The following is a 144,179-nucleotide window of genomic DNA, read 5'->3' as shown; positions in this document are numbered from 1 at the left end:
TGATCTCACTGTTTGTGGGTTCGAGCCCCATGTCAGGCTCCTTGCTGACAGCTCAGAGCCTGGAGCCTGCTTTGGTTTCTGTGCCTCCCTCTCTCTCTGCCTCTCCCCTGCTCATGTTCTGTCACTCTCTTTCTCAAAAATAAGCATTAAAAAAATTAAAAATAAATTAATTAAAATAAAATCTTGATATTACCCACAATTTTCTTTCTTTCTCTCTCCTCTAGCCATCCACGATGCTGAAAGGAAAGAAGGCCAAGGGGAAGAAGGTGGCCCCAGCACCTACTGTTGTGAAGAAGCAGGAGGCCAAGAAGCTGGTCACTCCTCTGTTTGAGAGAAGGCCTAAGAATTCTGGCATCCAACAGGACATCCAGCCCAAAAGGGCCTCACCTGCTTTGTCAAATGGCCCTGCTACATCTGGCTGCAGCAGCAAAGGACTGTTCTCTATAAATGTCTAAAAGGGCCTCCCACAATGAACCAGTTCACCCAGGCTTTGGACCACCAAACAGCTACTCACCTGCTTAAGCTGGTCCCCCCACACAGACCAGAGACAAGGCAAGAGAAGAAGTGGAGACTGTTGGCCCGGGCTAAGAAGAAAGCTGGCAGCAAAGGGGATGTCCCCACTAAGAGGCCGCCTGTCCTTCAAGCTGGGGTTAATACTATCACCACCTTAGTGGAAAATAAGAAGGCTCAGCTGGTAGTGACTGTACATGGTATGGATCCCATTGAACTAGTTGTCTTCCTGCCTGACCTGTGTCATAAGATGGAGGTTCCCTTGGGGCACCTTGGTAGCTCAGTCAGTTGAGCATCTGACTTTGGCTCAGGTTATGAGCTCATGAACCATAAGTTTGAGTCCCGCATTGCGCTCACCACTGTCAGCACAGAGCCCACTTTGGATCCTCTGTCCTCCTCTCTCTCTGCCCCTCCCCTGCTGATCCTCTCTCTCTCAAAAATAAATAAATGAACATTTAAAAAAAAAAAAAGCGGCAGTTCCCTATGGCATCATCAAGAGGAAGGCCAGGCTGGGGCATCTGGCCCACAAGTAGATCTTCACCACTGTCACACAGGTTAACTTGGAAGACAAAGGAGCTCTGGCTAAGCCCGTGGAAGCCATCAGGACCAATTACAATGACAGATATGATAAAATCTACCGCCACTGGAGAGACAACGTCCTGGGTCCAAAGTCAGTGGCTCTCATTGCCAAGTCGGAAAAGACAGAAAGAACTGGCCACCAATCTGGGCTAAGTGGACGCTGTCGAATTTCTGTACATTAAAAAAAAAATAAAAAGTTCTCTTTTTTAAAAATTCTTTAAAATAAGTAAGTTACAAAAATAAAGAGAGAGAACACTGTTCTGTGAAGACATGAGTCCCGCAGGAGGAGGTGGTTCGGAGGAGAGGCCACTGACCTCCAGCTCACTTCCTAGAGAGCCAGAGCTTATCTTCAGTGCCATTGGGTCTGGAAACACCAAAGTCACCTGGCAGAAGTCAGGGCTCAGTCAAAAACGAGCCGCAAGAGCTCCTCAAACAAAACAAGGTCTAGCCCCTGGTGTTTTCATCTATAATTACTTGACCAGTAATCCACAAAGATTTTTATCAGCTAGTAATGATGCAGAGAAACTAACAGACTCCATAGAAATCTGCTTTTTTGCTCCTTTTCCTGCTACTATTCTTGCTAGAACCTGCACCCCATTCCACTTTACACAAGCCCTATAATGTAAATAGTGTGTTCACTCCTTGGAAGTGGGAGAGTAGTTAATGATTTCTCTAGAATGGATAACATCTAAGGAAGGACCAGGTGAGGATGACCAGACAAAGTTATCATAGGAACATTCCAGACCATTGGAGTTAGACATCTCCACGCCAAGGACCCCGGTTCCGAGGAATAACACGTGGGCTCCTGTCTTTGTTCTAACCAGTTACTGGATGCCTGAGAAGACACACACACCAGGTGCCATCTTCAGTAAAAACCCTAGACACTGAATAGAGACAAGACTCATATTCCTGTCCTTTCTGAGTCTCCCTGAAGCCCTATCTGTATCTGCTCTGTATCTTCAACAAACTCTGCTCTTACTTCCTGCTGGCTCATGTTTGAGTTCCATCCGTTGTGAAGCTAAGGACCCTCCTGACTGGTCCTGTGACCCCCTCTGGGTCCTTGGACCTGGCCTGCAGGCATCAGTAAGAGCATGGTGTCTGATGCTCTTTGATAAGTGGTAGTGGTCTTCAGAGATAAATAGATTGAGTTCAGGAGGAAGAAGCAAGGCTGTGCTCATCCAACCAGTTGTGGTGCTCACTCTGTTCCAATTACACAGAGACTTTCTCCCTTTTTCTCCCTTAAGGTTTAGCTCAGTTTGGGGTTTGCTCCTGACAATCTCAGGAGCTTTGAATCTCTGTCCCAATACCCTGCCCAGTAGGGTTCCCTGTGTGATGACAGTCCACCCTGTGAATAACAGGTCACTACTCCTGACATGCAGCTCAGCATGGTCCCCTCTAGAAACTGCCTGGGCTTTCTCTCTCAACATTGAACTATTAAAGAGAAGAAAGCAAGCCTGGGCTGGCCCTTTCACTAACTGCCCCAAAGCCTATGGCAACCAATGGCTGTCTTTAACAGGATGAGGGCTCAGAGATGGCCTCAGGACATGGTGTGATTTGGCCAGGGGGTAGCAGGTTGTCTAGGTTTGGGAGGTTGGTTTTGTCCTCATCTGGTTCAGGCTGTGGATGGCCTGAACTGTGGCATCTCAGCCCTACCCCTCAATCTGCCATTGGCCTCTCTCTTTCACTGTTCCCAGGCTCCTCAAGTCCTCACTCTTCACCATGCCCTGTGCACTGCATTTCAGACCATCACCATCTACATCCTTCTTTGTTTGATCTGGGCAGTGGAGAGCACAGACTCAAATCCAGGATCCTCCCTTTTATTCACTGAGCATCTCAGGTAGGGACTTCATCCATCTATGCATCAGTTTCTTTGTCCATTGTGGGCACTGGATGGGTTAATACGAGGAAAGTGTTTTTTAGTGCAGTCCTGCGCCTGGCAGTAAATGCGCAGTCATTGTTAGCTCTTCCACGGTCAAAGAACCTGCTCGTTGCAATGCCTTTGGGGGATCTTCAGGTTTAGGGCACTTTCCAGGAGCCTTTGGTGTGGTTGTTTGTGGCCCAGGAGTTACAATTTTACTGCCAGAGATTTTTTTTTCCTCTTCTCTTTCGTACTCTTGCCGAAGTTTGCAATTGCTGAGCTGCCAACTCTGGATAAAAAACATGCTTTCTGTAGCTATTTGCGCTTATTCCAAGGGAAGCCCCTGCCAGGAGTGACTATAGCTCTCCTTGTCCCTGTGCTGTCCCCATTCCTCCTTGGCTGTCTGTCGCAGGACAGAGCAGAAAGAGTTGTGTGGCAGGCATCCACATTTGTCACCGCAAAACTCTCGTCTTCTGTAGGGAGTCATTTTCCCTTCCCTGTCCTAATTCTCTGCCCTTTTAAACCGGAGCTATTATTACTTCTAATTTGCATTGAATGGTCCCTTAGCAACCATCACACATCGAATGGGATATCAACTTGCTTCTAATAGTGCTAGATTTACCAAAATCTTAGCTCTACCAGGGTAGAACTTAAAATGTGATAAACAGAAATGTAAACAGCTTTCACCACATCCACATACATAAAGATCTTCCTTTTCAGAACAGCTGCGTGATAGGCAAGATGACTAAAAGGCACATTTTGGATGAATCCCATTTTTCCCTTGCCATCAATAAAAAGCAATCTCATAAATTTATTTATCTTTGAAATATTTTTGGACCAAAACAGGGCCACTGTTCTTAAGGTTTAAAAACACACATAATGGGGGAGAGGGGCAGGCACCTGGGTGGCCCTGGTTAGTTAAGCGGCCGACTGTTGATTTCGGCTCAGGTCATGATCTCAAATTGTTGAGTCTGATTCCTGCGTTGGGCTCTGCGCTGTCATCAGGCTCTGTGCTGACAGCATGACAGAGTGGAGCCCCCTTGGAATTCTCTCTCTTCTCTCTCTCTGCCCCACTGAGTGCGCCCGTGTTTGTGTGTGTGCGCGCGCGTGCATGTGTGTGTGTGCATACATGTGCGCATGTACTCTCTCTCTCTTCAGAATAAATAAAATAAAAACTCCAAAAAATAAAAATAAAAACATATAATGGATGCCTGGCTGGCTCAGATCATAGAGCACAGTTGATCTTGAGGTTGTGAGTCCCAGCCCACATTAGGGGTAGAGTTTACTTAAAACACACACACACACACACACACACACAATATTTAAATAAAATAGATATTTCATAATACTTTTAAAAACATATTTATTAAGACTCTATCTTTTCTAGATAAGATAGAGACAGTGATATGTTGGTAAACTAGTTTTCTGTAAGAAAAAAACCGATTTTGTAGTGTCTTCCTATGTCCGTGGTGTAAATACTCCCACCATGGCTGATTTCAAGCTCTCAGCTGTTTTAACAAGGGGCTCATAAAATTCCTGAATAGAGTGTTTAACAACCGCAAAGGTTCTAGCACACCCCTGCAAAGGGAATAAAAGGATGCATAAAATGCAAGAGGGCAACGTAAGCAAAAAGCAGGTGAAAAGGAAGGAATGAAGCAAGGATAAAGGTATAGAAGGGAGCCAGGAATTAGTAAATATGAAAACGCATACTTTAGAGCCCTATAAATAGGTTTAATACTCCCACCTGGCTTTAAGAAACTTCCAGCACTGAGAGAAGCTTCCTTGGTTCACAGTGTCCTTAAGATAAAAATAAGTCTCATGCTGAGAAGTGCCAGTTTCCTGCTCTTCAAGTAGGTCACATTTCTCCTGAGGGCGCCCATAAAGCAAAGACTATGTCACATAGTGAACGTCCTCATCAACATCAGGGTGATGGCCTGACCTTGAGACTTCAATTAAGTGAAAGCAATTCTGGAGGACGCTGGGCCCAGCCAGGGTCCAGGGACCAGTATTCCCACATTCCCAGTTTAATGCCCTGGCAGGTGGAGCTGGGGATGTCTTCCGTAGCCCTTGAGTTATCTTCCAGACTTTTTGCTAAAGACCAGATTGTGTTAATAAGTTTGAACTTGTTCTCCCAGACCCTACCTGAGGGGCTTTCTAGAAATCCCAGTCTTTACAACATTCACATGATGGGGCTTCTGCCTCCAGGCCCTCATCTGTAGGCTGAGCTCCAAGAACCAGAAGCTTCCACAGAGACTCAGTTCATGTGCCTGGCAGGTCCATCCAGAGCCACCCACAATCCTTGGAACCTTGTAGTTTGAATGGTTAGCCACCTCTAGCTGGTCTGGTTCCCCAGCCCTGACCTATCTTCCCTCTGTCCTCCTTGGCACCCCTATGGCCACCTGCACATACCTCCACCCCTGGCTCCATTTGGGTGGGGATTCACACCCGTTGGCGTGGGCCAACGTTTCCCAGGGCAAGAGTCAGTCCTGGTTGACTAGGCTGTCTTATACCATCACCAAAGACACAGTGGACTCAACAAATGGCCCCTATGATTTCTTCATTCCTGCTTTTTTAGGTAGAAGTGAAGGAAGCAGGGGGAGGTGTTAAGCACTTGACAGTAATTACCAAAATGATGGCAACAACACCTGGAATACACAGCATCTTTCCTGTTATAAAGAGAGCCTCAGTGAACCTTGGCCTGGTTTTCCTCACTGAGGACAAAGCCACCAAAGTTTGTACTTCACTCCAAGCCCTGGTGAGGTGCAGGCACCCTGGCCTCTCTCAGCAGAGGACAGGCTCTCGGGACATCTGAGTCGGGGGTCAGAAATGGCAAAGATTACTCAGGGCGCCTGGGTGCCTCAGTCAGGTAAGCATCTGACTTTGACTCAGATCATGATCTTGCAGTTTGTGAATTCAAGCCCCACTTTGGGCTCTGTGCTGACAGTTTGGAGCCTGCTTTGGCTGCTGTGTCTCACTCTCTCTCTCTGCCCCCCCTCCCACTCATGCACTCTCCCTCTCTCTCTCTCGCAAAAATAAACACACATTAAAAAAGAAGAAATGGCAAAGATTGTCTCCTTGAGGCATGTTCCATCCTTGTCCAGCCAATATACCCATTCTTCCACCCTGGGTCATTTTACTCACAAGCCCAACGCTGCCTATGCTGTGGCATAAGGCCAAGCCACAGCTCTGCAAAGGAACCTGAAAGCCACAGTGCTCCTCTAAGTAAAAGCATCTGACAGAGGCCATTGTCCTAGGATTAGTCCATCAGTGAAAACTGTGCCAGAGGTAATGAAAGCAGTCTCTGTGTGGTCGGGTGTATGTGCATACACTCGTATGTGCAGATGCACTTAAGGGCTTCTTTTCCATCTGTTCTGAGAGGCCTCTACTAAATGCTTCCTGCAGGGCACCTGGATGGCTCAGTCGGTTGAGCCTCTGATTCTTGACTTAGGCTCAGGTCATGAGCCTGACACAGTTTGTGGGATTGAGCCCCACATCGGGCTATGTGCTGATGCCATGTAGCCTACTTGGGATTCTCTCTCTCCTTCTCTCTCTGCCCCTCCTAGGTCATGCCTCTCTCTCAAAATAAATAAATTAACTTAAAGTAAATGCTTCCTACAGACATAAATTATAACTAGATATAGGTAAGTATAGGAACTGGGAAAGAAAAGGGTTCTTTTCTTTTTTTTTTAAGTTTATTTATTTATTTTAAGGCAGAGACAGCATGAGTCATGGAAGGGCAGAGAGAGAGAATCTCTTTGACACAGGGCTTGAACTCATGAAACCATGAGATCATGACCTGAGCTGAAACCAAGAGTTGGAGACTGAACTGACTGAGCCACCCAGGCACCCCCCCCCAATTTGTTTTGAAGTTTATTTAAGAAAAGGGTTCTTTTCTCTTTTTTTTTTTTAATTTACATCTAAGTTAGCATATCGTGCAATAATGATTTCAGGAGTAGATTCCAGTGATTTATCCCCTATGTATAACACCCAGTGTTCATCCCAGCAAGTGTCTTCCTTAATGCCCCTTATGCATTTAGCCCATCCCCCCACCCAAAACCCTCAGTTTGCTCTCTATATTTAAGAATCTCTTATGTTTGTCCCCTCGATGTTTTTATATTATTTTTGCTTCCTTTTCCTTATGTTCATCTGTTTTGTATCTTAAATTCCATGTATGAGTGAAGTCTTATGATATTTGTCTTTCTCTGACTAATTTCGCTTAGCATCATACACTCTAGTTCCACCCATGTAGATGCAAATGGCAAGATTTCATTCTTTCTGATTGCCAAGTAATACTCCATTATATACATATACCAAATCTTCTTTATCCATTCATCTGTCGATGGACATGTGGGCTCTTTCCATACTTTAGCTATTGTTGATAGTGCTGCTATAAACATTGGGGTACACGTGCCCCTTTGAAACAGCACACCTGTATCCCTTGGATAAATACCTAGTAGTGCAATTGCTGGGTCGTAGAGTAGTTCTATTTTTAACTTTCTGAGGAAGCTCGATACTGTTTTCCAGAGTGGCTGCAAGGGGTTATTTTCTTAAAAGAATTGGAATATTCCTTGGTTAAGTAATAGGAAAAGTAATATCTAAAGCACCCTTTTTTTGAGCACTCTTTGCAGAAGTATATTTATTTCCTTTAAGGATTTTTCTGGTGTAAAGCATTTAGTGGAAACACTGAGCCAAGCACAAGTGTGCTTCCTGGGCAGGGGAGCCCACTTCTTCTCTGATGCACTAAACTGAAATCTCAGATCAGCTGCCTATTGGTTGATGGGCTCTAAAAAACTGCAAATGTCTGGTGGAGAAAATGTGACAGATAAGGAATATAGCCACAGGAAGCTTTCCACTTGCCCCATTCAAGAGGCATCACAAGGCAAATTCTTTCTGGAGGCCAACAAAAAAGTGTTTTGAGAGAACTTACAAGGCTCATCAAGGCACAGTCTGGCACTGTCTGTGGCAAATAAATGCAAGTACACACAGTTTTATAGTAGGTCTCCTCATGATGGGTCAAATTCCTTCCATGTTCTCTTTTCATTTGCCCTATTAGATGGAGATGGCACTTCAACCCACCGCCTGCCCGCCACCCCTGCCCCCCAGCCAACAGTAGACTGTGTGGCACCTGGTGGTTGTGCGGCACGTAGGGACTGTGTGGAGTCACAGAGGTGGTCAGCACCTGATGAGTCCAACTCAGGTTCCCATCCCCCTGGCTGAGGCATCTGGTACAGGGATGGGCTCCCACAGTGTGGCCCAAGCAGAGTGAAGCACAGGGTCTTCATCTGAGGGAGATGGCAGCACTCACCGTTCCAGGGGGAAGTCAGTCTCAAGAAAAAGCCAACACTGAGGAGAGCTCAGCTACGAAAAACTAAGAGAAATAGAGCCAGAAGCAGAGTCCTGATCAAACCACTCCTGGAGCTCATCAGGCACTTGGGTAACAAATCCCAGTGAATCTCCTCTGATGTTCAAGTCTGTGCATTATTTTTTAAAATAATTTTTTAAATGTTTGTTTGTTTGTTTGTTTTGAGAAAGAGAGAGAGAGCAAGTGAGCACAAGTCAGGGAGGGGTAGAGAGAGAGGGGGGAAGACACAGAATCCAAAGCAAGCTCCAGATTTTGAGTTGTCACCACTGAGTCTGAAGTGGGGCTTGAATTTATGAATTGTGAGATCATGACTTGAGCCAAAGTCAGACCAACTGAGCCACCCAGGGACTCCAAGTCTGTGCATTAAATGAGATTTTCTGTAACCTGTAATCAAAAACATCCTAACTAAAACATCATGTCTTCTGAATTACTGAACAATTTAATAAAATGGAGACCACCAACATTTTGTGTAACAGGCTTTAGAAATTCTAGCTTTGAAAGGTACTATACTCAAAAGACCAAACAACCAACAGTAAATATATTATCATGGACCAATGACACATCCAATAATTCATGTACTATTCTCCACTTATACACTGCTTTTAAGAGGATTTGAGTAAGCTTATAATTAAAAAAAAAAACCCACTATATATTAGGACAATTAAAAGAAGAATTAAATATTCAGGGGGAAAATGGATATATCAGAAAATAGTAATGAAGTATAATCATTATAAAGAAACATACAATTTAGCTCAGAGCATCCTGGCAGCCAAGGTAAAACAAACAAACAAACAACCACCACAACAGAACAGCTTAATTTTTACATAATTCTTATTATCTAAGAAAGAAAAGCATACCTTTTTGCCAGAAGATAAGACATTTTTTTTTTCCGGCAGTAAATAAGTTCTACAGTGGTTGTGGTCAATTTAGAAAGTTTAGGCCCCTGAACACTGATATTAGCCAAACCACTTCAGCTTATCCGTATTAGAGGGTCAAAGTGTCGACATTAATCTAAGTACTGGCAGTATTAAAATGTTTATGTCTTACAAGAAAATACAGCAAGCTGCAGTGAATTTTTTTTTTCTTTAAAGAAAACACAATATGACACCAGCCCCACAGGGTTCCAACCACCCCACAGGGTGCCACAGGAGGGCACAGTGAGGGCTTGCGATCTGCAGCCCCTCTGCACCCAGAGGATGGACAGGTCAGAAAGGCAGAGAAGCAGAGGGATACCAAAGGAAAAGGGAGTCCATGTGGGAGTTCACGGAGGGGCACTAAGCTGCAAGACCCTGATGTGTGTGGCAGGAGATAGAATGTGTGCTTTACATGCTGACACAGGGCTCCACATTTTCCTGGAGAAATATGGAAGCAGAGAAACACTGTGCTTGAGCTCTGGACACAATTTGGACTAGGAGACTGCGGCTGGATAACCATAACGAACTTTTACTGAGCACAATACTCCGTGAGGTAGAGTACTAGTATTCCTATTAGAATGATAATATCTCATGAAAAAAATTGATGTTTGGGCTTTTGAGCAAGATTTCATGGCTAATCACCTTTAGTGATGGAGTTAAAGGTCCGGTCAGAGGTGGTCTGGCTGCAAAGCCAGCTGCTCACCTCTGGTGACTGTGTCCATCCCATCCATCCACTCTAATTGGAGCCCAGCTGTAGGGAACAGTTCTGTGTGAAGTGTGACAGCCCCTCCAGCTTGTGCTACACCCTTCCGTGTTCCCACACTAGCCCACTCTCCTCATGGCCCAGAGTACAAGGCAGTGGAGAGCCCTGGGTGCCTACAACCCATGGGCCATGGAAGCCAGAGGAGGAATGCTCCATGAGCAATGCAACAGGAGGCTCGATGGCTCTAAGAGGCTTCAGGATGTTTCCTGCAGGTCCTGACAGACAGTCCCCACTCGCTCGCCTTTCCTCCTCCCTTTCCTCCGAAGAATCTGCCTGAAGCAAAGCTCTTGTCTCAGGCTCTGCTCAAAAGCGGACTTAACCAAGAAAGGGCATCAGCATACAGAACATCAGAGCTCAGAAAGGACAGCTCATCAAATTCTTAGTAGGCTCAGACTTTTATTGTTAGAGCCATTGACCACTGCTCTGCTCTGAAGAAGACGCTGCAGAGGAAGAAAAGGGGTTCAGGGAAAGATTGTCTCGGCGGCCAGCTAAAGGCACGAGATTTCAATGATCAAATACGTCTGACTGAATGATATATTTTCTGAAGGTTGACTTGCCCATTTCAAAGTGAATCAAGACAGGAATCATCAGACACGGAGTTGTTGGACAACATGTGGAATTCTCAGATAAATGGACTTCAAAGTACTCAATCTCTTGGGCAGTTGTACAAGTCTGATGAAATAGGTCTTGTTGCTTGCCAGTTTCCTCATCAGTGGAGCACGTGCCTCTGATTTGAAGCACTAAGAAAAAAAGGACGTGTTGACTCCTCCTGCATATCCTAATGCTACAGGCATGCATTTAAAAAAAAGAAGAAGGTTTAGTGCCTGGGAAGAAATCTAATCTTCTCTAAGCTCTCAATTTTTACCAGCTGTTTGCAAAGTGTGAGCCAATGTGCTGAGAAAGAGACCTTTCATGATTGCATTGTATCTGTGCCACTGTATCCAATGGTCACTACCGAGCCAGGCGTTTGCCGGAGGACAGCAAACAAATCTACTTCAGACAAGATGTATGGCTCCCCCTGAGCAAGGAAAGGGCCCAGAGTTGTTTATTTTTTTTCTACCATCATTCTTACCTCAGTGGTTCAACTTATGGTCCAGGACATTACTCAGAAAAGAAAATGCTATTAAAGAATTTCATTTCAGGGCGCCTGGGTGGCTCAGTCGGTTAAGCATCCGACTTCGGCTCAGGTCATGATCTCATGGCTCATGGGTTTGAGCCCTGCATCGGGCTCTGTGCTGATGGCTAGCTCAGAGCCTGGAGTCTGTTTTGGATCCTGTATCTCCCTCTCTCTCTGACCCTCCCCTGCTCACGTTCTGTGTGTGTGTGTGTGTGTGTGTGTGTGTGTGTGTGTCTCAGAAATAAATAAAACATTTTTTAAAAAAGAATTTCATTTCATGGGGCACCTGGGTGAGTCAGCCAGTTGGGTGTCTGACCCTTGGTTTCAGCTCAGGCCATGGTCTCACAGTTCGTGAGATCCAGGTCCCATATCAGGCTGATTGCTGGTGGGGTAGAGCATGCCTGGGATTCTCTCTCTTCCTCTCTCTCTCTCTGCCCCTCCCCTGTTTGTGTGCATGGTCTCTCTCTCTCAAAACAAACAAACAAACAAGCTTTAAAAAAAAAAAAAAGAATTTCATTTCATGAGAAAGTTCTCCAGCAATGGAAGGCTAGTTTTCTTAGACACAAGAGGGCAAGCTGCTTCCACAGATGCGGGTGTTTCTGAGCTGACGAGAAAGATGAGATTTAGACCCCGGACCCAGAGCCCTGAGGAGAGGGCACTGACTGGAGGATGCTGGGGTGTCTGAGCTTGGACTGAGGTCTGGCGTGCCTGGAGCTCAGATCTCTAGGGGAAGGCACTGGGTAGCTGGTGCTACAGTCCCTCAAAGGAGTATGGTGACTCTGGCTTTATTAAGTGGTGGGAAAACTACAAACAGGATCAAATAGGATCCAGCTGCCTCCTAGGAGAAACTGTCGCCACCAGGGTGGGGAATCGTTATTGGAGTGACCTACAAGCTGGTAGAAGGCGGGCAGAGAAAGTCCCTTCCTCCTGCAGCTTCATAGTTTCTATTGAGCGCCCCCTCGTGACAGAACCTAATTGGGTGTCAGTTTGGGGGCGGGTGGAGGAGGGGGGTCGGGAGGGTGAGGTCTGCAAAGTCCCAGCCCAGCCCTGGAGAGTTAGATTTGTGGCCAACAGACAACAACTTAATGACTGGCAAGCACTCACCAAGACTTTCAGACTCAGAATACTAAAGCTCTAATTTTCAAATATTTTCTCTGCTTGGAATTCAGTGAAACAGTAAGATATCAAGGAAGCTACAGAGGAACTGTAGTGTCCTATTATGTTGGCAAAAGTGCACTCAGCTCAGAAGGTGGGCTTTGGCTAAAACCTGAAGGCAGCGAGGGATGCATCTCCTGCATATTTTAGCAACATCAATATCACTGAGGTAGAAGGGTTGGCCGAAGAACTGCTCTGTGCTAGAGATGCATTAACAATAGACAGCATCTGGGACACCACTGGAAAGTCAAAGGACAAGGATGGTGGCAGAGAAAGAAAAAGGTAGAGTTTTTCTAGCATTTAGGAAAGCATTGTGCATTGTGGGAAAAGACTGCTTCTGCTCATAACTCATTAATTTGAAGAAAGCGGCCTCATTCAACTGCCTCCAGGCCCGCGGACCCACATTCTCCTTTGCACTTCGGTGAGGAGGCAACCTGGCCAATACTGAGAATTCTTGTGAGCCCAAGTGTGCCCGCTCCCAGGGCGTTAGCCACTGGTGGTGCTGGGCTCTCTCCCCATACCCCCAAAACAAAATGGTCCGTTCAGCTGAATAAGGTGAAAACATGTGTTATGTTTTTGGGATGATTTCTTTTCAAAGACATAGGACATGTGGACATAAATGGGCTGGCATTTATTAATTCAGAATAACTCTCATTCGAAGTCCCAGGAGAGTCAATATGTTGCTGACAATTGAGAAAAGGAAATCAGCAAATCCTAGGGAAATGATCTCTGTGAGGTTTGCACTCACAATTAATGCCTGAAAGGGTGAGGACCTTTTGAAAACCTCAGGATGAAAAGTCTGGCCCCTCCATGGAAAAGAGACCCTGGCTCCATTTCATGGCCTCCTTTCCAGGCCTTCTGGCTGCACTGGTCCTGCCTTGTCCAGAGTCACATGAAGGCGTCGTGGCCCCTGGCATGGGTACCCTTCAAGATCTTTTCCTATTAAATGATGTTAAAGAGGACATTTAGACTTAGAACAGGAAAACATGACAAAATTATGCAATAAATGTATAAAAATGCCCTGAGGGTAAATGCATTATGCACCTTCTAAAAAGTCCCCACAGCTCTAAATGCCTATGATTTTGGCTCTGAACTCTGTTGTTTGTTTTTGTCGCATTTAACTGTGGCTACTTGCTTCTGTGCAGAGTGGATGTTTTTCAAGTTCAAAGTGAAAACTATGCCTTTTATCTTTCTTATGAGACTTTTCTAATCTTCTCCTGGCATTCATGTGCTTTTGGCAACAGACATTTCTATCCCGTCTCCTTACTGTTCCATTGTGACTCGGTCCTACTAAGTAAATTCTAACGCTTTGTGGGTGCTTTAATTAGCTTTTGGGGGGAAAAAGTAATTATATAATGTGGTAATAGTCCTTTAAGAGGGCAGCTACCTCCAGGATATCTGTCCACCTCTGAGGCTACTGGCAAAGAACCAAGGTACTTAGAGGTCTCAGGAGGTTGGTGAAGTCACCCCAAACTTTTGTGCACATAGCCTGCGCTTTTGTGAGAGAAGATGTTAGTAATTTTCTCCAGATACTCAGAGAACTTGTTGACCTCAAATAGGCTGTGAGTCCAGACTTAAGAGAGCAATGTATTATTGAGACCATCTGGACAGTATACCTGACTGAACCCTGTTAAGGCTTCTGTGTCAACTTTTAAGATTCTTGCAGGCAGGTGTAGAGATCTGTGCATCTTGTAGCCATCCAAGACAAGCCTTGTGTGTAAGTTCCTTTCTTTTTCCTATTAAAACCGCCACTTACCTATTTATCCAAAGGATACAGGTGTGCTGTTTTGAAGGGACACGTGCACCCCAATGTTTATAGCAACACTATCAACAGTAGCCAAAGTATGGAAAGAGCCCAATGTCCATCTATGGATGAATGGATAAAGAAGATGTGGAATATGTATACGATGGAATATTACTCGGCAATCAAAAAGAATGAAATCTTGCCATTTGCATCTACAAAGATGGAACTGGAGGCTATTATGCTAAGTGAAATTAGTCAGAGAAAGACAAATATCAGAAGACTTCACTTATATGTGGAATGTAAGATACAAAAAAGTAGAACATAGGAAAGGGAAGCAAAAATAATATAAAAACAGGGAGGAGGACAAAACATAAGAGACTCTTAAATACAGAGAACAAACTGAGGGTTGCTGGAGGGCTTTGGGGTGGGGGGATGGGCTAAATGGGCAAGGGTTATTAGGGAGGACACTTGTTGGGATGAGTACTGGGTATTATATGTAGGGAATGAATCACTAGATTCTACTCCTGAAATCATTTCTGCACAATATGCTAACTCACTTGGATGTAAATTTTAAAAAAGAAAATAATAAAATAAAACTGCTACCTACCAAAAATCCTAAACTTGTGAATCCTAACCCTGTCTAAAATCTGTTATATGAATGAATGGAAGAAAACTAATAAGCAAAATGGTTTTTGTTGTTCATTCAATTTCTTTCTTTTCCCCATTCCCACCCCATTCACCTTGCATCTCCCCACCCTCCCACCTCCTACACTTAGTTCCTTTAATCATTAATAGCTGGTCATGATTTTTCTGAGCTCTGTCTTTGGGGTTCAGCCAGTTCCTTTCAAACCACACACAAGTCAATGGTTAGTATGTAGAATCATGTTCCCTGGGAGGAATATTCTGGGAAATAATTGGCTTCGTCTAACATAATCTCCTTGCCCTGGTGTGGAAATGCCCTTCAAGTTGTGGGTCGGAGGAAGTTCCCAGGAAGGGATAAAGGCTCCTACATAAAGTCGCAGGGAGAAGGAACAGCAGAGAAGCCTCCGAGGGAAGGGGGTAGAAGAAAGTAGAAAACAAGGGGCTCCCGCCTGCTGGGCACGTACCTCTCCTCCACGCACAGGCTGGCTTGCTGACACCAGACCCTACCCAAGGTCCAGCCTTAATGCCACACACACACACACACACACACACACACACACACACACACAAACCACCACCACCTGAAGCCTGCCAGCTCTTGCAGACACTTTTATTCATTCAATCAGCCAATACTTTAGAGGCCTAATTATGCACCAAGCACTATACTAGATATTGAAGATCAAAGCTGAGTAAGCTCAGAGTCTGCAAAGATGGCAAACAGACACACACAGAGCCTAAGGTGTGACACTGGTCCTGCTTTGGCAATGCCACTTGCAGAGTGGATCCACAGATGGGTGGGGGAGGTGCATCACTGGTGGGCATCACCATACTACTGTGATGATGGTGGCTGCCCAGAGGACGGAACCTACCCCCCAACTGCCATAAATCTGGTGCCTGTCTGAATGCTCTCTTCTGCTGGGCCCTACTCTAGCCTTTAAAATGCTACCACATTTGGGGGGACTCGGTGGCTCAGTTAAGCATCCAATTCTTGATTTCGGCTCAGGTCATGATCCCAGGGTCGTGGGTTCCAGTCCCATGGCAGGCTCCACGCTGAGTGTGGAGCCTGCTAGGGATTCTCTCTTTCCCTTCTCCTGCTTGTGCCCCCTCTTCCTCTAAAATTAAAATAAAAATAAATTAAAAGGCTACCACATTTAAACCTAGTAGACACACAAAGACATAAACAACCAACCCACATGCCTACAAAAAGACGCCCAGCACCACTAGACCACCAGTTGTGAAAACAATACAAATTAAAACAATACTAATAGATGGATAAATGTTTTAAAGACCCCTAACAGCCAGCACTGATGAGAATGTGGGGAAGTGCACACCTCATACATTGCTGGTGGGAGGATGAATCATTACAACTTTTTGGAAAATAATTTGACAATATCCATTAAAATTAGAAATACATATCACCTTTGACCCAGGAGTCCTACTTTGGGAGATTTCTCCTACAGGAATAAAACCAACATCATTGTTTATAACAGAAAAGGAAAATAAAATTGGAAACATCCTGAAAATCCACAATTAAGGAGCAACTAACTAAATTATGATATCTGTACCAGGGAATATTGCACAGCTATGAAAAAGAATAAGTTACATGTATACATATTTGCCTAGAAATATACCAGTAATGTATTCTTTAGAGAGGGTGTATATGAGAAAATTATGGGAGCACCTGGCTGGCTCAGTTGGTAGAATTTGTGACTCTTGATCTCAGGGCAAGAGTTAGAGACCCGTGTTAGGTGCAGAGATTTCTTTAAAAAAAAAAAAAAAGAAAGAAAGAAAAAGAAAGCTATGGATAAACAGATAAAGAAGCTTATTTTTAGACAGAAATATAAAGAAATAATGCACATACATTTACACACACACACACACGCACACACAGGAACGATTGAGCAGAGAGAAAGATATAGAAGTTACAAACCAAACTATTCAGATAGGTTACCTCAAAGGATGGAACTGGAGGGAAAGAGATGATTATTGCATTTTTCTTAATACGTCTTTGCTTTGTTACACTTGCAACAAGGGGCATGATGTTTTTTCCCAGTAATCAGAAAACATCTAGTCAAGAGAATGAGAAGACAAGACACAAACTGGGAGAAAATATTTGGCAAAGATATATCTGAGACAAGGGTTTTAAAAGAAACACTTAAAACTCAATAATAAGAAAACTGAAACCTTTAAAAAAATATTTTTTACATTTATTTATTTTTGAGAGACAGAGAGAGAGAGACAGAGCACAAGTGGGGGAGGGGCAGAGAGAGAGAGGGAGACACAGAATCCGAAGCAGGGTCCAGGCTCCGAGCTGTCAGCACAGAGCCTGGCAAGGGGCTTGACCTCACAAACGGTGAGATCATGACCTGAGCCGAAGTTGGACGCTTAACCAACTGAGCACCCAAGTGCCCCATGAACCTGATTTTAAAAATAAGCAAAAGATCTGAACAGACACCTCACAAAAGAAGATATCAAAATGGCAAATAAGCATATGAAAAGATGTTCAACAGCATATGTCATTAGGGAATTGAAAATTAAAACAACAATGAGAGTGGAGCGCCTGGGTGGCTCAGTCGGTTAAGCGTCCGACTTCAGCTCATGTCATGATTTCACGGTTCGTGGGTTCGAGCCCCGCACTGGGCTCTGTGCTGACAGCTTGCTCAGAGCCTGGAGCCTGCTTCAGATTCTGTGTCTCCCTCTCTCTCTGACCCTCTCCTGCTCATGCTGTCTCTCTCTCTCTCTCTCAAAAATAAATAAAACATTTAAAAAAATAAAAAAATAAATAAAACAACAATACATTCTTACTAGAATGGCCAAAATCTGAAACACTGACAATACCAAATGCTGGTGAGGATGTGGAACACCAGGAACTCTCATTCATCACTGGTGGGACTGCAAACTGGTACAGCCACTTTGAAGACAGTTTGGCAGTTTCTTACAAAACTAAATATACTCTTACCATATGATCTACCAATCACACTCCCTGGTATTTTCCCAAATGAGTTGAAAACTTATGCCCACACAAACACCTGCACAGGGATGTTTATAGCAGCTTCATTCATAATTGCCTAAACTTGGAGGCAGCCAAGACGTCCTTCAGTAGGACACACGGATACATAAACTCTGGTACGTCTCCACATTGGAATATTACTCAGCACAAAAGAGAAATGAGCTATTAAGCCATGAAATAACCTAGAGGAAACTTAAATGCACATTACTGAGTGAAAGAAACCAAACTGGAAAGGGTTACATACTGCAGGTTCCCAGCTATATAACATTCTGGAAAAGGCAAAACTAAGAAGAGAGTAAAATGATCAGCAATGGGCGGGGGGGGGGGGGGGGGGGGGGGGGGGGGGGGGGGGGAGCAGCAGGAATGAATAGGCAGAGCACAGAGAATTTTTAGTGAAACTACTCTGTATGTACTATAATGGTGGATACATGGCATTACACTTGTCAAAATCCATAGACTATACAACACCAAAAATGAATTCTGATGTAAACTATAAAGTTTTGATGATAATGATGTGTCAGTGTAGGTTTGTTGATTATAACAAATGTCCCACTCTCTGGTGGAGAATATTGACAATGGGGGAGGGTAGGCATGTGTGGAGGGAGGGGTTATATATGAAATCTCTGCACTTTCTGTTCAGTTATGCTGTAAATCTAAAATTGCTCTACAAAAACAAAGTTTACTAAAAATTGGTTTAATAATTCTGAAAAATTCTAGTGAAGTGTTTAGTTTTAGATACAACGTAATTGGAAATGACCATCACGTGGGATTGGTCGATTGTGGTCCTGCCATTCAAGAGGATGCTTTGGAGCAGCTAAAAAGAATAAAATGGAGCCACAGATGCTGCAATGGAAACACATCCCAGCCCTAGAGATGCACAAAGACAAGATTAACAACACATACCGTGTGACCATTTGTGGTGAAAGAGAAGCAAACCATGCAAGTACATGTTTGTTAATGCACAGAAAATTGCCGGAAGGAGGATGGGAGACTCTTAGCAGTGGTTCCCTACCTCTGGGGGATGGGAAGGAGGTCTCATACCCTCTTGTCCTGTCTGAACTTGCTAAGAGTAGATTAGCTTATAAATAAGTAAAAACTAATTGTTTTAGGAAAAGCGTTTTTCCCCCTTGCCTCCCATCAACAGACTGCACTGAGATGTGAGTGTATAGTCTGACCAGTGGTTATGAATCCTGTGTCAGGCTCGAGCTCACAAAATCAATCATAATTTTCTACATCGGGTATCCCCTGGCCCTCCGGTGTTACAAAAAGAAATGTCACAACTAAGTTAGGGTATGTCCAATTTAAAGAATTATAGGGATGCCTACATTTATATAGTGCTTTACAGTCTAGGAAGGGCAAAAAGTCCCCTTTGAGGAATCTGTCTTTATGGAAGTAATATATAATACAAGCAGTACTTTTAAAGGTATATCATAAACAGAATAGCAAACCCACCTCACTATAAACACTTACAAAATATATAAAATAAACGCATCAACAAACTGTATCATTCCTGCCCGTAGCTATTAAATAAGCAATTATGAGAGAATCCACTTTACACAAAATTTTAAACCCTCCCTTCATGGAAGATCACAGGTACATAGGTTAAGGCACAGCCTAGAACAAATTGAAAGTGTGTCTTTAAGGGGTGCCTTGGTGGCTCAGTCAGTTAAGCATCTAACTCTTGATTTCGGTTCAGGTCATGATCTTACAGTCGTAGAATCAGGTCCTGTGTCCAGCTCCACACTGGGCTTGAAACCTGCTTAAGATTCTCTCTCTCTCTCTCTCCCCCTCTGCCCCTCCCCTGACCACTTGCTTGCGTGCATGCATGCGTGCCCACTCTCTATTAAAAAAAAAAAGTGTGTCTTCAAAAGCACCCAGATGTCCCTGGTTTTTCTCTTCAGTTGCCTCTGCTCCAGGGGGAGCAGGGTAAGTCCCACCCAAAAGCTGCACTGAGGGACCATGTGACATAGAACCCAGAGGAACACCTCATGCTTTCAACCTCCCCACTCACTGCAGATAGAACAAAACCAGGTATATGTGAAATATAAAGACTTTTGGTTATCTTTAGAATATAACCAGATAATACACCTCTCAATTCATGGTTTTGAAAGATGTTTTGCCATATTTTAAAAGAAGCTGTTAAATGTAGTAATGTGGTTGAAAATAAACTTTTCAGTGAGGGAAAAATTCTCACTTTAATGTAGACATCTATGAGAAAGTATCACCTGACTGATAGCTAACTTTTCAAGATCATCAGTTCCGTAAAGGAAGAGCACAGTTGCTTGTGTAAGTTACAATAAAACAGTAATTGTCATGGCCATTATTTATTGACCACACACCAACACACCAAGTGTTTGCATGCACTCTATCTTTAATCTTCACAATAACTCTGTGCAGTGGGTACCATTAGTCCCACTTGACAGATGAGAAAACTGAGGCAAAAAGAGATAAAGCCTGCTCAAGGTCCCATAGCCAGCAAGGGGGTAGCTAGGACTTGATCCAGGGCCTTCAAAACTCAAGGACCACGTCACTCTCCTGACTAGGAAAGGGATAAGAGGTAAGGGATGTGCAGCAAATCCAGAGCACGGCAATGACCTTGCCATGGCCTGCTTGCAAACTGATCTGATCCAAGGCTTCCACAAGAACAAGAGCTCAGTGACCTGACAGCAGGAGGGAGCTGTGAGCTCACAGTGTACACAGAGAGGGTTCAGGAGCTAGCTGAGGGGTACAGGCACAGAAGCTTCAGGGCAGAGAAAAAGGGCAGAAGCTGAACACAGGAGCTCAGCCTGTGTGGGTGACCCAATCCCATCAATGCCAGAGCATGTGAGTAACCATCCCAGGGGACTTGCTGGGATGTAGTACAAATTTCTACCATGTCCAGTGCAACCAAGGACATCACTAATGAACCTCGCTTCTTAGACATCCTGGCATTAGGAAGCCAGGGGGCCAACTGATTGCGTTTCAGCCCAATTCAGCAATGATTTATTATCACTGACAATTCTAGAAGTTGGCAGGGCTTACCTGGGTGGTTCTTATGTTCCATGTGGTGCCTACTGGTGCCCAGCTTGGGCTGGCACATCTCAGATGGCTTCGTGCATGTGACTGAAACCTCAGCTGAGGATGCTAGAAGAGCTGGGGACTGGCTAGGTCTCTCCTCCATGGTTATTCATTACTTAGTAATCTAGTGCAAGCCTCTTTACACAGCAGCTAGGTCCCAGGAGGGCAAAAACAGAAGTAGCAAGGCCTAGTAAAGCCTTCTAATGCATTCTATTGGCCAAAGCAAGTCACAGGGCCAGCCCCCACTCAAGAAGAAATAAATTTCACTCCTTGATGGGAAATGTGACATAAGCAAGAATTACTGGCAGCTATCTTTGCAGACAATCTACCACAAAAAGTGAGTGGAAGTTGTTAAACCTTACTCAGCTACCAGGTGCCCTTCTGCTCTTCTCCCTTTTCTCCTCATTCCTGCCTAGAATGTGGGTGTGATGACTGGAACTTCAGCAGTCATCTTGCAACCATGAGGTAACCTGGACGATGGAAGCTGCACACTGAGCACAGCAGAGACAAGGAGACTAGGTTCCAGGTGAGATAGAGGAGCTGCTATACCAGCCAGGGACTGCCCCTACTTCCAGTGTGTCTACAAATTTAAAAAATAAGTCATTTAAAAAATGGCTCAAATGTGAACCATTAACAAGGAATCACTTTGCCCACACTCATTTCCTGTTTTAAAAAGATAACTAATCATACATGTTTTGATTAATTGTTAAGTTCCTTGAGAGCCACATAAAATAAACTAAAGCAAGATTTAAGGTAATAGGTTAGTGCCAGTACTTGCCTCTAGGGTACTGGGACACAGTCCCTGGAAGCTTATGAGAAAGTGCTAAGAGGCTCCTCACATAAACCCTGTCTCAGAAAAACACTTTTAACATCTTTCGGCCAAAACTAAGCTGAGTACCTATTCTGAACACCTCACCTCACTTATACAAAGTTCAAATCATTTAAATGAGATCACCAGAGGCTCCCTCCCCGCCCATTTCTCATTTCCATTCAGTCAACAAACCCTCTTCAATAATCGAGACTTTCTTGCCATATCTGATTCACGGATAAGTAACCTGCCTTTTCTACCCCCTTTCAAATTTTTTAAAACATCACAAAATAGGCAAGTTTTATAACACAACAGGATTTAAAAAAAAAAAAAGATGAACCTAGGAAGACCCTCAGACTGGTAAGTTGAAAAGTGGCAAGGCCATTCAGGTATTTCAGGCATGATGGGCACCCAGACGTGAGTGTGCAATGACAAATATCTACTCAGTCATCACATACAAGAGCAGAAGAAATGGTAGCATCCGAGCATAATACCTTTCTTTTGAAAAGTAGCTGAACTTGGCTATGTTATTACTTCACTCATTTTCATGCAGGGTTTGGCAAATGTTTTCTTTGACTTTCGTATATATTTCAGAGTATTGGAATATTTTATATTCTCATCTATTTTAAACTAGTAGTTAGCTATCTAAAACAAATGAACACATTCTTGAAATACATTTAAATGTAATTAGAGTTCTGCTGCCATAGACAATATTGAGAGCTAGAATACTGAATAATTTGTTGTGTTTTTTACCACTTTAATCCTAACGTCTAATTATTTACAGTAAATGCTTTTCTAGAGATTCCTCCTGATATGTTCATTGAGGTATAGAAAAACACAGCACCTTGCAATTTATCTACTAATCCCATTACATATTTTTATCTTATCATTTGATCATTTATGTGTCAAAAGAAAACTTGTTGCCTACATGCTGCATACGTTTCTATACCTGCCGTGATAACTTTTAAAAGCCCAGTGATAACCAACATTCTTATCTAGAGTCCTCCTCTGATTCCAGTGGTGGGTTCAGGGTCCTGTCCCCACACAGTTCAGCCCACACAGCCCTCCAGAGCTATGGGATGCACTCGGCTGTTTCCAGGTGGCTTTCATTTTGTTTTTACTTCCCATATCTTTGCTTCTTATCTTTCTGTTTTTTGCTTTCCGTTTCCAGTCTCTCTCAGTGCTTCAGCATCCACTGACTTTCAATCTTTAAACAGCCCTGAAGTGGTTGCTGTTTTTTTCCCCTCTGCAGCTCATGATTTACCCACGCAGTTACTCGAAACTCAGGGGCACAGACCCCGGCTGTACCACTGGTTACAAAATAAATAGTTTAGCCAAGGTCCTCAAGGGAATGATTAATGCTCAGCGATAATAAACTAACAACTCAGCCGCCTCTCCCATACACATCATCTCATTAGCATGATTTGTTTTTAAGGCTAAAATACTACGGACCCGCTTGGTGGAAGAAGGTCCTCTCAGATCTCCTGACCCCAGCCCTGGGAGCCACAACTGTGCCCAGGCTCGGATCCTGAGTCAGCGGCCGCCTGCTCTCTCTGCTGATTCAACCCATTCTGCCCACGGACTGCTTGAGTCCTAGGACCCGACTCTGACCGAGGCGCTGGAGTGGCCGGACGCGGGCTCACCTGGATCCGCCGGGGAGCCGGGCGCGGGCTCACCTGCTCGCCCGCGGACTCACCTGGATCACTGTCAGACCCGGCCGCAGGCTCACCTGGTCAGAGCGGGCTCACCTGGCCAGCGCGGAGCCGCGCGGCCGCACCTGGGTTCGCGTCCCGCCCGCGCTGCTGCGGCCGCTCGGGAGGCGGCTCTGCGCTGCTGCAGCCCTGCCCGCCGGGTCAGCGGGGAGGTCCAGCCAACTTACCCGTGTGCCTCTTAGGAGACGGCGGCTGGAAACGCCTACACCCTATTTCGCGGGGGTCTTGGCGTTCTCAGGGACCCCTGGAGGCCAGTTGCCGCTGTACACTGACAGAGACCTCCCCGGTGCTCTTCCGCGCTCCTCTGGCTAGGGAATTAGCGGTGAGGCGCGGGATCCATCGAAAACACAAAACTAATTTTCCCCCTGCTGGTTACTGTGGGGAACTGCACGTGGTGGAACGAATGAATCTGCCACCGAGGATCCTTGGCCTCCTGGCTGCTAAGGTTGGGGTCCCCCCCCATCAAAAGTTAGAAAACCTCCCTTTTACTCATTTTTTAAAGTGCCATATTAAGAAAAGGCAACTCAGTTTTAGCCTTCAGATTAATTAGAATGAGAAAAAATTAAGACACTGCACAAACTAATTTTTTTAACAATTTATTTCCAACGAAAATTGTAAACCTAAAAGTAGGCAGAAAAGAATAATAGGTCCTAGCTTTTGGTAATGGTGGTCTAAACTTCCTGCAGATGATGATTATAAAAGCTGAGTAAAACATTTAAAAGCAGTCTTTGAAGGTCTTGGAGATTGACCAAAAGACGACAGAAACTGGATAGGAGAGCAATTTTGAAAGATGAACAGAAGTGCCCTCTGTTGAGATTCGTGAGTTTGTGGCTTTTTACCTGAGGGCAACCTCCAAGCCGTGAGCAGCTCCAACTGCAGAGAGCCACAGCCTGACTGGCTTGAAGACGACAGAAAACAGTTTGAGGCCATTAGGAGAACTAGAAAAGTAGGGGAGTAACTCAGGGAGGTATCAGTAGAGAGGATGGACCCCTAAATATACACTGTATTATTATTTCTATGGCTGCCAAAACAAATTACAAGCTTAGTGGCTTAAAACAATACAGATGTATTACCTTACGGTTCCGGGGGTCAGAAGTCCTCAACAGGTCTCATCAGACCAAAGTCAGCATGTTGACAGGCTTTGTAGAGCAGGATCCATTTTCTGCTCACGCAGATCGGTGACAGAATTCAGTTACTTGAGGTTGTATGACTGAGTGTCCTGCCTTCTTGCTAGCCATCAGCCGGGCTCATCCCCAGCTCCCACAGGGCACTGCTGCATTCCACAACTTGAGGCTTCCTTCCTCCATCTTCAAAGGCCACCACTTTGGGTTGAGTCTCTTTCATGCTTCCAATCTGCCCTCCTTTTCTTCTGTCTCATTTCTCTGACCCACCCAGAAAGGTTCTCTGCTTTGAAGAATCATGTGACTAGATTGGGGCCACCCAGATTATTCAGAATAACTTCCCCATTTTAAGTTCAGTAACCTTAATCCCACGTGCAAAATCCCTCTAGCCATGTAAAACAGCGTATTCACAGGTTCTGGTGATTAGGTCATGGACATCTTCAGTGGGCCCTGTATGCTGTCTCACAGAGTCTGTCCTCTGACCTCAAAGATATAACATCCTGACAGAAATGCTGAGGCATAGGAGCACATGAACCCCAATGTTCATAGCAGCACTCTCCACAATAGCTAAAACATGGAAAGAGCCTAAGTGTCCATCAACAGACAAATGGATCAAGAAGATGTGGTTTATCTATACCATGGAATACTACACGGCAATGAGAAAGAATGAAATCTGGCCATGTGTAGCAACATGGATGGACCTTGAGGGTGTTATGCTGAGTGAAATAAGTCAGGCAGAGAAGGACAAATATCATATGTTTGCACGTATAGGAGGATTAGGAGGAACTTGACGGAGGAACAAGGGGGAGAAGAAGGGCGGAAATGGTGGGGGAAAGGGAGAGAGGCAAACCATGAGAGACTCTTGAATGCTGACAAAAACTGAGGACTGATGGATGTGGGGGGGAGGGGGGGATGGGCATGGAGGAGGGCACTTTGGGGATGAGCACTGAGTGTTATGTAGAAACTAATTTGACAATAAACTATATGTAAAAAAAATAAATAAATAAAAGGGATAATTACAAAAAAAATAAATAAAAGGGATAATTACAAAAAAAAATAAAATAAATGACGTGACACAGTAAAAAAAAAAAAAAGATATAACATCCTGGTGTCAGGAAGTACCTTAAAAACTATGCATGCCAATTAAATGACAGCATGGTCAGACTGGATTAAAAAAAACAAAAAAATTTTTTAAAAAGATCCAGTTGCACACTATATACAAAAAGAAAAAAGGACTCTGAGCACAAAGACAGTAATAGGTTGAAAGTAAAAGGATGGAAAGAGTTATACCAGGCAGAGAGAAAGCATAAGAAATCTGAAGTAACCAGCATATATATGAAAAGATGTTCAAGTCATAAGATAAATGCAAATCAAAACCACAGAGAGATATCCCCTTATACCTACTACATGGTCACTACTAAACAAACAAACAAACAAGCCAGGCAATAACAATTGTCAGTGAGGATGTGGAGAAATTGGAGTGCTTGTGTACTGTTAGCAGGACAGGAAGTGGAGCAGCTGCTGTGGAAGATAGTCTGAAGGTGCCTCAAAAAATTAAAAATACAAAAACCATATGACCTAGCAATGCCACTTCTGGGTATTTATCTAGAAAGAATTTTAAAAATAAAAGAATTAAAAATAGGATCTCAAAAAAAATGTTTGCATACGCATGTCCATTGCTGCATTATCCAAAGTAGCCAAGAAGTAGAAGCAACTCAAATGTTTGTTGACAGATGAATGAATGAAGAAAATCTGGTATATACATACAAGGGAATGTTAAGCTGCCTTTAAAATGATAAAGTCCTGGAATGCATGGTTGGCTTAGTCACTTAAGCACCCGACTCTTGATTTCAGCTCAGGTCAAGATTTCACAGTTCATGGGTTGGAGCTCTGCATTAGGCTCTGCATGACAGCACCAAGCCTGCTTGGGTTTCTCTCTCTCTCTCTCTCTCTCTCTCTCTCTCTCTCTCTCAATTCCTCTCTCTCTCCCCTACCCCACCTCTCTGTTTCTCTCTCTCTCAAAATAAATAAACCTTAAAAAATTTTTTAAACAAATGTATGGCCAACTAATCTGTGACAAAGCAGGAAAGAGTATCCAATGGAAAAAAGACAGTCTCTTTAACAAATGGTGCTGGGAGAACTGGATAGTGACATGCAGAGAAATGAACCTGGACCACCTTCTTACACCATACACAAAAATAAACTCAAAATGGATGAAAGACCTGAATGTGAGACGGGAAATCATCAAAACCCTAGAGGAGAAAGCAGGAAACAACCTCTTTGAACTCAGCCACAGCAATTTCTTACTCGACACATTTCCAAAAGCAAGAGAATTAAAAGCAAAAATGAACTATTGGGACCTCATCAAGATAAAAAGCTTCTGCACTGCAAAGGAAACAATCAACAAAACTAAAAGGCAACCGATGGAATGAGGAAAAGATAATTGCAAATGACTTATTGGATAAAGGGCTAGTATCCAAAATCTATAAAGAATTCACCAAACTCCACACCCAAGAAACAAATAATCCAGTGGAGAAATGGGCAGAAGACATGAATAGACACTTTTCTAAAGAAGACATCCAGGGGCGCCTGGGTGGCTTAGTCGGTTAAGCGTCCAACTTTCGCTTAGGTCATGATCTCGCGGTTCGTGGGTTCGAGCCCCGCGTCGGGCTCTGTGCTGACTGCCAGCTCAGAGCCTGGAGCCTGTTTCAGAGTCTGTGACTCCTTCTCTCTCTGACCCTCTCCTGCTCACGCTCTCTCTCTCTCAATCTCTCTCTCTCCTAGAAATAAATAAAACATTAAAAAAAAATAAAAAAAAAAAAAGAAGACATCCAGATGGCCAACAGACATATGAAATGATGCTCAACATCACTCATCATTAGGGAAATACAAATCAAAGCCACACTGAGATACTACCTCACACCAGTCAGAGTGACTAAAATGAACAAATCAGAGAACTCTAGATGCTGGCGAGGATGTGGAGAGATGGGAACCCTCTTGCACTGTTGGTGCAAATGCAAACTGGTGCAGTCACTCTGGAAAACAGTATAGAGGTTACTCAAAAAATTAAAAATAGAACTCCCCTATGACCCAGCAATAGCACTACTAGGTATTTACCCAAGAGATACAGCAATGCTGATTCATAGGGGCACATGTACCCCAATGTTTATGACAGTGCATTCAACAACAACCAAATTATGGAAAGAGCCTGAATGTCCATCAACTGATGAATGGATAAAGAAGATGCAGTTTATATATACAATGGAATACTACTTGGCAATGAGAAAGAATGAAATCCTGCCATTTGTAGCAACGTGGATGGAACTGGAGGGTATTATGCTAAGTGAAATAATTCAGTTAGAGAAAGACAGATACGTATGTTTTCACTCATATGTGCATCTTGAGACACTTAACAGAAGACCATGCAGGAAGGGGAAGAGGAAAAAAATTAAAAACAGAGAGGGAGGGAGGCAAACCAGAAGAGACTCTTAAATGCTGAGAACAAACTGAGGGTTGATGGGGGGGTGGGGGAAAGGAGAAAGTGGGTGATGGGCATGGAGGAGGGCACTTGTTGGGATAAGCACTGGGTGTTATATGGAAGCCAATTTGACAATAAATTATATTAAATTTAAAAAACAAAGAAATTTTATTAGAATTTTTAAATAACAAACAAACAAACAAATAAATAAATAAAATGACGAAATCTGCCATATGCTACACCATGGATGAACCTTAAAGACATTATGCTAAGTGAAATCAGCCAGTCACAAAAGGACAAAATCTGTATGATTCCACTAATATGAAGTATCTAAAGTAGTCAAAATCATAGAAATAGAATGTAGAAAAGTGGTTTCCAAGTGCTGGGGAGGGTGAGAAGGAGGGTATACTAATGTTTCAGGGTATACAGTTTCAGTTCAACAATATGAACTCATTCTAAAGATCTATACCTCAACAGTATGTGGCTATAATATACAACAGTAGAAAAGGATTCTAGGAGTAATTATCTAGGCTAAGGAAAAACACTTTTAAAACTAATTTATCAGGAGTAATTATCTAGGCTAAGGAAAAACACTTTTAAAACTAATTTATCAGTTAACACCCTGCTCTTGATAATATATAGGACAAGTAAATACACACAAAAAATTCAATAGAATGTCTAAAAAAACCCACTATAGTTCAGGAATTGGTGAACTACGGTCTACGGGCCAAACCCCATGAACAAAGTTTTACTGGAAAACAGCCACATTTACTTGTTTCTGGATTGTGGGTGGCTATCTGTGGCCGCTTTCACAGAGTTGAGGGGACGCAACAGAAAACCACAGGTCTTGCCTCGAATACTGACTACCAAGCCCTTCACGGGAAAAGTTTGTTTTCAAGGGTGTGACTGTTGGGTGGAACAATTGTACAACAGTTGTTTGGAAGTCTTTACCAGATGATTCCAACATCTGTGTCAATTTTACTGCTGATGTCTGTTGATTGTTGTTGTCCCATGTGAGTTGAGATTCTCTTGGTTTTTCATATGGCAAGAATTCTGCCAACTTTCTCCTGGAAACTATATTTTGTAATGAGACCCTAGGTCTTGCTTAAATCCTATGCAGAATGTACATATTTTTGTTTCAGATAATAGACCTGCTTGGGTTCACAAGCTCAGCCTGCCTTTTGTGAGTTGTGGTTCACATTTGTTTCCAAAGCCTTTGCAGTACAATTTGGATAGATCCTAAATATGTACTACTCAGTGGTCATCCAGAGCTTGGTCAATGGTCTGTTCAGTTCTCAAAGTCACTGGTATACTGATCAGATCCATGCAGGCACAACTCAGGAGTGAGCCTGGAAGTTCTTATACAACTTAGTGGGATTTTCCCATAAAGTTAAGAAAGAGCTCTTCTCTCTCCATAATTTCTCTTTTCTTCAATGCCCCCTTCTGGCTCTATGGCCAGAAAGCTGGAGCTAGAAAGGTACTCCATCATTGTGCACCTCTGTGACTGCTCCCATCTTTGGCCAACTGGCAGGAGGCAGAAAGAGAAACAGAGGTTTGCAGAACACAGCTAGGCAATTTTGTTGCAGGTGCAATGCGGAGTCTGGAGACTCTGAGCAAGGGCATTCCGTGTCCAAAAAAATGATTTACATTTTAAGAAGGCCACTATGCCCTGTGAAGAATGGACTGGGAAGGAGGATGCAGGAAAAGAATGTAGGGGGCCATGCTAGGGGTGCAGGCAAAAGGAGAGGCTGGCCGAAGTGTGCAGAGAAGTGAGCAGATTCCTCATCTGATCTTTGTGGGGAGCTGCACCCCAGAGTGGACTGGCTACAAGGTGTGGGAAGAGGAAGTAGCAATGGTGCTTGGTGAGGCTGACATGAGGGAAGACGGGGTGGCTGGGCAGGTGCGTGGGGGAAGTCAAGTGTGCCATCTGGGCTGCACTATGTCTGAGAAGACAAGTTGCAATGCAAGCAGAGATGCTGAGGAGGCATCTGGAAATAGGAGTGTGGTGTTCAGAGGCGAGAGAACTGAAGGAAAGTGTGCTGGGGGGCAGGGGAAGTAGGTGTTCGTGCACACACAGTGCATGTCTCTTTTCTGCTGTATTGGTTAGTGAAGCAGATAAAGAATCTAGAAACAGATGCAACTATGTTAAAAAACTTATATGTGATAAACTGGAATTTTACCTATGCCATGGGGGTATGAGGATTATATGAGTCACAAGAAAGATGCTTAGAAGTGCCTGGCACACATTCAGTGTTCACTGCATTGTTTAAACTTCAATTTCAATAGAAAAAGAGTAATTTACCTACTAAGAGTTATTCACATAACTTGCTAACCATCTGGAAAAAAATGTCAGTTAGATGCTCTACGCTATACTTAAGTAGAAATACATTTCATGTCGATTGAAGATGTGCATGGAAGAAATCAAACTAGAAAAGTATGAGAAAAACATTTGGATGGATAGTTGGTTGTCTAGCCTTGGCAAAAATGAGACCATTTTATTTTATTTTATTTTATTTTTAATGCTTCACAAATTTGCATGTCATCCTTGCACAGGGAGGGGCCATGCTAATCTCCGTATCCTTCCAATTTTAGTATATGTGCTGAGGAAGGAAGCACTAAATAAGGCTTTTTAAAGCTATACAGGAAACCCAGACTCAATAATGAAAAACATTTGACCACCTACAAAATCCTATATGGCAAAAATGCTATAAACCATGCTAAACAAGAGGTAAGTAAGAAAGTATTGCATTATATATGACAAGCAGAGGATAATTTTCCCCAAAACACAAAGATCTAGAAACTGATAAACAACTCAACAGATGATTTCTCTTCACAAGAGAAAATGCAAAGCATCAAGGAACATATGAAAAGAGACTTTATCTCACTTGTATTTAGGAGAACCAATGGCTTTCACATTTTCACCCATCCAGTTGAACCCAGCTTTCTCATATTTATTGACGCTGAGAGTGCAAATTGCTACAACCTGTTTTGGATGATCTGACAAATACAAATGCACACATCATTCCACTCAGTAACTTCTCTTTTAGGAATTCAGACAAAAGAAATAAAAAGCACCAGTTAATACAAGATTTTTTGCTGTTGCAAAAATATATGTACTGACCTGGAAAGATGTCTGTGGTCTGTGGTTAAGGAATAAGGCAAGTGATGCAGTAAGGGACTAACTTTCTAATTTTCATTTCGCTTCTTAATGTATGTTTTGTTTTTTTAGTGTGTGTGTGTGTGTGTGTGCTCATGGTAGTGGTTAGAGGGGATGTTTATACACTCATCCACTTATTTATGTGTGGACATAGAGGAGAAGATACCCATCTGCTAAATGTTCATGAGTCAGAGAAGTAGGATGAAAAGGTGGCAAGAGCAGATGTAATAACTTTTCTTTTGAAAAATTAAAATTTGTCTACACAGATGTAAATATATACTTTCTCTTTACAAACTTCTGTTATTATTTTGACGTAGACAAGCCAGGCCCAAGAACGCAGAAGAGGTCCCACAGGACAAGCCAAGAGGGTCATTGGCTTTGTGCAGGAGAGAAATCGGGAAGTGAAAGCAGAGTTTACTGAACAGTGTAAGAGACAGAGTATAGCAGACAGAGTGGCTGGGAAACTCAGAAAGGAAAAGAGAGTGAGCCTCTTTACCACTTGGGGTTAAGGACTCATATTGGAAAGGGTCTGGGGTATGTGTTCCTCCAGGAATCCAGGGTAGAGTTGGATTCAAGGGTGAGTGACAGGTTGAATAATAGTTGTTATTTCATAAATCATCGAAGGCAGGGGGTATTGATGCCAGCAGTGGGTTAGGTTTGTTTGAAGTTCATGTCCTGGAACATGTTTGGAATCCAGTTCTTCTTAGATGTCATCAGGTATTTGGAGGCCCTGGACAAAACTCAAAGAATGATTAACTTTCTTGCCTCCTTCTTGGAGTGGGAACATAGCTTATTTGGTTTATTCAGATGCAAGGTGAAATATAGAACATGAGTCAATGGGGCCTTGCAGAAAAACAGCAGAGATGGAGCCTTTCTAAAAATGGAATCCTTTCAGTTTTCCTATCTCAATTTGAGTCCTTTCAGATATTGAAAATGAAGGATAAATAAGGGTCTAGTCTGCAGAATATATCTTTTAAAACTCTAACAACTCAACAACAAAAGGCAAACAACCGAATTTTAAAATGGGAGAAAGACTTGAATAGACATTTCTCCGAAGAAAGTATACAAGTTGTCAACAAATACATGAAAGGATACTTGACATCATTATTCATTAGGGAATGCAAATCAAAACCACAGTGAGAAGCCACTTCACACTCACTGGATGGTTACACTAGAAACACAACACCACAAAACAAAAACCAAGGTGGAAAATGAGGGTTGGTGAGGATGTGGAGAAATTGGAATCCTTGTTAAACATGGAATTACCATATGACCCAGCATTTTCACTCCTAGATATTTATCCAAAAAAATAGAAAGCATTCATGTTCACAGCGGCACTATCCACAGCAGCCAAAAGGAAATAATCCAACTGTCTATCGTTGATGAATGAATAAACACTACTTGGTATACATACGATGTAATATTCAGTCATGAAAGGGAATGAAGTTTTGATATAAGCTACAAGGTGAATGATCATAAACATTATATATATTTTTATGTATTATATATTTATGTTTTAATATATATTTAATAACATTACATGTCATATCATAATATATAATATAGACTTAATATTATATCATATATAATAATATATTTATATGCATATAAATATATGGTGAATGAACATCATAAACATATACTAAGTGGAAGAGGCCGGACACAAAACACGACAGGTATGATTCCACTTATAAGAAATGACGAGAATAAACCCAGATTCAGAAAGCAGACCAGTTGTCGCCAGGGGCTGGAGGGATGGAAGAATGGGAAGCAACTGCTAAAAGGGAAAGGGTTTCCTTTAGGGTGATAGAAATGTTTCCAAACTAGGTAACCATGGTGTTTGCGCAACACTGAAAATGTACTGAATTGCCAACACTTTCCTACGTGTAGGTCACTTCAATTAACCGGGTTGAAGGTAAGCTCGCTCGTGCACTGAGAGCGGGCTGGCCCGTGCCGCGCTTACCCCGGTGGCCTCCTTGCGGGTCATCGAGTCAACACTCTCGATGGAGAATCTAGAAGGCGGCGTGGGCTGAGGAAACCACCACAGAGGCACCGCAATGGACGCCACAGGGAGCCAAAGTGAGGGGGGCCGGACAGTCGCTTCCAACGCCCCGAACCACACCGCGTCTCGCCGCTCCGCGCAAGCGCTGGTCTGAGGCAGACCCGCGCCGGCCCGCGGGGACGAGGCGGAGCCTGGGGGCAGGGCCAAGGGCGGGGAAGAGGGTCGGCCTGCGCGCGGGGCGGGACTCGAGGGAGACCGGAACTCCTCTGCTGCGGGCCCCTGTTTCCGGAGGGAGCGTGGATTCCGAGGTCGGAGCCGGGCGCGCTGGGAAGCCGGCTTCCGGAGTCTCCTATCGTCTCCCAGGCTTAGCCGGGTGGGGGAGGCGGTAGGGATGAGGCAGAAGCACTACATTGAGGCTGCGGCGCGGCAACTGCACGAGAGCTGTCCGGGCCAGGCCCGCTATCTTCTGTAAGAAAGGGGCAGGAGGGGATGCGGGCGGCGGCGGCGGCGGGGCCTTCCCTCTTCGCTCACGACTCTCCTTCTCCTTTACAGCTGGACCTACAGTTCGTCACACGGTAGGGAGGACGTCCGACGGTTGTGGGTCAGGCGCTCGTCGCCCCGCTCGCCTTCATTCCGCACAGCGCTTAGGATGACCCCAAAGAGAAGTCTCATCAACCCACTTCCCTCTTAACCGCCTCCCTGCACTGTCCCCTCCCCCGCCGCGAAGCTTCTGTTTCGTGAAAAATCCAATTTCCTTGGACCTCTTTTCTATTTAACCGCACTTCCTTTGTGATAGTTTTTCATCCAGTCTCATGGCTTTTAAATTCTGTATGCTGAAGACTTCCATACTTACACCCCCAACCAGGACTTCTCATTCTAGACTCCTATCCACATGCCTTCTTGACAACTTCTTTTGAGTGTCTCTTAGGCCAAAACTCGAGTTTTACCCCCCAACCCAGCCCTCCGCCAGTTGTTACCAATTAAGTCAGTGGTAATTCCATCCTTAGAGTTATTCAGCCCCCAAACCCTGGGGCCATTGTTGACTCCCTAACAGCCTTCCTCCCCAAGCCAAAATGCCAGCAAATCCTCTTGGCTTTAAAATATATCCAGAATCTAGCCACTTATCACCATCACTTATCACCTTACCATCCTGGACCAGTTGCCATCTCTCCTGCGTATCTACAGTCCATTCCGAATTGAGCAGCCAGAGTGAGCCCGTAGAAACCTAAGCTAGATCATGTTCTTCTTTGCTACAAACTCTCAAATGACTTCCCATCTCCGAGTAAAAGTGAAAATCTTTTAAAAGTACTACAGGCACCTACATCAAAGGCCAAAGTCACCTCCCCAACCTGCTCTTTTTTTTTGTTTACTCAACTTCAACCACTGTTAGGCTTCCTTGCTCTTCCGCAGCCTTTCCCACTGTCCTTCCTTCTACCTGGAATTCTTACCTCATGTATCTTCCTGGATTCCATTCTCGCTCCTTCTGCTTTCTACAGATATCATTCCACAGAACTTTCCGTGGCTGCCTTATGTAAGACTACAGCAGCTCTATGGGCACGTGGATGGCTCAGTTGGTTAAGCATCTGACTCTTGATTTTGGCCCAGGTCATGATCTCAGAGTTCATGAGTTTGAGCCCAGAGTTGGGCTCTGTGCTGACAGCAGAGAGCCTCCTCGGAATTCTCTCTCCCTTTTTTTTTTCTTTTTTCTTTCTTAATGTTTATTTATTTTTAAGAGAGAGAGAGGAAGACACAGAATCCGAAGCAGGCTCGAGGCTCTGAGCTGTCAAAACAGAGCCCATCGCAGGGCTCGAACTCAAAACCCTGGAGATCATGACCTGAGCTGAAGTCAGACTCTTAACTGACTGAGCCATCTAGGTGCCCCTCTCTCTTTCTCTGCCCATCCCCCACTCATTTTTCTGTCTCTCAAAATAAGTAAAAATAAACTAAAAAAAAGACTTCAGCACCTCTATTGCCACTCCTTATTCCCCTTTTATCTTCCCAGCACTTGACATTTGGTGTTGCTATATTTACTTTCTCTCTCTATGAATTGTCCTTTATTCACTGTTCTATCTCTTGCACCCAGAACTCTGCCTAGCACTTTACAGTCACTAATAAATGTGAATGAATTTAACATTTGGCAGAGCTGAGTACAAGCAAGGTCTTAACTGTATATGTAGAGTGCTCATCAATAAATATTTATTGAATAAATCGATGGTGTGCCCATCTTCCTTTTCAACTGCATCACTTCCACAACCTCACCTTTCCCTAATAGCCATGCTTTCTTTTTCACCGTACTTCTGCCTGTAAGCCCTTTCCTAATAATAGATGCCCTCTAAATACAAGCATTTTACCTTAGGCCACTTCTTTGTAGTGTTTCTGGCTGGTCCATACAGAGTTTAATAATTTCCAGGGCATTTTACTTACATTCTGTTATAGTTCTTACCAGAAGTGTATTTTTTTGCTTAGGGACCTCCCAGAATGTGAGTTCTTTAAAGATAGCAACTCTTGGCTGCTTGGGTGGCTCAGTTGGTTAAGCGTCCGACGTCAGCTCAGGTCATGATCTCCCGGTTTGTGGGTTTGAGCCCCACATTGGGCTCTGTGCTGACAGCTCAGAGCCTGGAGCCTGCTTCAGATTCTGTGTCTCCCTCTCTCCCTTGCCCTCCCCTGCTCGTGGTCTCTCTCTGTCTTAAAAATGAATAAACTATTAACAAAAAAAAAAGAGATAGCAACTCTTATACTCCATATTTATGTCTCCCTAGCCCAGGGTAGTAGATGGCTCTCTTGATTGCATAAACAGTCTGGGCAAGTTTGTTGTCCTGTTACCTTGCACTGAGAGTTATCTGCAGAAAGCCTGGTCCACAAATCACAAAATTGTGCTAATTGTGTAAAAAAGAAACCATCACAGTATAACATTGCTTTATGATAAATATGTAAAATTGGTGAGATAGTCTTTTTTACTTAGTAACAAGTAATGAGTAACATGCAAAGAGTGGGGACTGAACCTGTCGCTAAAAGGAATGAATGGATAGAATTACAGTGTTTTGCAGAATAAATTATTGCCAATATATATTTTTGTAAGTTCTCCTACTTTGAGTTTGCTTAAGGGAAATCTGTATCTGTTCATTTTAAATAATACACTTTTTCACATAATATTGGCTTGAGGTAACAAAATATTCTGATGAACTGAATCTTGAGTTTGATTTGTATCATTTCAGATAATGACACTTTTGAAGGAACATGTCCATACTGTTTCCAGTTGCTGGTCTTCGATAACTCTCGAGTGCGCCTCAAACCCAAATCCAAACTGACACCCAAAATACAGAAACTTCTTAACCAAGAGGCAAGAAATTGTACACTCAGTTTTAAAGAAGCAAAAATTGTGAAAAAATACAAAGACTCCAAAAGTATATTGTTGATTACTTGTAAAACATGCAACAGAACAGTTAAACATCATGGTAAAAGCAGAAGCTTTTTATCTTCACTGAAGAGCAGTCCTACCACTCCTATGACTAAACTCGGCCTGAAGACACCAGAGAGGAGGACTCCAAGTTCTACAAACCTAAATCATATGTGTGGTTCCAAAGGCAAGAGCCCAGCCTTTGTATTCAGGACACCGACATCTGGACAGTCAACACCCACTTGCTCCTCAAAGAGCACGAGCAAAACTAAGAAACACTTATCTAAATTAAAAATGTTGCTTAGTCAGAGTGAATCCCAAAAGAATTCAAAAGTAGACTTCAGAAATTTCTTATTGTCTTTGTAAAGGATAGGTTGTGAAAATAAATGTTTAATGCTGCTCTGAAAAAAAAAAAATTATTTAAATTAACAACGTTTGACTTTATTGATAGGTATGTTTTTTTCTTCTAGGTTCTACATTTACTTTCTCTCCCAGAGAAACTCTCGAGTTTCTTCATTTAGGAAGGCCTACCTGCTGAATGCACCTATTGGATTAATGTATGTTACTATTAGAAAGAAAGACAAAAGAAATACAAAGAGAAAGATAGAAATATTTACCACAAGCTTTCCTTAGTCTATTCTTATTTATTCTTGAATAAATGTTATTCAAAATCTAAGATGATAAGAGCTTATTGAACTTTGTTCAGTGAACTTTGTTTTTGCATAATAATACAAAAATGAGCCCCCCAAATCCTTTACTACTATCAGTACTGTTGTCAAAACTGTTCTATAATAATAGCAAGTTTTTAGGGGAAAACTTATTCCCAGCAGTGGGCTAGTATTTTCCACAGGAAACAGTGGTTCAGGACTCATACTAATTTTGTCCATGGGAATTTAAAACAAGACACATTTTCGTGGTTTANCTTTCTTTCTTTCTTTCTTTCTTTCTTTCTTTCTTTCTTTCTTTCTTTCTTTCTTTCTTTCTTTCTTTCTTTTCTTTTCTTTTCTTTTCTTTTCTTTTCTTTTTTTTATGGTAGTTGATTACTTGTAAAACATGCAACAGAACAGTTAAACATCATGGTAAAAGCAGAAGCTTTTTATCTTCACTGAAGAGCAGTCCTACCACTCCTATGACTAAACTCGGCCTGAAGACACCAGAGAGGAGGACTCCAAGTTCTACAAACCTAAATCATATGTGTGGTTCCAAAGGCAAGAGCCCAGCCTTTGTATTCAGGTATCTGAATTCATCAAGCTATTTGAATTGCTGGTGTTAACTCTTATTTCTTCTGATTTCCTTTGTTTAGTATACACTCCCTAAATTTGCCACGCAGTTCAGGCCTTGACCCCCTTTTTTCCATCCATACCCTTTTCTTTTCTAATGTCTTTTGCTCCCGTGTCTTTCATTCTCCTCTTTGCTTGTAACTTCCAGTTATATTCTTCTACTTCCAATTTCTCCTGGCCCTGTTCCCAGCTGCCTGCTAAATACATCTACTTTACCCCCCAACATGTCCCCACAGCTGACTACTCCAAACTCTCCATCCTCCTAAGTTCCTTATTCTGTCAGTGAGCATGCCCTTGACATTCTGACCTGACATGGTGAGTAGAGTTGACAGTTCCTACTCCCTTGGCCCTTGTCCAGTTGCCGGTTTCCATCTGTCTTATCTCCATGGTGTTTACTCCTGTTCTTTTTTTTTTTCCTTCTGCTGTGTTCAGGTCTGTATCCACCTTTTGCTGGGATTACTACAGTAATTTCCTGCTTCTAGTTTCAGACCCTTCTAGCCTGATTATTTCCCTAATGCACAGCTGTGATTAGAAGCCTTTCATACTTCACTCTGTGGCGTGTAGGTCAGATGTTCCAGCCTGGCTTCCCAGCCCTTACTACGTGGCACCAATCCGTCTGCCTGTTTTACTTTGTCTTAATTCATCTTACGTGTCAGCAAAACTAAACCACTCAATTTACTTTCCTACTCTAAACCTTTGTTCTTGGTATCTCCTCAGATTTTCTGTCAGAATTCCTGTGGAAATCTCACTGGATAGGGATTTGTCACATGCTACTAAGTTAACTGTATGACTGAGCACATGTCTTATTTTTGTAGTTCACAGTACTATATTCACTTTGATAGTCAGTAAATTTAGTTTCATAGAAACTGGGAAAGGAATTTTTGAACATTTTGTGCCAAAAGAGAAACAGTCTGGTAGTTTCTTAAAGAATTCAGCAAAGACTAAATTATCTCTGTTTACTGAATTGAGTGTTTAATATTGGTTTTGACATTTATCAAATTGGGTAAGAATTAAAATTTCAAGTCCAGTTTTCTCTATATTTTGATTTAATTATTTCAATATTTGGCTGATAGGAATTCATCATAGAAGTTTCTACTTTTTTGGACAAATTTAGATAAAAGAGAATTTGGCATATTTAAAATAACTTGCATTTAGACCAGACCACTTTTTAGATGTATGCAGAAATGGGAAAGATGTTTCACATTTATCCTACAGATGGGAAGCAGAAGAGGGATCAGATTGATAAACCCCGATAAGGGTTTGTGGGTGTGGGACACAACTACATGGCATGAAATAGAAGGAAACAGAAATGCACACACAGTAGCTGGAATATTTTTAGAGGACCCCTTCTGTGCCTGACTCCATTAAGAAGCGGTGGGATACACAACTAGTAGTACAGAGTCCACCCTGTGGAGCTCACGTAGGTGGGGAGATACGATGGAGTGGTACCTGCATCTGGAGGTTGAGGTTCTTCCCTTTTGAGAAAGGAAGTGATCTTGAGCTGTGAAGAAATGGGTTTTTAAAGTCTTTAGAATTGTCATGAATCTTGATGTCAGACTTAAAGGGAACTCTGACCTGATGACACTTTACCTTTAGCCTTTTTCAGGTTTGATGGCACCTTCCAGAACCACCCAGCATAGCTCCTGAATATTGCCTAGAGCCTTTGTAGTGAGGAAGTTTTTAACAAAATGGGAATGAATGCTGGGTCCAGCCACTGCTCGTATATGGCTATTATATACAAGAGTAGAAAAAGATTCCAGGAGTAATAATCTAGGCTAAGCACGAAAAACACTTTTAAAACTAACTTATTAGTACACCTAAATGTGGTTTTATGTTTGTTTTCAGGACACCGACATCTGGACAGTCAACACCCACTTGCTCCTCAAAGAGCACGAGCAAAACTAAGAAACACTTATCTAAATTAAAAATGTTGCTTAGTCAGAGTGAATCCCAAAAGAATTCAAAAGTAGACTTCAGAAATTTCTTATTGTCTTTGTAAAGGATAGGTTGTGAAAATAAATGTTTAATGCTGCTCTGAAACTAAAGTCAGTCAGAAAAAACATCTTTTTTAAAAACTTTGATTATATAAATACATGGAAACTGGGGTCTAAGAGCAAACTTCTCTGGGCATTTTTCAGTGCTGATGGAGGAAACACTTCATTAAAATGAATAACTGAAACCCGTCTGCCTCACAGGGTGGTTGTGAGGATCAAAACTGTATGGAAGTTCCTTTGTAAACAGCAAAGGTATTATGGACACTGAGTGGTTATATTATTAGTTTCTTTTCCCTTAATTAGCAGTTTTCATTATGTCATTTTCTTTTGTAAGGAAATTGAGACCTTTATGAGAGGACCTACTTACTCCTTTCTAGGTGTCTACTATTGCTAATTCAGGAAAAGGATCAAGTGTCCTTGTTTTTCCACAATTATCTGTATAACTGTATTAGAAAAGCTGAACATGATTCCTCTTTTGTATGCAAAAGTAAACATTCTTGATTGTAAATCATTCAGCTACACAAAATTTCATCTTCACAACTTTCTGTTCCTAGCAATATTTTATCATAAGTGGCGTATCATTTGCTCCGGTGAAGACTTATTTCTGTGCCTAAAATTTACAGAATATAACATAGTAACATTTAGCTTATCTTAAACCTTTTCTGGAACATAGATATACCAAAATTATAGGCTGGGGTTGTATTCAATCTGTCTTTTAAAAATTCTTTAGGGGCGCCTGGGTGGCTCAGTTGGTTAACCGTCTGACTTTGACTCAGGTCATGATCTCACTGTTCGTGGATTTGAGCCCCGCATCGGGCTCTGTGCTGACAGCTCAGAGCCTGGAGCCTGCTTGTTTCTGTGTCTTCCTCTCTCTCTGCTCCTCCCCTGCTCGCACTCTGTCTCTGTCTCTCTCTCAAAAATAAACATTAAAAATTTTTTTAAAAATTCTTTAAATAAGCAATTTAGATACTTTAAACTATAAACTGTTTCCAAGCCTCTCTGCTGCTTAAAAATTTAAACTTAAATTTCTCCCCTGAGCACTTGGCAAACTGAAAGGCCAAGGTTGTTAATGAGTTGGTCTTCTATGAAGTGAAAGTATACTAACTAGTGCCAGCATCAGAGAAGGATGGGAGGCGTCATCATTCTAAACTTCTTTAGCCATAGGGAGGCTGGGCCTTCCCTTTGTGTCCAGGGCACCTAGCACTATATTTTGGTCATGGTACTTCACCTTTCCGGCTAAAAGCTCACTGGAACATCTGTTTCTCTTGTTCTCGCTTGCTTACCGCCCTTCCTGATCCCCCATAATGAGCTCTTTGTAGTTCTTGGAAATATTTTCTTGTCAGCTTTGGGCCTTGGCATGGTTTTGCATTCTGTCCTTCACTCCAACCCCACTGCGTTATGAGGGGCCGCTCTTACCAAAGTGCTGACCCTGTTCCTGTTTCTGATTGTGTCCCTACTGCCTATGAGCTCTTTACAGGCCTGGGTGATCTCATTTGATTTGCTCCCAGCCCACAGCACAAGCTTCCCAAATATCCCTGAGCCACTACATTTACATTTGAATTCTTTACGGGGTTTAGAACTAAGGTCCTTTCAATCACACGTCTGGGAAATGGATAAGAAGTAGTAAAAGTAGGGGTGCCTGGGTGGGCTCAGTTGTGTCAGGCTCTTGGTTTCAGCTCAGGTCATGATCTCATGGTTCATGGGTTTGAGACCCACATTGGGCTCACTGCTGACAGCTTGGAGCCTGGAGCCTACTTTGGATTCTGTGTTCCCCTCTCTCTCTGCCCCTCCTCTGCTAACACTGTTTCTCAAAAATGAATAAATATTAAAATTTGTTTAAAAAGTAGTAAAAACAGGAACTTCTAGGTGGGGAGGTTTACCTCCGTTGCAAATGAAAAACACCATAGATTCTTGACTTTCTTCTGTGTTTGGTAGAAGGGTCTTTGGGCATATCTAAAGAGAATATTAAAATTATACTGTGAACATAAAACTTTAGAAGAAAACCTAGACTAAATCTTCATAGCTTTGGATTAAGCAATGATTTCTTAGTTATGACATCAAGCACAAACAACAAAAGAAAAAAATAGATATATTGGATGTCATTGCAGTTAAAGAAAAACACTCATAGTCAGTCTTAGTTTTACCTGGGGGAATTTGATAACTTCACTTAACATGTGAGCCTTTAGGCTTGCAGAGGGGTTACTAACTTTAATAAAAGCAGGAGAATACATTCTTGGTCCTTAGGTTAAACTGTCAGTCTTTAAGTTAAAACTATAAACAGAACCCTCACTCAAGTCTCTACAGTAAAGGTCCAGGTCTGAGAGACAGCCAAAGCTGGGTGAGAGATGCTCTTCTAGGAGAATTCAAATTACTTTAGTTCAGTACATAGTTCTGGCTGTTGCTTCATATACTTTACACAGTCACAAATGGCATTCCTCAAATTATGTGATTAGACAAACTTAGATGTGTTCACCCAAGAGTAAATCTAGTCATTTTAGCAAGAAGAACAAGTGGTAGGGTCCTTGGTCTACAGTTAAGACAGTCTGTCCCACTTTCCTTTTGTCAAATACAATCTATCCCAGCCATGGCAACAGTATAGTGAAATAAGTTAGACTGCCCATCATATTTCATTTTCATCTGTGAGGGTCTTTCTTTTACTGGTCAGTACTATAACAATTATTGCAACTGATTTCAGATAATGGAGTCATGTTCTAGCCATCACAGCATTTCATACTACATGGACAAAATGTATGCCACAGCTTTTAAGCCACAGAGAAGAGAAAAATAAATACACAGCTGTGGCTTGGGGGCTGGGGGCCACAGGAAACAATTTTATTTTTTTAAAAGTTTTTAATGTTTTTTTATTTATTTCTGAGAGAGAGCAAGAGAGCATGAGCAGGGAAGGGTCAGAGAGAGAGGGAGACACAGAATCAAAAGCAGGCTCCAGGCTCTGAGCTAGCTGTCAGCATAGAGCCCAATGTGGGGCTGGAACCCACGAACCGCGAGATCATGACCTGAGCTGCAGTCAGACGCTTAACTGACTGAGCCACCCAGGCGCCCCAAGGAAACAATTTTAAAGACAGCTTGTGTTGTTTGACCCAAGAGAACATGCTTGAAATTAGAAAAGTACATTCATTGTTCTTTAAAACCTTACTCTTCTGTCCAACAGACCTACTCTAAACTTAGGCATTTTATTCAACATAAGTAAAAGTTAATGCCTTCAGGTTTCCATTGAGCAAAAATCTGTTTATATATACTATTCCATTTGGTTTTTCATTAATTCATGAGTATTGTTGAGACACCAGGTGAAGAACACATTAAAAAAATATATATATATAGGGGCACCTGGATGGCCCAGTTGGTTAAGCATCTGACTCTAGATTTTGGCTCAGGTCATGATCTCATGGTTAGTGAGATCAAGCCCTGCATCAGGCTCTGCACTGACAATGCAGAGTCAGCTTGGGATTCTCTCTGTCTCCCTCTCCATGCCCCTCCCCCACTGGTGCTCTCTCTCTCTCTCTCTCTCAAAATAAATAAACTTTAAAATATTTTTAAAAATAAGAATAAAATATCTTTTTAATTATGTTCTCAACCCATGTCAGTTAACCAACTTTCAGAGATGAATTCAAATGCCATTCACGTTTTCTATAACATTTTTTCACACCATCGTGTAGAACTTATGATATTTTAATATAGTCAGTGTGTGTCTCCCACATTAAATTCTGAGTTCTATAAAGGCAAAGCTGTATCTTCCTCATGTTTCAATTCTCCAAGCTTCTCCATGTTTCAATTCAACATAACACATTCATTCAAAATCCACAGAAACTACATTTGTTTTATTAAATGGAAAAGGGGCATTTATATTTAGATGTATTAATTGGCCTTCTGACAACTTAGGCCCATAAAATCTTAAAGCTGAGGAAGAGCTATGGACTAGGTATTCTTGTGAAAGTACAAACTGAGAACATACACCTCTTATTACTGGTTACTACAGTACAGTTGGCACCATTGTGGAAACTGAAGAACTCATCAAAATTTTCACCTGGACAGCAAAGAAATACATTTTGATTCCCATTCCAACTCCAGTCAACAGGTGATGGCTACATGAAGCTCTGATTTTGACGGGGCTTTACTGAATGAGAGATCTATGCCATAAGCAAGAGAAAGAAACTTCTTATGGGGAAATGGGCATGTATGACATCGTCACCCCTGCTCTAAAGAAAACGTGACATGGGTTCAAACACAATGAATCCTTGCAGAGTTCTTTGATAAATTATCTTCAAGGATCAGAGAATGGAAAATGATACAATTTTGAGTTTATAACTAAATTTTGCTGGCTCCTATTGTAAAAACTCCCTTGGGCCAAAAGGTGAGGGGCTTGCAAATGAGGATACCAACCATTGTTTGATCTCAAACTATTCGGGTAAAAGGTCAAGGGTTGAGCAACCTAGCTCCTCCTGGCTGCAGCAAGCCCCTGAGATGTAAATCTTTAGTGATCATTGTGATTAGAACGGTCAAAATGTTCTTCAAGCAACTGTTAAGCAACCCCCGCCTCTAAATGCAAAATTCTCGCTTCCGTACACCGGCTTCACCTCTCTCCCTATATAAACCCTGAGCTATGGCTGGTGGGGCGCTCTTCCGAGGACTCTTTGGGTGCTCGGGAGGGGTCATCCGGCCAACTAAAATAAACCTGAATAACCAACTCCTTTTGTGTTTTGTGGGCTTTGTCCTCGGTGATTCTCCTTTGGAAAAGGTGGTCTAACACTATAGACTACTTTAGATGGTATGTCTTTCTAGAAAGTGAGACTCTTTTTTAATCTGATGACCTCAGAATTGCTGAAATCAGGTTTCAGTTTTTTCCTTTAGGAAACAAAAGTTCATTGTGCAGAAGCATTCCTAGAGAACATAAAATACAAATTACCATTTCATTAAGTAGCATACACAGTGAAAGAAGTCTGTACATCCTTAACACTGTATTTTAATAACAAATGAGATTTCTAGTACAGTAAAGAGGTTTTAACATGCCTACAGAATGCTGTCACATCCGTATGATGCACTGACTAATCTAACAAAAATAGAAACCAAATCAAAGCTCAGAAGTAAAAATGAAACAGGAATATTTTAACCAAATGATGCTTATTACTGGTGCTAATTTTTATAATAAAAGTAACTATTTAGAATTTGTAAAATAACAGCCAACAAGCACTTAATCAATCTCCTTACTGTATCTAACCTCATTGAAGTATTCAAAGGTAATTATTAAGCTGCCAAAAAAATATCTAGGGACTTTTGTATTTCAAATATTACTATGACTAAGTAACATCTGAAAATAAAATCGTATACTTATTGCCCTGAGTTAACTAGCAGTTGTTTCATTGTAGAACCACATGGATTTTCTGACTAATTTAAACAATATAGACCTTTCAAAAAATTCACACTGAAAACACTTTATATTTAAAAAGATAGGTTTTCTGGTCAAAAAAATTATGTATAAAAAAAGGTGCCCCTGGGTGGCTCCATCAGTTAAGCACCCAACTCTTGATTTCGGCTCAGGTCAGGTTCTCACGGGTTGTTCGTAAGCTTGAGCCCCACGTTGGACTCTGCGCCGACAGCTTGGTATTCTCTTTCTCTCTCTCTCAAAATAAAAAAAAAAAAAAACACAAGAAGATAGGTTTTCTGTTTAATATATTTTCAAGTCATCTGCTTTGAAAGAGATATTAGCCTTAAAAAAAAAGCCCTCCTCTATGTCAGGTTGCAACTGCTGGCTAAGAAAAAATTCTACTTTAAGAAGTCAAGAAGCTCAGTCCTTAGCAATTACCTTTTATTGGTTCACGGTGAGGAAAATTATGCCCAACTGGAGTAAGAACTTTATGTTGTTGACATAAAATTTCACAATCATAACTGTTCTGTCCATCAACGGATATAAAAGCAAGAAACCAAAGATAAAGGAAGTAGGTATTTCTTCATCACAGCTTGCCAAGAGGAGAGACAAGCAATTCAAACAGGGAGAATGTTAAGCACAAATAACGACATTTGCCTCAGGCTAGAGATGCCTCAGCCTTGACTATCTAAAGCGATGAGCTACCGGAAAAGGAAGTGGGCATCAACCTCACCTGAGATCCTGTTCCGCTCCAAAACCAGCTCAAAAAGAAGCATGAAAACAGTTTAATTTCCCTCCATTAGGCACATTCCAACTGCTGTCTATAACCAAGGCACCAATTCCCACCTGAGGGGAGTTATAACTGAATCACACAAAGAGATGGTAAGAAGAGTTCCAACAGCTTCAGTAGTGCTCTGCTATTAACTTGATCTCAGGAAAGTACTACAAGATTTTGTAACAAATATCAAGAGTTGGAAAAGAAGACAATAAATACTAATGTACTAAGGTACAATTTAAACCTCTTAAAATCTCTCATTAAACTTGTACTTCCATAAGTAAAATGAAATTTTCTTTCCTGAATAGGACGAAAAACTTAACCAAACAATACAAATGAATTTTTCTAGACTACCAGAATAAGCTAATGACTCTAACGATTTCTCTTACATTGAAATTTTCAGTTTTAGGAGCTCCTGGGTGGCTCAGCCAGTTAAGCATCTGACTTCAGCTCAGGTCATGATCTCACAGTTCATGGGTTTGAGCCTCGCATCAGGCTCTATCCTGACAGCTCAGAGCCCGGAGCCTGCCTTTCACATTTGATTTCATGCATCATGGTAAAGGTACAGAACTGAATTTTTAAAATATTTATTTTGAGACACAGAAAGAGAGAGGCTGAGAGAAGAGCGTGTGTGCATGCGTGGGGAAGGGGCAGAGAGAGGGAGACAGAATCTGAAGCAGGTTTAAGTTGTCACTGTATTTCATTCCCACTAGATTGTAAACTTTGAGAGCAGACATACAGTTGCATAATCTCTGTCTCAAAAAGGTGTTAACAGCATGCCAATAATGATGACATTCATTAAATGTTATCTAGAATATCCTTATCGATGGTTCATTCTAACTCTACTTTGTTGATGTGCATATAAGTAACTCCTTTGAAAAAAACAAATGGAAATCAAAGCAGGAACTTGCAGATATTTGTACACCCATGTTCATTAGCAGTATCGTTCACAACAGTCAAAATGTAGAAGCAATCCAAGTGTCAGCTGACAAATTTTTATCAATTTGTATTGTATTTTTATCAATTTGTATGAATGTAGCACATTCATATAATGGATTACTATTCAGACTTACATGCTACCACATGGATGAACCTAGAGGACACTATGCTGAGTGAAATAAGCCAGTCACAAAAGGTCAAATATTTTTAATTCCACTTATACTTGGAGAAGTCAAATCCACAGAGACAGAACAGTGGTTGCCAGGGGCTGGAGGGATACCGAGTTGTTTAATGGGTAGAATTTCACTTGGGGAAGATGAAAAAGTTCTGAAGATTGATGATGGTGATGGCTGCACAACAGTGTGAATCGTCAATGTACTTAATGCCAGAGTACACTTAAAAATGGTAAATTTCTTGTTACATAAAAACAAAACAAAAAGCTACCTGGGTTTAACATTTTTTTCCAAGCCCCCTCCAGTAGTGCTTGTAGCTAAGATGTTGGTTTTTCACTTGCATAATGTTACAATTTCACTATAGCTTGACACATTATGTAAAACATGGATTTGGTGCTGTGGAGCTGCTATCAGTGTCTCAGGCACCATCATGTAGTGGTTAAGAAGCACAAGCACAGAGCCAAACTGGGAGCTGGATGTGAATCCCAGCTTCACCATTTGACCCGTTCAGAGGCACACAGAACTGACACTGTGTCTTAGTTTCCTCATATGTAGAAGTAGAATAATCAGAGTAAAGGACGTATGAAAGGCTTACAATAGTTCCTGATGCACATTAAGTACCATATATGTGAACCACTATTATTATATATGATAGACTACAATTTGCTTTGAAGAGCATTGTTTCTCAAAGTGCAGTCTATGAAGGACATGCATCAAAATCATCTGGATACCTTGCTGAAAATGCAGACTTCTAGATCCCCAACCTTCTGAACCAGCGTCTTTGGATATAGGTTCCACTGTATAAAATCTGCTACTGCAAAGGTGGAAAACTGGAGTGGGAATGGGAAGCACCTGGATTCAGATAAAGCAACCAGAGGGCCTTCTGGGAATGGAGAACCAGGAATAGTGGTCAGAGGATATTTCCTAAACTCTCTAGATGGTAAGAATCACAGAAAAATCTGACTTAGTAGATAGATGCCCTTTATGAAAATGTCCCAAGTGAGTCTTATCACAGAAGTTTGGCAAATACTGCCCTGGAGATTCCCACAGATTTTTAGTATTTCTCAATTCTGCTACTAATTCAAGATGTGGTGAGGGCCTGTGCTCCGGAAGTTCAAAGTCCCAAACGAATCTGTTCACTCAGAAGCACTTCAGCATCACTGTGCAGTAGGTCACAGAAGAGGTGATCTTGTTCTCCCCGCATAAGAAACTTGCTATAGAATGAGCTGTAAAACCCATACTTTATTATCGGATTACCTGGAATTGCAAATTGTGAAGCAAGTCATGGATTTCAAAGTTGGTTGAGAGTACTGGTTGTCAAAAACACCGTCCCTAAACTTATGGCATCGGCACCAAATTGTTAAAAAGATAAACGATCAGGCCGATCCCAGCAGCTCTGCGAGTGGGGCCCAGCAATCTGGAGTTTAACAGCCCTCCAGGTGATTCTGGTGCTCACTCAAGTTTGGGAAGCACAGACCATGCAAAAGGAATCTCCTTCAGCGGTTTCTCTGCCATAAAGTCGCTGAACACCTTGCTTCCTTCCCAGTCTATTCATCTCTCCCCTCCCACCTCATATTCAATCAATCTGATTCACAGAAATAATCTACACATTTCAAAAACAACATAAAACTTTATTAAGAACATCTTATATTGTCATCAGATACAGCCAAAGAAAAAGGGGTAAATTAACAGGGAAACTTCATGTTCCCATGTGCTACTGCCACCTCAGAACAGACTCCTGTGCGGATGGCTGGAATTAGAGATGGCAACAAATGCTCTGCATAAATAAATTCAGTACATAACACAATGCTCCCTTTCTATACAGAGAAGAACTGGGTTTACACTTTAAAAAGCTCTGATATAGTGCAACAACTATGAAACAAGACTACATCTTTAGGAGCTATTTCTTAATAGAATACAAAGCAGTTTTGTAGCTTTATGTTATTTCATATAATACAAATTTGTAGAATGTAAAATTCAGAAAGGGCATTCTGACTTTCCCAATTGATGTGTACTTTTAAGTTTTTTCTTTCTAAAGATTTCTCAGAACCAGCTTAATAATAGATGACATGCTCATCTACAGTGACCACCGACAACCTAGTTTTGTTCTTTTAATTTTGCAAATCAGGATAACCAGGTCATGCCAGCTTTTGCTGATTCTGAAGGAATTCTTATAGAAAAGCCCTGATTCAGAGTGCATGTGAAAAGAGGTACCAAAATAGCTGCATCTGGACTGGTTTTCCTAGAGGGGGAGGTTGGCTACTGAGCACAGCTGAGTTTTCTCAGACTGCTGGGTTCCCTCATGTGGTTCTTTTACTTACTGTAGTGATGGAAGGAGCAGAGGGAACTCCAGAGAATCTGTTCAAACTGCCACTCCAGACAGCTCTCTGCACTGTTTGTGGAGAAAAGAGTGATGGGATCCATTCAAACCACACACAGTACCCCTACGGCAAGTGTGGGGACACACTTCTCTTGAGGGGCCTGGCCAAACTGCACTCAAAGATGCATGACTTGCCCCATGTTCATACACAGTGGAGAAAACGCTCATGATTTCAAATATACTATTATAGTACCCCCACCTTACCCAATTTCTTGAGAAAATCTAAGTCGGCCTTTTAGAAAGGAAGACCATTCACTGCTAAGGCTTACCATGTTAACGTAAGGCTGAAAAGATAACTTCTAAACCAGACCTTATCATTTGTGGTTACAGTTAGTGAATTAACCAACAGCTAAAGGTTTGTGGAGGATTGGTCAAAGGGTGGGACTGGGGGCAGGATTCAGGTTGAGTACTATCACTTATCACAAATTGCATCGAGCTCTTTAAAAAAATAATGCATTTTTATCATAAATATTTAGAACAGATACTGGCATTAAAATCAGTATCTAAGTCAGAAGTCTGTCTTAAACGGTGAAAATATTCCAACAAACTTCAAAGAATTCAAATCTTCCCAGGAGTACATAGTTTATAAATTAGTTTTAAATGGAAAAAAAAATATATTTTGAATGGATAAACCACCACTTTAGCAGGTCATAAATAAGGTGAAGACGCTGAAAATAAATTAATATACAAGTTTTTGCTTTCACTTTAACAACAAAAACTTACATGGTATACTTTTAGAACAGGTATAACTAGGTTTTTATAACTGTATTTGTTACCCCACCACTCCCATGCTGAATCTTCTTTTTATATCATCTACACCTAGGGACAGAGGTACACAAAACAGACAGACAGACACCACAATGTGTGAGTCTGGCTGCTGCACACCATTTCTTTAGTTAGAGTGATGTTACAAATGCTGATCAGGATCTGTCAGTAATCTGTCAACCACATTACAAGTTAAGTACATTCATGGTTAATGGATTAGGTTCCCTGGTGACCTTTGTGTGGTCATGTTTATAGGAAACCTAACTACTGTTCTTTCTGTGAGAAAATGTGCCCAGAGTCCCAAAAGTTGACTAAAAGACTTTGGAATATAAGTCATATATGGATGGGGACTACTAATATGTGTCTATGTTCTGGACAGAGGTCAAACTGTTAAAAGCACTGTTTCCAGAACTTTTGGCTACCGAAAATAAATACTTGCCTTCTCCTTCACATATAAATTCATTTTAGCTATAATTTCTAATATTGAGAAAAAAAAAGAGTGAAGCCATTCAGACTAGAGAGACATAATTGGCTTGTGGGACTTAAAAGATGTTTTATTGACTATCTAATTTGAATCTGCTTACAAGGAAAAGAAAAATGTCTAATATGTAATGATTAAAAAAATGTCTATCCTAAGTCATTATTGAGTATAAATCCACAGCTTTACAATGTGATTTAAAAAGAAAGCAGGAGAGCATGCAACTGCTCTAACACACAGGGTTAGAAATAAAAGGTAAAAGTACATTTGTTTTGGTAATTCTAAATATACAAATATAATATTTGCCAGATCTACCCTGTAGTGTAGCACTGCTTAGTTTCCAAATATACAGTCATTCAAAAACCTTAAGGAAACATTAAAAATGTTCCAGGCTATTTTACTGAACTGTAAGGAATATTGTGTTGAGATATTAGAGCTAAAAATACTATTGTTTTTAAAGTTAAACGGCTAAGCAAATAATAAAAGTATCATTATTTTACGTTTCTTTTAATCCCGTAGATGGCTTTATGTTAAAGGGATCAATTATGTTAAAAGGAGACTGATTTGAAAATAGCAATCAGTTCCAGAATCAAAGTTGTCCTCTTGGTAGAAGGCCAAACTTTACAACATTTCCAAAGCATTTTCATATTAACTTACTCAAATAATTCTAAATAGTTTAATCAAGGGGGTCCTTATTTAATACTCCTTTTATTCTACACTGGCAGCTGGAATGGAACCCCGACAGTATTATTGTGGAAAAGTTCTCTAAGCTTTGATCTGACCCTCAGTTTAGTGTTAAATTCCTGACCTCTAGGGAATAAGGAATCAAAGGCATTAAGAGGCACAGAACTGCTATTTTGGTCAGGGAGAAGGGTGAAGTTTAAGTTGGAACATTTAGTCCCTTCTACAATCAAGTCCTAACTATACCATAATAAAGTCTCTAACAACTCCTGATTAGTTCTCATCCTTAGGAATTACATACTATACAGTGATTAGATACTGAAGAAAATAAAGAAAAATACTTCAAAATACACGAAGAAATAGAAACATGGAATTTCTCACAAGGCCCTGGATCAAAAAAATTTACAAAAAGATCTTTTGAAAATAATCACTATTTGTGAACCTATTAATACACAGAGATCATCACTTTGTTTAAACTAAGTCATGTTAACTTACCAATAAAATAGTAAACAAACCAACATTTTAAACAATTTTATAAATTACTTGTCACTTCTTTCGTTAGTCATTCTCTCAACCATATACAAAAATAATGCTACAGGACTGTCCACCTAACCTGTCTCCATCTCTTGCAAAGTCCTGGGACCTGGAAAGAGACTGGTCATCAGTCTTCACTGTAGATGTCCCCTGCAAAGGGCAGGTGCATGTGGCTTCCAGTGACGTTGGGTAATCGGGATAAGTCTGGCAGGCTCTGGATCCGGGACCTGAGTTCTTTGCGCACCAGGGAAACTCTGGCTAACTTGCGCTTGTATTCCTATAACATCAAACCACTTTCATTAGTGTTCTGGGAGTTGAGAGAAGAGCTATCTAGTTAATGGTCTGAATAAAATCTGGTATTACACTCAGTTAATGCTAAATAAAAAAGGATAATTACAAGGTTAGCATTAGGATCAAAGGAGGGACTTTGGAAATATACTACTAGGTAAACTCTATTATTAGGAAAAACCACAATCTTAAACAGCTATCACACACCTGTGAAAGGAAGACTAACATATCAATACAGTTAACCTCAACATGTAACATTTTCAGGTGTCCTTGAGTTTGGTTAACAAGAACCACATACTTTTTACAAACCTAAACTGAAACTTAGCACTGTTTTTAATTGTGAATGCTAGCAACAATCATAGCAGTATTATCAGTACCTGTGAGTTTGTCTTCAATAGAAACAAGCTGCTATGATATTACATCACAGTTTTTTAAAGCTATCTTGAACTGTTTACATTTATCGACTTTGAAATTATGGTAGTTATTAGACCAAACACTAAATGTTATTTAATGTGTCAATAAAGAAGCATATATTATTGTACAAATACTATGTCAACAGCTGTACTTTAACATAACTTGTTTCCTTTGGGATGCTAAGCATTTTACTTTCTACATTAAAATACTGAACTTGAGGTGCACTTGGGTGACCCAATCAGCTGAGTGTCTGACTTCAGCTCAGGTCATGATCTCACGATGCGTGAGTTCCAGCCCCGCATCAGGCTCTGTGCTGACAGTTCAGGGCCTGGAACCTCCTTCAGATTCTGTATCTCCCTCTCTCTCAATAACAAATAAACATTTTTAAAAATTTTTACTGAACTTGAGAAGGGGTCCAAAGCTTCACCAAATGACTAACGGATTTCAATGGCCCCAAAAAAGGTTAGGAAACCCTGCAAACAGTGGCCCAAAGACTCATAACTGGAAACCAATCAAGATCATGTTTGGCTTAGAGGGAAAAAGTCCATTGTCTCTACTGGGAATATCTCCTTTTAATGGAAGTTTCCAGACTTCCACATGGAGAGAGAGGATCCTCCTATACTTCATTACATAGTGGAGGTGGGATATGAAGAAGGTAATCTAGAATATGGGTTTTCTTCCTTCGAGAAAAGACTAGAACTTCCTCCCTATGACCAAGGCTGGTCTCCCAAAGAAAGAACAGGTGAGTGATAAGCTTTCATTCTGGGTAGAAAGCCGATCCACAAAGAGCTCTTCTTTAGTGTTTCTCAGCTCTATACATCAGAATCAGCTAAGACATTTTTGAACACACAAATTTTTCAGGAGAACCTGTCTTCCTACATATCAATTAAATGAAAATAATGTCTAGAAGTGGGTCCAGAGTTCATTGATTTTATACAAGTCCACAAAAGGATGATTATGCACAGAGTTGTGAGCCACTTTTTTAGTTTTACTACCTAAAATGAAATCAACTAGTGGGGTTTCTTTGTTTGACTGAACCTCCTCCTTTAAAGAATAACCACATGTGGGGAAAGGGATTTGTCAGAATTACTGAAATTCCACTGTTCTAAAGGAAGGGGCAAAGGGGACTTGGAAGCATGGGGGACTAGGCACAGTGCCTGGCAAAGCAGTAAGGGTGAATGCTGGAAAAGTTCAAGCACGGCTTTGGGCACATAAGAGAGGTGTCAATTCTTGCCATGTCTACAGGTCCCTGCAATTCTAATTTGTCCTGAAGATTAAGATGGAGTAAAAGAGTTTAATAGAAATCTGTGATCTCAAGGTATGATTTTCTTCTTCCCCATCCCCTTTACCAGTCACACACACCAGCACAGCAGCTCAGAGCGGCATACAAAAGATGAGCAACAGAATACTTCACATTCTAGATGCCTACTTCTCAGTGGGATCTCGTAACACATGTCCACATTCAGCACGTTTCTTCCTCAAAACACACTGGTATGGAGACAAACACTTGTCTCCCTCTGTCCCACTGTTCTTAGCTGAATCATTCTTGAATACATAAGACATAAAGCACTTTGGGGTCAGCATGACATATTTAGATATTGTTCAAACATGCTCAAAAGCAATTATTCTCTGCTAGAGAATGTTTTCAGAAACATTCTGTGCCTTTAGTGGTCATTACTGCTCACACAGATTTTTAGTGTCTAGCATCCAGATAGGTTTTCTTCAATTAAGATTTCATTCAAATGATATTGGCAACTAAAAGCCTTCTGCCAATTGGTATATACTGCAAACAAAAAATTGGTAAATAAAAACAAAAGTTATCACTTTTTGAATCTCCATTATATGCCAGGCATTAAAATATGAACTCATTTAATCCTCTCAATAATCTCATGAGAAAAGTGATTATCGTTCATAAGCAAGTCAAGTCATACTTTCCCAAAGCTTTCTGCTATTGCCACAGGCAGGCTCTCCTACCCAGATCTAAGGAACTGTGGCAAGCTGTCTGATGTGAGCCTCGAAAAGAAACTGGATGAAACCTTGTAACTACTCAATTACAGGAACCAGGCCATAGTCCTAAAAGCTTTTAACTGCTTGATGAGGTGATCTAGAAAGAAGCTCCAAGATTCCACAGGTTGGTTTCCTAGGGCAACAATGCTTCAGCAGGATGTGTTCTGAGGTACAACAATGACAGTACTTCTCTCAGACCAGAATCATCACAGCACCGTGAATGTACTCTCCTCCGCTATCCCCGCAGTCCTGCCATAGGGCAAGTATATATACATTTATTGAGTACTGGAGATACAGCACTAAGCAAAACAGATGAGGAGTCCTGCCTCCACAAACCTAACATTTCAGAAGGAAGGAGACATAGAAACATAAAAATATTATTTCAGGTATAAATATAATGAAGAAAGTAGAGTTGGACAAAAGAAGAATAAGATGGAGCAATACTGGGAAGAGTGAAGAGAGGATTAAAAAGTCAAAATGTTAAGTTTCAGAACCACTCGATGTAGAGGGGATGGACTTCCAGCATGACACCGTGATGAGCTCAAAGGCCCCACTCCCTGGTGAGAACTATTTATAAAAACCCTACTAGCCATTTAAAGCCTTTGGCAACGATCCTAAAGGCAAATGACATATGAAGAAACATCTATTCCAGAAAACCCATTAAGAAAGGCAAGGGTCTGTGGTATATAAACCAAGATGTTTCTTCCCTCCCTACTCCAAGCTCAGTAAGGCAGAGTCCCCTCAGACTGCTGCAGCTGGGAACCCAAGGATCACTCCCTGACAGCTCCCATCAGAGGGCTTTCTTCCTGAGAAGGCTAGGCCATCAGCATGTCATCCTACCCCCAACTACCTTTGCTCAGGCTGAGTTTAGAAAGTATAGTTCACGACTTTCGCTTAGGTCATAATCTCGCGGTTCGTGGGTTCGAGCCCCGCGTCGGGCTGTGCTGACTGCCAGCTCAGAGCCTGGAGCCTATTTCAGAGTCTGTATCTCCCTCTCTCTCTGACCCTCTCCTGCTCTCGCTATCTTTCTCTTTCTCTCCTAGAAATAAATAAAAAAAATATTAAAAAAAAAAAAGAAAGTATAGTTTAGAAAGGCCTGGGGCTCCCTTCTACTCAGCCCCCACTGGTGATAAAAAGGCTTGACCATGAATGTGGCAAGCTGAGGTTGTCGGGGCACCCACAACCCTTGCCTCTGACTCAGGAGGTGACATTCTAAACAAAAAGGGAAAAGCTAAGATGAACACAGGCTGCTGCACCACTCCTCACTTTCACTAAGAGCTCAGCTCCTATAGCAGTGGTAATCCGAAAGAAAAGTTTACCATGGTCCCCACCCCTAGTTACAGACCCAACACAAAAGATGTTTGCTTGACATAAGGAGCAGGCAGTAAAACGGAACCTTCTCTCTTCACAAAGGAACTGATTTTAGTTACAGCAAAGCAAGAAGTTCAAGCCTAAGGGTACTGTCAAGAACAGTGGAAGCTACAGCCAAAGCAATTAGGAGATTCGACCCCCTAGTAGGGGGTTTCAGCTCAGGTCATGATCTCACTACTGGGGAGTTCAGGCCCCTTGTCAAGCTCTGCTGACAGCTCGGGGCTTGGAGCCTACTTTGGATTCTGTATCACCCTCTCTCTCTCCCCCAACTTGTTAACACTCTCTCTTTCAAAAATAAACTTTAAAAAAAATGAATAAATGTTAAAAAAAATTTTTTTAAACAATTCATGGATAAATTAAATGTGAGCTGGTTATTCTAGGTGCAGTAAATGCCAAGCTCATACAATATACTCTTCACCAAATTCCAATCTGACTTCTTGGAAATACGAATCTGTTAATGCAAATATTATATAAAACCCAGTGATGAACATGAGTGATGGTCCAAAGGGTCAAACAAAAGCAACTCCATACAAAATAAACAGATATCATTTATAATAACTGTTTTTTATATGTCACCCGTAATTTCTAACACCTACTGATTTATATAACAACATTTTATACGTTAGTTTGGCAGTCTTCTGACTTGAGATTCTAGCTCTTACTACATATTATTTGCATTTTTCAAACAAATACATCATTCTGTTGTTTGATACTGAATTCGAAGGTCTCCAGTGATCTACTCCATACTTTGGCTCAACAAACATTTCTTGAGCATCTACTACAGAAGGTGCCAGTCACTATCCTGGGAATCATAATCCTTACCTAGAAGAACATACAATTTAATGGGCACACAAACAAATGAGTGATAACAATAAAGTATAATGCATTCCATCAGAGGCGAAAACCACTTTCTATGCCATACAAGAACTGGAGGATGGAGGACTTCACCATTCTGCGGAGTTCAGGAATGTTCTCAGAATTAAGGAGAGGTGAAGAGAACACAACAGGACACGGGCATGGCAAGATAATGGGGCAGAAAGGATAAAGGGCATGACAGGAGTATGGCAAGTCACTATCACACTGTGCATGGTGCAAAGTGAAGAAATTAATTTCATTACCAAATACAGTCACATTTAAGTTGTGACAGAATTAGTCTGGATACAATATAGAAGAGGATGAACCTGAAGAAGAATCCCAATTGGAGCTGACAGCAAACGTCTAAAACAGAAAGGCTAGGGCCTGAACCAAGCCAGTAGTGGTAGGGCACTGCGCAAATTACACCATACATCAAGCAGCAATGCACTTTACACACCACAGTTTGCACATAATACCTTCATTCAGAAGACAAAAACAACATGTAGTAAGAAAATTCAGTAGCACTGGTTGTAGTTCTAATGTGAGGAAGAGGTTTCAGGCTTGATCAGTGGCTAGACAGGGGTGCTATTACCTGAGATAGCAAATACAGGTAGACACTCCTTTGGGGAAGATAAACAGTACAGTTTCCAGCATGTAAAGTCTAAGTTATCCTTGGGACTTCTGGTAGTAGGCACTTGGAAATGGAAATGTGATTCTAGCATTCTGAGCTGGAAGTCAGATTTGGGCTTGGGCAGCAGCAAAAAAAGGCTATAAACAATGAGACATGCAGGAGCCCATTAAGCCTACATGAGTGTATACAGAAATGTTTCTGAGTCACTTTAAACCATTTTGCCTCACCCTTACCCCACTCTATCTTCTCCATATCTACCATTAGTTAAGATTTTTGTCAAACTCTGCTTTTTGTGGTTTCAGAAAAAATAAATGTGTATGAACCTAATTTCCTGAATTATCCACCATACCATACTACATCCTACAATTCTAATGTGCACCAAGAATATGGCTTGTCCCCTCCCATCCTTGGTTGGGAAATCAGGCACACAAGAAGAGAGGTAGGCTGACAAGAGAAGGCAGAAATGTTCCCAGTATTAAAAAGAAATGAAAAAAGCAGTTAATCAGGAAAGCATATACATGGAAAGGTTTGAATTTTTTTCCCAACACGTGCTTTGGGGTACTGAGACTAGTATCCAACCCTCAGAAGAACAATATACTATTTATATCCATTATCTGAAGAACTCAGCAATCATCCTTAACCAACTCAGAATATCTGCTCTCCAAATTCCTATGAGAATTCAATTCAAATTGGTTGTAATTTGAGATTTCAAAAAGGTCCACTTAAAGCATTTCATACTTGAAAAGTTTAATGGATTGCCACTGCTTAAGTGTGGGCTGCACATGGTAACTTATTTTTGAAGAGCAGCATATGAAAAGGGAAAATATCAACTAAGTTTACAATGAAGAAGCCTGACAAATAGTGCCTCAGGCAGGCAATCAAGGGCATATCAACACTGATTAGTCATTTGAAAATAAAATGCCCTTGATAAAATGTAACGAAAATGACAATTTATGTCTGTGCTCCTCCTTTCCAAAATGCATTAATTCCAGTCAAACTTTGAGAAAAACATCAGACAATTCCCAATTGAGGGACATGCTAAAAATCCCTGAGCAATATTCCCCACAAACTACCAAGGTCATCTAACACAAGGGAGGTCTAAGAAGAGTCTAAGGAGACATGACAATTATATGTAATGTGATAACCCAGACAGGATTCTGGAACATAAAAAGGACATTAGGTAAAATTTTTCAAAATTTGAGCGAATATGGAATTTAGTTAATAAAATATATTTACATTGGTTCACCAACTGTGACAAATGTACCATATTAATATAAAATATTAACAATAAGGGAGCGGCACCTGGGTGGCTCAGTTGTTTGAGTCTGACTTCAGCGCAAGTTACGATCTCACGGTTTGTGAGTTCAAGCCCCGCATGGGGTTCTGTGCTAACACCTCAGAGCCTAGATCCTGCTTCAGATTCTGTGTCTCCCTCTCTCTCTGCCCCTCCCCTGCTCATGCTCTCTCTCTCTCTCTTACTCTCAAAAAATAAACATTAAAAAAATTTTTTAAAAACAGTAAGGAAAATTGGATATTGGCTATATGAGAACTCTCTGTACTATCTTCACAGCCTTTTAAACTGCCTAAAATAAAATTTAAAAAGAAGTCTAACGGACAAATTACAAATTTCAGATTACCAAAGCCACTTTACATACATTCTTAATTTTCACAAAAATCCTGCAAGAGGTATCACTATCCTTGTTTTATGGATGAAAAAACTGAGATTTAGAAGACTAAGCATAAATTGCTTGAGTTATAAATGCCAGAAGTGAGCCACACATTTTATTTAATAACATTCATCAAAATTATTGAATAAGCAACTAATAGATCTTAGTTATTCTTGGTCAAATGCTACTACAATCACCATTCAAAAGGATGCTATAATCAAAAATGACTCAAGATGTTTTGTAGAATACCATTTGTATTATCCACATTATGATGCAGATTTGCTAAGAATATTGCAAAATCATCTGCAATTTCAGATTCCAAATAACATATTAAAGCAATATAATAAATTTACTAATAAAAATGAGGAATTCTATAGTATTAAGCCTGATCTGAATACAAAATTTTTGTGAAGACAAAAATAATACATCTTTAGAATCTTCTGTCCAAATTATTCCTCTTTTACCTGTCCAGGATCCTCATTCCATTTTTATCCATCAAGCCTTTCCATTGAACCTTCCCTGATTACTTCTCACACTGAACATTCACTACTACTTGTTGACCACTCAACAATGTCCTGTTTTGACATCCTACTAACTACTCACATAGTACACATAGGATACCCTTAAAAGTTAACAAATAATGAGAACACAAAAAAATTATAGAAAAAAAATTCGAATTATCTGAATGGCTAAAGCCTTTTCACATACATATATACACAGATGTTTCTTAAGAAATGCAATATTCCTAAGCAAGAAAATACAGATCTTTTCTTCATATAATGGTTGAGTTACATCCTTTAAATACTTTTTGAGGATATAAATAAAAAAAAAATCTACCTCAGTGCTTTTCTACTAGGAACAAATAAGATATTTAAATTAACCAGAGAACATACTTTGCATCTTTTTCCTCTAGAAATTCTACTCTTTTTCATCATAGCCACCTCTGTTTAGCCAATAGCTATTTAGGATATTTTATTTAATTTTGAGAGAGAGAGATGGAGAGCCAGCAGAGGAGCAGAGAGAGAGAGGGAGACAGAGAATCCCATGTACGCTCTGCACTGTCAACATGGAGCCCACGGTGGGGCTCAAACTCACTAACCATGATCATGACCTGAACCGAACAAGAGTCAGATGCTTAACTAACTGAGCCACCCACATGCCCCCTACAATATTTTAAATGAGACACAACTCCAGAACTATTTTTTAGAAGCAGTCTCTACAACCAATGTGGGGCTTGAACTCATGACCTCAAGATCAAGAGTCACACACTCCAGTGACTGAGCTAGTTGGGTGCCCCCGTAAGTCCAGAACTATTAAGTATACACTGTAACTAGTGTATATATTATGTATCCACAACTCTACATCAAGAGATAGATTTTTTTCACAACCCCAGGCTTCCTCATACCACCTCTCCCAACTTTTAATCACAGCTTTGTTGTGCCACTTTGGAATTAACTTACACACTGAAATAAACTAACTACTAGAATAAATGTTCTCAGAGAGCAGCACTGCAGAAGTATCACTTTGGGAACCAATGCTTTACACTTCACTCCTGTCAACTGTTTACATAAGTCATCTACATTTCCTACTTCCTTCATTTAACAAGGCTCGTATTTCTGCCTTTAATTTGCTGAAACTATCTCTGTGTTTTTCCATTTATAGACACACACCTATCTTTCTCCATCCCAAGGCCTGAAAACTGTACCACCAAGTACTTCAACATTAATGAATTAGGAGATGTAATCTGCCTTGTGTATTTGTTCTCTTACAGACTCCTAAATGGTTTTGTTCTGATATTTCGTTATGTTTTTTGCCTCTCTTAAAAGTTAACACAGATTTTTCTTAAGCTTCTCACACTTCAATAAAACTATTAGCTTTGATTCTCATTTTTCAGGATCCACTAGAATTTACTTCATTTTGGTTACCCTCAAATTGAGTCTCTTTACTAGGATAGGAAAAATTAATAAAAACCCACAAAAGGGCAGTTCTTTATAATTTTTTATTTATTTATTTATTTCTGAGAGAGAGATACAACATGAACAGGGGAGGGTCAGAAAGAGAGGGAGACACAGAATCTGAAACAGGCTTCAGGCTCCAAACTAGCTGTCAGCAGAGGGCCTGACATGGGGCTCGAACCCATGAACTGTGAGATCATGACCTGAGCCAAAGTCAGACGCTTAACCAACTGAGCCACCTAGGTGCCCCACAAAAGGGCAGTTCCTAAGGCAAAAAAAATCCCATGATGTTGGGGGCTTTCTGAGACTGATTAGTCAAGCTGGTTGCCACCTCTAGCTAGAGAAAGAAGGAAGATCTCAGTGGTTTGCTCTAACTTTTCTTCTAAAAACAAATACCCAGGAGCACCTGGGTGGCTTAGTTGAGCATCCAACTTCGGCTCAGGTAATGATCTCACAATTCGTGAGTTCGAGCCCTGCGTCAGGCTCTGTGCTAATAGCTCAGAGCCTGGAACCTGCTTTGGAATCTGTGTCTCCCTCTCTCTAACCTTCCTCCACTCACACTCTCTCTCAAAATAAAGAAACACTAAACTAATTTTTTAATAAAAACAAATGCCCAAATTTAGTTTGGGATCCAATCCTGCTCTTGGTAATGTTTTAAAAATATAAAACACAGCTACCCTTTCTCATTTCTTCTCACATCCCAGTCCTCTCTGATGGGGCCATTTCCCCTTGACTGTGTGTAGAAGCTTTGCCATTTAGTGGGAAATAATTAGGGAAATGAATAACCCCTACACACCCTCTGACATCCTTTGAAGGTTTAATCATTCTCTTAAGTAAGTTTTCTAAAGGCAGATTTTACTTTAAAAATATCCTTGAAATGAGCAATTCCCGTTAGTAATTTTCTATTCTATTACTGCAAGGGTTCATTGGCCTTCTAAATTGTTAGCAAACAAGTGGAAAAGACAGTTTTCTCAAGGACTAATTTTTCTGCAAGGAACCCAATGCCCACCTGGCTAGCAAGTGAGTTTTGGAAAATCATTACTAAGTTGTAATGAGGGTAGATACTGTTTAAATAAGTTTATACCTTTCTAGATGTAATCTAGCATACTATGACCCTAATTAAAACTTTAATGTGCTTACTAAATGCCAACCATTGTTCTAAGTGATCCATTTAATCTTCACAGGTAAAAACTATTATTAACCATGTATTACATACACTTAAACTAAAGCACAATCAACCACTGATTAAGAAACTTCCTCAAAGTCAACAGATTAAAGAGCAAAAAGGAATTCAAACCTAGACAGTCTGGGTTCAGAGTCTTCATGCTTAATCATTACACTACCCTGCCTTTCAAAGCTTGAAATTACTAATGGGATGGGTATTCTCAAGTAGTTATATAATTGAAACCTGCCTAGTATCAAATACAGGATCACCACAGTGACAGTACTAATTCATGTCCATAAACATATCCATAAACATCCTACAAGTAAACAAATTGTGACTTGTATCAGGTAGTCTAATTCTGCTATTAAAACATCTCTGCAGGGGGCTCTTTGTGGCTCAGTTGGTTAAGCATCCGACTCCAGCTCAGACCACAATCTCTTGACTCCTGAGTTCGAGCCCCACACTGGACTCCGCTGACAGCTCAGATTCTGCTCTCATCTGCTTCAGACTCTGTGTCTTTCCCTCTCTGTCTGGCCCTTCCCTGCTCACACTCAGTCTCTGAAAAACAAACTGACATTAAAAAAAAAATCTCTGGAATTCCCAATAATAGAAGGTTGTCCTTTTCTTATGAATTATAGCATATGGGCATTAAGAGTAATGTTTTTAAACACAAAAGAGACCAATAGGCAGAGCAATAACAGAAGGCACAAGGGAAAAGACACAAGGCGGTAGTCCAACGAGGAGTGATGACCAATATTCCAGGAAAGCAGAACCTGCTGATGTAATTACCAGTTTTGACTTTGGTGGGGAAGAGGCTACCCAGGAATTAATGGCATATAACTTAGGTTGATTCTGCTTATTAAACAGCTTAAAAATCAAGTAAGGAGTGCCTGGGTGGCAGTCAGTTTAAGTGTCCAACTCTTGAGTTTTGGATCAGGTCACAATCTCACAGTTCTAGGTATCAAGCTCTGCACAATGCGGAGACTACTTGGGATTGTCTGCCCCTTCCCTGCTCACGCTCTCTCCAATGAAATTTAAAAAATCAAGTGAGGAGAAGGAATTTAGGTAAATGAGCTGTAACAATCAAGTTAATTTTTTCTATTTATACTGAAGTTTAAAGGAGGAAGGAGACTTAGTCACGCTATCTTTATTCTCCTTTTCCTGTCTGAGTTTTCAGCCTCGCCCCTTAACACGTATTATCCAGTTACTAAAGAATGACTCTTATCTCAGGGTCATAAAGGTCAACTAATCTGGGGTTTCTCATGGAATGCTGTTGCACAAGGTTTTAACAGGCAGACCATAAATCAGAGATTCTGGGCTGTTTTGAAGCAAAAAATAGTTCCTTTGCTACATCCCTGCTCCAACTCTTAATATGCTCATGTCCAGAGCGAAGCTCCAAGAACAGAATCTACTTTGTAACATTCCTCAAAATCACTGAAACACATTTTTGATGTATACACCCTACCATCTCCCAGGGCTAATAGTTTATATATAGAACGCAAACAAGAGACCCAACATTTCTCTTGTCCTGGTCATTCAACCTCTTCTTGACAACTTCCAACAGCAAAAGCACTACTTTAATTTTCACTCTAAAAGAATAGTTTCATTTGATAGAGAATTCTAGGTTGGTGCTGTTTTCTTTCAATACTTTTCATCCCTCCTCCCTTCTTTCTCGAGTGGTTTGGCTGAGAAATCCACTGTAATTCTCATCCTATAGGTAATAGGTCTTTCTTGCCCCCAGTTCTTTCAAGGTTTTGTCTTGGTTTTCCACAGTTTGAGTAAGAGACGTCTAAGTGTAGACTGTGGGGTGTTTTTTTTGTACCCTGCCTAGTATTTGGTCTTGGAATTTCCTAGATCAGTGGTTTGATGTCAGTCATTAATTCTGAAAATTCTTGGTCATTACATCTTCAAATATTTCTTCTGCTTCAGTTATTCTCCTGGTGTTCCAAGTATGTGCATGACATCTTTCCAAAATGACCCCACAATTCTTAAGTGTTCTGTGTTGGGCTTTTCCCTCATTTTCTTTTTGCATTCCAGGTTAAGTATCTATTGAACAAGCTCACTGATATTTTCCCCAGCAATGTCCAATCTACCCAGATCCCATCAAAGGCATTCTTCATCTGTGTTTTTCATTTCTAGTGTGGTATCTACTTTTCCATTAGAGTTATTAACATATTAATCAGTTATTTTAAACCCCTGGTCTGATAGCTCCAAAAGCTGTGTCCTACAGGAGTCTTTTCTGTCTCTTCAGACCGTTTCTTGGCTTCTGACATGCCCTGTAATTTATTCAAAAGCTGAACCTGAGTATCAGGAATTGAGGTAATTAGTCTTTACTGTGAGGTTTTACCTTACTCTGGCCAGGAGCTGGGCTGTTTGCTGTAGATGCAGATGGCATCTTGTCACCTGTAACATACACTCTTGTTTTTAAGTAGTTGTGCATATTGTTTCATTTATTACAAACTGTGCGAGTGATTTTCTAAACCTAACGTTTACAGCTGCTGGACAGTATTTACTTTATTTTTTGTTTCCTTTATTTCAAATAGGAGTGGAGCTTTAAGGGGGAAAAAAAGACCATTTATCCACATTAAGAGGGTGGAACAAGTACATCAAAATATTAATAAATGTTTTCCTGGTTCATGTAAACTCGTGTTTTTTTGTTATTTCTCAGTATTTTCTGGATTTTTCATTTTTTTTTTTTTTTAAGTAGGCTCCATGCCTAATGTGGGGCTTAAACTCAACCCTGAGATGAAGAGTCACATGCTCTACCAACTGAGCCAGCCAGGTGTCCCTATTTTCTATAACAAACATGTATTGTTTTTATGGTGGGAGACTGTTTTAGGGAAAAAATGGCATATTGCCTTTATAAGTTGAATTAAGCTAAAGTACTTAGAAGTTCCCAAGTGTGACATAAGGAATAGGGGAAAAGTCAAGAGCACTAAACTTTAGAACTTTAATAGAACTTGGGGCACCTGGGTGGCTCAGTCGGTTAAACGTCTGACTTTGGCTCAGGTCATGATCTCACGGTTCGTGGGTTCGAGCCCCAAGTCGGGCTCTGTGCTGACATCGAGCTCAGAGCTTGGAACCTGTTTCAGATTCTGTATCTCCCTCTCTCTCTGACCCTCCCCTGCTCATGCTGTCTCTCTCTCTCAGAAATAAATAAAAACATTAAAAAAAAAAGAACTTTAATAGAACTTATAACAGATCTACATTTTAAGGTTGAAAAAAGAACAGGTTTGGAATTATACAATTTCTTCAAGTTCACATAGTAAACAGTAGAACCCATTACACTTAAGTTCTCAGTTCATTATTCTAAATCCATATTCTATATCCACTGAATACTACGATATCCAAGTAGAATGTAAATGTGTACATACAGTATGGCTATTAACTGTTTTTCAAAGAAATTTTTTTATTTTGAGAGAGTGCACGTGTGAGTAGAGGAGGGACAGAGGGAGGGAGAGACAGAATCCCAAACAACCTCCACACTGTCATGAAACCATGAGATTATGACCGGAGTTGAGATCACGAGTTGGACACTTAAGTGACTGAGCCACCCAGGTGCTCCCCCCAAATTTTTTATTACAGTTTACAATGATGTTTCAAATCTATGATTTTCCTAAGACAAAAGGAAAATATATGAAAATGTTCTCAGGAGCTAAGTGGTTTCAATATATTCATTTAAGTGGATTTTCCAAATTTCCCTGGAACATATTAATATTTCTGGGTCTCGGTGTTCTCATTTGTAAAATGTGTAACTAAAGTTATCTACCTCAGAGTTACAAATAAAAATTGGATCAATACTTAGAACAGTACCTTGGCACAGGGTAAATGCGATTACTCACTTTGATAAAATTTTCAATTTTAAATTATTATCTCTGCTACAACAGTAACAGAGTGCAACAGTAGAGTTTCAGGCTAGGTACAAACACACTAATAATTTTTCATTCACATATTTCATGGAAACATCCTTTAAGCACTATTGGCAGAGTCATTTAAGAGGCTGAGTATCTGAAAACGAATAAGCTACTAGAGACTTCAAGAGCAGAATTTCTTGATAAATAAATGCGGGGTGTTTTGTTTTGTTTTTTTGCATTAGGAGTGTACAAGCTCAAACAAAGGGCACTGGTGCTCACTGATTACTCAGAAAGGGACAATACAGGATTGAAGATAGAATGCAATCCAGCACACAGAGCCCAGATTGACAACCTAGGATTCAAACTCACTAGCATTAATCATCCAGATGGTCCACTCCTCCCTGTAGATGATAAGTTCTAAGTCAGGTGTAGGTAGTGAGATGAGGAAAAAGGGTCACCTGGCATACATAATACCAGGTGTTGGGTAGGGACACAACACTAAATTCTGGCAGGCATAAAGAAAGCTCTACTCTTTGTTCCTATCTTCCTTCTTTGCCAGTTTTCCCTCTGTCCTTCATCTTTGTTCTCTTTTGCTTTTGTTCCCTTCCCCCATCCTGTGTTTGACTGTCAAAGGAAATTCTAACACTGTCACCATTTAACTATGAGAATTTTCAGTTCTGCATTACATATGGGGCTTCTCCAACTTATATACTAATATGCTTAATGTACACTATGTATATATACAACATATAGATAATCCTAAATAGCTTGGACACCAAATTCAGATTTTCACACTATAGTTAGCAAGCAGCTCAATGCTACCTCATAATTGTGCTACAGCAATTTCAGTTTTGTACAGGAGTCTGTGGACTTATGTGGTACTAATATTTGTGATCAGAAACAATGACAGAAAGACATGCTAAAGGTGGCAAATATTCAGGACCATTCAGATACTCCCTGGACTTCAGCTGCTTGGCTGCATGTTCCATATTAAAGGAGAACAGAATTTTCTCTAATTCTGAATTGGTATTCAACATAAAAAGATTCCAGTGGTCCAAATGCAAGGGGAATTTTATGAATCCAGAGACGAGGGTAGTGCTTCTTTACATTTCATGAAAAGGCAAGAAAATATGGCAAATTGTTATGCATCTTTTGCTTTACAGATTGAAGGAAAGCTGATGGGACCATGGCCAAAATCAACATCGTGGTTCTAATTCAAGGCACGAAAAACTAATCCTTCTTTTCAACTTAAAGATTAGCTTTTCCTAACTACCAAATGTTATTCCTATTTAGCCAAGAGAATGATATATTATTTTTAAATTGTACTACTTAATGGTTTTTAAATATTTATTTATTTTGGGGAGAACGCAAGTTGGGGATGGGCAGAGAGAGGGGAACAGAGGATGTGAAGCGGGGTATAGGCAGCAGGCCTGATGTGAGCGGTCGAACTCAAGAATTGCGAGATCATGACCTTAGCCAAAGTCAGACATTCAACCAAATGAGCCACCCAGGTGTCCTGCACTTATATTTAATAATTAATCTATGCTCTAATTTTACATCTCAAATAACATATGTAAGGGCTGAAAAAAATTATAGTAAGGAATTTTTGTAATTTAAAAAAATCTGGGGGAAAATGCATAATTTTGTTGCTAAAATGTAATATAATTTACTTTCATTGACATTTTTAGGAATGCATTACATGCAAAGATGGAACACTGATTTACTACACCAAGCTTAAACTACTTCAGCAGCTTCATTTTTCCAGAATCTCACAAAGTAGCTCACTTGTTCCACTGTTTTCTTATGCTCTCATTTTACAGCCATTATGGCTTTAATACTATTGCTTTTAGTTTCCTTGCTTACTTGCCTAGAATTCCCAACCATTCCTTTCTTGATAAGAATTTAAAAAGTACAGAGCTTTTCCTAACATGGCTGTGAGGAAACGCTATCTGCTGATGGATACTAATTAGGGGTGGGCAGGGATCTCCAGGTGTTAAGCATTTTCAGCACATCACAGTGCTGGGTTTTCTTACTTCTAAAGTTTATTTATTTATTTTGAGGGAGACTGGGGCTGAGAGGAGTGGCAGGGGGACAGGAAGACAGAAAAATCCCAAGCAGGCTACATGGTCAGCACAGTGCCCAACACAGTGCTTGGTCCCATGAACCAGGAGATCATGACCTGAGCTGAAATCAAGAGTTGGCCATTTAACTGGCTGTGCCACCAGGCACATCCTTTTTTTCCTTAAGTTTACTTATTTTGAGGGGGAAAGGGAGAGAGAGGGAGGGGGAGAGAAAAAGAAGGGGAGGGGGAGAGCGAGAGAGAGAGGGAGAGCGAGAGAGAGGTTTCTATTAACTATTTTCTAGGGGAAATTTCTTCCCTCTGACTCTATTTATGTATTGTCTTTCTGAAGATGCTTGGGGATTCTGGTGATGTTGTTATCTTTATGTAACTATACACTGTATGTACAACCTGCCTGGATTGTCAGTAAAGAGGACAAGATCCAACATGGATTACAGCAGCGATCGGGTTTCCAGATACAGGTGATCACCATCACTCCTGAGCCTCACAGCAGGCAGAAAGGACACTGCTCTCTTCCTCTGCTCCAAGCTCCCATACAGATTCCCCACCACCACAATCTGGTCCAAGAAAGGAGATGCACAGCTGACCCTCCTGTTTCCACTGGACCACCCTTAGTTCCAACCTCCTGCTTCCAGGTGCTCAATCTGGGGCATAGAGCCTTTGTGTAAGCGGTCCCACCTGAAGAAGAGTGAATGCCAAGATGCTCTTCCTCTCTTAAAAATTTAATTCCTACTCAGTATCTACCTTCTAAGGATACTGCATTTCTTCTCTTAGAGCAGAGCTATTACACATTTCATGTACAGTAAATAAAATTTCTTCACTTTCCATATATCTACTTCTCCATTTTATCTATACCTATCTTTTAAGCAACCTTGACCAATCATTATGAACAGAACCTTCTGTGACAATGAAAATGTTCTGTATCTACACTATCCAACAAAGTAGCCAGAAGCCACCTGTAGCTACTACTGTGCATCTGAAATCCGGCTAGTGGGGAGGATTTAAACTTTGTTTTATTCAATTCTAATTTTTTTTAGTTTATTTATTTGGAGAGAGAGGGAGGAGAGAGAGAGAGGAGAGAGAGGAGAGAGGACAGAGAGAGAGAGAGAGAGAGAGCACACGAGCAGAGAGAATCCCAAGCAGGCTCCACACCATCAGTGCAGAGTCTGATGCAGGGCTCAAACCCACAAACTGAAATCATGACCTGAACTGAAATCAAGAGACGTTTAGCTGAATGAGCCACCCAGGTGCCCCTAATTTTAACTAATTTAAAAAGCACATATGGCGAGTGGCCTACTTAACAGTGCATGCAGCTAACTCTCTATACTTCACCTCAACTCCTCCATTTCATCTCTTTCCATATTTCTCTCCCCTCACTTCCCTCTTTTCGTTGTATCTGTCTTTTCATTTCGTATTTATGCAATATGTAATGTAACATATAAGGTATCTTTATATATATCTTTATTAGTTACACTAAGTTTTATATATTTATTCTAACATCTTTAAGTAGAAGTTATGGGTAGAATGCCTAAACAACTATCCTGCTTTTGTTTTTTCTATGGAATAGAATGAAAAATCTAAATCATCAAGGAAATCATGTGACACTTTATTTGATTCCAAGTCTCTTAACAAAATCAATTACATTCCAAAACACTGGGGTGAAATATAGAAAACATTTTAGACCAACTGAATTTCTGAGACAATTACTTCTAAGAAATTGTCAAAAATAACCAAATGGGTGAACTGTACCTAATTTTGCAAATTATTACAGTATTGCAAATACTGTACCTAATTTTATTAATTTTTGGTACCTAAAAGAGTTTAGGAATCCAGGCACAATCCTTGAATTTAAGAATATAACTAACAATATAAACACTTCCTTTTTTGAGAGGAACTACAGATAATAAGACAAAACATAAATAGGCTAGCCAGAAAACTTCCAAGTTTTCTTGTTTGGGCTGGAACTTCTGAGGTAGTCACTATAAGCTGGGCAGTTTTAAGCACCCGATTTATGTAAATCCCATAATAAACATATAAAGCAGGTAATAAGTATCATCCCTATTTTACAGACAAGGAAACTGATACACAAAGAGGTCAAATGCTTTGCTGAATGTCACTGAGTTAGTTAGTAGTGAAGCCAGAATTTAAGCTCCTATAATCCAGTTCCAGACTCTCCACTCATCATCACAAAGCTGAAGTATTTTCCAAAGTGTTCGCTGATCTAAGACCAAAGTCAACTAAGAAAAATTTCTAACCACAGACCTATGTTCTGGCCGTACATAAAAACATTTTAATCTTTAACTCAAAATACATCCTTAAGAAATCTGCAAAAGAAAGCCAAAATAAGAAACGACAAGTCAACTTTTTAAGAAATTCTATAAGCTGAGGGGCGCCTGAGTGGCTCAGCCTCCAACTTCAGCTCAGGTCATGATCTCACAGCTTGTGGGTTTGAGCCCCGCGTCGGGCTCTGTGCTGATAGCTTGGAGCCTAGAGCCTGCTTGGGATTCTGTGTCTCCCTCTCTCTCTCTCTCTGCCCCTCCCCCACTCGCACTCTGTCTCTTTCGAAATTAAACATTAAAAAATTTTTTTTTAAATTCTGTAAGCTGAAACACTGACTCAGTAGACACATTAAAAAAAATAATTTTACAAGAATCTGATGAACAGCTTCAAGAATAGCTGATATTTAAAAAAAAATAAACAGGTTTGGGGGTTCCTAAGTGGCTCAGTCGGTTTAAGCCATCCAAAAACTCTTGACTTTGGCTTGGGTCATGATCTCACAGTTTGTGGGATGGAACTTTGCATCAGACTCTACACTAACAGCACAGACCCTGCTTGGAATTCTCTCTGCCCCTCTCCCCACCTCTCTTTCAAAATAAACTTAAAAGAAAATAAAGAGGTTTGAAGTAGTCCCCAAGTTAACATGATCAAAAAATGCCAATGCTACATTGTCAAAAATATTACACTTCATAAAAAAAATTACTTTAGAGCTTAGAAGTAAAGCTTACACACAGCAGAAATAAATACCATAGTTTATGCTATAGTAAAAAAAAACTATTTACTGGACCTTAAGTATTCTTTATTTTTAATTTTTTTATAGTTTATTTTTGAGACAGAGAGAGACAGAGCATGAGCAGGGTGAGGTGGGTGAGGGGGGAGGGGGACACAGAAACTGAAACAGGCTATAGGCTCTGAGCTGCCAGCACAGAACCCGACGCGGGGCTCGAACCCACGAACTGCAAGATCGTGACCTGAGCCGAAGTTGGACGCTTAACTGACTGAGCCACCCACACACCCCAAATATTCTTTATTTTAAAAATAAAATATATAAAGACACATTATAGGTCTTAACTGTAGTTACATATGTTGTTTACTGAAATGATGCTTAGATTCTTTCTCAGAGCTCATTACATTCATCAGACAAACACATTCAAATATTAACTTGCATGATTCCTAAACCCATGGATTAGAAAAAGTAATGTAAAACCAGGCAGAGCAAATGCTTTAAGCACTTATTGCAGAAAAAAAAAAAAAGATAAACAACAACAAAAACCACATTTAAGGTTTATGAAAACTAGTTTCTAATTAATACTTTACATTTACATTAAATAGGTGCAAACATTACTGCAGATTGTATCTAGCTATTGGAGGCATAACTATTCTACAGTCGTTAGGAAATCATACTTGACTCTCCTGTGGGTCACTTCAACACTGTGGGCACCTGTGCCTGCTGGGACTCATAGTACCACGACGATTCAGGGACCGCAATAACCAAATCAGCACTGAATGCTGCAGTTGGTGTCCTGGCAAAACAGAGGCAGGGTTTCAGCCAGATCTGGGCTGACTTGTCAAACTCAAAACTGGAACTACCATCTCCTCTGATTTCCTTTTGACTTGTCCCAGAACTGGAGAATCTGTAAACTGTCCAAATAAAAGCTGTAACAAATCCCTTTGTTTCAAGAGTCCCATAAAAATGAGAAAACAATGTCCACTCTCAACATCAGACAAGCAGGCTGTAAGGAAGAATACAACAAAAAAATCAAGGAAAGGGGCACCTGCGTGGCTCAGTCAGTTGAGTTCACAATTCTTATTTTGGCTCAGTTTGTGATCCTGGGGTCATGGGATCAAGCCCCACATCAGGCTCTGCACTGAGCGTGGAGCCTGCTTAGGAGTCTCTCTCTCTCTTCCTCTGCCTACCCCCCCCCCGCCCCCATTAAAATAAAAGTTTGGAGCTTCTGAGTGGCTCAGTCAGTTAAGTATCTGACTTTGGCTCAGGTTATAACCTCACTATTTGTGAGCTTGAGCCCACCATGAGGCTCTGAGCTGTCTGTGCAGAGTAAGCTTCAGATCCTCTCTCTCTCTCTCTGTCCCTCCCCAGCTTGCACACAGGCACTTGCTCTCTCTCTCAAAAATGAACTTTTTACAAAAACACAAGGCATGGGGCACCTGAGTGGCTCAGTTGGTTAAGCATCTGACTTTGGCTCAGGTCTGATCTCACTGTTTGTGAGTTTGAGCCTGTGTCAGGCTCTCTGCTGATGGCTCAGAGCCTGGAGCCTGCTTCAGATTCTGTATATCCCACTCTCTGACCCTCCCCTACTTGTACTCTGTGTGTGTGTCTCTCTCTCTCAAAAATAAACACTAAAAAAAAAAAAAAAATCATTGTTTTAAACACTCAAGAAAAATATTAAGGGAAGATTATAGACAGGAGGAAAAATAAGAAAAGATAAACATGAAGTCAAAATTCAGAATACTCAATATACACATAAGTTAAGGAGAGGGGCACCTGGGTGGCTCAGTCACTTGGGCATCCAACTTCGGCTCAGGTTCATGGGTTCTCAGAGTTCATGGGTTCAAGCCCCACATTGAGCTCTGTGCTGACAGCTCCGAGCCTGGAGCCTGCTTCGGATCCTGTATCTCCCTCTCTCTCTCTCTCTGCCTATCCCCCACTCCCCTTCTCTCAAAAATAAACATTAAAAAAAATTTTTTTTAATTTAAAAAAAGGAAAAACCATAAAAAATTCAGAAGCAAAAATAAAAGGCAACTTAAATCTTTGCAATTAAACGGAACATCAAGCAAAATTAAATTTTTTAATGTTTATTTATGGGGGGGGCAGAGAGATGGAGACAAGAGAATCTGAAGCAAAAGCCTGATGTGGGGCTTGAACTCATGAACTTTGAGATCATAACCTGAGCCAAAGCAGGATGCCCAACCAACTGAGCCACCCAGGCACTCCTCAAACAGCAGTCAAAATTAACAACATATCAATATCCTATATATGTGTAGGTAAAGTGTTAAATGTGAAAGAGAAAAGAAAAATTCATTAACTAGGCCAAAAGAAAAAAAGCAAAGACATGATCCAAGAATTCTACATTCAGCCAAGCAGTCACCGATGGGTGAGCAGAAAGGAAAAGCCATTCTCAGACATGCAAGGACTCTATGTTACTCTTCACAACTGCTATACCCTGTCCTTTATTTTGACATAGTTGACTGAAATAACTGTTCATGTAAATTTTTAAAGACAAATAATACATGAATAATGGCAGTAACACTAAAAAATAGGATTCCTTACACATCAATAAAAAGATCTAAGATCCTATTAACAAAACTGGATCTATAAAAAGAGAAGAGAATAAGGGGCATTTAATTATGCATTTTCAATATCAATAGCAGATTTTGGTTTTTATCTTCCATTCTGGATTTTTGTATTTTCCATTTTCCCCAATGCATAAATGTGTGTGTACGTACACACAAACACATATATATATTTGAGCAAATACATTAGTGAAAATGTTAAAATAAAAAGTATGTATGTTCTAGCAGTCTTCCCGAAAATGGAAAAGACTGCTCTCAAAACAGTGTGTTTCCTTTACATCAGAAACATTCAAGTAGAGAGTATGTTTTGGAAAATGTTCTAGAATAATTTCTAGCACTGGTGGATTAAATAATCTCCAAACTCTAATAACAAGTATCGTCAACCTTACACTATATATATATATCTCCTCTATTTATAACAACAATGAAACAGTCCAGTTAGAGAACAAAGGAAAAATAAAATAAAATAAAAAATAGACAAAGGACTTGGAACAGACATTTCTCAAAGATGAAAAACAAATAGCCAACCAATTAGGGTAGCTACATTGACAAAAACAAAAGTAAAAAGTGTGGTCAAGGATGTGAGGAAATTAGAGCCTGGTGCATTTTTGGTAGGAACATAAAATGGTACAGCTGTTATGGATGGTATGTTATGGTACATCAGTTTCTCAAAAAATCTGAAAATAGGATTAACTGCCATATAATCCAGCAATCCCATTTCTGGGTATAAACCCAAAAGACTTGAAAACAAGGACTCAAAATAGATATGTGCTAGAAACCCATGTTCACAGCAGCATTATTCAAAACAGCAATAAAGTGGAATTAACCCAAGTATCCAACAGACACATGGGAAAACAAAATGTGGTATATACAACCATGGAGTATTATTCAGCCTTAAAAAGGAAGAAAATTTTGGCACACATTACCACACTAATAAACTTTGAGTGCATTATGCTCAGTGACGTAAGCCAATCACAAAAAGACAGTGTGTGATTCTACTTATATTAGGTACCTAGTGAAATTCAGTCAGAAAGAATGGTGGTTGTCAGGACTGGGCACAGGAGGGAATGAGGAGTTGCTTAATGGGTATGGAGTTTTAGTTTGCAAGATGAAAGAGTTCTGGAGATGGGTTGCACAGCACCGAGAATGTTCTACACACTACTGAAGCATACACTTGAAAATGGGTAAGACGGTCACAGCACCTGGATGGTTCGGTGGGTTAAACATCCTTGACTCTTGATTTTGGCTCAGGTCAAGACCTCACAGTCATGACATCAAGCTCCACCATCAGGCTTCCCCCAGGGCATGGTAGCTTGCTGAAGATCTTTCTCTCCCTCCCTGGACACACTCTCTCTCAAAAAATAAAACTTAAAATTTTTCTCAAATAGTTAAGATGGTCAGTTTTATGTGTATTTTACAATTTAAGTTTTTAAATTTATTTTGAGATAGAGAGGAGCAGAGACAGGGGGAGACACTATTAGAGCTAAGCTCAAATTCAGGAACCACGAGATCATGGCCAGAGCTGAAGAATCAGACACTTTAACAATTGAGCCACCTCGGCGCCCAAACCACAATCTGTTAAAACACAAAAACAAAAAATATACCATCACTTTAATGGCTCCCAGAATTTACCCTAAGTAGATACTTTTAGAGCATTATGCAATTTAAATGATCTGATAAAGGGAAAAGAGCAGAAAAAAAATCATTATATAAAATACGGTTTTTTTTTTCCTAGTTCTATAATGTGCCATTTCTTTTTTTTAATAGTTTGTCAAGTTGGTTTCCATGTAACACCCAGTGCTCATTAAAATACGGGTTTCTGATACTTATTACCAACTGTCTTCACACAGGTTGTGTCATTATGAATTTATATCAATAATACACAGTTGAGGTATCTCCACTTCCACCTCCCTTTGTCACCATTTTGTTTTCTTAAATTCTAATAGACTGAGCATGAAAACCACTTTACCTCACTACTTTCACTTTTTCCCCCTACATCAAGGAATTGATGAAAAAATTATCGTGGCACCTGGGTGGCTCAGTAGGTTAAGGATCCAACTTCAGCTCAGGCCATCAACTCATGGTTCATGGGTTTGAGTCCTGCGTTGGGCTCTGTGCTGACAGCTCAGAGCCAGGAGCCTGCTTTGGATTCTGTCTCCCTTTCTCTCTGCCCCTCCCCCAGTCATGCTCTCTTTCTGTTTGTCAAAAATAAATAAACGTTAAAAAAAAGAAAAAAATTGTCACAAATAAGCAAGGAGTTACCTAAAAGGTTATTTAAAACAATGGTTTTCAATAACAAGAAACTGGAAAAAACAAATGCTAAACAACAAATAGCTGGTTAAAGAAATACTTCATTTTAGATACTAAAGTGAGAATATAATCATGAGGAAATGTTTACTGTAAATGTGTAAAAAAGACAATGTGTAAAGTAGCATACATACATTTTGATTCCATCTCCCAAATCTTTTCAATGGTTCTTTAGGAGGTATTAAGATTTTAGGTGGTATCTGTGTGTGCTTATGGTTTCTAAACTATGAGGAACACGTACTACTTTTACAACTAGAAAAACTCTGTCAACTATATTTCAATTTTTTAAAAAAGAAAAAAAACCCCACAAACCCTTAATTCACTCATATGTCAAGTTACCTCAATAAAGCTGGGGAGAGGAGCCTGGGTGGCTCAGACAGTGAAACGTCTGACTTCGGCTCAGGTCATGATCTCACCGTTAGTGGGTTCAAGCCCCATGTCGGGCTCTGTGCTGACAGCTGGCTCAGAGCCTGGAGCCTGCTTCAGATTCTCTATCTCCCTCTCTCTTTGACCCTCCCCTGATCATGCTTTCTCTCTCTCAGAAATAAATAAAACATTAAAAACAAAAAGCAAAAAATAAAAATAATGTACTTCACTGCACAATAAAAATAAGTGAAAAAGTTAAAAAATTTAACCTACATAAAACAAATCCTCCTCTCCACCAAAACTAGTCCCTTACTTTTAGTATTTTTAGTCAATGCCAGAGTCAACTGCCCCATGGTATTCAAAATTTCATTTATCACTGATTCCGTCTACCTCTCTACCCTCAGACCCAATTAACAAATTATGATTCAATTGTTCCCATGACTGCCCATCCCTTTATTTTCTCAGTGCCATCACCAAGTATGGTTCAGGACTGCATTATCCACAATATAAAACTTTTAAATTATGCTCTATCTGGTTTCCATATTGCAAATTTCTCCCCATTGTAATCCACTCAGCAACTTCCATCAGGCTTTCAAACCCTGCCAATGCCACCACTCCTCTCCATCCTTTACTGTTACAACCATCAGCTCAACCTGACCTTCAATGCTGTCCATAATTTGGTTCCAGCCTACTTTTCACCTATCTCCTAATAATTCTCAGCAGCTTCAGTAACAATAGAATTTATCAGTTAACTAGCATTTACTTTGCTTTCAGGCCGGGTGCTAATTGCTTTCTAGGCATAAATTCTTTAATCGCAATGCCTCTCAAAGGGTATTATTATTATCAGTTCTATTCCTTTAATGACTGAACAAGCAGAAGGCAATTACAGCTTAAAGCCTTTCTTTTTCATGTAAAAACAAAGAACACTGGCTTAAGGACTCTGATTTCATTTGTGGTTCCAGTTCTTCCACAGGTGGCACTGTAACTCATAAATTCAGTGCTTATTTGCTGCTGAGAATTGGTCATTTCTTATGCTTTCTAACATACTGTTAACATGTTAGTCAAATGAAGGGAAAAAAGGGCAAGTTGGTTAAATAATTTTACAATTTCAAAATGGCCATTCATTCCTTTGTTCCAAATGCTCAGCTGCGGTTCTAGAAGGTACGGTCCTTGAACACATTGTCCACTTTTTATTTTTATTTAAAAAAATTTTTTTAAATGTTTTATTTATTTCTGAGAGACAGAGACCGCGTGAGCAAGGAAGGATCAGAGACAGAGGGAGATACAGAATCTGAAGCAGGCTCCAGGTTTTGAGCTAGCTGTCAGCACAGAGCCCGACATGGGGATTGAACCCACTAATGGTGAGATCATGACCTGAGCTGAATGAAGTTGGACGCTAGACGGACTGAGCCACCCAGGCGCCCCTCTTTAATCATTTTTATTAAAGCATCATTCTTTTCTGATTTAATTACAAAATAACCAATTTAAAATATAAAGATTTACATACTTCTTGCAAATTACATTTGTGTAATGTATCCACTCATTCCTCATTTGAATCATTTACTACTCATTCAACAAAAACACCTCAGTGCCTACCAGGAGAAAGGTACTACTCCAAGCACTTAGGATATGGCAATAAAAATGAAAAACAAAGTTCCTCCTCTCACAGAGCTCACATTCTAATGGCAGGTATAGATGATAACTAAAGCACATATACAAAGTTTTACATTTTCAAACAGTGATATGTACCATGAAGGAAAAATAATAAATAAAGCCAAAAGAAAAGACAGTGTAATAAAGTGGACGGGGAAAAAGACAGGAGAAAGGGTAGGTGAAATCAAATGAAAGGAACAGTGAAGGACTCACTCCGGAAGGCATCAGAGGAACATAAATCTAAATGAAAAAGGGAACCAGTTAAGTAAGAACTGGTAGAGTATTCCAGTTACTCTGTTAGCAATTAGCAAGGCAGAAACCCTGATGTGAGAAAATTCTTCACCTAATTTAAGAGTAAAATGGATGTTGCTGAGATGGTCCAAGATGAGGTTAAATGGAAACTCAAGACTAGTGATCGCACAATCCATGTATGGAGTTTAAAATAACATCTAAAAGTATAATGGGAATCACTGGAATTTTAAACAGGGGTATGAGAATATCTGATTTCTTCTTAAAAGGTAAGCCAGCTGCAGTAGAGTAGGACATTAAGAGAAGGAACAAGATCAGTTAACAGTCTAGGCAATGTACTGTAACACTCAGAGAAAGGAAGTTAGGCAAAAGTTACAAAACATGCATATCATAGTTCTATTTAACACAAAGGTCTTCCATTTTTGTAATAAACTGAACTTGTATTTATCTCTACTCCCTCCCAGAAAGCCACTAAAATAATAAAACAATTTATAAAGGCAGAAACCCACAGGAACAGAGAAAAGGGAACCATAGTATACAGCTGTCAAGAAACTTTTGGAAGATAGAAAAAACTAGAACAAGGAATAATGACCAACAGTGATATAATTCATCCTGAGGAACTTTTAGAGAGGCTCAGGACTTTGTGGAACCAAGCTCCTTGAAATGTAATGGTGAGTTTTAAGGTTGACAGTAAAGGTTAACTGAAAATCTTTACATCATGTCTGTTAAAACTCTTGTCCCATAGAGCCAAAAGACGGGAGGGAGAAACCAAGCCAAAATCTGCACTTAACGATGCAAATCACAGATACAAGTAAGGCATTGTTCTGAAAACAGATGCCCTATGTTATCTACCCAGTAAATTTGATATATTTTTTTCTAGAGAAAATGAGTGGTCCAGAAGAGAAGACCCATAGATAATATTTGGGGATCATCATAGACAATGATCTAATACAACCTTACTAAAAGACTGGTACCGTGTGCCAAGTCTTTAGCATGAATCAAGACTGGTACCGTGTGCCAAGTCTTTAGCATGAATCAGCAATTTCATCTTTAGGACTTTATCACAGAAGACAATATGCAGGAGTAGAATATATTAAGAGATGTTCACTGCAATACTGTTTATAACAGTATCAACGCAACTGAAACACTTAAATAGTCAACATGTAGCGGTTAAATTATAATACACCCATTCATTAAAAAAGCAAACAGTGGCATAAATCATATACAGATTACATGAAAAGAACAGTATGCAAACTACATGGAGCTAAAACACAGAGCTAAGTCTTTTGCTCACATAGCTTTTTTCCTATGATGAAAATAGATTACTTACATCATCAACAAAAAAATGGTTACATTTATGATTCTTGAAAAACAGATAAATTAACCATAAAAAGCTTACACTTAGTAGATCTCAAAAAATAATATAAGAAACCATTAAGGAATTAGTAATGTCTGCTTCTTTGAAAAAGCCATATAGCTCCATCTTATCAAATTACTCCTAAATTTTAACTAAGTCAGTAGTTCAATGGAAAAAGAATAAAATGTAGGAAATAACTGAGCTACAAATGAAAGATTCCTCATTTCTCCATATTCTTACCACTATACCCTTAATAATATTTGAAATTTGATAACCATCAAAGAGCTCATGCAGATAACACCTCCAGCAAAATTATTTATAAATTTTCAGTACTATTTTATAGTGAGAGAGGTGATATTAGAAATTTCTAATCATTAAATGTCTAAGGAAAGGGCACCTGGGTGGCTCATGGCTCAGTTGCTTAAGTGTCCAACTCTTAATTTTGGCTTAGGTTATGATCTCACAGTTCATGAAATTTGAGCCCTACACTGGGGTCTGTGCCGACAATGCGGAGACTGCTTGGGATTCTCCCTCTCTCGGCCCCTCCACCTGCTCACTCTCTTTCTCAAAATAAATAAACAAACAAATAATAAAGATCTCAGGCAAAACAAAATTTATCTTATGCATTTTAAAAATGAAAATTAGGGGGGGACCTGGGTGGCTCAGTCAGTAAAGCGTCTGACTTCGGCTCAGGTCATGATCTCACGATTCGTGGGTTCGAGCCCCGCATCGGGCTCTGTGCTGACAGCTAGCTCAGAGCCTGGAGCCTGCTTCGGATTCTGTATCTCCCTCTCTCTCTGACCCTCCCCTGCTCATGCTGTGTCTCCCTCTCTCTCTCAGAAATAAATAACACATTAAAAAGTTAAAAAAAAAAAAAAGAAAATTAGGGGCACCTGGGTGGTTCAGTCAGTTAAGCATCAGGGGCTCATCCTACAAACCTTGAGATCATGACCTGAGCCAAAATCAAGAGTCAGACACTTAACCAACTGAGTCACCTAGGTGCCTGAGAAAATAAAGTTTTATGAAATTAAATACATTTGAAAATCCAGGAAAATACCATCTAGCAGATAGAGGGGAGAGACAACAAAAGTAAACAGTACATTCAGACACAGGGAAAAGTCCAAATAAAGAAATAATCTAGTTAGCAAAATGTCATGAGAAATATCAAGTATGAAAGCTATTAAATATGTATAAGGTGGGAAGTAAAAATTTATACATACAATAATCATTATTCAAATTGCAGACACAAATAATATGAAAAATAATACAAACAAAAATCTGCATAATTAAAGGTGGGTAAGACAAATGGGCCAGTAGAATAAAAAAGGGACTACATTCCCATGTGTACACACACATATACAGGAATTAAGTATAACAGAAATGGCTCTTCATAACATAATAAAGACAGTCATTGATTAATCATCAATACATGACAAGGGACATTTACTATCACTTCCAATTAGGTCCCAAGGTCACATCATAAATAAAAAATCCTAATGGATAAAAATATTAGGGAGGGGCACCTGGGTGGCTTAGTCGGTTAAGCGTCCGACTTTCGCTTAGGTCATGATCTCGCGGTTCGTGGGTTCGAGCCCCGCGTCGGGCTCTGTGCTGACTGCCAGCTCAGAGCCTGGAGCCTGTTTCAGTCTGTGACTCCCTCTCTCTCTGACCCTCCCCTGCTCACGCTGTCTCTCTCTCTCTCTCTCCTAGAAATAAATAAAACATTTAAAAAAAAAAATATTAGGGAAAAAAACAAAAATAGCACAGTATTTTTATAGTAAGTAATAAATTGAGAAGACCACCTTAACTATATCCAGAAAGCCCAAGATCTATAAAGACAAATGTTAACATATAAACTTAGAACGAATGAGAAAAGTAGTCAAAGGATATAGGGAATTGAAATAGAAATAAAAGAGCTAGGGGCGCCTGGGTGGCTCAGTCGGTTGAGCGTCCGACTTCAGCTCAGGTCATAACCTCACAGTTCATGGGTTCGAGCCCCACGTCGGGCTCTGTGCTGACAGCTAGCTCAGGGCCTGGAGTCTGCTTTGGATTCTGTGTCTCCCTCTCTCTATGACGCTCCCCTGCTCATGCTGTCTCTATCTCTCTCTCAAAAATAAATAAAATATTTAAAAAAAAAGAAAGAAAAGAGCTAGTAATTTTTTTTAAGTAGACTTCATGTCCAACACACCTTAATGCCCACTGTGGGACTTGAACTCATGATCCTGAAATCAGGAGTCAGGCGCTCATCCAACTGAGCCACCCAGGCACCAGGACAATAAATATTTTTAAAAGATGACCAATCTGAGTGAACAAAAATATAATGTTTAAAGTATCCGATATGCAAAAATTTAAAAGATTACTGATATTCAGTAAGGGCAAGGTTACACAGGAAAGATGTACTCATACAGAGTTTAAAAAGGCAGAACCTGGAGCACCTGGATGACTCAGGTGGTTAAGCATCCGACTTCAGCTCAGGTCATGATCTCCAGGTTCACAAGTTCATGCCCCACATCCAGCTCTGTGGTGACAGTTCAGAGCCTGAAGTTGGCTTCGAACTGTCTCCCCCTCTGTCTGCCCTTCCCCCACTCACAGTCTTTCTCTCTCTCTCAAAAATAAACAAACATTAAAATAAAAAAGGCAAAATCTTTACACCTGAAACTAATACACACACAGTGCATCAACTATATTTTCTCTCTCTCTCTCTCACACACACACACACAAACACAGATGTAGCACAAAAAATAAAAATTTAAAAAATAAAAATAAAAAGTGAGAACCCTTTGGTAGGCTTGAGTATACTGTCCACACTTAAACATACATTCCCTTGGACCCAGATAGTTTACTCTGCTTCTGAGAATCAATCCCACAGATATACATGCACAACTATACAAGCCTGTATCACCAGGATGTTCTCTGCAGCACTACGTATAATGCACAAAACTAATAAAAGCAACTCAGTGGCTGCAATATGATGCCATGAGAAGAGGAACAGACTTAAATAAACCAAACAACATTCATACAATATTATGCCTCATTTAAAAAATTGACCTATGAATATACTGATATAAGACTGCAAAAGATAAACAGAGTCCTTTATGACAGTTTTCCCATCCTGACTTCTAGACCTCAGGACTATAACTTAAGAGCCATCAAATTGTGATTTCCAATTTTCTAGTGAAACTACTCCATAAGCTAGACAATTAATTTTCTATAGAATCCTAGCATACTGTCAGTGTACAACACAGATAGAGATTTGATAAAAGCATGTTGTCTTATATGGACTGTATTACTAAAGTATCCAAAATTGAGCATCAAAGACATTACCTTACTGAATGTGAAAGAATTTCTGATCTCTGTATTTTTCTCTCTTCAACAGTATCAAAATAAAAATGTCACTTTAAGTTCCCTATCCATGAATGCCTTCCAAAATAAGCTAGGTGAACAAAAGTTTATGCAATAATTTCAACTTCTAATTCTAAATGGTGAAATATGAGTTCTACGGCAATCTAAGGCATGGATTTTATAAATACAAGTTAGATTAATAGTCCATTTAGACAGTTATCTGCTTAATAACCAGCTATAGTCAGTCACAAGTTTCAAAAATGATTCATAAATTTCCAAAATTTTAAAAAACACTTCATGTTTTCATTACAAATGCTTTAATAGCAACCCCCTTAAAAAATATGAAATTGACAATCCTTGAACTGATACTTTAAATTTTTTGTTCTATTTAAATAAAAAAAAAAACCAAAAACCCGTAACTCATCAATACCTGGTCAATAACAGTTGATGTTCTAAGATGCAGATAAATGAAAACTATTTGATGATATCACAGTTTACATGGCAAGTATAAATCTTGACCTCTCTGTCTCAACTTCAAAGTGATGCCACCTACTTGATACAAAAAATGTCTAAATATCTAAAATCACTTCCATAATCTTTTAAGAAGGGAATTACTTAGTTATAGATGATAATTTACAAAGAGTTCGGTGGAATGACTTCCTGATTTATTAGAAATCTAAATTTTTTTTACTTATAGAAAAATGTTTAGCATAATTTAGGTGGTCTCTTTTTAGTACGATAATATCCATGCTGGAAAACAAAAATGTTCCTGGAACACTTTAAGACAGTAATTACATCTGAGAAGGGAGGAAGCAGAAAGAATTCGATAGGGTTTTAGCTTTTGCTGTGATCTTACACTTCTTTAAGTAAAACCTGGAAGCAAATGTGTCTTTTGGAGGCAGAGTCCCCAGGTTCTTAACAATTTACTACCTCTCTGTGACCTTGGGCAAGTTATGTAATTTCCCTGTGCCTCAGTTTCTTAACCTGTAAAATGGGGATAATTCTTCCTGCTATGTAGGATTAAATGAACTGACAGATGTGACATGTTTACAATAGTACCTGACACACAATAAATGTTATTATTACTATCATCATCCTCATTGAAACCTATAACTAACTATGCAATCTAGCTGAAAAGAACTGGGAAAAGAGGGAACTGGAGGGTGACATCTGATCTATTCCTACACTTACATTTCAAACATAAATTCTATTTTTGTAACCAGTAATAAATAACCAACTTAAGTGAAAAAGTAGCGTACAGTAGAAAAACCAAGTTTCAATCTTCAAAAACATGAGACAATACAGGCTTTGGTGTTTGATATTTATTTTTAGCAGGAAGAATATGCTAATGATGATGACATCGTTAGAAGATACGCCCATGTCCAATACCTGCAACAGAAGCTCAATAGAAGTTAAAGAAACCATACCAAAAGACTAAAGACAAGAATTGCATAACATTACTTACCCTTAATTCTGCTAACAATAAAACAAGTAAAAATATGTTTACGACTGAAGTTGCATCACAAGATCAAAACTGGCAAGTTAAATATCATATATATCTTTTCAAAATTTTTTACCTTTTCCTTACCATATACAGTTGGGAAACTTTTCTAAAGATAGAGCATGGTGCCAACAACTTTGCTCCAAATTGAAAAGGGCTAATGCTAACTAAGAGCTGAGAATTTGGAGTGGGAGAGCTCTTGATCAAACAGCAGGTCTCACAAGCAGAAGGGACAATCAATCCTCTTTGGCATAAAGACTGCTAAAACAAGAACTAAACACTATTAAAAGCAACTTAACTGAGGCAGTATCCTAACAGACCTACAAATTTACAGAGAACTGTTTAAATAAAGGGATCCAAACAAGTTAGAAATTCTATTACATTGTATTAGAATAAGAAATTGCTACAGCAATAAACAATTTAAACAAGAACTAGTCAAAGATTCTTAAAAACAAAAAACAAAACAAAAACAAATCTGGCCCATCTACCCGACAACAGCTACTCTGCTCAAAGAAAATATGAGAATGTTTCTTTCTTCAAGCTGCACCTCCAGATTCATCAATAGTTATCAACCACCAATTAATTTAAAGGAGCAATGACTTTCTACTTAAGGGTGTATATGAGCCAGTAGTGAGGTGGGAATATTTTAAGCATCAGAATCAGGGATGGAACAAAATAGTAACTTGAAAACTGACTTCTTGAACAAAACTGATGAACTGTTCAGGGACTGGGAGAGGGGGACTAGCATACCCCCAACAAATTCTATGCCAAAAAACTGTTTTTATTTCTTAATTGTATACCTAAGCCTGCATGTACTCAGAACAGGAATTCAATAAATCCAACCATAATTTACTGTAGATGACATCAGGCTTTATACTAACTGCTACTTTCCCATTAGTTTTGTTCCTGAAGATAAGAGTTTAAATTCTTATGATGGATTACTATTACTGGGATTTCACATGAATAATTTTAAAAAGCATCCAGTTTCCGTAATTCCACATTTCTAAGTTTACTCAGGTTGATTTGGTTCAAGTAGAAAGAAGCTCATTCCTGCAAGGAGTAGCTTACGTGGGCCACTGTCTTTAAAAAATGCAAAATGTATGAAAACAGAAATATTTTGAAATTCCTACCCAAAACTAAATTAAACAAATAAGGACTAAAGAAGGAAAAGGTTACGCACTTCCAATTTATGCTCTTTCTCTGCAAGGGCTTCCTTTTGACAACGAAGAAAATCTGCTAACATTCGAGTTAGCTGCTTCCTATCATCTATTTCAGCCGCCAATCTGCCATTGTAATCTGCCAGCAACATACAAGCATCCTCTACCATTTTAGAGAGCCTTTCTCCAGATTCTTTATCTAAGAAAAGTACAGAATAATAGAATTACTACACAACAAAAACAATGCCATATGCCATTCCCTCACCCTGACTTCCAAAAAGTTCTAGATCACATTTTCTTTTCTTACCTGTTATTTTATCTAGTAGGGATACTTCTTGGACTTCAACAGGCAAAGACGCTATCCTCTGATGAACTGCTGCATCACCTGAAGCTGCATTCTCTAGATCTTGTAATGCTCTAACAAGATCTAGAGTCTAAAAAGTTACACAGCTTTAGAACCAAAATAAATGAAACTTAAATACAAAAGACCTAAATTTTATTTCATATTCCTTTATCTTTATGAGCTATATACTTGTTCTAAGTTTCAAATATAAACTGCTTTTAAAGATAGTCCATTTCTTTTATTTATTAAGGAAAAGAAACTATACTTTGTTAGGTACTGGGAATATATAAATTGGAAACTAAAATAAGACATGGCCTTCAGCTTTGAGGAAGTCATACTCAAGTGCCAGAGACGGTGTAAAAATCATTATTGGGCTCTGAAAGTGACATGGTTGATTTATATGCCAAATACATGCAGTGGAAGAAGGGAAAGCATGCTATAACTTCAACCTAAACAATATAAGTTTTACATATGACATATTCATTATATTATCATTATACACGAGAATTTTTAAAAGTAAATTGGATACTGGGGGAAGGGAGATACAAATCATGTTCTACTACAACAGAGAAGAGTCTCACAGATTCTATTTCTAAATGATGTAACTGAAGCACAAGAGCAATGTAGTTTTGGAATATGTTCAAATATGGTTATCTTCAACTATTCTACAGTGTGTTAATAAGATCATTAAGAGATCACAAAATTCCATATATCTGATGCCTATCTAATACTTCTATAACACTTAACCAAGGTAAAAATTATGTTATCATTAAAATATTTATCATTAAAATGTATTACTTGATTACATATCAGATACTATTAGGAGGAAAGGGCAAGTATTTGCTGGTAATTTCACAATTCATAATGTTTATAAATTTATTCCAAAGAAAAACAAAAAATTTTATTTTTACTGGTCTCCATCCCCACCCACCTCCTTATTTTACTTTTTTATTTTTTTTAATTTTTATTTTTTTCAAATCTCTAAGACTAGTTCCTAGAACAGTAGAAAATTACACACATATTTGAAAAATACAGGACATAACCAATTTTGTGAATACATTAAGATGACACTGACATATAGTTGCTGACCAAAAAAACTGTTATCACTGGGATCTAGCACATACATAGTAAGTGATCCAACATGATAACAATGAATGGAACCTAATAAGAAATATACTATCCACATAAGATTTTAATTTATTACTATGTTTTTAAAATTCTAATATTTTACAAAATAATTTTGTTTTAAGATACATCCCCCCTACAAATAAAAGTAAGCTTAAGAGCAATGATGAGTATCATGAAGCTTTTTTCTCATGGTGCCCCAATTAATGTTTATATTGTCATTTCTTAATCAGTTCTAGAAGTTCTAAAACTTTCTGAAGTTCTGAAAAGTCATCTGGCTTTATGGTCCTGATGCATGCTTTCATCTCATGTTCACATCCCCACATGAATTTATTCTAAGTTTCTAGTGCTGGGTCAAGGATCAGATAAAAAAGGAAAGTTGTCTGAAAACAACACTAGCCTACAACTTTCTAATAAAAGAGAATGAAATGAGTTCAAGTGGATCCTACAAAGAGAAATTTTAGCCATTCTTATAAAGAATGACATAAATAAAATGGTAACTACAAAGCTGAACCACTGAGAATTAAGCAGTACAACTAATCTGAACATAGTCATCGTAAAATGAAAAGCAACAGCGGTTTATTTAAGTACTAGATAGTCCTAAGAAGTATAACTGGGGTTACTCTGTCATCAGGGAGAATAAGAGGATCAGACCCTGTATCTAAAACTCAGATAAAATAATATTCATGGAATCATAAAAAGCCCTTTTAGCACAAAGTGCTTTGTCTTGAATTACTACCAAATAGCAAAAAATATAAACCTTAACATTTGGTTGTTTAAAACATTATGTTCTTACTACTTTTTTATTCAAGCTCTTGTCCCTGGTGATCATATGGGCTGCAGCACCTCGTGTCAATGAGTGAACAGGTAGTTTCGTTCAGTTCCTAGCTGAGCACCTTGGTCAGATTCTTTCTGCCTCCCCAGTACTAATATGAATATACACCCAAAGTTCTAGGCAGTGATTGGTTTTATCTTTCTTTCAAGTTCCTTTCATTGGGGAAAGAATTTCAACCAGCCTCTTGTTTCATGCAGTGAATTCAGGTCCAGTCCTCCAACTCCCAGGGAGCACTGTGAGTTCTTACTACCCTACAGAATACTTATTTCTGGAAAGCCATGTCTGTTTCCTGACCAAAGCTCAGCAAGAACCAGACTCTGGCCCACATATTGAATTGTGCTTCTGTACCATTTCTAGCCCACGAAGATATTTACCTTGTTTTATGAGTATGGCTATGTCTTCATTTTCTCCTTTAAAATTTTATCTGTCCCTCCTATATGTTTGAAACATAGAAGGAGGAAGCTTTAACACTCAATGCCCACATAATTAAAAGTTAAAAATGTTTTTCTGGAATCATTTGATGGCTAAGGAATGCTATACTGTACCAACCTGAGAGGACATGGGGTATTATGATAATAACTCTAATCTATCTTATTTTACCATGGAACTGTGGTTCTATATAGTTACACAGAACTGTATGAATGTATGCTTGTTATTATAACACTTATTTTTACATGTTTGAAAGCAAAAATACTCAAAGGGCAATGTTTAAGAATGGCATTTTCAGTGTACTTAAATCATACAAAATGGTCTTATCATACAATGTTTTATTTTTTTAAAAGGAAACTATTTAAGAGGCGGATATCTCACCAGACCTATTCATACTTAGCAATCAGATATCCTCTTTTGATGTAAAATATAACTACCTAATATAAAACATATACTACATTAAACATAAACAATTTGTTAATCAGAAAATAAGAGATATTCAGTTTCTTTCTTGCCTCACAATTATAATAAAAATCCATTTATATTAGTAAAACATCAAAATTAATAAAGCTCAGTGGCCACATGAAGTAACAGCAACACAACTCTCTTAAAAGAGAAAAACTTCTACCTGTGGTGGTTCACTCGGAGATCCCAGAGAGGAACAGTTTTCATTTTCATCCACCTTTATCTGTTCATAAGTTCGCTTCCTAGGCTTCTTATCGCCATCTGAATTAAAAGAACATCCAAGTTTTAAGGAAAGAAAACATTTTAATGGAGAGATCATGATAAAAGATTACACACTTACACAGGGCTTGCTTAAGTTGTTCTAATACATCATTCTCATAAACAGACCTTTCTTCCCAAATAGATAATACCCTTCCAAGGTGCTTCTTACAACTTTCATCAGTCTCACTAAAGAAAAAATAAAAATATTAACAATTAATAGCGCTACTGAAAAGGTAATGGTGATTTAAAATACAGTCAGACTTTCATTCCCTAAGAAAAAGCTGTCCAAATTTTTACTGAGCACAACTATGTGACCAGAAGTTCTGGGGTGAAGTAATCAAGACAGGCATATTCCCAGGTTCCTTTAAAAGCTTACAGACATGTTTTTAAGATTTCATTTTTAAGTAATCTCTACACCCAACATAGGGCTCAAACTTACAACCCTGAGATCAACAGTCACATGTTTTGCCAACTAAGCCAGTTAGGCATGCCTGGACATCTTATTAAACAAAAAATTACAAAAAAAGTTCTTATACTGGCTATCAGGTATTTACAGAGCAGATGCTCCTAACCTAATGGGGACTGAATATGAGGCTAAGAAGATTTCAAATGGGTGATTTTTAAATTTATTTAACAAATATTTATTGATCAAGGCACTATCTTTGACACTGGAGATACAAATGGAGCTTTTATGGCAGTGGCACAAAAAAGAACAAAGTATTAAAGAGAAGCATAATGCAGAGATCTGGCCCAGTTCGAGAGATTAGAAAAGGTATGTGAGCAAGTGATATTTGAGATCTGTTGACTGGAACAACAGGGGAAGTGGCAAACAGACTACTCCCAACCACTTCCTACTGCCTTCATCACTACCACTGTAGACTGAGCTGTTATTACCTCTTTCCTGGATTTTTAAGGTCTTCTCATTGGTCTCCTTGGCTCTTACTCTTCACTCTATGCTCTACTATTGTAAATCAAATGATAATGCTCTTCAATCCGTTAAGAGGTATCAATCATACCAAGAATAAAACCAAAATCCTTATCTGGGACCACAAGGTAGACATGTTCTGCTTTCTGACTACTTCTCAGTCCCGATTCCCCAAACATCTTCTGCCATACAGATCTCCTTGCTGATGCTCAAACATGCCCAGCACACATCTGTATCATTATCTCTGCCAAGTATTCCCTCTACCTAGAATCCTTGCCTTCTAGATGCTCAGGTGGCTCATTTCATCCTTTCTTTCAAATGCCACCCCTCCAAAATAGTCATTTTTTATGTCATGAGATACAGTTCTCATGAGCACAGTCATACCCTCTAATTCAATCCTTAATTTGCTTCTTCACAATACTTATCTGCTGGCATAATATATACTCATCCATCCATAGTTATTACTTTTATCATCCACTGAAATGTAAGCTCCATTAGGACACAACTTTATGTTGTTCACTACCGTATCCTCAGGGCCTAGCACAGAGTAGGCAGTCAAAAAATATTTTATTGAATTCCTTGGGAGAGGCAACATATATAAAGCCTTAAGGTAGAAAGAACTAAAAGACGTTCAGTTAGTTTAAACTGTGGACTATAAAGTGTATGGGTGGAAGTAATGTGAGACAGGTGTCTGAAGATGTAGACAGGGCCATGAAGCATCACCTTAAGTCCTGCTAAGGACTTCAGACTTGATCTCTGGGATCAAGTTATTTCGAGAACTCAAAGGCAAGGGAGTGTTATGATCAGCTCTGCAACTACGGCTAGTTTCCTAAATGGAGTACACAATACTAGAGGTTCTTGCAATTATACAGAAATGACGTTATAGAAATAAGAATGGAGAAAATCTAAAGAACTGTGGGAACTATATAAACTACATGGATAAGGAGAATGAAAGAGAAAGGAGAATGTGATACACTAGAAATCATTCTATCAAAGAAAGTTAAAGATGACACCTAGTTTCTCATATGGGCATCCAAATAAATGGAGTTGCCATCCACTGGGAGAGTGAAGCCTGGAGGAGAAGCAAGTCTGACAGGGAGCAATGACATGAATTCAATATGAGACAGTGCACTTGAGATGTCTGGAAGCATATGACTAGAAATTCATTAGGCAATTTAGACATACAGGTCTAAAACAAAACACATCCAGTGGCTCCTGGGTGGCTCAGTCAGTTAAGTGTCCAATTTTGGCTCTGGTCTAGATCTCACAGTTCATGAGTTTGAGCCCCACATCGAGCTCTGTGCTGACAGCTCAGCACAGAGCCTGGATCCTGCTTCAGATTCTGCGTCTCCTTCTGTCCCCACCCTGATAGCTCTCTGTCTCTTTCTCTCTCTCTCAAAACTAAATAAACTCAAAAAATAAATAAAACAAAACACATCTGGACTGGAGTGTAAGACCGAGAGTTATTAGGGTGTGTAATAACTAAATACATGCAGTGTATGAAATCACCCAGAGGTCAAGTGAAGAACATGACCATAGGAAGAGGGCCTTGGACTGAAGTCATAAAAAACATCAACATCTGAAAAGATGGTAAAAGACAGTACCTAAATTGAAGGATAAATAATATTCATTTAAGAAAGTAACATATGGCAGTATTTCATACACTGTAATTTTTTTTAATGCATCCACTATGACTAAAGTTTCTGGGCATGTGGTGAGCATATTTTCATCCTTAAATCATTCAACACAAATCTTCACTTACTACTGAATTCTATAATTTAGATGGGTTTAACAATCTACCCCAATAATGTTTAGCCAGAAATCTACCAAATATTTGCATAAGTTTAGAAATAAGCATTTTTATAAAAGGGCATAAGCCAAAGCACCAACATTTACCTTCAGGCTTATAATTATTCTAAATAAATATTCTACACTTCCAAAGCACTTTAAAGTATCATGATATATACCCAAACACTAAAAAACCTTTAAATTATATGCAATATGAAAGTAAAGGGTACAACGTTTATCCAGAAATATTAGTTGGAAAATGAATAGCTTTATAAGCACACAAATTTTCAATTTAATACTCAATCATTCTTAATGAAGTCCATTCTAAAAGGCAGTTGCTTTTTCTGGTCATTTAAAGGAAAGTTGTTAATTCAAATACTCCAAAAGCCCACCAATCTGTGACAGTTCAAACATTTTCCTTTATAGAAAGTATTTAACACATTTACAAATGCCATTTATAGCGGTCTTTTCAAATAAAAATTTCAAAGAAATACATCCTGTTTTTTGTTTGAATGGCTTACAGCAAATTTTAACAAAAGGACATACTATTCATTTAAAACATTACCTAGTACCCAAAACAATCACCATACCTTGAAACATGTTTGAAAGCCTCCACTATAACTGGTGCAAAATCTTTTGTAAACTCCGGCCCCTTCCTTTTGCTGTTCTGAATGACATCATTGGCTAGGTAGAGAAAAGTAAGCTTCCTGTTTGGTTTGGCTGAAAAATAAGACAATTTAAAAATCTACTTAAAATATCCTCATTTAACTTAGATAAACATTCTCAATATCTGAACGAAGCACTTTGAGAACTACAACATGCCTACCAACCTTTAGGTATCATGTTCAACTCTAGCTTCTTATTCTACTACCAAACTTACCAAGTCACAATTCTTTAACTCACTAGGTTTCTGTAATTTCTGGAGACAAATCATGTGAGGAAAAAAGGACTCAAGAGGCAGAGATAGTCAATAATTAATCTGTTTCCTTGCACTTTTACCAAACTGCCCAAAATACTGACCCTTGATGTCTAGTCTTATCACGATTCCCAAATTAATAGTTTTATACACTAAATCCTCATCTCTGTAAAAATGCATCTCTGTAACTCTATCTGTACTAAATTTTGCTAAAACTATTAAACACTACCTGAAATAAAGCTTATTTAAAGTAAGATGGGGCACCTGGGTGGCTCAGTCCTTTAAGCATCTGACTTCAGCTCAGGCATTATCTCATTATACGTGGATTCGAGCCCAACGCTGGGCTCTTGGTGACAAGCTCGGAGCCTGGGGTCTGCTTCAGATTCTGTGTCTCCCTCACTCTGACCCTCCCCCACTCATGCTCTGTCTCCCTCTCTCTCAAGAATAAACATTTTTTAAAATATAAAATAAAATAAGATGATGACTGGTACCATTAAAATGGTATCCTAAATCTTGAATTTGACTGTTTTAATACCCATGCTGACTTTAAAGTTGATCATTAAGTTATCGTGAAACAAGAGTATAAAAAGTAAAAGGCTAAAAAGAAACATCACTTCAATTAACTATGGATTTTTTGTTTATAAATATTTCTCAAGCTAATGGAGTAAATGTTAGGGAGACTAAATGGACAGTTTAGATTTTCTCCTGCTTTGGATTACATGGCCTTAAATTACTGAATTCATCTTGACAAAAATACGTCCCTACTCACTATATTCTGTAGGGGCAGTCATACTTCTAAAAAGAACCTGGTTACAAGGTTAAGGAGATATTATTGAATATGACTCAAATAAGAGTCTTACATATGGGTAAAATTTAGTTAGTTGAACATAATCTTCTGCACTGGCTATTTTCATAATATAATTTTATTAGAATTAAATCTAAATTATTCAAAGTTGTACTGTCATATTCAGTAACTGTACTTTGTGGCATCCATACTCAACGATGGAGGAAACTTCTGGTCAGGACTGATAATCCAGTGCACCATTAATGTGGACCACTTTCTGGATTTAAGACAAAACAGGCAGGCTATATATGGTCCTCTAGATCTGAGTATTCAGTTTAAGCATTCAATGTACTAAAAACCACTTCTGAGTTCACATCTTTCTTGAGGGGAAACTAGTGACACAACCTTCTTACGAGAAACTAAAATACTGAGTCAGAGAGGAGCAGACTTTACAAATCTATGCTATCCGGAGAATCCTGTTTGCCTATCTAAAGATGTGGCCCTACCACTTTTTATGCTTTTGAAAGTCTTGGACGAGAATAGGGATATGGAAGAGATGACAATAACAAAGACCAACTTCTGATTTTTTTTTTTTTTGGCTGTCTGGTTAGATAAACCATACAGTATAACTGGTTAAGATACTAGAACCTTTCCCCATGAAGATGACAATAATGTCAACTTTCCCAATAATCAACCCTCTCTTTTTACCTAATCCTGTCCAAAGAAAATCTCACTCTAAGGACAGGTTAATATTACTGAATCCAAGTATCTGCCTTCTCAGCATCAAAATGAGTTTAGAAACTCAAATTTGTTATTACCTAATTGAGAGACCATATGCAGTACTCTGAATGGGTACCTGAACCAATGGGCTCCTTTTCCTAAATAACAGTAACATTTATCAAACTTTTACAATGTGTTACATACTACTCTAGGCACTTAACATATACTTTACATTTAATACCTAATTTAATCCAAGGAATGTGAGGTACCATTATTACCTGCATTTGGCAGTTTAACAAATAGGCATCAAAAGAGTTAACTGCCCACAGTGAAATATCCAAGAAGGGATCAGCCAGGAATTGAACCCAAAGTCCAACACCTAAGCACTCCCTCTTAATAACTGGGGCTATGTCTCTCATGACTAAGTTATAAACGGAAGAGAATGTTACCTTTGGAAAAGATCAAGTAGCAACTCTACCAAAATATTTTAAAATGTTAGCAGCATTATTCACAACAGCAAAAGGTAGAAGCAACCCAAGTATCCACTGACAGATAAATGAACAAAATGTGGTACATCCATACAAATGGAATACTCCACTACTCAGCCTTAAAAAAACAAAGGACATCCTGACACAGGCTACAACATGAATGAACCTAGAGGATATTATGCTAAGTGAAACAAGCCAGTCACAAAAAGACAAATACTATATGGCCCAGCTCTATGAAGGACCTAGAATAGTTAAATTCAGAAACAGAGAGTACAATGGTGATTGCCAGGGGCTGGGGGAAGAAAGGCATAGAGGGTTACTGTTTAATGGGTATAGAGTTTCCCCTTTGTAAGATGAAAGTTCCAGTTTTGGAAATGGATGGTGATGATGGTTTCATAACAGTGTAAATATTCTTTTTTTTTTTTTTTTTAATGTTTTATTTATTTCTAGGAGAGAGAGAGAGAGACAGCGTGAGCAGGGGAGGGTCAGAGAGAGAGGGAGACACAGAATCCGAAGCAGGCTTCAGGCTCTGACCTGGTAGTCAGCACAGAGCCCGACGCGGGGCTCGAACCCACGAACCGCGAGATCATGACCTAAGCGAAAGTCGGACGCTTAACCGACTAAGCCACCCAGGCGCCCCATAACAGTGTAAATATTCTTAATACCAATAAACCAAACACTCAGAAACGGTTACAATGGTAAATTCTGTTATGTGTACTTTATTTACTAAGCAAATTAAAAAATGTGTATTTTACAGTATTTTTTTTTTAATCCACGGGCTACCACCTCTTAAAGTTAATTCAGAAAAGTTTCTACGATATACATTAAAGCAAACATTCACAACATTCCAAACTGTAGTTCCCAGTGTATTCCAAAAACAAATTATACAAGGACCATGGATTTGGTATGGGGTACAAATATCAGGACATTACTTTTATTTTTTCCCCCTTGTGGAACCCAGTCTAAAATATGAGACATACCTAGAAAGTGCTATAACGTATACTCTTCTCCAAGTTCTCAGTAAAATATTTACTTTCATTTAAATGAAAGAGTAAATAATAAAGGAACTAATCAAAATAAGCAATTCCAGAGGAAAATAACAAAAATGATTTTCAAGTGAATTTTGATAACTTGAAAATAACAGAGTCATAAATTGTTATTAAAGTATACAAATTTAACAGGAAGAGCAAACAAACCATTTCATAATTCCTTAAAGAAAAACTGTTGGCAATAAGGCTTACAACCAAGTCTGACCTAGTTACTGCCTTTATTTTTACTGTCACAGGGTTCCTTATAAAAACACCTATTTTCCAAATCTTCCATTCAATTTAAATAGTGTCCCATGCTGGGCATGGATCAAAAATAACCTTTCCTATTCAATCAAGAGCTTGTAAGTTCTATATAAACTGGAACATGATAGGTCACATCACTAAAAATGTAAGTTCTCTTCCTTCTCTCTGATAATGTATCACACCAACACTGGAAACAATCTTAAATACAATATTATATCCCAGTGTATCTCTATGTGCCTGTATTGCTATATTTGCACCAATAAAGTATAAGCAATTAAGGACCGATCAATATTTATATTGTGAGGAACCATTTTCTTGTATCTCACCTGTCTGAACTATAAATTTTAAGCTATTGTGGTTATTAAGTATAGCCCCTTTTCCTTGGACCTTGTATGTAAACAGGTACATCAAAACAAATACATTGTAATAATAAAATCTGGCCAATATATGAGGACATAATATTACCTAAAATGTTAAGCGTATCTGCTAAAGGGCAACACAAGTTCAGTTCATCACACGAGTAAGAAAGACTTACATAATAATTCAAATAATTCAAATAAAAGAAAGATCAACTATAAAGCTTCAAAAAGAAGAGTATGGGCTATTAGATAAACAATATGAAACAAATTTAACTAGTCAAAGGACTACATAAATTCCACTTACTTTCACTAATTCATGATCAGTTCAGAATTTAGTTTTACTTAATTCATAATCAGAAACCAATAAGATCACTTATTTTCTTATACTGTACAAGCCATATACCTGTTCATTTTGATATAATGCAGAATAGAATAATCTATTTAATCACCCATGTTTTTACGGGGATTGAAATTTAAAATCATAGATGACAACGTCAATAATTACAACAAAAAGCTAAAATTTTACTGTGTTACCTATTAACACAAGAATACTCTTCACAGAGACAGACTTCTAAATGGGAGAAGCAGCAAAAAAAAAAACCTTGAATAAACAGGGACGCCTGGGTGGCCCAGTGGGTGGAACATCAGACTTGACTTCGCCTCAAGCCATATTCCCACGGTTGTGGGGTCACACTGGGCATTACACTGAGCATGGAGCCTGCTTAAGATTCTCTCTCCCTCTGACCCTCCCCTGCTCTTGTGTTTTCTTTCTAAACAAACAAAATAACTGAATACACACACACACACACACACACACACACACACACACACACAACAATGAGCATCACTATAGGTCTTACAGAAAGAAATCAGAAGAAGAAAAGCCATTATTTTGAAATAAAATTCTATTAAAGACTTACTACCCACTGTTGGACAGCCTCATTTATTTCCCTGGTAAACTAATTATCACTACAGACTAGAAGACATGTTCATATAGATAAATAGGTGGTTATATGGCAGAAACTAATTGTCTTTGCCACAGAAACTGTATAATCCACAGGGATTCCTGAATGGATTCTACCTGTCCCAAACAGGACCACAAGTTCAGTCAGATGCAGCTGGCTGCTTAATAGCTGAGGTGGGTGAAAAACGAGGTGGATAAATAAGGCCAGTGTATTCCTGCACCACTACCACAATGCCTCACACACTTTTGGCAGCCCATTCCTTGCTTTAAAATCCTTCAAAGATTTTCTACTGTTCTCCAGATAATATTTTAAGTCCTTAATATGAACCAAAGGCCCAAAAATGTTTGTCTCTGCCCTCTATACTACTCGTCATGCCCAAAAGAACTCCTCCTCTAACTTCCCCAACTCCTGCCCATTCTTTAGACCTCAGCTAACAGGTTCTTTGGTTTTCCTTGACCACCTAGTACATACTGGTTAGGCAATGCTGATATGCTCTTGGAGTACTCCATACTTTCCTATGGAGCACTTACTCCAATTAAACATATTTTTTAATTTTTTTTTTTTTTATGTTTTATTTATTTCTAGGAGAGAGAGAGAGAGACAGCATGAGCAGGGGAGGGTCAGAGAGAGAGGGAGTCACAGACTGAAACAGGCTCCAGGCTCTGAGCTGGCAGTCAGCACAGAGCCCGACGCGGGGCTCGAACCCACGAACCGCGAGATCATGACCTAAGCGAAAGTCGGACGCTTAACCGACTAAGCCACCCAGGTGCCCCATATTTTTTAATTTTTTAAAATGTTTTATTTACTTCTGAGAGAGAGCGAGAGAGAGAGCGCGCGCGAGCGAGCAAGCGAGCAGGGGAGGGTCAGAGAGAGGGAGACACAGAACCTGAAACAGGCTCCAGGCTCTGAGCTGGCCGTCAGTGCAGAGCCTGACATGAGATCATGACCTGAGCTGAAGTCGGACGCTTAAGTGACTGAGCCATCCAAGCGCCCCTCCAATGATATTTTTATTTAATCTAATGCTTCCCAACAAAACTAAGTTCCATCGAAAGCAACAACTGTCACGGTCATCCTAAGGAATCAAACCCAGCAGTTGTTTCAAACTTTGTTCTCGGGGCACCTGCGTGGCTCAGTCGGTTAAGCGTCCGACTTCGGCTCAGGTCATGATCTCACGGTTCGTGGGTTTGACCCCCGCGTCGGGCTCTGTGCTGACAGCTAGCTGAGAGTCTGGAGCCTGTCTTCAGATTCTGTGTCTCCCTCTCTCTCTGACCCTCCCCTGCTCATGCTGTGTGTGTCTCTCTCTCTCAAAAACAAATAAAAGGATTTAAAAATTAAAAAACAAAAAACAAAACAAAACTTGTTCAGTTATTAGTAAATAACTTTTGTCCTAGACCTGTGCCTTTATCTGCTCTACTAAGTTGGTTCCTGGTCTTTACCTCGCCCAGCACAACAGAAGGGGAAACAAATGTAATTAAATCACAGTGCTCTCAAAAACCTCAACTTCAAATTCAGACTATGAAAGACAAACTTTCTTACAGATTCGGCTAATCTTGCTTATTTTAAATGTATTGAATTCAAATATTTTTTTTATCTCCCCCTTCATTGTAGGGTTCTCACAAATCAACCACCTATAGAAAAACGGGGTAGTATGAATGGAAAGGTCAAAGAAACACAAATACTAAGCAATTAAAACCAATCTTCATTTTTCACCTATTAGAATGATCAAGATGAAAGTCTGATACTAAAGTCTCCAAAAGTATGAGTAAGATTATCGCCTTTAGACACCTTCAGACATTGGTGGTTAATAAATCAGTGCAACCCCTCAGAAAAATAATTTGGCAATATCGATGAAAAATGTAGACATACAAACCCCTTGACCCTGCAAATTTCATGTCTAGGAATTTACCCTACGGATACATTCTCATAAATGCACACAGAAATCATTAAGGATACTCATGACAACAACAAGAAATGACAAAATAAATCATGGTATATCCATATAATCCAATACTTCTACAACTGTTCAAAAACGAGACAGATTTATATACTGATATGGAAAGATATTTCAACAGACGTCTCAGACATAGTGTTAAGTTATATATATTCACACAAACACGAACACAATAGATAGACCTACTTTGAAGGAAAACCAAGAAATAATTTGGGGAGGCGTGTGGGTCGAGAGTTACCAACAAAGAATTAAGTAATTAAAGGAAAATACATGATTTATATATTAAACAGTTAACTTGAACTACGTGCTGAAAAGGCCTTTTGGGTGGTGTTGATTTGGTGTTCCACCAATATGACTTTGTCCTGTACATGCATTTAACCACGGTCTCTCCTATTTCAATGTTTGGTAAAAACAAACGAGCAAACACACCTCCATCTAGACCCAAGCAAATGGACATCTTTCCCAGTCTAATAGGTTAAAATCAATTCAAGTTCCTGAAATAACTTTAAATTTTTTTATTTTGATATATGCAACAAATGAATTTTTAAAATCTTAAAAAGATCAAACTTCATCCTGAACCATCGGATCACTATAAAAGACACTGTCAACTGGAAGAGTTCTGTTAGAATACACACCATATGGTTTGTTCACCTTATGCTACTATAGTAGGATTGGGACTAAAATTTTTTTGCTCCTTTAAAAATAACATTTTAAAAATAATACTGTGGAATTCCCACAGCCACTGTGGAAAGCAATATGGAGGTTCCTCAAAAAATAAAAAAATAGAATTACCATATTATGTAGTAATTCCACTACTAGGTATTTACCCAAGAAAACAAAAGCACTAATTCCAAAAGACCCATGCACCCCTATGTTTACTGCAGCATTATTTACAATAGCCAAGCTATGGGAGCAACCTAAGTGTTCAATGGTGGATGAATGAATAAAGATGATGGATACACTTTGGAATAAAATCTTGCCATTTGCAACACAGATGGACTCAGAGGGTATAATCCTAAATTAAATAAGTCAGAGAAAGAAAAATACCATATGATTTCGCGCATATATGGAATTTAAGAAACAAAACAAAGAAAAAGAGAGACAAATATAAACTCAAACTCTTAAATACAGAGAACAAACCGGTGACTGCTAGGGGAGAGGAGGGTGGATGGGTAGATGAAATAGATAAAAGGGATTAAGAGTACACTTACTATGATGAGCATGAAGAAATATATATAACTGTTGAATCATTATACTGGAAGCCTAAAATAACGCTGTATGTTAATTATATTTGAATTAAAAAATACATATTGACTATTTTCTTATAACTACGTATTAAAACTTGATATTTTCTATGGTCAATGATTTTATAATTTTATTAACCAAATCTATTTCCTACAAGACCTCTTGTATCTTATTTAGAAAATCTTTTCACAGTGCAAGACTAGAAATAACTATAAACATGTTTTCCTTACAAGATTCCACAGTTGATCTTTTTTTCATTGTAGCTTTAAATTTTATACATGGTATCAAGTACAGATCTAAGAATCAGTTGTTAATATTCCAGCCTTTTCCTCATGAATTTAAAGTGCCTATTTTACCAAATTAGTAATTACCAAATTACTTCATAAAATGGATTTCTTCATAAATCTCTACTCTTCCTTCTATATATATTTTTATTTCTGTATCAACATCATACTCAGAATTCTAACTTCAGTGCCTTTACAGTCTGTGCACAATACATTCATTACTGTTTTCCCTTCAAAGTTGTCAAAATTCACAAAATAAAAATTAAAAATTGCTCTGGCTCCTCCTCTACATTTACTTTTCCCAACTGACCTCTAGATTTAGCTTTAAAAGTCTTGTAAAAGAACACATTTCTAATAAACTGCACTAAATTTACAAATTAATCTGCAGATAATTGGCCTCTTTGTAATAAATTCTTACTTAACAATTTTAAATGCTACTGTGCTGTTTTAAATTTTACAAGCGTGTATTTTAAAACAATAAAAAGTAAAAGCGTTTAGCAGTTATATTAAAATAAGCTTGTTAAAATACTACTACAAGATGCAAACCAGAAAGTAACTTGTAATATCTCAGACAAAAAACATGCTGGTAAAAATACCAGGAAAAAGGATGTGTCCCAATTCCAATATATATATAAAGTCCAATTTTGTAGGGAACTTCTGCTTCTAGGAAGATAAAAGAGCAGATGTAGTTTTCCCTATTTCTCTTACAGAGAAAAACTATAAATCTTGGACATTATAAATAAAACAAACGTAAAGGCAGCAGACAGGCTAGGGACCCTGCAACCCAAAGAACAATAAAAAATGAGCTCTTGGGGTTTTCTTTTTGCCTTTATCTTAGATTGGGAGTTGAAAAAGTCAGCAACCCAGAAATCCTAACGGATGCTGACGTAAAGAGTTCCAACACAAACCTCACTTTATCCAAAGGATCAAGAAAAGGACAGACTAGAAAGATAGAAGACTTTTAGGCAATAATCAATCTACCTCAGCCAAACATGACAGGGGAAAAACAAAAACACAAAACAAAACACAAAACTGTGCCCCACTCACATCCATACCAGCAAAGGCTAAGTCGGAAACCAGGTTGTGATGCAGAGACTAACACCTCTCCAGAGTGGTGTCAGAGAAGGCAAAGTTAGAAAGGCCTGGATTTCCAGCCCTACCCAGCGGTAAGGAGGCACTCCCCCTGAGATGGTGTCACAGAAGGCCAGTGAAGAGTGGGGACTTTCACCATGGCCCAGCAATACTAAGGCCACACATTCTTAACCTCTTACTCTGTTTGGTGTCAGCCAAACTCTCACTGGCACTCAAAGGTAACAAAGAGTACTTCCTTCCCCTGATGGGTTAGTAACATAGAAATCCAGATAAAACAGGATTAAATAAAGTCCAAAGTTTTAAAATATAATACATACAAAAAATTATGAATAAGGGGCACCCAGGTGGCTCCGTCAATTAAAGGTCCAACTCTTGATTTTGACTCAGGTCATGATCTCACACTTGTGAGATCCAGCCCTGTGCTGGGCTCCAAGTTGGGCGTGGAGCCTGCTTGAGATTCTCCCTCTCTCCCTCCACACCTCCCATTTGCGCGCGCACACACACACACACACACACACACACACACACACACGCTCTCAAAAAGAAAATATGAATCAATCAAATATCACTCATTATACCAAGAACCAGAGGGATCTCAAACTGAATGAAAAAGGACAATCAATAGACGCTAACACTACAATGACAGAGGTATGAGAATTATCTGACGAATATTTTAAGGAAGCCATCATAGGAACACTTCAAGTAATGGATGTAAATAAACTGAAAAGATATCATATCAAAATTGGTAGGCTAAAGCTGAGGCAGGGCTGAGAAACGTTAGCACTAAATACATAAATCGGAAAAAATGAACAAGTCCCAAATCAATAATCTAAACTCCCAGGGGCGCCTGGGTGGCTCAGTCGGTTAAGCATCCAACTTTGGCTCAGGTCATGATCTCACGGTTTATGGGTTCGAGCCCCGCGTCGGGCTCTGTGCTGACAGCTCAGAGCCTGGAGCCTGCTTCACATTCTGTGTCTCCTTCTCTCTCTGACCCTCCCCTGTTCACGTTGTCTCTCTCTCTCTCTTTCAGAAATAAATAAAACATTAAAAAAAATAAAATACAATAGACTCCCACGTCAAAAACACAAGAATAGTAAGACCAAAATTAGCCCAAAGAAACAGAATGAGGAGATTAAAAAAGGCAGAAATTAATGAAAATGAAAACAAAAATAGGGGGAAAAAATCAATGAAACAGAGAGCTATTTTCTCCACCAGTTTTACTGAGACTTAATTGACATAATCACTGTACATAAAGTTTAAGGTGTGTAGCGCAATGTTTTGACTTATATTGTGAAATGCATACTACAGTAAGTTTTAATATCCATTATCACATACAGATGCAAAAAAAAAATTTTTTTTCCTTAGGATGAGAACTCTTAGGATTTACTCTTAGTAACTTCGATTTATATAACACAGGAAGGTAAATTATAGTCACCATGTTGTATATTACATCGCTAGTACTTATTTACCTTCTAACTGGAAGTTTGTACCCCTTGATCATCTCCTTACAATACCCCTTCCCACCATTCCCACCTCTGGTAACCATGCAAGGATTGATCTCTTTTTGCAGAGTTTCGGTTTGTTTGTTTATTAACATATAAATAAGATCATACAGTATTTGTCTTTCTCCGACTTATTTCACTTAGCATAATGCCATCCAGGTCCATTCATGTTAATGGTAGCATTTCCTCATTTTTTATGGATGAATAGTATTCCACTGTGTATATATAAAACAATTTCTTTATCTATTCATCTAATGATAAACATTTAGGTAGTTTCTATGTATGGCGATTGTAAGTAATGCTGATATTATTAATATGGGGGTGCAGATATCTTTTCAAGTTGGCGTTTTCATTTCCTTTAGATATATTCCAGAAGTGGAACTGCTGTGTCATATGATAGCTTTATTTTTAATTTTTAAATCCATTTTAATTTCAATTTAAAAATTTTTTGTTTTTAATTTTTTTAATGTTTTATGTATTTCTGCAAGAGAGACAAGAGACAGCGTGAGTAGGGGAGGGTCAGAGAGAGAGGGAGAAACAGAATCTGAAGCAGGCTCCAGGCTCTGAGCTAGTGGTCAGCACAGAGCCCAATGCAGGGCTCGAACCCATGAACCGTGAGATCATGACCCGAGCAGAAGTCAGACACTTAACTGACTGAGCCACTCAGGGACCCCTCAAAAAAATTTTTTTAATATTTATTTTTGAGAAAAAGAGACAGCGTGAGCGGGAGAGGAGCAGAGACACAGAGGGAGACACAGAATCCAAAGCAGGCTCCAGGCTCTGAGCTGTCAGCACAAAGCCCAACACAAGGCTTGAATTCACAAGTAGTGAGATCATGACCTGAGCTGAAATCGGACTCTTAACCAACAGAGCCACCCAGGGAACCCTCCAATTTTAACTTTTTAGTTTATTTTTAATTTCGTAGTAACTGTACCAGATTATAATCCCACCAACAGTGCACAAGGGTTCCCTTTCTCCACATCCTCTCCATCATTTATCTCTTCTCATTTTGATGATGGCCATTCTAACAGGTGGATGATGTTATCTCATTGTGGTTTTGATTTGCATTTTCCTAATGATTAATAATGTTGAGCATCAGAGTTGCTTCTTTGAAAATATGGATTCAACTGATAAACTTCTACCAAGAATGACAAGGGAAAAAAAGGAAAACACAAATTTTCAATACCAGGAATACCTGTATAGAATCTGTGGACATTAAAAGGACAATAAAGATAATAAGGGCATACAATGAACAACCCCGGACACATAAATTAACAACTTAGACAAAATGGACTCTTGTTCCTCAAAAAATACACAAACCACTGCATACTCACCCAATATAATACAGAAAGCCAAAATAGCTCTATAACAATTAATAAAATTGAATATGCAATTTTTAAATTCCCAAAAAAAGAAATCTCCAGATCCAGATGGTTTCTCTGCCAAATAATTCTATCAAACATTTAAAGAAAATTTTTAAAAATTCTACATCTCTTCCAGAAAATAGGGGAACAAATCTCAATTCATTTTATGAAGTCAGTGCCACTCTGATTTCAAAACAAGGCACACAATTGTGCACATGCACACAAAACAAACACACACCCACTACAGACCAACAGTCCTCATAAATACAGATATACAGATGTAAATAACCTTAACAAAATATAAGCAAATAGAATTCAGCTATGTATATTTGTATGTGTGTGTATATATGTATATATGGGTGTGTATGTATGTATATATAAAAAGAATTCACAACCACAAACAAGTGGGATTTATTGTAGGGATACACAGCTGGTTCAAGATTTGAAAACTGATCAGGGCGCCTGGTTGGCTCAGTCAGTTGGGCGTCCAACTTCAGCTGAGGTCATGATCTCACAGCTCATGGGTTCGAGTCCCGCATCAGGCTCTGTGCTGACAGCTCAGAGCCTGGAGCCTGCTTCAGATTCTGTATCTCCCTCTCTGACCCTCCCCTGCTCACACTGTCTCTCTCTTGTCTCTCAGAAATAAGTAAAACATTATAAAAAATTTAAAAAAAGATCTGAAAACTAATCAACATAATACACCATATTAACATGCTAAAGGAAAAAAAATTACAAGATCAATTGATGCAAAAAAGGCTTTTCACAAAGTTCATCAACATTTTAATATCTTTCAAAACCCAGGAATAGAGGAAGTTCCTCAACTTGATACAGAATCTAAAAATAAAACTACGGGGGCGCCTGGGTGGCTCAGTTGGTTAAGCATCTGCCTTCGGCTCAGGATGTGATCTCGCAGCTCATGGGTTCGAGCCCCGCATCGGGCTCTGTGTTGACAGCTCAGAGCCTGGAGCCTGCTTCAGATACTGTATCTCCCTCTCTCTCCGGCCCTCCCCTGCTTATGCTGTCTCTCTCTTTCAAAAATAAATAAGACATTAAAAAATGAAATAAAATAAATAAAACTACAGCTAGCACTGTAATGTAATGGCGAAACACTGCAAAAAAAGACACTAAGGAAAAAGACAAGGATGTCCACTCATCATTCTTATTCAACACAGTGCTTGACATGCTAGCAAGTTCAACAACGTAAGAAAAAGGAAAACCGCAGAGGTCAAAGATGAAAAACTAAAACCATCCCCATCTGCAGACGACATGAATGTCTACACAGAAAATCCCAAAGAAACCTACCAAAAAACTCCTACAACTAATAAGTATGTTCAGCAAGGTCACATAAAATAAAATAAATACTTTTTTAAAAGCTTATTTATTTTTTAGAAAGAGAGAAAGAGCAAACACACAAGTGGGGGAGAGTCAGAGAAAGAGAGTCCCAAGCAGGCTCTGGGCAGTTGGTAAAGAAATGGGAAGGTATGTTATGTTTAGGGACTGGAAGACTCAAAGTAATAAACGTATCTATTCTCCCTACAGTCATATACAACATTAAAGAATCCTTATCAAAATCCCATCAAAATAATTTTTATTGATATAGACAAGAATATTCTAAAGTCTATATAAAAGAACAAAGGAACTAGAATAGCTAAAATAATTTTGAAAAATATAGAAGGAATAACTTTACTCAATTTCAAGATTTATTATAGTTATAATAAGGACTATGTGTGGTATTTATTGGGAGAGGGAAAGACACATGGATCAATAGAATACAGAACCCAGAAAAAGACTCCTACAAATAAATCCAAGTCAATTTTAACAAAGGTGCAGAAGGAATTCAATGAAAAAAAAGTCAGCCTTTGAACAAATTGTACTGGAGATTCTGAATATCCATATGCAAAAACTGAACCTTGACCTAAATTTCACCCCTTATACAAAAATCAACTCCAAAGGCATCATGGACTAAATGTAAAATTATATGAACATTTTAGATATACGTTTTGAAATTATAAAAAAATAGTTCTGCATGGTGTTAACACTGGGGGAAGCTGGCAAAGGCTACACAGGATCTCTCTGTATTATTTCTTACATCTGAATATGAATCTATAATTACCTAAAAACAAACAATATTTTTTTAAATTCACATTAATTCCTCTAGTTTCAAGGCTAACTTCCAAAAGAGGGTAACTGGAAGAAACTTCAGACAGTATTTATGTACATATTTATAGACATTAATAGCAATTTCACTGATTTAACCCCAAAAGGATCTGAAAACCTAAAGTGTTAAAAATTTAAAAAATTACTATGTTAAATCAGACAAGATTAAAATTAAATAAAACAAAACTAATAACATAAAACACTCATGGTCTCTATTAATCTGAGAGCAATTTTCAACCTTTCTGGTCAGGACCCCTTCATACTCTTACAAATTATTGAGGACACCACCAAACAGATTTTGTTTACACAGCGTTCACATAGCTTATACCTACCAATACTTACCTTATTAGAAATTAAAACAGAAGAACTTTAAAATATGTATCAGTTTATTTATACATAAAATATTACAAGTTAATATAACATGTTTAAAAATGTACTTCTAAAACTTAAAGTGAAAAGAGTCCCGTTTTACATTTTCGCAAAGGTCCAGCTCAAGAGAATACAGCTGGATTCTCCTAACTGCTCTCTATTAAATAGACTGTGATAACACAGTTTTCGGTGGAAATAATGAAAAGAAGCGTTCCTCCCACATTATCAGTGGTGAGAGTATTTTAATAGCTATTACAGATAATTGTGGACATTCTTTTTTGAAACTACAACAAAACCCAACAAATTACATAATTTTGTAACATCATGCACTGGTCTTCTGAAAAATACGGATTCAGAGTTACACAGACATTCCAAGTGTTGAAACATTTCATTAGGCAGTATCAAAAGTCACATTTGTAGTTATCATTATTGGTTTCACTGGAAAAGTGTATAAAAGTACCGGGAAGTTGCCAGGCTCAAGGTGACACTTGCAAGTTCCCCAAATATCTTATTCAGAGATATGATTTACTTGTAGAAAACCCTAAAGATTCCATAAAAACAAACCTAATAAATTTAGCGAAATTACAGCATACAAAATCAGCACTCAAAACTCAGTTCTTATAAATTACAATAAACAACCCAAAAAGGAAACTAAAGACAACAATTCCATTTATAATCAGATAAAAACAAGAAAATACTTAGAAATAAATTTAAACAAGCAGGTGTAAGATTCGTACACTGAACACTACAAAATACTGCTGAAAGAAATGAAAGAAGACATAAATAAATTAAAACATATCCCATGTCCATGGGTTGGAATACTTAACATTGTAAAGATAATACTACTCAAAGAGACCTACAGATTAAATGCAAACCGTATTAAACCCCTAATTAAATTTTTGCGGAAATAGACCCATCCTAAAATTCATATAGATTTTCAAGTGATCCCAAAAAACTAAAAGAATCTTAGAAAGTAAGTTAAAACTGGAAAACCCACATCCTGACTGAAAAACTCACTAGAAAGCTACAGAAATTGGAACAGTATGGTATTAGGCATAAGGACAGGCATAGAGATGAATGGAACAAAATACTAGCCCAGAATAAATCCTTACATAGTGAGTCATCACTAGTCATTATGGAAATACAAATTAAAACCACAAGCAGATACCACTCCACGTTCATTAGGATTATTTTAAAAAAACAAAACCAAAAAACAACTAAATAAACACAAAAAATAACAAGCACTGGCAAAGATGTGCAGAAATTAGAACCATGGTACACACAGCAAGTGGAAACGTAAAATGGTGCAACCACCATGGAAAACAGCATAGTGGTTCCTCAAACAATTAAACATAGAATTATCATTATGACCTAACAATAACACTTCTGGGTACATACTAAAAAGAAATGAAGTAATTCAAACAGATATTTGTACACTCATGTTCACAACAGCATTATACACAATAGCCGCCAGGTGGGAGCCACTCTAGTGTCATCAATAGCTGAACAAATAAAATACGGTATATACATACAACGGAATACTATTCAACCTGAAACAGTTTAGAAATTATGACATATGCTACAACATGGATGAACCATGAGGTTATGCTAAGTTAAATAAGCCACACACACACACACACACACACACACACACACACTCAATGATTTCATTTATATGAGGAGCCTACAATAGCCAAATTTATAGACAGTATAGAAGGGTGGTTGCCAGGGGCTGCAAGAGGAGAGAACAGGGAGTTATTTTTTAAATGGTTTGGAGTTTAAGTTTGGGAAAATGAAAAAAGGTCTGGGATGGATGGTGATGCCAGCTGCAAAACAATGTGAAAGTACATAATGCCACTGAACTGCACATTTAAAAAAATGGTTAAAATGGTAAATGTATATTATGCATTGACTACCACAAAAAGACCAAGAAAAAACATTAAGATATTAAATTCTGGGGTGCCTGGGTGGCTCTGTCGGTTAAGCATCCAACTTCGGCTCAGATCATGATCTTGTGGTTTGTGAGTTAGAGCCCCGCACCGGGCTATGTGCTGACAGCTCAGAGCCTGGAGCCTGCTTCAGATTCTATGTCTCCTGCTCTGTGTGTCCCTTCCCCACTCAGGTTCTGTGTCTCTCTCAAAAATAAAATAAACATTAAAAAAATTTTTTTAAACATTAAATTTTGTTACATATACTTTACCACAATAAAGAAATGTGCACGTGTGTGCATACACACAGAGTATTACTAATGTGTGCTGCTTTGCTAAGCAGTCAGGAATGTGATATATTTTTTAGCTGTGAATGTGATGTGAAAAGTACAATTAATGTTAATAGAGTGGTCCCTTTGCCTTGATTAATATTTAGGCACTACCCCTTTTCACTCACACCTGCTTTTTACACTATCACAGCAAATGCCAACACAGCCAAAAGAGGGAATATATCTTAGAAGTATTATGAAAGTAACTTTTATCTTGTAGACTCATACATTCCCTAAAAACGGTCTTGGTGATCCACTGACCACACTTTAAGAACCACTACTCTAAGAACTGACAAATATGGGGAAAGCAGCACAGTATGACAGACTGAAAATGCTGGAAATTTTCCAAGTCTTTCTCAGTAAGAGTTCATAACTGGAACTCATTATTTGTATTAAAATATTGGAAGTTCCTAAATCAGGCACTATCTTCAAAAGAAACTGTTTAAAAGCAAAACACTCTTTAATAGTCCTTCCGAGCTCTAAAAATCTCAGATTCTACATACTTTCCGACATTCATTAACTCATCACGTACTTACTGACTACTTCACGCTAGATTCTGAGGCAACAAAGAAATAGGCTCAGTCCTCTAGTAATAGGAAACTCAATACAGAACCATTAAAATACAGTACAGTAAGTACTATAAGAAAAGCAGTAGCAAGCACTTGATGTCAGAGTTAGGAGACCCAACAAATTTGAAGAGAAGTCCATTGAAATGGGAGTCTGGAGAACAGTAAGAAAAAGAATGAAGATAAATGAACAGAACCTAAGGGTTTTGTGGCACACCATCAATACAACAAACATTCACATTACAGTAATCCCAGAAAAAGAGAGGAGGGTACATAATGAATATCTGAAGAAACAAAAATGCCCCCAAATCTAGGAAAGACATGAGTCTACAAATCCAAGGATCTCAACGATCTTTAAGTAGGATAAACTCAAAGAGATCCACACTGAGACACATAATCAAACTTTAAGACAAAGAATTTTGAAAACAGCAAGAAATGACTCACTTTCATGTACAAAGAAGACTCTATAAGACTGAGTAATAAGGAAAGCCAATTTATCAGAAACTACGGAGGCCAAAAGATGCCATGTTAAAAAAAATGCTGAAAATATGGCAAAAGTATCTTTCAGTACTAAAGGAGAAAATAAGACATATTAACCTAAACAAAAGCTGAAGGATTTTGTCGCTGGTACATCAGTCCCACAAGAAATGCTAAAGAGACTACTGCATGCTGAAATGAAAGGATGTTAGAGAGTAACTAGAAGCCATATAAATAAAGATGATCAGTAAAGGTTAACTACATAATTAAATATAAAAGCCAGTATTAATTTATGTTTTGATCTGTAACCCTCTTTTTGTTTCCTATATGACTTAAACAAATACATAAAACAGTAATTAAGTCTTTTGATGGGCACACAACTTATAAGATGTAACTTGTGACAGTAATAACATAAAAGGAGAAGAGAGTTATATAGGAACAGTTTTTGTATGCTATTGAAGAAAAGTTGGTAATAATTCAAACTAGACTATTATAAATTTAGGATATTAACTGGAATTTTTATTCCCAAAAAACCTCACCCCCAATAAAGGATTAGGGACTACAGATGTATAATTAACTCTTCCTGGAGACTAGGGGAAGCTGCAGAGAGGAGCAGACACCAGAGCCTGGAGGCTAGGAGACAGGGCAGAATAAAAGCACAAAGACACATAAAGATGCAAGATGTTTATAGCTTTTTTTTTTTTTGAGGAGAAATTACATAACAAAATTAACCATGTTAAAGTGTCTAATTCAGCAGCAGTTAGTGCACTCATCAAGTTCCACAACCATCACCTATACAGTATTTAGTTCCAAAACATTTCTGTCATGCCCCCAGACGACCTCATACACATTAAACAGTCATCCGTTCTCCATTCCTCCCCTGCCAACCAGGTCAGCTGTCTCCATTCAGCTCCTGACAACCACTTTCTATCTCTGTGGATTTAACCACTCAGGATATTTCATATGAATAGAATCATAAAATGTTACCCTTTGTGTCTGGTTTCTTTCACTTCACATGTTTTTGCAGTTCATTCACATTATGGCAGAATTAGCTTTTCATTCCTTTTACTTAATTGCTGAATATTATTCTATTGCATGAATTTCATTTCACCACATAAATTGATTCATCCATTGACAGACATTCAGGCTGTTCCACCTTTAGGTTACTGTGAATAGCACTCCTATAAGCATTCTCGTAAAATACTATGTTTGAATCCTTGAATATTTCAACTCTTTTGAACATACACTTACAAGTGGAATTACTGGATCATATGGTAATTAATTCTATGTTAACATTAGTAAGGAAGACAAGTGAATGGTTGAAGAGGCTAAATACAAAGAAATCAGATGGGAGGCTTCTGCAAAGGTGTTAGCAGAGAATGCTAAAATAGCAACAAAATAGCTGAAGGTGAGGCATGTATGGCCAGGGGCCAATCCAAAGGTAGTAAAGTTCTGAGCTTAGGCAACTGGTGGCCGGTAATGTCTTTCCCTGGGACAGGAAAGCCAAAAAGAGCAACAGTAGGATGAGAGTGGGGAAAGATGACATAAAGGGTTGCTTTGTGCAAGGTGAGTTTGTAGTGCTCAAGAAATACTATTCAGTAACACTGAAACAGGAGCTAAAAAAAAGGGATCACTGAGTCATCAGCATATTGATGGTAGAAAAATACACTTAACATCTCAAGCACCAAATCAGAAACACATAAAATGAAATTATTTTTAGTCATTAAGAATTTTCTATGTGCTATAACTATGTTCTAGTTATAGCACATCAACTGCTTTTTTTAAAATTCTCAAACAGTGACTTACTTGGATTAAATCCACAATTAATATAGTTGACAGTATTACTAACTAAATCGTAGTAAATCCAGATAAAGTTGCCATATTACTGAGGGTTCTCCAGAGAAACGTAACCAACAAAATGTGTGTGTATATACATATAAAGAGATTCTAATATTAAAAGGCAGTAGTTTATAAGATTATGGAAGCTGACAAGTCCCAAGACCTGTAGTCAGGAAGCTGGAGACCCATGAGAGCTGAAGGTGTGGTTCAGGCCTGAAAGCAGCTCCAGACGCAGAAAGAGTCCAGTCCGTGTTTCAGTGTGAGTCCAAAGGCAAGGAAGAATGGTCAGGCAGGACGAGTTCTCTCTTACTCACAGGATGGTCAGCATTTTTGTTCTATTCAGGCCTCCAACTGATGGAGGTCAACTCACATTGAAGGAGGGCAATCTGCTTTACTCAGTCTACACATTCAAATGTTCAATTTCCAGAAATTACTTCACAAACATACTGTAAGACCCATATCTAGCTGCCTCAAGGCCCAGTCAGCGTGACACATAAAATTAATCATCATTAAGTGTTGTTCAAGACAATATAATTCATGATACTCTGCTAAGAAAACTGAATTTTCTGATCAGCAAAAATAAAGTCCTTGACTACCTAAATAAATTTCCTTTATTTTAAATTTTTTTAAAATGTTTTATTTATTTCTAGGAGAGAGAGAAAGAGAGAGAGACAGCGTGAGCAGGGGAGGGTCAGAGAGAGAGGGAGTCACAGACTCTGAAATAGGCTCCAGGCTCTGAGCTGGCAGTCAGCACAAAGCCCGACACGGGGCTCGAACCCACAAACCGCGAGATCATGACCTAAGCGAAAGTCGGACGCTTAACCGACTAAGCCACCCAGGTGCCCCTAAGTTTATTTGTTTTTGAGAGAGAGAGAGAGAGAGAATGATCTGGGGAAGGGCAGAAAGAGAGGGGAACAGAGGATCCGAAGCAGGGTCTGTGCCGACAGCAGAAAGCTCAAACTCACAAACCATGAGACCATGACTTGAGCCGAAGTCGGACGCATAACCGACTGAGCCACCCNCGGGCTCTGTGCTGACTGCCAGCTCAGAGCCTGGAGCCTGTTTCAGAGTCTGTGACTCCCTCTCTCTCTGACCCTCCTCTGCTCATGCTGTCTCTCTCTCTCCTAGAAATAAATAAAACATTAAAAAATTAAAAAAAATAATATATAAAACAGAATACAGGACATAATACGATTTGTGCCAATACTATTGAACCAAAGACTGCTGGAGAGATCAGGATTTTAAGCCACACTCCTGAAGGAGAATGATGTTCCTTGACCTAGACCAAAGCATGCCATCACAAAAATCAACCAAGGCAAGCCATTTTCTCAATTCACAAAAAATATTTTTTCAGTTTTAAGTCTTTTTGCAAAATGTAGCTTAATCCTTTGACACATCCTTCTATTAGTCTGTACTAGAATTAAACAAGATACAATTAGCATGAAGTTATTTTAAGTGTGCATTGCACAACAGTCTTCATAAACCCTTATAAAATATCAAGAACTGATATTTAAACAAATTTAAAAACCACTTATTTAAAGAATTATAATAAATACATTTAGAGTAAGATTGCATGGTTCTCGGCTTAAGATGATTTGCCATTAAAAAGGTGTGAATTCGGCAAAAAAAATAAATAAATAAATAAATAAATAGGTGTGAATTCTCTTTAAGCGAATGTATAAACTGAAATGTAGCTCCAAAAACACTAAAATGTTTTTTTCCCCTGTAAATGACAAGTTGATTCTAGAGTTAAAAGACCAATCTGCAGGGGGCAGAGTAGGAAGAAGTGGGATGGGGAAATGTCCTAGCAGATATGAAAACAGAGAGCAGTATAGTGGTACATAGGTAGACACATAAATGAAACAGAATGACAGTCTAGAAATATACCAAATACACATAAAAACTTAATTTATGATAAAAGACATATCAAACAGATAGGGATAAAAATGAACTTAAAAAAATGGTGCAATACACTGATGCCTAACCATTTCTATCATGGTCTCTTAAGTCAGCAGAAACCACTAAGAAAAAAACTAGAATATTTAGTAACATAAATTAATCTTTAAAATATATTAAACTTAAAAAACAGACCCATCCTAAATGTTCATCAATAAAGAAACAGTTATAAGTTTTGGTGCATCCAAAAAAACAGAATACAACACAGTAATTTCCTTTAATGAGGCAACACCATTTTTACAAATATGCAACAATCTGAAAAATATATTAAAAGGGAAAAAAAGCAAAGCAAAGTCTCTATGTTGGTCTATGTAATACTCTATCATTTGTCTAAACAAGAAAGAAAAAATTATATATGACTGTATATACATAGAAAATTCTGGAAAAATATATAAATTGTTAAATTGATTCCAGGTAGGGAAAATCTGTGGGTAACAGAGAAGAATAACGGGAAGGAGTCTTACTCCTCTTGATAACCTTTTTTCCCTTTTCAATTTTACATTATGTGCATGTTATTACTAAGATATATCTGTGTATTTTTTAATACACCAGCAAAGTCCAAGCATCTAACGTAAGCACAGTAAAGCTTTTACTTAATTTCTCAGTTATTAAAGAAGGGACTGAGAAAAAACTGTGAAAGAAAATTATAGGTACCTGACAGCAGCCAAGAGTTATGCTACAGAACCCAAAATGACCAAAAGACTTAGATGACAGCAAGGTAACTAAAAAGTTCATCATTATAATCCTCTTAATGCATTTATAAGCATAAAAATTTTTAAATATCTGAGGGGCGCATGGGTGGCTCAGTCAGTTAAGTGTCCAACTCTTGATTTCATCTCAGGTCATGATCTCACAGTCTGTGAGATCAAGCAGCGAATCCTGCTCCACACTGAGCATGGAGCCTGCTTGACATTCTCTCTCTCTCAAAATAAACACTAAAAAATATATATCTTAGGGGTGCCCTGGTGGCTCAGTTGGTTACTTCAGCTCAAGTCATGATCTCAATGTTCACACGTCCAAGCCTGGTGTAGCACTCTGTGCTGACAGCTCAGTCTGGAGCCTCCTTCGGATTCTGTGTCTCCCCCTCTCTTTGTCCCTTCCCTAGTCATGCTTTCTCTCTCTCTCTCCAAAATAAAAACATAAATATATACATATGTATGTGTGTATATATATATCTTAAATCAAAGTTCTTTGTAAACATAAAACATTAAAAATTTACAATTTTTAATTACATAAATGGTAATTTATGTTACAATGTCGACTTGTTACAATGTCGAATAACATTTGTTCTACATGAAACCACAAATAATTAAAGCAACAGTTAAAATTGTCCATATATTTTGTATATTTCCTACTACATTCTACTCATATTTCAAATCTCAAGTCAAAGAAACTTTCCCTGACTGCCTAGATTAGTTTCCCAGTTACAGTTTTTCTTTGTATCACAGTGGAGTTACTAATTTAGTAGAGTCCATTTCCCTGACTGATATGTAAGCTCCATGAAGAGAGCGATGTGTCTCTTACCTGCTGTACCCTCCTTATTTGGCAACAGAGCAGAAGCTCCCTTAAAAGGTATTTAGGAAATAAGGGAAACCAACCAAATTAACTTAATGACAATTTCAAATGAAAAATCATTTTATCCAAAAGCACGACAGAAAACTATGGATTACATTTTATTTGCTTAATCTAGAAGCACACCTTTATTTTTATTAGAAACTTAAAGGTAATTTGCTTAAACAAAATTTTGCCACAGCAAAAATACCAAATGAACAATTTCTTTAAAAAGCTATGTCACAGGAAAAAGAACCTAAAAAAATTAAGACAAAGGAAAATTTCATAAATTCAGTTAAAGTTTACACTGAGTAGTACAGGAATTAATATTTTGGAAGGAACATGTCTGCTTAAGGCAAAGCAATGTGTCCTAGCCTCTTGATCCAACTACCAATTTACGGGACTATTCTCCGTATATGTCTGTGGATCTCTGGGGGTCCTCAAGACGTTTTCATAGAGTCTATTAAGTCAGAACTATTTTCTCAATAATGCCAAGACATTATTTACCCTTTTTCTTCTTTGACATTGTTTGCCTTTTTCAGCCTAGTTCTCTCACATGTGTAGTGTATTCCAGATCATGTGATATACCATATGGCAAGACTAAATGCAAAGGCAGACATGAGGATCCAGCTGATTTCAATTAAGACAGATATAAAGATATGCAAAAATGTAAATCATTCCAATCCCTAATATTTGTAGGATATCGTTATCTTTTACTAAATGTTATTTTATTTTACATTAACATGAAATCAATTTGGGACTCCTAGGTGGCTCAGTTGGTTAACTGTCCAACTCAGTTGGTTAAGTGTCCAATTTCAGCTCAGGTCACCATCTCGCAGCTTGTGAGTTGGAGCCCCATGTTGGATTCTGTGCTGACAGCTCAGAGCCTGGAGCCTGCTTCAGATTCTGTGTTTCCCTCTCTCTCTGCCCTTCCCCTCCTCCTCTCTCAAAAATAAACAAACATTTTAAAAAAATGTAAAAATGGGCAAAGATCTGAGCAAATATTTCTCCAAAGAGAACATATAAATAGCCATAAGCACATGTAAATACGCTCAATATCCTTAGCCATCAGGGAAATGCATATGAAAACCACAATCATACACCACTTTACACCCAATAGGTTGGCTATAAAAAAGACAGGTAATACAAGTGTTCACAGAGATGTAGAAAAGTTGGATCCCCATACCCTTCTGGTAGGAGTGTATGAAGCAGTCACTGTGGAAAAGACTGGTAGTTCCTCAGAAGGTTAAACAGAATTTCTGTATGACCTAGCAATTATACCCCTAGGTATGTACTGAAAAATATGAAAACACATCCACACAAAAATCTGTCTGCAAATGTTCACAGCAATATTACTCATGATAGCAAAAAGTGGAAATAACCAAAATGTCTTATCAACTGATGAATGGGTAAATCCACATAATGGATTATTATTTGGCCATAAAAAAGAATGAAAAATGCTACAACATGGATGAGCCTGTAAAACAATCAAAGGAAATCAATCACAAAAGATGACATGTTGTACACTTCCATTAAGCGAAATACTAACAGGCAAATCTATAGAGACAAAATAAATTAATGGTTGCAGGAGGCTGGGGAAAGTAGAGGGTTGGAGTATAAAGGCTAAAAGGCATAGAGTTTCTTTTTAGGTGATGAAAATGTTCTAAAATTGATTGTGGTGGTGGTCTCACAACTTTATGATACACTAAGAACCACTGAACTGTACACTTTAAATGAATGAATTGTATGACATGTCAATTATATCTCAATAAAGCTGTTACAAAACAAAATCCTCACATTTTTTGGTTACACTCTATCACATTTCTCAGGAAAAACATGGCTACTTTATAGTCTTCATAAAAGCCTTGGGATATATACTTTCAAACAGAAATTCTTTTTAGCCCCACCCCTGAAATTCTTTCTTTAAAAGAGGTAAAAATAAGGAAGGCAGAACAAGAAAGGAAATCTTCATAACTGAATAATTACCATGTGTGACATTACCATTTTACCTGATTCTTATATTTTGAAAAGTAATTTTTCCTACTAATGTTACATCTGTCTTCTTTAAACACTTCAAGAAACTAAAAAATGCCAAGCATAATACAAAATGTTCTGTTTTTATTTATTGACTTCTTTACTTCAAATTTGGCCAATTCCTTTGATAAATATTTATTTTGTAGAGATTATGTGAGGATTCAAGATATTACAGTAAGATGGCTAAAACAACGCTGACATTCAGTCAATGATTCTTATTATCATTATGCTACAGGCCATGGAGGATGCTAAAGTTGACAAGGAGGGGGGCTGACATGGCTCAGTCAGTCAAGAGTCCGACTTCGGTTCAGGTCTTGATTTCCCACTTCATGAGTTTGAGCCCTCCTTCGAGCCTGGGGAAGGAAGGTTTCGAAATCTTTCTCTCTCTGCCCCTCCCCGACTTGCACACAGGCACACGTGCTCTCTCTCTCAAAAATAAACACTAAAAAAAAAAAAGTTGATGGCAAAACACTGCAAAGCTGGAGGAACATAAAGGCTCTGCCTTACAAAGGTACAGTCAGCTCAAGGAAAGGAAACTTTTGGCAGATAATCCAAGACCAAACAAAACTGTAGCTGCAGCAGCATGATCACCACCACTACTACCACCATTACTGCCATCACCATCATCACCCAACACCACTCTCCTCCTACAGTTATCTATTTATAGGCCTTTAATTTTTTTCTAATTATGAAGCATTTAAACATATGGAAACAACCCCAAATCATTTTCCCACATGTATCAAATGTTTAAAAAAATATATTTAGTATAAGATAGCACAGATCCATTTTCACTTCCTCTCTCCCTTACGGTAACCACTATCTTGCAATGTGATGTTAATCATTACTATGCATGTTTTTCTAACTGTAACAACAAGTATCTGTGAATGAAGCAGAGAATTACTTTTGCATATTTTCAAACTTTACCAAATGGGATATTGGTCTGCACCTTCTTTCTTGGCTCAACAATTTGCTTGTCTGTTGTTTTTTCATTCAATGATGTTGTTTCATGGAGCTCTAGTCCATTCATGAAAACTGCTGGTCGGTATTATATCCCGTGAATATTTCAGTATTATTTGTCCATACTCTAATGAGATGTTTCAGCTGTTTGTTACTAAGAAGCTACAATAAACATAATTCCTTGAGCACAGGCATTAGTTTCTAAAATACATTCCTAGAAGGAGAACTGCTGGTCAAAGAATAATATACCTTCAACCTCATTAGGAAGCCATGGAGTTTATCTCCTTTTTATACTTCAACCAGCAATGTAGGAGAGTTCCTGTTCCTCGTCATCTTCACCAATTCTTGCAAACTGAAGGGTATAAAGTGGTACCTCATTGGTTTATTCTTTCCTGATGAGTAAGATTAAGTATTATTTATTGGCCTTTCAGGTTTCCAGTCATGTGAACACATTTAGTAGTACTGCCATTTTTCTACTGATTTTTGGTAGTTCTTAAGATAGTCTGGGTACCAATCCTTTATTGGTTATATGTGTTTCTAATACTCTCCTCTAACCCCCAAAAAAGCATAAGCCTTTTTGCTTATTTTGAAATCTAGTAAAGTACAGGAACAAAGACAACTACTTTCTTCTCACAGTTCAGCTATTTTCCAGACCTTTACGTCTATGTTTCTCAAACCTTTCTGGCCACTCACAGAAGGTGAATTCCTCCCTGAGTGCCAATACATACACACCACATGAACTGAAAAACCTGGCCCTAAGGTCCATTTCTCCTAAGAGAGTTACCACAAGCAAATACACAAGAAAAGGACAGCTCGTTTCCATGCTCTATAGCCAATGCCACATTCTGGCTCTCATATTAATACATCACATCGTACAGCTTTCATATGGGTCGGTAAACAAACATCCATTTTGATTAATAAAGGCTGTTAGAATCCCTAATTAATAAATAACCATCATATCGATGCACAAGAATGTCTGAAGCAATAACGAAAAGTGCACAGTTCTTTCTACGCAATGAATTAAGAATTACGGTGCAAACCCAGACTCTAAACAAATGAATTTTTTTATTCTTAGTGTCACTAACATACAATCAGTTCTTACAGATAAAGTTGCTCTGCAGAAGTGAAATGACTCTGAAATATTTCAGCGAGAGCAGATTACTGCTCAAAAAAGTTAACTTAATTTACAGGACTCCTGTTTTGCAAAACAAACACGTTGCCCTAAATGTACAGAATCATAGAGCAAGAAGACTTCAGGTCACGCAATGTAACTCCCTTATTTTCAGGTGAGGCAACCGCAAAATAGAAATTAATAAATTCGCCGAATGCTAGTCCTCTAAAATCTACAAATTCAGGGTTCCTTCACTGCATCAGGCATGGAGGAAATTTTAGATTCCCCAATTCTAACATTCTGACTCCTCTATTAATTTTTCAAGATTGAGCTGATGTGTCAGAGAAATGATGGAATTAACTCCCATCCGCACACCAATCTTTTCCTTTCCACTCCACCTTTTTTCACCCTTACTCTCCATTACAACCTACAGAATGAAAAAAAAACATCTGACTGCCTGAATGTCTGGCCCCAATTAGAGGCAAGGTCCTGAGCTCCTGGTTACTGCGTGTGTTAAATCAGAAGGGGTTCTGTTTCGTTCTGTTTTAATCCTTCATTCCTTATGCAACAATACCTACTAACCGTAGATTCTGCGCGAAGCGCAGCGCACGCCTAGCCGGCGGACGCCAGGAAGCCCGGCACGCAGGGCAGGGCGGTGCCGGGCGGCGGGGAGCTGGGGTCGCCGGGGAAGCGGGGCTCGCGGGGAGGGAGTCCCGGCGGCACCAGGGAACAGGCCGGGTGGCGAGACGACTCACCTTTACGCAGCTCCCGCTCCCACACGGTGACGATGGGCCGGGAGTGCTTGCGGTGGTGGATGAGCCACAGGGACAAGGTCTGCACGCTCTGCTGCGAGTTGCTCAACTCCGACAGCTTCTTCTCCAGCGCCGCCTCAGAGAAGGCTGACATCCCTCCGACACCGCGTTCACGCCGTCCCACGCGGTGGGGCTGAGGGGAGGAGAGTTTCGCCGCCCGCACCGCGGCCTCGCCCCCTCACCCCACCCTTCCCCACGCCCTCACCACTGCTGCCGCCACATCCAAGACCGGCCGCAGACCAGCAAGATGGCGCCCGGCCGGCAGTGACGTCACGGCCGATCTACGCCCCGCCCTCGGAAGAGGCGAGGCCGAGCGGCCGGACCTCTGAGCGGAAGGGCGGGGCCAAAACTGGCGCAAGGGAGGCACGTGGGCACGTGCGCTTGGGCCAGGTCCTGGGAAGGAGTGGGGTTTACCCTGTGTGGAACCCTACTAGGGTAAAAGTTTCTGCCAAGAAAGGAATGATTAAAAATCTCTACATAGGCGTGTGAGTTGGTACAGCCAATTTGGAAGACTATTTGGCGTGATAAATTATATTTTAAAATTACAACTTACATGTGACCTTCCACTTTCACTAATTGCCATCAGTGCTAGGGAAATCGCATGCTTGCCCAAGGACCTGTATGCTAGGTTTTTTTTGTCTGGCTCACTAACCCTAAAGAGATGATATATTCACAACAGTTAAATGGCTAAATATTGTAATACTGCATATTACAGAGTACATTCAGCAGTTCAAAAGATTAATAAATCCAGTGTTGGATCAGAAAGGTTTTTTTTTAAGTTCAAGAGGGAAAAATACAGTATAACATTTGTTTTTTTTAATATGAAAGTGTATACTTTATATGAATTCATAAGTATTTAACTGGTTTTTTTTAATTTTTAATGTTTATTTATTTTTGAAAGAGAGATAGAGCATGAGCAGGGGAGGGACAGAGAGAGAAGGAGACACAGAGTCTGAAGCAGGCTCCAGGATGTCAGCACAGAGCCCGATGCGGGGCTCGAATCCACAAACCGTGAGATCATGACCTGAGCTGAAGTTGGCTGCTTAACCGACTGAGCCACCCAGGTGCCATATTCATAAGTATTTAAATGCATGGCAAAAAGTCTGGAAGAATACACACTACTGTAACAGTGGTGTCAGAGAGAGGATCAGAATCAGAGCCCTTAAGCTATGTCTCTATTGTTTTCATTTTTTTACAAGAATGGCTTCACATATTCCTTATATAATTAAAAATTAATTTCAGAAATCCCATAATTAATCTAGCATTTTGACATATGACATGATATGGACAAATCCATACGTTTTGACATAGTACTGATAGTTCACAAAAGAAACAGATACTGTCACATTCTAAATATTAATACAAACTTCAGGAAAGACACATAAAAACCACAGGAATTCTTATCTTTTGAGAAGCAGTGTTCAAGAACTTTCTTTGCACCAAGTGGGCATCAAATATGTTTTTTGTTTGCTTGATCATAAGTATAGTTTATCTTTCCCATTAAAAACATTTTTTTAACATTTACTTATTTTTGAGAGACAGAGACAGAGCACAAGCAGGGAAGGGGCAGAGAGAGAGAGAGAGAGAGAGAGAGAGAGAAAGAATCTGAGGCAGGCTCCAGGCTCTGTCAGCATAGAGCCCGATGCAGGACTTGAACCCATCAACCCTGAAATCATGACCTGAACCTAAGACATATGCTCAACCAACTGAGCCACCCAGGCACCCCCCCCTCCATTTTTAACATTACTACGGCTTGAGGTATTGTGATACCGCAGGAGGTGAAGTAACTCTCCTTTCTCTTCCTCTTACTCCTAGGTCTATTCCTGTCTCTAAACTCTTCTCTTTCCCTATTGTACATCCTTTTGTTTTTCCAATCTACTTAGTCTAGTTTTTAGCCTCCACTTTGTTCAAGTTTATCTTATCTGTCTTCTGAGACCTCAGTGTTTCCTCAACACTTTTCTCTTCCAGCTACTAGAATTGCTACATATCATATCCCAAATTATGTCTTTACCTAAGATTCCAATTCTTCCCACTCCCTCCTTCTCTAAATCAATTCTGCCTGAAGTTTAAAGACCATCTTAAATTCCACCTTCTTTTCTTTCCCAGCCAGTTCAATGCATGTAAAAAGTTCCTTCCTGTGTCATTTACTGATTTGAATGCCTTATTTAGCCCTTACGCTACTAATCTATGTTATGTATAATTATATAGTTTATCTGTTCTCTCTCCAACTAGGTTTTGCTCTCAGTGACCCAGACAAAGCACCAACTCTTCTATCTGCCTTAGTCCTTTGTCTGATTTGGCTGTTCCTGCTCTGAACTTCCACAGTATTCTGTGCATGTATGTGACATGGCTTGCCACACCAAGCTGTTAGTTCTATATTTATTGTCATTGGTACTTATTGCTGTGTTTTCAAAATATTGGCTGTAACTGCATATGCCCTTAGATAATTATAACTTATTTTCATAATATACTCTAACTATACTTCTTTTTAAAAAAAAAACCTTCAAATTATGTCACTTTCATTTTTATTAAGCTTATTTATGTATTTTGAGAGAGATAGAGCATAAGCAGGGAAAAGGCAGAGAGGGGGTGGCCAGAGGATCTGAAGCAGGCTCTGTGCTGGCAGAAGAGAGCCCTATGTAGGGCTCAAACTCACAAGCTGAAAAATCATGACCTGAGCCAAAGTCAGATGCTTAACTGACTGAGCCACTGAGGTGCTCTTCCTCTGACTATACTTCTTGATTTTGTCTTTCCAAATACAGGCCTCAAATGCAGAATAATGTTGGGGCACCTGGACGGCTCAGTGGTTAAACGTCCAGCTTGGGCTCAGGTCATGATCTCAAGGTTTGTGAGTTGGAGCCCCACATTAGGCTCACTGCTGTCAGAGCAGAGCCTGCTTCAGATCCTCTGTCTGTCTGTCTGTCTCTCTCTTTCTCTCTCTCTCAAAAATAAATTAAAAAAATTTTAAATCAGAATAATGCATTTTTCCTATAAACTAACTTTGGCTTGGGGCACCTGGGTGGCTTTATCCATTAAGGATCTGACTTTGGCTCTGGTCATGATCTTGCACTTTGTGAGTTCAAGCCCCACGTCAGGCTCTGTGCTGACAGCTCAGAGCCTGGAGCCTGCTTCAGATTCTGTGTCTCCCTCTCTCTGCCCCTCCCCACTCATGCTCTGTCTCTCTCTCTCTCAAAAATGAATAAACTTTAAAAAAATTTACAAAAAAACAACCTATCTTTGGCTTTCCTGGAATGGCCACTAAGTAACAAAGAGATGTGCTCCTTCAACTTTAAAAAAACTTCTACCCTTTCTCATACCCTCTACCCATCATACACACACTGAATGATTTTGCAGTGAGTCATAAACATTATATCATTTATCAATAAATATTTTAGACAGTTCTTCTAAAATAACTTATTTCTTGGGGCACCTGGGTGACTCAGTCAGTTAAGCATTCGACTCGGCTCAGGTCATGATCTTATGGTTTGTGAGTTCGAGCCCCACATTGGGCTCTGGGCTGACAGCTCAACCGCCTGAGCCACCAGGCGCCCTATAGCCTCTACTTCTAGATACAAGTAGCACCCTCCTCCCCTTTATGACAACCAAAAATGTTTCCAGACAATTGCCAAATGTCCCATGGGAAAGCAAAATTGCCCCCAGTGAGAACAACTTCTTGAGAACTGCCCTGAAGAACTACACTATCAAAAAGTTAAAAATAGAACTACCCTATGACCAAGTAATTGCACTACTAGTTATTTATCCAAGGAATACAAATGTGCTGTTTCAAAGGGGCACATGTCACCAATGTTTATAGTAGTGCTATTGACAATAGCCAAAGTATGGAAAGAGCCGAAATGTCCATCGATGGATGAATGGATAAAGAAGAAGTGGTATGTGTACAATGGAGCATTACTCAGCAATCAAAAAGAATGAAATCATGCCATTTGCAACAATGTGGATAGAACTAGAGGGAATTATGCTAAGTGAAATTAATCAGTCAAAAAAGACATATATCATATGATTTCATTCATATGAGGACTTTAAGATACAAAACCGATGAAGATAAGGAAATGGAAGCAAAAAATAATATAAAAACAGGAAGGGGGACAAATCATAAGAGATTCTTAAACATAGAGAACAAACTGGGTTGTTGGAGCGATTGTGGGAGGTGGAATGGGTTAAATGGTCGAGGGGCATTAAGGGAGACACTTATTGGGATGAACACTGGGTATTATACATAGGGGATGAATCACTGGAATCTACTCCTGAAATCATTGTTGCACTGCATGCTAAATCACTTGGATGTAAATTAAAAAGAAAAAGATTATAGCTGCAAATAGTGATACATTTTGCTAAGTGCTGACTGTGGCACAAACATTTCCACCTTTAACATCTGAGTGTGCCACAGGGGGCCGTGCCTCATGCAGAGCAGAAGGCCCATCTACTTACAAACCCCCACTCCCTGTGCACCAGCATTGAAACCAAAACATATTAGGAATTCTCTTGTTGATGACAACAGCAGAATAAAACAAAAAGGAAAAGAAAAAGAAGGTGGATACAGTATATAAGAGAATGTTGGAAGAAGTACTTTAAATAATGACACAATTGGTGGGAATGTAAACTGGTGCAGCCCCTCTGGAAAACAGTGTGGAGGTTCCTCAAAAAATTAACAGTAGAACTCCCCTATGACCCAGCAACAGCACTGCTAGGAATTTACTACCCCAATGTTTATAGCAGCACTTTCAACAATAGCCAAATCATGGAAAAAGCCCAATGTCCATCAACTGATGAATGGACAAAGAAGATGTGGTTTATATATACAATGGAATACTACTTGGCAATGTGAAAGAATAAGATCCTGCCATTTGCAACAATGTAGATGGAACTTGGGGTTATTATGCTAAGTGAAATAAGTCGGAGAAAGACAGAAATCATATGTCTTCACTCATATGTGGAACTTGAGAAACTTAACAGAAGACCATGGGGGAAGGGAAAGGGGAAAAATAGTTTCAAACAGAGAGGGAGGCAAACCATAAGAGACTCTTAAATACAGAGAACAAACTGAGAGTTGATGGGGTGGAGGCTATGGAGGGGGGAAATGGGTGATGGGCGTTGAGGAGGGCACGTATAAAAAAAGAAAAAACTACACTGCCTTGGTTTGTTTCATGTCTGTCTTCACTTATAGACTGTGAAATCCTTAATGACATACAGAGCTGCTGCTTCATCTTAATGTCACCAGTGTCTGATTCTTACTGGGAACTTCATAGGAAGAAAGCTGGGAGGCCAAGTGAGCTTTGGTAGATCTTCACAGAACTTCACAAAAATCTGAAACTATTAGATCTAGCTTTAGTTACTTCTACAATATCCTAGTCCATTATTCCTCCAGCCTCTCTTGAGAAGTCAAGTCATTGTGATTCGTCTTCCTGCAAAGGGGCTCATTTTGTTAAAACTCTTAGGGTAAGTGGAATCTCGCTCACTCTGTTACTTACCCATTGTCTCAACTCCGTCCTCTGAATTCTTATAAAATGAACCTAATTTCAGTCAGGTTCATATGACAGCCATTCAGGTATATGAAGACCACTTTTATATTCAGTCACTAAGTTATTCAAACGTATACATACTTGAACAAGAAAAAAGCCTCACTTCCTTGAAACCTACCCCAAATCACCTAAGAGTCTGAACGCTTTAAGCTCATTAACTGAGCCGCTCCATGGTTCCCTCTAGTGTACATTCGCCCTCATTGCAGTAGCTCAAAACCCAACTTGATCAGCTACCCGTTGGGTTCTTCATGGACTTTGGCTGGAGGACATTGAGCTATGGAACACCTAATAGAAGCCAGGCACTGCGGATACAGCAGTGAATAAAACAGACAAAATCTCTGCCTCTCATAGAGCTTACGTGGTGGTAAAGAATGAGCCATGCATGTAAGTGTAATATGAGGCACGGTGGGGTAAGTGCCATGAACAAAAGTAAATGGGGGGGAGGGGGGAGGAGGTAGTTTATGTTAGAATTTCATTAATTTATTTATTATTTTAAAAAAATTTAGGGGCGCCTGGGTGACTCAGTCAGTTGAGAGTCCAACTTTGGCCCAGATCATGATCTCATGGTTCATGGGTTTGAGCCCAGCATCGGGCTCTATGCTAACAGCTCAGAGCCTGGAGCCTGTTTCAGATTCTGTGTCTCCCTCCCTGCTGACCCTCCCTGCTCGCTCTCTCTCTCTCTCTCAGAAATAAATCTTAAAAATTTTTTAAAAATTAAAAAAATTTAAATCGTGTGTTAGAATTTTTAAATTGCTTATGGGGCGCCTGGGTGGCTTAGTCGGTTAAGCGTCCGACTTTCGCTTAGGTCATGATCTCTCGGTTTGTGGGTTCGAGCCCCGCGTCGGGTTCTGTGCTGACTGCTTGCTCAGAGCCTGGAGCCTGTTTCAGTCTGTGACTCCCTCTCTCTCTGACCCTCCCCTGCTGACGCTGTCTCTCGCTCTCTCCTAGAAATAAATAAAACATTAAAAAATTAAAAAAAAAATTTTTAAATTGCTTAGCCAGGAAAATCCTTAATAAGATGATATTTTGAGATCTGAAGGAGAGAAAGCACAGGCCATGCAACTATTTCAGAGTGTTCCAGCAGAGGGAACAGCAACTGCAAAGGCCCTAGGACAGGAGTGTGCCTGGTGTGGCTCAAGAAACAGCAAGCAGAAGTCCTGGGGTTGGAGGGGGTGACCAGAGAGGAGAGTAAGAGGAGACAGCGAGTACGATGAAGTCCAGGGAGGGAAGAACGAGCATACAGCACCCTGTAGACCACTGCAGGGACTTCAGCTTTTACTCGCAGTTGTCGGAAAGTGTTGAACAGAAATATAACATGATCTTACTTACATTTTGTTTTATTGTATTAAAATTTTTTTTAACGTTTCTTTATTTTTGAGAGAGAGAGAGAGACAGAGGGAGAGAGATAGAGTGCAAGCAGGGGAGGGACAGAGAGAGAGACACACACAGAATCTGCAGCGGGCTCCAGGCTCTGAGCTGTCAGCACAGAGCCAGATGCAGGGCTTGAACCCATGAACCGTGAGATCATGACCTGAGCCAAAGTTGGACTCTCAACCGACTGAGTCACCCAGGAACCCCTAAAAAAATTTTAAAATAATAAATAAATTAATGAAATTCTAACATAAACTACCTCCTCCCCCCTACCCCCCATTTACTTTTGTTCATGGCACTTACCCCACCGTGCCTCATATTACACTTACATGCATGGCTCATTCTTTACCACCACGTAAGCTCTATGAGAGGCAGAGATTTTGTCTGTTTTATTCACTGCTGTATCCGCAGTGCCTGGCTTCTATTAGGTGTTCCATAGCTCAATGTCCTCCAGCCAAAGTCCGTGAAGAACCCAACGGGTAGCTGATCAAGTTGGGTTTTGAGCTACTGCAATGAGGGCGAATGTACACTAGAGGGAACCATGGAGCGGCTCAGTTAATGAGCTTAAAGCGTTCAGACTCTTAGGTGATTTGGGGTAGGTTTCAAGGAAGTGAGGCTTTTTTCTTGTTCAAGTATGTATACGTTTGAATAACTTAGTGACTGGTTATAAGAGTGGTCCTCACTCTTATATTTACATTTTATTGAAAAACAAAAACCACTCTAGCTGCTAGGTTGAAGAGTCACTGGGTGAGGAGGTGGCGGCAAGCGGGGAGACCAGGTATGTATAATAACCCAGTGAGAGATGATGCTTATTTGCACCAGGCTAGAAACACAGGGCATGAAAAGCTGACAGATTCTGGATCTATTTGGAAAGTAGAACAGGCCAGATTTACTGGTAGGGGGGTAGGAGTGAAAGAAAGAAGAGCTAAAACTGGAAGGCAGGTAGCCACCGTTGACTGAGACAAGGAAGATGGTGGGACAGGAGTTGTTTTAGGAGGAAAGAATAGGAATTCACATAACATTTGCAATCACCCGCGGAGATGTTGGGCAGGCAACTGAAGAGCCTACAATCCAGAAGAGGGGTCTGGGTTGGAGTTAAAACTTCTGAGTTTGGTGATGGACAGTATTTAAAGTCCTGAGACTGCATGAGGGCAGCAAGTAGGGAGTGCAGACTGACAGAGAAAGTCAAGGATTGAACTCGGGGCACTCCAGGATTTAGATGTTGGGGAAAGGCAAAGAATGAAGCTAAATATATCCAAAAGAATGACCATTGAGATAAGAAGCTGGTAATGTGAAACCCCGGGAGAAGGCATTTGAAAGAGGGAATGATCAAGTGTCAAATGTTGCTAATAGACCAAGGTAAGGATGAGAGTTGACTGTTAGATTTAGTAATATCTTCCTTGGGACTTTTCAGGAGAATATTTTATTCCATTATCCCCCCCCCTTTTTTTGTAAAATATCACTTTTTTAAAAAGTAAGCTCTGTGCCCCATGTGGGGCTTAAACTCACGACCCCAAGATCAAGAGTCACATGCTCCACCAACTAAGCCAGATGGATGCCCCCAAATATCACTTTCTAATACACAGCATAAGTTGCCTATTTATCTTATTGTTTGTCTGTTCTTGCTAGAATAATAAAATAAACACTAGGGCAGGAATTTTTATCTATTTTTTCTAAATAACAAAGTATTGCATAGACAGCATCTGGTCATAGTAGGAGCTCAATAAGTATTTGTTGAATGAATGGTTTTCAGATCCATCATTATATTGGTCTGACTTTTATGAACATGCTTGTTTGGCAATGTTCTCTGAAACTATTAGAATATGTTCCAGATAAGTCATAAAATACAAGGATGGTTCTCCTGTGTTTATAGCCCAGCATTTTATAGCGCAGCCCAGCAAGCTCAGCCTGTCTGGCAGACAATCGCCTTGCTACTTCACGCCTCCCTACCTGGCACCATGTACTTCCACTGAACTGAAGAAAAACAAACTCATAGCCAGCCAAACCCACAGGATATGTGCCTCATCTCTAATAATGGAATCACATGTTTCAGAGGAAAAAGACATTGGGACACCAGATGGGAGAATCTCTTTTAAGACAGGGTTGCCCAACCTGAACTCCCACATTTTTCAGCTTTTGAGACTAATAGGAGTTTAAGCCTCTTCTGTGGCATCAAGTGGCGTTGGGACTTCTGTCAAACCAATGAATTTAACCGAACTTCATTTTCTTCATCTGCGACTTCAGGTCTATACTGCAGGGTTGTCATAAAGATTGGGAGGATTATGTATAAGCCTACAATAGACTTTAATAAATACTATCATTTTTACTTCATAACCCTTCCCAGTTGTCAAGTGTTTTCAGCTATGATAAAGTAGAAATAGAGAGCTTATTATTTTTTTTCAGTAACATAATACAATAAAAAAGGACAAATACAATATGTGTCCTTTTCTGTCTGGCTTATTTCAATTTGCATAATGTGTTCATTATCGTTCATCTGTATTGTAGACAATTAAATTGAGTTGTATTTTTTCTCATGAGTAATTTTGCAGTATGTAATTTTTTTTCATAGTTTATTGTCAAGTTGGTTTCCATATAACACCCAGTGTTCATCCCAATAAGTGCCATCCTCCATGCCCATCACCCACTTCCCCTCTCCCCTACCTACCCTCATCAGCCCTCAGTTTGTTCTCAGTATTCAAGAGTCTCTCATGGTTTGTCTCCTTCCCTGTCCCCAACTATTTTCTCCCCTTCTCCTCCCCCATGGTACTCTGTTAAGTTTCTCCTGATCCACTTATAAGTGAAAACATATGGTATCTGTCTTTCTCTGCCTGACTTATTTTGCTCAGCATAACACCCTCGAGTTCCATCCACATTGCTACAAATGGCCAGTTTTCATTCTTTCTCATTGCCATGTAGTATTCCGCTGTATAGATAAACCACATCTTTTTGGTTCATTCATCAGTTGATGGACACTTAGGCTCTTTCCATGATTTGGCTATGGTTGAAAGTGCTGCTATGAACATTGGGGTACATGTGCCCCTATGCATCAGCACTCCTGTATCCCTTGGGTAAATACCTAGCAGTGCTATTGCTGGGTCATCGGGGAGTTCTACTGTTAATTTTTTGAGGAACCTCCACACTGTTTTCCAGAGGGGCTGCGTTAGTTTACATTCCCACCAACAGTGTAGGAGGGTGACCGTTTCTCCACATCCTTGCCAGCATCTATAGTCTCCTGATTTGTTCATTTTAGTCACTCTGACCGGCGTGAGGTGTTATCTCAGTGTGGTTTTGATTTGTATTTCCCTGATGATGATGGACACTGAGCATCGTCTCATGTGTCTGTTGGCCATCTGGATGTCCTCTTTGGAGAAGTGCCTGTTCATGTCTTCTGCCCATTTCTTCACTGGATTATTTGTTTTTCGGGTGTGGAGTTTAATGAGTTCCTTATAGATTTTGGACACTAGCCCTTTAACTGATATGCTGCAATATGTAATTTTTTATACTATGAAGAGTGATTTGAACCTTTCCCATGACCCTATGATTCATGTCATTTGTGACTTCCTTCTAGCCAAGAACAGGAGATACCTTTATGTTTATTCAAATATTTGTGTCCATTAGCAGCATTTTATCTTCCCATAAATCTTGGACAGATAACGTTAAATAAAACTGGTTCTTTAAATTAACACAGGAGAAAAACCTAAAAGTTGAACACAGACAGATTCATTTATAAATCCTAGTCATCCTCTCAATTTGTACAATTTTAGATGCATTAAAATTCCGCAAGGTGGCAGACTGATTCCATTAAATTGGGCTCATTGCACTGATTTTAAATACATTCTAGATATTTCCAATATTGGCATCCCCAAGTATAAAACAAATTTTTAAGCCAACATAGAAAATCTATAAAGATATTTTCTCCCAGAAACAACTTTACAAAGCTAGTTGACAAGTTTTACCACTCAATTAGTTGTAATAGAATCATAGAACTTTACATTTATACCAAACATAGGAAATTATTTAATAATGTAATTTTACTCAAGTGCAAATATCTTTATCTTTGGTTTTAAAAAACTATGGCAGGGATGCCTGGGTGGCTCAGTCAGTTAAGTGTCCAAACTCAGCTCAGGTCATGATCTCACAATTTGTGGGTTCGAGCCCCATGTGGGGCTCTATGCTGACAGCTCGGAGCCTGGAGCCTGCTTCAGATTCTGTGTCTCCCTCTCCCTCTGTTCTTCCTGCTTACACACACATACTCTCTCTCTCTCTTAAAAATAAACAAACATTAAATTTTTTTTTTAAAAACCCTGAACATATAATGACATGATTCAGCAATTCCACTTCTGGGTGGGAATTGTGAAAAGGAGTGAGGCAGAGACTCAAACACACTCATGTTTACAGCAGCATTATTCACAATAGTCAAAATGCGGAAGTAACCCTTCTATGTGAATGAATGAATGAATGAATGAATGAATGAATAGAATGTGCTGTATAGATACAACAGAATATTTTTTAGCCTTAAAAAAGGAGATTATGACACATGCTACAACTTGGAAGGAATTTAAAGACATTATACTAAGTGAAATAAGCCAGACTCAAAATGGCAAACATTGCATGATTTCCCTTTATATGGCATATCTTGAGTAGTTAAATACATAGAGACAAAGTAGGATAGTGGTTGCCAACGGCTGGGGTTAGGGTGAATTGGGAATTATTGTTTAATGAATACATCCAGTATGGGAAGATGAAAAAGTTCTGGAGATGGATGGTGGCGACGTTTGCACAACAGTGTGAATATACTTAATGCCATTAAACTGTCCACTTAAAAATGGGTGCACCTGGGTGGCTCATTGGATGGGTTGAGCAACCAGCCTTTGATTTCAGTTCAGGTCATGATCCCAGGACCGTGGGATCAAGCCCCACATCGGGCTTCATGCTAAGGGTGGAGCCTACTTGGGATTCTCTCCCTCCCTCTCTCTTTCTCTCCCTCTGCCTCTCTCCCCTGCTTGCTCTCTCTTTCTAAAAAAATAAAAAAATTTTTTAAATCTAAAAAAGGATGAAGTGGTATAATTTATGTTATGTATATTTTACCACAATTAAAAAGACATGGTAAAGAAAATTAAATTCAAGTAGAGGATTTTATAAAGAATACTAAAACTCCTACTTTACTATATGTGCTTCCAGAATCTATAAGCACAAATCTGCACCCTTGTGTAAATAACTTGATATATATGTATATCATACAAAATGTATATTATATACATTTTGTATATGTATATCATATAAAATATATACATGATATATACATATATATAGTGTAAATAACTTGATATATATATAAATGTATTTATTTTGAGAGAGAGAGTGCACACCCAAGTGAGGGAGGGCAGAGAGAGAGGGAGAGAGAGAATCCCAATCCCTCCATGCTAGCATGAGCCCAATATGAGGCTCAGTTCCATGAACCATGAGAGCATGACCTGAACCCAAAACAAGAGTTGGATGCTTAACTGACTGAGCCACCCAGGTGCCCTGATAACTTGATATTTTAAATTGTATAACTAGATCAAGATAGAAAAATCTACCTCATCCTTGTTTTGGGGGGGGGGGGAGTTTGAGCCACCTGGCAGGTTCAGTCAGTGGAGCGTGTGAATCTTGATCTTAGGATTGTAGGCTTGAGCCCCACACTGGGTGTAGAGATTACTTAAAAATAAAGTCTTTAAAATTTTTTTGTTTTGTTTTGTTTTTTTAAGTTTATCTTTTTATTTTGAGAGAGAGAAAGAGAGAAAGGGCTAGGGCAGAGACAGATGGAGAGTCAGAGTCCCAAGCAGGCTCTGTGCTATGAGCATAGAGTCTGACTCAAGCCCTATCTCACAAATGGTGAGATCATGACTTGACCTGAAATCAAAAGTCAGACACTTAAAGGACTGAGCCACTCAGGCACCATCCCCCTCTCCCCCTCCTCCTGCAAAATAAGTTAAACATACAGGACAATTTACTTTAAAAATTCTCAGAGTTCTATTAATTTTAATACATATATAGATTTGTGTAACTACCACAAGAATCAGGATACAGAATGGTTCTGTCACTTCAAAAAATTCTTTGTGCTACCAATTCACAGTCATACTTTCCCCCTGAACACTAACCTCAGGAAACTACTGATATATTCTCCCTATCTTATTGTCTTTTCCAGAATGTTATGTAAATGGTAACATCCAATATGTAATCTTCTGTATCTCTCTTTTTCTGCTTAGCACTATGCCTTTCATATTCTTGGACGTTGTTGCCTATATCAATTGTTCATTCTTTTTATTACCGACCAGTATTGCATTGAACAAATACACCACAGTTTTGTTTATTCATTCAACACCTGAGGGATATTTGGGTGGTTTCCAGTTTCCTGCAGTTATGAATAGAACTGCTATACAGTTTTTTATGTAAATATGTTTCAGTTACTCTAGGGTAAATACACAGGACAGGGATTGTTGGGTCATAGAGTGGGTGCGTGTATACTTTCATAAGAAATTGTCAAAGGGTTTTCCATAGTGGCTCATACCACTTTGCATACCCACCAGCAATGTATGAAAGTTCCAGATGTTTTATATCCTTGCCAGTAATTGCTTTTTATTTATTTATTGTGAACTCTACACCACACGTGGGGCTCAAATGTGCGACCCTGTGATCAAGAGTCAACTCAACCACGTAGGTGTCCTGACAGTACTTTTTATTTTAGCCATTCTAGTAGGTGAGTAGTGATATCTCACCATGGGTTTTAAAAATCACTTTTTGTTTTTAATTTTTTTTTAATATTTATTTATTTTTGAGAGAGAGAGGGACGGAGTGCAAGCAGGGGAGGGGCAGAGAGACAGGGAGACACAGAATCTGAAGCAGGCTCCAGGCTCTGAGCTGTCAGCACTGAGCCCGGTGCAGGGCTTGAACTCATGAACCATGAGATCATAAGCTAAGCCAAAGTCAGACGCTCAATTGAGCCACCAAGGCCCCCTTAAAAATCATTTTTTTAAGTTGTGTGCCATGGATCTTCAAAGGTAATATTTTGATAAGAAATAATTGTTCTTGGGTGGCCTTGCTCATTGGCTATGTGTCTGACTCTTGGTTTCTGCTCAGGTCATAATCTCGCAGTTTCAAAGTTTGAGCCTCATGTTGGGCTCTCTGCTGGCAGTGCGGAGCCTGCTTGGGATTCTTGTCTCCCTCTCTTTGCCTCTCCTTTGCTTGCGCTGTCTCTCAGAAATAAAGAAATGTTTAAAAAACATTAATAAAAAAGACATAATACAAAATCTACAATAACTGTTCCAGAAAACTGCAGAGGAGGAAATTTTTCTTAGAGGCTAGCATTACTCTCTCAACTTAGTATACAGCATTTACGTTGTATTTCTAGTTTTTTATAGATACAAAAACTTGGCATTTCTTAAGCCTTGCCTAAGCCTAGCATACTAGAAATATGCTACTGGTTTTAAACCTCAGTAAGAACTTCTTCCAAAACCACCAATAACATTTTGAAAAATTTGTTCTGCCCCTGACATGATTTACTAATTTGTATATGATACTTCCACAGTTGGGAGATATTTGAACATTTTTTTTTGCTACCACCCATGACAGAAGGATGAGTGTGCGACACACTCCGAAGTAGTATCAGAGACATTAAGTAAGATAGACTATAACTTCTAATCCTTCCCAGTGCTGTATGTACATAAATTACTAAATGTAATTTCATAATGTTATAGGGTTGGCTGTAAATCCTCTCCCAATTTATTTTTTAAAAGTAAGTTACTTTAGATTATATTAACTATCATTGGAAAGATGTTACTTGTACAAAGCCTCTTAACTAATAGCAACAATGTGACACATTACTGTTGGGCTGTTGGAGAACCTCTATACTATTTCCCTATTTTATGTAAATTGTCTAATTTATTGCCATAATTTTGCTTATAACATTCTCTTACCCCTTTGACGTCCATAGGATCTATCCTTTCTTTAATTTATGACATCGGAAATTTCTGTCATCTTTTTTTTTCCTTGATCAGTTTGCCTAGGGAGCTTATCAATTTAATTGATCTTTACAAAGAAAGATCTTTTAGGGTGCTTGGGTGGCTCCGTTGGCTGAGCATCTGACTCTTGATTTCAGTTGAGGTCATGATCCTAGGGTCATGGGCTGGAGCCCTGAGTTGGGCTCTGTAGTGAGTGTGGAGCCTGCTTGAGATTCTCTCTCTCTCTCTCTCTCTCTCTCTCTCTCCCTCTGTCCCATCCCCTGCTCACTCATTCTAAAATAAAAAATTTCAAAAAACAGCTTTCGATTTTATTGATTTTATCTATTATTCATCTATTTTCTCTTTCACTGGTTTTTACTTATGGTTTCAATTTGTATTTTCCTAATGATTAATGATGTTCAACATCTTTTCATGCCCTTATTTGCCACCATACATCCTCTTTGATAAAATATCTGTTCGAGTCTTCTATCCACTTTAAAAAATTGTGTTTCCCCCCATTTATATTATGAGAGGTCTTTACACAATCCAAATTCAAGTACCTTTTTGAACATGTGATTTGCAAATATTTTTCTCCCAGTAAGTTTCTTTGGATTGTCACAAACAAAATTTTTCAATATTTATAAAGTTCAAATAATCTGTTACACACACACACACATATATGCATGTATGTATGTGCTTTGGTGTCATGTCTAAGAACACTGCCTAAATTCAGGTCATGAAGATTTTCTTCCGTATTTTCTTCTAAAAGTTTCAATAGTTTATATCTATTACCCATTTGGGATAATTTTAGTGAAGGCTGTGAGGTTTAGGTAGATGTTTATTTATTTTTACCTCAAATGTTCCTAAACAATTTGTTGAAAAGACTACTGAATTCTCCATTGAATTGTCTTTTCACTCTTGTAAACAGTAAGTGGCCATCTTTGTATGGGTCTATTTCTGGACTCTCCATTCTATTTCATTAATTTATGTGTTTATCCATAGGTCAATATCAGAGTATTGATTATAGTAGGTTTACAGTAAGTCATAAAGTCAGATGGTATAATTCCATCAACTTTATTCTTCTTCAAAATTATTTTGGTTATTCTAGTTCCTTTGCCTTTCTGAATAAATTTTATTTCATTTTTTAATGTTTACTTATTTTGAGGGAGAGAGAGAGAGAGAGAGAGAGAGAGAACACTCACCCATGAGTGGGGGAAGGGCATATAGAGAATCCCAAGCAGGCTCTGTTCTGTCAATGCAGAGCCTGACATGGGGCATGATCTCATGAACCACGAAGATTATGACCTGAGCCCAAATCAAGAGTCAGATACTTAAATGACTAAGCCACCCAGGTGGCCCTCTAAATACATTTTAGAATCGGCTTGTCTACCTAAAAAGATACTGCTGGGATTTTGATGGAAATGGACTTACTTTTATGTGGAACTTTCCAATCCATGAAAATGGTATGTTTCTTAGTTTTTTCTTTTCAGCATTTTCTAGTTTTCAGCATATTTTGTTAGATTTGTCACTAAGGGTTGTGTGTGTGTTTTTTTTAATTTTTAGCATTTATTTATTTTTGAGAAACAGAAAAAGAGCAGGGAAGGGGCAGAGAGAGAGAAACACACACAGAATCCAAAGCAGGCTCCAGGCTCCGAGCCACCAGCACACAGCCTGACATGGGGCTCAGGCCCATGGACCTTGAGATCATGACCCAAACTGAAGTCAGTTGCTTAACTGACTGAGCCACCCAGGCGCACCAGGGTTGCGTTTTGAGAGGGGCTATTGTAAGTGGAATTTCATTTTTAAATTTCAGTTTCCAGTTGTTCATTGACAAAAATAGAGATATAGTTAACTTTTATTTGTTGACACTGTATACCTTGCTGAAACTGCTTATTAGTTCTAGAAAATGTTTTTGTAGATTTCTTGGAATTTTGTATGCAGATAATGTCACCTGTGATTAGAAAAAATTTTATCTCTTCTTTTACAATCCATATGCATTTTAATTTTTTTCTTGCCTTATTGTACTGGTGAGGATTTAGAGCAAGATGTTGAAAACGAGTGCTGAGAGTGGACATCTTGCCTAATAACCAGTTTTAGGGGAAAAGCATTCATTCTTTGACTAATAAGTATGATGTGAGCTATCATTTGTTTAATTTTTTTCTTAATCATAAATGGTTGTTAACCTTTGTCAAATATCACTTCTGCATCAGTTGATATGATCATTCCTTTCTTGTAGTTTTCTTGGCTTTAGTATCAGAGTGATGTTGAATTCATAAAATGAGTTGGGAAGTGTTCCCTCCTATTTTCTAAGGGAGATCATTTCCTGTTGGTATTATTCTTCTTTAAATATTTGGGAGAATTCACCACTGAAATGATCTCAGCCTGGAATATTTGTTTTCAGAAGGTTTTAATTACAAATTCAACTTCTTTAACAGTTATGGTACTATTTAGGTTGCTTATTCATCTTGGGCAAATTTTGGTAATTTGTAGATTTTTAGGAATTGGTCCATCTGCTGTAAGTTGCCAAATTTTTGTGAATATAGTTTTCCCTGATCCTTTTATTTTGAACTAAAAATGAAAATGCAACATATTAAAATGTATAGGTTGCAGCTAAAACAGTATTTAGAGAAATTTATAATATTAAATGAAGATAAGTAGAAAGATTTCAAATCAATAAACTAACCTTCCACATAAATTATGAAACAACAAAACAAACCCAAAACTTACACAAAAATAAATGCCGAAATTAATGCAACTGAAGACTGATAAACAATTGAGATGATCAATAAAATCAAAAAGTGTATTCTTTGTGAAAATCACACAGATTGATTGACAAACCTGTCGTCAGACTGATCAAGAAGAAAAGAGAAAAGAGACACATTATCAATAGCAGCAATGGTATCACTACATAACTTCCTGCTGTTATTAGGAGGAGAAGGGAATACTATGAAAAACGCTATGCCTATAAATTTGCAACTTAGGGGAAATGGACTAATCCCTCAAAAGACACAAAGTACCAAAACTCAAGATGAAATAAATAATCTGAATATTTTTGTATCGATTAAATTAATTGAATACACAGATCAAAAACTCCAGGGTCAGATTATTTCAGCAGTGAATTTTAACAAATATTTTAAGGAGGAAATACCAATACCATTTCTACAAACACTTCCAGCAAATAAAAAGGAGAAAACACTTTCCTATTCATTTTATGCAGCCAGCATTATTCTAACACTGGCACCAAACAAGGACAGTGAGAGAAAACTACAGACCAATATCCATCATGAATACAGAACGAAATACTCAATAAAATATTTGCATAGTGATCTCAGCAATTCACAAAAAAAAAAAAAAAAAAAAGAGAACATATCATGTTCAACGGGATTTAGTTTAAGACTGCAAGGCTGGTTCATTTAAAAATTAGTTAATTTAATCGACCCGATTAAAACTACGTTATAATATCAATTGATACCAAAAAAGCATTTGACAAGATTCAACATTCATTTATAAAAATTCTTGGCCAACTAGAATGGATTTCCTCAATTTGGTAAAGGACATCTACAAAAAAATTACAGCTAACACTTTATCTGATGGTGAAATACTGAATGCCTCTCCAAGATGAGAACAAAGCAAAGATGTCCATTTTCACCATCCCTATTCAACCTCATAGAGAAGTCCTAGTGTAATGTAGTGTCATAATTAAAGGAAAATAAATAAAAGGCATATAGATTGGAAAGAAAGGAATATAGTAAGATCTCCTCATAGATGACATTACTGCATAGAAAATCCCAAACTATCTACAAAAATCTCTTAGAATAGGGGTACCTGGCTGGCTTGGTCAGTGGAACATGTGACTCTTGATCTCAGGGTTGTGAGTTTGAACCCCATGTTGGGTGTAGTTGAATTTGGAGATAAAAAAAAAATCTTTAAAAATCTCGTAGAATAAATGAGTTTAGGAAGGTTGCAGGATATAAGGTTAACACACAGAAAAAAAATTTTATTTCTGTATACTAGAAAGTAAATTAAAAATAAAAACCAGAATGATTTATAATGGTACCCAAAACATGAAATACTTAGGTATAAATCTAGCAAAATGTGTGGAGGGTTATGCATGCTAAACACTACACATTGATGACAAAAAATTTTTAAGGACCTAAAGAAATGGATAATCATGGTTCTTCATTGATTAGAAAACTCAATATTATTAAGCTGTTAATTCTTCCTGAGTTTATCTATAGTTTTAACCTGATCCTAGTCAAAATCCAAGCAGAATATTTTTGAATATTCAAAAAGTGATTCTAAAATCTTTATGGGAAAATGAGGACTAGAATATCCTAAACACTTTTAATCATAAACATTTTTGAAAAAAAGTAAACAAAATTGGATTTGTCAGGATTTCAAGACATGATTTCAAATTTATGAAAATTTAGGGACACCTGGTTGGCTCAGTCATTAGAGCATGTGACTCTTGATCTCAGGGTCATAGGTTTGAGCCCCACATTGGGTGTAGAGATTACTTAAATAAACAAACTTAAAAACAATTCAAGGGGCATCTGGGTGGCTCAGTCAGTTGAACATCTGACTCTTGATTTCATCTCAGGTCATGATCCCAGGATCATAGAATAAAGCCTTGCAACAGGCTCCATGCTGCATGGAGCCTGTTTGAGATTCCCTCTCTCCTCCTCTGCCCTCTCCTTCGCTCTCGTGTGCTCTCTAAAAAAAAATTTATTTTAAATTAAAAAAATTCAGTAATCAAGACAGAATAGAAACTTCAGTAACAGATTCAAATAAATATAGCCAGAAAGTTACAATAGGCAAAACAGTGTGGTACTGCATAAAGACAGATAAACAGACCAATGGAATAGAGATTTTGTGTATATGGTCAAATTATTTTCAACAAGGGTCAAGACTATTCAATAGGGACAGGACAGTCTTTTTAACAAATGGTGCTAGGAAACTGGATACCCACATTCAAAAGAATGAAGTTGTACACTTACCTAACACCATATACAAAAATTAACTCAAACTGGATCAAAGAAATAAGAGCTAAAACTATGAAACTCTTAGAAGAAGGCAGAGAGGAAAAGCCTTGTGACCCTGGATTTGTCACTGGTTTCTTAGATATGATACCAAAGGTACAGACAACAACAACAATAAACAAAATGGACTTAATCAAAATTGAGTATCTTTGTGCACTGTAGGACAATTTAACAGAGTAAAAATCTCGTAGAATGGGGGGAAATATTTGTAAATTACATATCTGATAAAGGGTTAATATTCAGAATATGTGAAGAACTCCTACAACTCAACATGAGCAAAACCCAAACAGCCCAACTAAAACATAAGCAAAGAACTTGAATAGACAATTCTCCAAAGATAGACCAATAGCCAACAAGCACATGAAAAGATGCGTATGATTAGTCATAAGGGAAATGCAAATCAAATCCACAATGAGACACCACTTCACATCCATTAGGATGGCTATTACCAGAAACTAACAAATAAACCAGAAAACAAACGTTGGTGAGGATGTGGAGAAATTGGAACCCTTGTGCACTGATAGGGAGAATGTGAAATTGTGCAGTTGCTATGGAAAATGGTATGGCAGTTCCTCAGAAAACGAGACCTGGAATTCCCATACAACCAGCAATTCCACTTCTGGGCATATACTCTGAAAGAACTGAAAGTAGGGAAACAAGATATTTGTACCCCTGTTCCCTGCAACATACTTGCAATAGCTAAAAGGTGGAAATAACTCAAATGCCCATCAATGGATAAATGGACTAACAAAATGTAGTACATACATACAATGAAGTAAGATTCAACCTTAACAAGGAAATTCTGGCACATGCTACAACAAGGATGATACTTGAAGACATACTAAGCAAAATAAGCTAGACTCACAAGGACAAATTGTAGGATTTCACTTATATGGTATACCTACATAGTCAGATACATAGAGATTTAAAAAAAAAGTTGGATAGTAGTTACCAGGGGCTGGAGAGGAGAATGTAGAATTACTGTTTAAAAGCTACAGAATTTCAGTACAGGATGATGAAAAAGTTCTGGAGATGGATGATGGTGATGGCCGCACAACACATAAAGATAGGTGATGTCACTGAACTGTTAACCTTTAAAAATGGTTAAAGTAGTAAATTTATTTATTTTTAGTTTTTTTTAATGTTTACTTTTTAGAAAGAAAGGCAGAGTGTGAGCTGGGGAAGGGGCAGAGAGAGGGAGACACAGAATCTGAAGCAGGCTCCAGGCTCTGAGCTGTCAGCACAGAGCCTGACACAGGGCTTGAACTCACAAGCCGTGAGATCATGACCTGAGGCTGAAGTTGGACACTTAACCGACTAAGCCACCCAGGTGCTCCTAAAATAGTAAATTTTATGTTATGTTTATTTAACCAGAGGTATTTTAAAAGGAAAAATTCTCTATAGTTATCAACAACATAGTGCTTATGATGACAGCTGTGAAATTGTGGTAATTTGCTACTTCCTTTTTCACTATACTTGGTATACTTTATATAGGAAGTTCAAGCTTCCAACAGTCCACTGTTTTTGGAATTGTAGTTTCTCTCTTTTTGGTCTACATTAGTTCCTCCTTCTTTGCACATTTCCCCTCCCCTCTTTGTTTTACAAAAATATTTATTTTTATTTTGAGAGAGAGCATGTGGGTGCATGTGCACATGAGTGGGGGGGTGGGGAGAGAGGAGAGAATCCCAAGCAGGCTCTGTGCTGACAGCCCTGATGTGGGGCCCGATCTCATGAAGTGAACCTTAAGATCATGACCTGAGCTGAAATGAGTCAGATGCTTAACGAACTGAGCCAGCCAGGTGGCCCTCTCCTCTTCTTTCTCAAGACCTTGACTTCATAGGATGGGGATACTAAAAAGGAGACAAGTTTTTAAAAGACTTCCTGAATTCCAAAACATTTTTGTACTCTTAATATGCTAAAATATTTTCCTTTAATCCTGAATTATTCAATTTCTTTAAAAAATTGTTTTAATGTTTATTTTTGAAAGAGAACACGAGTAGAGGAGGGGTTGAGAGAGGGAGAGGGAGAGGGAGGTACAGAATCTGAAGTAGGCTCTAGGCTCTGAGCTGTCAGCACAGAGCCTGATGTGGGGCTCGAGTTCACAAACCATGAGAACATTACCTGAGCTCAAGTCAGATGCTTAACCAACTGAGCCACCCAGGTGCCCCCTTAATTATCCAATTTTTTTTAGTCTTTATTTTTGGGAGAGGGAGAGGGCGAGGGCGAGGGCGTACAAGCAGGAGAGGGAGACACAGAATCCGAAGTAGGCTCCAGACTCTGAGCTGTTAGCACAGAGCCTGATGCGGGGCTCAAACCCATGAACTGCGAGATCATGACCTGAGCCGAAGTCAGACGCTCAACCAAATGAGCTCCCCAGGTGTCCCTGAATTATTCAATTTCTGATCCAGTTATGACTGTATATTTTTCTTTTCTCTCTTTAACATAATAGATGATAGCAACAGGTTTTCTGATGAACCATGCCTACATTCCTTAGATCCTCTTACCTGATGTTATAAACTAACTTTGATTTGCTATTTAGGATTCATGTACCTGTATTCATTTCTTTTTCTACATGATTCTATGGTTTTGTGAGGGTCTGAAATTTTATCCAATTTAGAAGCCACAAGCAAGCCTGTGATGTCTCAGGGATAATGGCTGAAGACATGAGACTCCCGGACACAAAGGATTTTACTGCTCACAGCATAGCAAGTGGCATGAGCAGCATCTGCATTGGTACCTCTTGACCCCAGATCCCACAGTAGGAAAGTGAAAGGTCTCTGGTGGATGCTGCACATGTTGTCAATCTGTGCAGTGGCGAAGCTTGGGGAATTCACCTCGTGTACAAGCCTGATCTTCGTCTCTGACCTCATCCTGCAATGTTGTTCAGAGAAATGGCCTGAGCAGAGTGGCCAGGGCCCTCCATTCTTGACCTAGCTAGCAAGAATGTAAGGAGTCTTAGGGTCCCAGGTAGATTGCCTTTCCCAGCATGGTTTTATTTCAAGCTTATAGTACCCTCAATTAACATGATGAACATTCTTTTTTCTAATCCCAGAAACTATTTAAATAAGTTAGGCATTTATGTGCTGCTTGAAGTTTTGATAAAATTCACAGCAAAAAAATGCCTTGTTTGGGAGGAGGAATTGGGGATAGGATTATTTTAACAGTAATTGACTGTTTTCTTGGGTGACCATTTATATTTTTCCAGAAAATTAATCCATAAAGTTCTCAGGTATACATAATCTACTCTAGGCTTTTTTCATTCAAGGTATTACTTGTGTCTTTTTCTATCAGTCTTTTAAGTTTTTTTCTTCCCCATCCCCTCCCCCCTGTCTGATCAGCTTTTGTTTCTTATTCTATAGCTCCTACATTTTCTTCTAATCTCCATTCTGTGGAGCCATGGAAACAACTTAAATCTTCCACATATCTACTTAGGAATTCAACCTGGAGTAGGAATTCTT

General features: G+C 39.0%; 3 protein-coding genes, 1 non-coding gene and 1 pseudogene across 4 annotated transcripts; 3 read left to right on the top strand and 2 right to left on the bottom strand.

Annotated features, from left to right (window-relative positions):
* Window positions 1-199: 199 nt before the first annotated feature.
* LOC120236268 lies at window positions 200-1,242 on the top strand (annotated as a pseudogene).
* Window positions 1,243-30,338: 29,096 nt separating this feature from the next.
* LOC120236269 lies at window positions 30,339-30,446 on the bottom strand. Its single transcript, XR_005529622.1, has one exon. It is a non-coding gene; the product is annotated as a U6 spliceosomal RNA (small nuclear RNA).
* A 2,826-nt stretch (window positions 30,447-33,272) lies between these two features.
* On the top strand, window positions 33,273-36,786 carry LOC120236257 (UPF0711 protein C18orf21 homolog). Its single transcript, XM_039238957.1, has 3 exons — window positions 33,273-33,457; window positions 33,542-33,564; window positions 36,205-36,786. Exons 1-3 carry the CDS (start codon window positions 33,381-33,383, stop codon window positions 36,750-36,752), a joined length of 648 nt encoding a protein of 215 aa, XP_039094888.1. The 5' UTR covers window positions 33,273-33,380; the 3' UTR covers window positions 36,753-36,786.
* Window positions 36,787-37,122: 336 nt separating this feature from the next.
* Window positions 37,123-39,711, top strand: LOC120236262 (UPF0711 protein C18orf21 homolog). The gene is made up of 3 exons (XM_039238971.1): window positions 37,123-37,152; window positions 37,423-37,619; window positions 39,512-39,711. The coding sequence occupies exons 1-3, from the start codon at window positions 37,123-37,125 to the stop codon at window positions 39,663-39,665; spliced, it is 381 nt and encodes a 126-aa protein (XP_039094902.1). The 3' UTR covers window positions 39,666-39,711.
* Window positions 39,712-48,537: 8,826 nt separating this feature from the next.
* Window positions 48,538-121,225, bottom strand: RPRD1A (regulation of nuclear pre-mRNA domain containing 1A). The gene is made up of 7 exons (XM_039238887.1): window positions 120,736-121,225; window positions 92,335-92,464; window positions 89,111-89,217; window positions 88,934-89,031; window positions 85,881-86,007; window positions 85,597-85,772; window positions 48,538-52,042 (listed from the first exon to the last, which is right to left on the bottom strand). The coding sequence occupies exons 1-7, from the start codon at window positions 120,884-120,886 to the stop codon at window positions 51,893-51,895; spliced, it is 939 nt and encodes a 312-aa protein (XP_039094818.1). The 5' UTR covers window positions 120,887-121,225; the 3' UTR covers window positions 48,538-51,892.
* Between the last annotated feature and the right edge of the window lie 22,954 nt (window positions 121,226-144,179).

The sequence above is a fragment of the Hyaena hyaena genome, unplaced genomic scaffold, assembly GCF_003009895.1.
Source record: "Hyaena hyaena isolate Hyena2069 unplaced genomic scaffold, ASM300989v1 scaffold_150, whole genome shotgun sequence".
NCBI lineage: Eukaryota > Metazoa > Chordata > Mammalia > Carnivora > Hyaenidae > Hyaena > Hyaena hyaena.
This window is presented reverse-complemented; position numbering and strand designations above follow the sequence as displayed.

Excerpts from the sequence above, each read along its gene's own strand:
- LOC120236257 (XM_039238957.1), top strand. The coding sequence starts at position 33,381 with ATGAGGCAGAAGCACTACATTGAGGCTGCGGCGCGGCAACTGCACGAG. Across the intron at positions 33,458-33,541 it reads GGCCAGGCCCGCTATCTTCT|CTGGACCTACAGTTCGTCAC; the intron begins GTAAGAAAGGGG and ends TCTCCTTTACAG. Across the intron at positions 33,565-36,204 it reads GACCTACAGTTCGTCACACG|ATAATGACACTTTTGAAGGA; the intron begins GTAGGGAGGACG and ends GTATCATTTCAG.
- LOC120236262 (XM_039238971.1), top strand. The coding sequence starts at position 37,123 with ATGAGCCCCCCAAATCCTTTACTACTATCA. Across the intron at positions 37,153-37,422 it reads CAAATCCTTTACTACTATCA|TTGATTACTTGTAAAACATG; the intron begins GTACTGTTGTCA and ends TTTTTATGGTAG. Across the intron at positions 37,620-39,511 it reads AGCCCAGCCTTTGTATTCAG|GACACCGACATCTGGACAGT; the intron begins GTATCTGAATTC and ends GTTTGTTTTCAG.
- RPRD1A (XM_039238887.1), bottom strand. The coding sequence starts at position 120,886 with ATGTCAGCCTTCTCTGAGGCGGCGCTGGAGAAGAAGCTGTCGGAGTTG. Across the intron at positions 89,032-89,110 it reads ACAACTTAAGCAAGCCCTGT|ATGGCGATAAGAAGCCTAGG; the intron begins GTAAGTGTGTAA and ends CTTTTAATTCAG. Across the intron at positions 86,008-88,933 it reads CTCCGAGTGAACCACCACAG|ACTCTAGATCTTGTTAGAGC; the intron begins GTAGAAGTTTTT and ends GTAACTTTTTAG.